At 54.3% G+C, this 123,307-nt stretch overlaps 29 protein-coding genes across 29 annotated transcripts; 17 read left to right on the plus strand and 12 right to left on the minus strand.

Annotated features, from left to right (window-relative positions):
- The first annotated feature begins 8,027 nt into the window (after nucleotides 1-8,027).
- LOC126040440 (feather beta keratin-like) lies at nucleotides 8,028-8,324 on the plus strand. The gene has a single exon (XM_049804854.1). The coding sequence runs from the start codon at nucleotides 8,028-8,030 to the stop codon at nucleotides 8,322-8,324; it is 297 nt and encodes a 98-aa protein (XP_049660811.1).
- A 2,718-nt stretch (nucleotides 8,325-11,042) lies between these two features.
- On the plus strand, nucleotides 11,043-11,339 carry LOC126040434 (feather beta keratin-like). Its single transcript, XM_049804848.1, has one exon. The coding sequence runs from the start codon at nucleotides 11,043-11,045 to the stop codon at nucleotides 11,337-11,339; it is 297 nt and encodes a 98-aa protein (XP_049660805.1).
- Nucleotides 11,340-17,312: 5,973 nt separating this feature from the next.
- Nucleotides 17,313-17,663, plus strand: LOC126040432 (feather keratin 4-like). The gene has a single exon (XM_049804846.1). The coding sequence runs from the start codon at nucleotides 17,313-17,315 to the stop codon at nucleotides 17,661-17,663; it is 351 nt and encodes a 116-aa protein (XP_049660803.1).
- A 4,770-nt stretch (nucleotides 17,664-22,433) lies between these two features.
- Nucleotides 22,434-22,772, plus strand: LOC126041318 (feather keratin 1-like). The gene has a single exon (XM_049806804.1). It carries the CDS (start codon nucleotides 22,434-22,436, stop codon nucleotides 22,770-22,772), a length of 339 nt encoding a protein of 112 aa, XP_049662761.1.
- Nucleotides 22,773-28,607: 5,835 nt separating this feature from the next.
- LOC126040467 (feather keratin 1-like) lies at nucleotides 28,608-29,290 on the plus strand. Its single transcript, XM_049804879.1, has 2 exons — nucleotides 28,608-28,646; nucleotides 28,919-29,290. Exons 1-2 carry the CDS (start codon nucleotides 28,629-28,631, stop codon nucleotides 29,288-29,290), a joined length of 390 nt encoding a protein of 129 aa, XP_049660836.1. The 5' UTR covers nucleotides 28,608-28,628.
- Nucleotides 29,291-38,386: 9,096 nt separating this feature from the next.
- On the plus strand, nucleotides 38,387-38,728 carry LOC126040468 (feather keratin B-4-like). Its single transcript, XM_049804880.1, has one exon. The coding sequence runs from the start codon at nucleotides 38,396-38,398 to the stop codon at nucleotides 38,726-38,728; it is 333 nt and encodes a 110-aa protein (XP_049660837.1). The 5' UTR covers nucleotides 38,387-38,395.
- Nucleotides 38,729-50,799: 12,071 nt separating this feature from the next.
- On the plus strand, nucleotides 50,800-51,372 carry LOC126040425 (scale keratin-like). The gene has a single exon (XM_049804837.1). It carries the CDS (start codon nucleotides 50,800-50,802, stop codon nucleotides 51,370-51,372), a length of 573 nt encoding a protein of 190 aa, XP_049660794.1.
- A 6,273-nt stretch (nucleotides 51,373-57,645) lies between these two features.
- Nucleotides 57,646-59,179, minus strand: LOC126041319 (scale keratin-like). Its single transcript, XM_049806805.1, has 2 exons — nucleotides 58,943-59,179; nucleotides 57,646-57,723 (listed from the first exon to the last, which is right to left on the minus strand). Exons 1-2 carry the CDS (start codon nucleotides 59,177-59,179, stop codon nucleotides 57,646-57,648), a joined length of 315 nt encoding a protein of 104 aa, XP_049662762.1.
- Nucleotides 59,180-61,026: 1,847 nt separating this feature from the next.
- LOC126040433 (scale keratin-like) lies at nucleotides 61,027-61,332 on the plus strand (the record flags this gene model as incomplete). Its single annotated transcript, XM_049804847.1, has 1 exon — nucleotides 61,027-61,332. A coding segment is annotated over exon 1 (306 nt), but the record flags the coding sequence as incomplete, so codon positions are not given.
- An 8,920-nt stretch (nucleotides 61,333-70,252) lies between these two features.
- LOC126040441 (scale keratin-like) lies at nucleotides 70,253-70,489 on the minus strand (the record flags this gene model as incomplete). The annotated part of the gene is made up of 1 exon (XM_049804855.1): nucleotides 70,253-70,489. A coding segment is annotated over exon 1 (237 nt), but the record flags the coding sequence as incomplete, so codon positions are not given.
- A 1,847-nt stretch (nucleotides 70,490-72,336) lies between these two features.
- On the plus strand, nucleotides 72,337-72,573 carry LOC126040442 (scale keratin-like; the record flags this gene model as incomplete). The annotated part of the gene is made up of 1 exon (XM_049804856.1): nucleotides 72,337-72,573. A coding segment is annotated over exon 1 (237 nt), but the record flags the coding sequence as incomplete, so codon positions are not given.
- A 2,807-nt stretch (nucleotides 72,574-75,380) lies between these two features.
- On the minus strand, nucleotides 75,381-75,617 carry LOC126040443 (scale keratin-like; the record flags this gene model as incomplete). Its single annotated transcript, XM_049804857.1, has 1 exon — nucleotides 75,381-75,617. A coding segment is annotated over exon 1 (237 nt), but the record flags the coding sequence as incomplete, so codon positions are not given.
- Nucleotides 75,618-77,464: 1,847 nt separating this feature from the next.
- On the plus strand, nucleotides 77,465-77,701 carry LOC126040444 (scale keratin-like; the record flags this gene model as incomplete). The annotated part of the gene is made up of 1 exon (XM_049804858.1): nucleotides 77,465-77,701. A coding segment is annotated over exon 1 (237 nt), but the record flags the coding sequence as incomplete, so codon positions are not given.
- A 2,807-nt stretch (nucleotides 77,702-80,508) lies between these two features.
- Nucleotides 80,509-80,745, minus strand: LOC126040445 (scale keratin-like; the record flags this gene model as incomplete). The annotated part of the gene is made up of 1 exon (XM_049804859.1): nucleotides 80,509-80,745. A coding segment is annotated over exon 1 (237 nt), but the record flags the coding sequence as incomplete, so codon positions are not given.
- A 1,847-nt stretch (nucleotides 80,746-82,592) lies between these two features.
- On the plus strand, nucleotides 82,593-82,829 carry LOC126040446 (scale keratin-like; the record flags this gene model as incomplete). Its single annotated transcript, XM_049804860.1, has 1 exon — nucleotides 82,593-82,829. A coding segment is annotated over exon 1 (237 nt), but the record flags the coding sequence as incomplete, so codon positions are not given.
- Nucleotides 82,830-85,636: 2,807 nt separating this feature from the next.
- On the minus strand, nucleotides 85,637-85,873 carry LOC126040448 (scale keratin-like; the record flags this gene model as incomplete). Its single annotated transcript, XM_049804861.1, has 1 exon — nucleotides 85,637-85,873. A coding segment is annotated over exon 1 (237 nt), but the record flags the coding sequence as incomplete, so codon positions are not given.
- A 1,847-nt stretch (nucleotides 85,874-87,720) lies between these two features.
- On the plus strand, nucleotides 87,721-87,957 carry LOC126040449 (scale keratin-like; the record flags this gene model as incomplete). Its single annotated transcript, XM_049804862.1, has 1 exon — nucleotides 87,721-87,957. A coding segment is annotated over exon 1 (237 nt), but the record flags the coding sequence as incomplete, so codon positions are not given.
- A 2,807-nt stretch (nucleotides 87,958-90,764) lies between these two features.
- On the minus strand, nucleotides 90,765-91,001 carry LOC126040450 (scale keratin-like; the record flags this gene model as incomplete). The annotated part of the gene is made up of 1 exon (XM_049804863.1): nucleotides 90,765-91,001. A coding segment is annotated over exon 1 (237 nt), but the record flags the coding sequence as incomplete, so codon positions are not given.
- Nucleotides 91,002-92,848: 1,847 nt separating this feature from the next.
- On the plus strand, nucleotides 92,849-93,085 carry LOC126040451 (scale keratin-like; the record flags this gene model as incomplete). The annotated part of the gene is made up of 1 exon (XM_049804864.1): nucleotides 92,849-93,085. A coding segment is annotated over exon 1 (237 nt), but the record flags the coding sequence as incomplete, so codon positions are not given.
- Nucleotides 93,086-95,892: 2,807 nt separating this feature from the next.
- On the minus strand, nucleotides 95,893-96,129 carry LOC126040452 (scale keratin-like; the record flags this gene model as incomplete). The annotated part of the gene is made up of 1 exon (XM_049804865.1): nucleotides 95,893-96,129. A coding segment is annotated over exon 1 (237 nt), but the record flags the coding sequence as incomplete, so codon positions are not given.
- Nucleotides 96,130-97,976: 1,847 nt separating this feature from the next.
- On the plus strand, nucleotides 97,977-98,213 carry LOC126040453 (scale keratin-like; the record flags this gene model as incomplete). Its single annotated transcript, XM_049804866.1, has 1 exon — nucleotides 97,977-98,213. A coding segment is annotated over exon 1 (237 nt), but the record flags the coding sequence as incomplete, so codon positions are not given.
- A 2,712-nt stretch (nucleotides 98,214-100,925) lies between these two features.
- On the minus strand, nucleotides 100,926-101,162 carry LOC126040455 (scale keratin-like; the record flags this gene model as incomplete). Its single annotated transcript, XM_049804867.1, has 1 exon — nucleotides 100,926-101,162. A coding segment is annotated over exon 1 (237 nt), but the record flags the coding sequence as incomplete, so codon positions are not given.
- Nucleotides 101,163-103,009: 1,847 nt separating this feature from the next.
- On the plus strand, nucleotides 103,010-103,246 carry LOC126040456 (scale keratin-like; the record flags this gene model as incomplete). Its single annotated transcript, XM_049804868.1, has 1 exon — nucleotides 103,010-103,246. A coding segment is annotated over exon 1 (237 nt), but the record flags the coding sequence as incomplete, so codon positions are not given.
- A 2,801-nt stretch (nucleotides 103,247-106,047) lies between these two features.
- Nucleotides 106,048-106,284, minus strand: LOC126040457 (scale keratin-like; the record flags this gene model as incomplete). The annotated part of the gene is made up of 1 exon (XM_049804869.1): nucleotides 106,048-106,284. A coding segment is annotated over exon 1 (237 nt), but the record flags the coding sequence as incomplete, so codon positions are not given.
- A 4,891-nt stretch (nucleotides 106,285-111,175) lies between these two features.
- On the minus strand, nucleotides 111,176-111,412 carry LOC126040458 (scale keratin-like; the record flags this gene model as incomplete). The annotated part of the gene is made up of 1 exon (XM_049804870.1): nucleotides 111,176-111,412. A coding segment is annotated over exon 1 (237 nt), but the record flags the coding sequence as incomplete, so codon positions are not given.
- A 1,847-nt stretch (nucleotides 111,413-113,259) lies between these two features.
- On the plus strand, nucleotides 113,260-113,496 carry LOC126040459 (scale keratin-like; the record flags this gene model as incomplete). The annotated part of the gene is made up of 1 exon (XM_049804871.1): nucleotides 113,260-113,496. A coding segment is annotated over exon 1 (237 nt), but the record flags the coding sequence as incomplete, so codon positions are not given.
- A 2,807-nt stretch (nucleotides 113,497-116,303) lies between these two features.
- LOC126040460 (scale keratin-like) lies at nucleotides 116,304-116,540 on the minus strand (the record flags this gene model as incomplete). Its single annotated transcript, XM_049804872.1, has 1 exon — nucleotides 116,304-116,540. A coding segment is annotated over exon 1 (237 nt), but the record flags the coding sequence as incomplete, so codon positions are not given.
- Nucleotides 116,541-118,387: 1,847 nt separating this feature from the next.
- On the plus strand, nucleotides 118,388-118,624 carry LOC126040461 (scale keratin-like; the record flags this gene model as incomplete). Its single annotated transcript, XM_049804873.1, has 1 exon — nucleotides 118,388-118,624. A coding segment is annotated over exon 1 (237 nt), but the record flags the coding sequence as incomplete, so codon positions are not given.
- Nucleotides 118,625-121,431: 2,807 nt separating this feature from the next.
- Nucleotides 121,432-121,668, minus strand: LOC126040463 (scale keratin-like; the record flags this gene model as incomplete). The annotated part of the gene is made up of 1 exon (XM_049804874.1): nucleotides 121,432-121,668. A coding segment is annotated over exon 1 (237 nt), but the record flags the coding sequence as incomplete, so codon positions are not given.
- Nucleotides 121,669-123,307: the final 1,639 nt, after the last annotated feature.

A 123,307-nucleotide genomic window follows, 5' to 3' on the forward strand; every position in this document is an offset into this window, starting at 1 on the left:
TGTGTATTTTTGTGGAAAGGTGTGAGTGTGAGTGCTGTAAGTGTGAGACGTGCACGAACCGAGTGTGGAGTTTGGAAGAATGAAGTGTCGGGTTTGAGTAATTATATATTGTATGGTACAGCTCTGACTGAGGCTGGAAGTTATAAAGTGTGAATACATTTTGTTGGTTAATAATTTGCCAGGGGATATTGGTTATGACTCTTGCCTGGGGAAGTCGGCTTTGTCCGTGCCCTAGTCGAGCAGGTGGACTCCATTACCTGGCAACAATTGTTATTTGTATTTATTTGATATCTGGTATTTGATGTATATATTTGGTATTTGAAACTTTGTATATGATACTTGGCATTTGATATTTGGTTTGGTATTAGACATTTGATAATTGATTATTGATTTTTGATATTTGATATATACCTAATAGATATTTGGTATTGGGTATAAACATAATGGCATTGGCCAAATTATTTAAGAGTAAGAGTATGGGAAATTTGTCCACTGATGGAAAAATCCCAAAAACTTCTCCATTAGGATGTTTATTAGCACATTGGGTGAACTGCATGATGATTTCAGATGATTGAATACTGTAATCATTGGTGACCTCTGTATACATTGAAGGATCAGGAAAGGTGGCACATGAATGGGACACTGAATTATAACACCATTCTGCAGTTAATGTTGTTTTGTAGAAGAGAAGGGAAATGGAGTGAAATATCATATGTGGGTTTATTCTGTTACTTAAGGCAGAGACGGGATTAGCAGAAGGAATGCAAGCTAACTAGTAGGCACAAACAATAGCTCCCCTGCAGCAGGGAGTTGGTAACGATGGGCTGGTGTATGTAAAAGTGCCCTTTCGATTACAGATTTGATGGCTTGGAAGCAGGCAGCTGGAGTATATAAAGAAGATCCTGAGAGAGTAGGCAGAGTGGTGGATACTATAATTAGAATGCAGAGTCCGGATTGGAGTGATTTACAGGTGATCTTAGATAATTTGTTAGATGATACAGAAAAGCAGATGGTACTAAAGACTGGCAAAGCACAGGCAGAAGTGGCTGTACTGAGTGGGACAACAGGTAGAATATTAGAGCAGAATTTTCCATCTGGGGATCCGCAGTGGGATCCAAATAATGTGGAACATAGAGAAAGGCTGAGTCGGTATCAGAAATGGATTTTATATAAAGTTAAACATACTATGCCTAAATCTCTGAATTGGTCTAAAATATATGAGGTGAGACAAGATAAGAATGAATCTCCCTCAGTGTTCCTGGAAAGACTGAAGGAAGCTGCCAGAAAATATACTGATTTAAGAGTGGATACAGAGGCGGCTCAGATACAGTTGGCTTTGATTTTGATGGGACAATCAGCACCAGACATAAGAAAGAAACTTCAGAAGGCTGGAGGGAGAGGATTCAAGGAGTTTGAATAAAATGCTGGAGGCAGCATGGAAAGTATATAATAACAGGGAAAAAAAGGAAAGGAAAATCAGAGAAAGTAGATTACTGGCCACAATGACAGGAACAGCAGACAAAGGACGAGGTAGAGGAAGAGGACGAGGTGTCAGTGGACGGGAAGAATTTAGGAATTTTAGCAATCGAAGTTTTAACACCCCCTTAGGAGTGAATCAGTGTGCTTTGTGTAGAGAGAAAGGCCATTGAAAAAGAGATTGTCCTAAAAATGAACAGTGTTCAGGAGGAAATATTTAGAAGAAGGTAGCCAGAATGATAGTTTTGGATGAATGAAGGGGACCGGAAGGGGACCCAGCTGAGCCTCTGGTTATAATTAAACTGGGAGAAAAAGAAGTTAAATTTTTAGTAGCTACAGGAGCGACATTTTCGGTATTAAACACTTATAAAGGACAAATTAGAACAAAACCAGCAAACATAATAGGAGCAACAGGGAAAAAAGAAAACAGACCATTCCTGCAACCTCTGAATTTGAAATTTAGAAATAAAATAATTACACATGAATTTTTGTATGTACCAGAATGTCTGATACCCTTGTTAGGAAGGGATTTGTTATCTAAATTAAATGCACAAATTGTTTTTGAGAAAAGAGAACTCTTTTGAAAATACCTGAGTCAAAAAAACCCCAAAAACAGGAGAAATCCTGATGATACAGGAAAAAGTGGAGGAGCAGGAAATTCCACCAGAGGTGGATTTTGCAGTGATTCCTATAGTATGGGAAACAGATACTCCTGGTAAATCAAAATTAGCAGCACCTGTAAAAATAGATTTAAAGAAAATACAGGTATAGTAAAGATTAAACAATACCCAATCAAACCAGAAGTAAGGCCCTCGGGTGAATACAGGTTAGTGCAAGATTTGAGAGCAGTGAATCAAATAGCCAAGGACATATATCCGGTAACAGCAAATCCTTATACGTTGTTAATAGCGTTAAAGGAGACTCATCAGTGGTTTACAGTGTTTGATTTGAAAGATGCTTTCTTTTGCATACCCTTGGAGAAAGAAAGCAGGAAGTTGTTTGCTTTTGAATGGAAAAATCCACAAACTGGGCGAAAGATGCAGTTGACATGGACCAGACTACCCCAAAGATTTAAAAATAGTCCGACAATTTTTGGAAACCAGCTGGCAAAAGAGCTTGAAATCTGGAAACAAGATAAACCAAGGCCTGAACATTTACTTCTACAATATGTGGATGACATAATGATTGCTACAGAAGAAAGATTCACCTGCATACAGGTAACCATTGACCTCTTGAATTTTTTTAGGACTAAATGGGTACAAGGTATCCAGAAAGAAAGCCCAAATAGCATGTCAGACTGTGATATATCTGGACTTTGAGATTTCAAAGGGGCAGCGACAATTGAGAAAAGATCGCAAAAAACCCATTTGTAGTATACCTGAGCCGAAAAATATCCATGAACTTAGAGCATTCCTGGGAATGACAGGGTGGTGTCGTCTTTGGATAATGAACTATGGTCTAATAGCTAAACTGTTGTATGAGGCCCAAAAGAACTCTTCCTTTGAGTGGGGTTCAAAACAGCGAAGGACCTTTACAGAGTTAAAACGTGCTTTGATGTCTGCCCCTGCTTTAGGCCTTCCTGATCTAACTAAAGATTTTCAGCTGTTTGTTCATGAAAGACAACGCTTGGCACTCGGTGTGTTAACCCAGAAGATGGGAAGCTGGAAACACCGGTCGGATACTTCTCCAAACAACTGGACACAGTGAGTAAAGGATGGCCAACATGCCTTCGCGCAGTGGCTGCAACGGTAATAATCATACAAGAAGCTCGGAAATTGACTTTGGGAAAAACGATAACAGTCTATGTCCCACACATGGTGAAAACTGTTCTAGAACAAAAGGGGGGACACTGGCTATTTCCGAGCAGAATGATGAAGTATCAGGTAATATTAACACAACAAGATGATGTAATTTTAAAAACAACTAACCTGGTAAATCCAGCGGTGTTTTTAAGTTCCATACAGGAAAAAGGACAATTGGAACATGATTGCTTAGCTGCTGTTGAGTATGTGTATTCCAATTGTGAAGATTTGAAGGATGTACCTTTGGAGAGACCGGACTGGGAATTGTATACAGATGGTAGCAGCTTTGTGGAGCAAGGAGTTTGATACGCTGGATATGCGGTAACAACAGATACCACAGTTATAGAAGCAGACACATTGGCGAGTACCACCTCAGCTCAGAAAGCAGAACTTATTGCCCTGATTCGAGCTTTACAACTAAGTGAAAAGAAGAAAATGATTATTTGGACAAACTCAAAGTATGCCTTTGGGGTAGTACATGTCCATGGAACATTGTGGAAAGAAAGAGGATTATTGTCCTCTCAGAGACCAAATATTAAATACCAAGAAGAAATTTTACAATTCTTACAAACAGTCCAAAAAACAGATCAGGTAGCAATCATGCACTGTAAAGACCACCAAATTGGAAACACAAAGGAAATTGCTGAAAATAATTTAGCCGACCGAACGGCAAGAAAGGTAACAAAGGAACGAACATTGCAAATGACATTAATTCCCTCCAAAACAGTAACTCTTCCTAGGGAAGAACCAGAATACTCGGAAGAGGATGATAAGTTAGGTCAATTATTACATGCTAAGAAAAACCTAGCCGGATGGTGAGTAACACCTAAAGGACAGGTAGTAGTTCCACCCTTTCTGATGAAAGAAATAATTCAAACAAAGCATCAGGAATGTCACTGGGGAGCAGAAGCCTTAGTAACTTCTTTGCAAAAACAAGTGGTACCACTTAAAATGTTAGGGATGGCAAAAGTAGTAACTGCAAAATGTGAAGTATGTTTGAAAAATAATCCAGTAATCAGGAAAAAGGTTCAAATGAGTCGGATAAAATCTGGTACAGAACCTAGAGATTATTGGCAAGTAGATTTTTCAGAGCTACCTAGGCAAAATGGGTATCGATACATTCTGGTGGGGGTTGATACTTTTACAGGATGGCCAGAAGCTTTTCCCTGTCGCTCCACACAAGCAAAGGAAGTAGTAAAGTGGTTGTTACAAGAAATAATTCCAAGGTTTGGGGTTCCTATTGGAATTTCTTCTGACAGAGGTCCACACTTTGTTGCAGAAGTAGTCCAAAACGTTAGCAAGGTTCTGGGTATCACATGGGATTTGCATACCCCATGGAGGCCACAATCCAGTGAGAAAGTAAAAAGAATGAATCAAACCTTAAAAAGACAAATAAGTAAAATTTGTCAAGAGACCAATTTAAAATGGCCTCAAGCACTTCCATTGGCATTATTGAGAATTAGAGTACAGCCAAAGAGTGGAACCTCAGTCAGTCCTTATGAATTATTGTATGGAAAACCTTATGAATCCCCAAAACCAAATCCAAACATGCATGTAAAAGGGAAACAAGATGTATATAACTATTTGCTTTCCCTAGGAAAAACTTTAGCTGTAATTTGGAGGACTGTGGTATGGAATAGACCATTATCCTTGGAAACTCCGGTCCATGACTTCCAACCAGGAGATTATGTCTACGTGAAAACGTAGGCTTCTGAACCCTTGCAAGAACGCTGGAAAGGACCCTTCCAGATACTGTTAACCACCTTCACGGCTATTAAGATTGCGAAATCGGATGCTTGGATACACTACACTCGAGTGAAGAAGACACCTACTCCATGGAAGATTATTAACCGTGATCCACAGACTTTAAAACTGACTTTGAAACATGTTTAATTTTTTATCAGTTTATAATTGTCCTCTTTATATTAGTTTGACAGATGATGTTGGTGGGAACCTAGCCTGATCTGATGATTCGGAACAAAAGACAACTAGAAACAGAACAATTGATTGGCATTCTTAAAAGATGTTTGAGGAAAATTTGATGTTAGAATTAATTAAGGGATTTACCAACTTGCAAAATGTTACCCAGATTACTGCTTGTTTACCAATACCAAGAGCAGTAGGGAAATCTATCCCTTGGGGAATTCTAACTATGAATTTAACCATCCTGGAACATAAAACCAGAACCACTCATTGTAAACAACTGCCAGTGATGCAATGGTCCGAGCATATAATGGTCATCAGAAAACAATGGTAACTTCTAGGATAACTCTTCAAAATAGAATGGCTTTAGACCTACTTTTACTTAAAGAACATGGAGTGTGTGGATACCTCAAGGATAGATTGGACCATTGTTGTATTTGTATTCCTAACGTCACTCAGGATGTAGAACATGATTTGAAGTTATTGAGCAAAATTGAAAAGGAAACTGAAACCACTCGAGAGAATATGTCAGAAAATTGGCTGAGAAAAATTTTTTTAACAGATTAGGATAGAATCTGAGCTCTTAGTTACAATCTATAATCAAAACTTTGTTTCTGTTACTAATTGTCTTTTTGATGATCATGCTGACATGTTTGTCTAAAGAAACAATTTACTAATAGAATTGCAGTCAATCGCATGATCATGAGAGAGGTTCCAACTATCCCACTAGAATGTACTCCACCACCACAATATGCTGAAACAAATATTGACCTTCAAAATAGTAGTAGAAAAATGTTATCTAGTTAATGTGAAAGTATTGAAATAATTTTCAACACTTTCAAAGGGGGGAAATGTTACTGATTGGTTATTGATTATGTTATTGATTTGTTATTGACTAGTCGGTAGCTTTGATTTGTTATTGATTTGGTAGTAGTTAGAATAAATCATGTTTAATAAGAATATAAAATGGTAAGAAGTAGTTTAGCAAAGGTATCTCTATTGTATTTGCACAACCAACAGCTGTTGTGAAACCTTTTGTATAACCCGGTACCAAGGCCGGAGGAATTGGCCAAAATCATTTAACAGGAACATTTAGAACTTAGTTAATAAGTAATAGGAACATATAGAACTAAGGTAACAAGCTTGAGATTTAAGATGATTTTGATATAGTGTTTGTCAGTAGGAGTATATTATAACAACCTAGAAGAATGGAGAAGATGTCAGAATTCTAAATTAATGGCAACTAATAAGAGTCGAATGAAGCAACTTGTAGTTATTTGCCAAGAAATAGTTAGTTACCTGCCAAAGACCAAACTGCGCAGAATCACCTGAAGGAGGTCAAGAAGCGGACAAGTGAAGAAGACTATGAAAGACCACCAGAGGACTCTAGAAGAGCCCCAGAGACCTTCAATGCGCATGCGGAAAGAACATTAACATATGCTAATGACTTCCCAGAAATCTAATGGATATGTATAACCTTTCTCGGAAATCTAATGAATATGAATGAATAAGTTCAATATAGGGTGTATGATTTTGGTATTTGGTGTGTGTGGTCTTTTGAGAGGACACACCCACGCCCCCGGCCGTTAATAAAGAAGTGTCTGCTTATCTGCACTAAATTAGCGTTGATAAGTTCATTATTACGAGATTTTTCGGCAACAGCCAAAGTAGAAGTTGTGGCAAAGACGCAGCAGCTGTGGCAGGAAGAAGGACGTGTATCGATGGGCCAGCATGTGCCTCGGTCACTGAGGTGCCTCCAGCTTTGCCAGCGGTCTCCAGCAAAGAGCGTTGGGAGGGGAATAGCCTTCATTCTTAACCACGGGTAGTCTGCTGCTCAAGGCAGGTAGGGATGAAGGAGGGAAAGAAGATGGCAAAAGAGGCAGGCAAACTTCTGCCGAGATCAAAGCTCAATCTCAGAGAGAGAGTCGAAAACCCAAGAGCCGGGGTGCCCTGCCTAGAGAGGCGATGCCTAATACAGTGTGAGTGAGCACAGCCTGAGAGAGAGAGCGACTGATGGTGCCGACCCCTGCATGTGGGTGTCCAGGCTGAAGCCTCAGGGTTAGGAGGAGACCTGCCCCATTCATCAGGAAGCACTTTAAAGTGAGGCCCTGGAGGGCAAGGGACTAGCATCACCTGGCAGGGTGGGACACTCCTCATCACTGCCCGGATCATCTGCCTGTGCTGACGTGTCATTTCCCCTGGAAATGTTTTGGCCTCTAATACTGTCACTTGAAAGGAGCCTGTGTGGCTGAATGGGCATGTCACGAAGAGGGAAATGAAAAGGCAGCGTTGCAGGGAACCCAAGCAGTGTCCCCATTCTGTAATTGTGATGCTTTGCATGCAAGGTGAGCTTGTTGGTAAACACATTACATGCGCAAAGAGTGCCTCTGGGCCCCGAGCAGTCTGGACCAGTATAAAAGCCAGTCCAACAGCAGGCTTCCTCATCCACTTCTCTTGCCTTCTCCTCCTTGGTGAAGAAGGTGAGCTGCAACCGCCTTTGCCTCTTTCTTGTCTTTCTCCTTTTCCTCTTTGTCTTCCGGCCTCAGCTGAGTCTCTGCCTCAGCACAGCTTTTGCTGAGAGCCTTGCTACTCGATCTGCTCCTGGTGCCCCTGTTCTTCCTGTTCTCCAGTGGGGGGAGGTGGGAGAAGGCCTTGGGCTGTCATAGCAGGGAGGGGACCCTTGGGGACCGGGGCTCTTTAATCTCCCTTCCTCCCTGCTCCCCAGACTGTGCCGTTGCTCTTGCCGAGCAGGCTGTCGGGCTGCGCCTCACATGCTGCCTCTGCTTTCCCTGCCCTCTCTCCCAGGTGCACCTCCATCCCGCAGCCATGTCCTGCTACGATCTGTGCCGTCCCTGTGGGCCAACCCCGCTTGCCAACAGCTGCAACGAGCCCTGTGTCAGGCAGTGCCAGGACTCCCGCGTGGTGATCCAGCCCTCTCCCGTGGTGGTGACCCTGCCCGGACCCATCCTCAGCTCCTTCCCCCAGAACACCGCTGTGGGATCCACCACCTCCGCTGCTGTTGGCAGCATCCTGAGTGAGGAAGGAGTGCCCATCAACTCCGGGGGCTTTAGCCTCTCTGGCCTTGGTGGCCGCTACTGTGGCAGAAGGTGCCTGCCCTGCTAAAGCCGGGCTGGACGTCCAGTGAGTGCATCGACCAGGAAGCCCAAAGCCGGGTGCCGGACTGAGGATGGAGCTGCTGGCCAGGGTTTCCAGACGGGTTGAGCACCCTCGTGCCCTCCCGCGAAGGAGGGAGGGAGGCAAGGTGCCAGCCTGTGCTGTCTGGAAAGACGGCCAGCTGTTGTCCTCTCCTTCGCCTGCTTTCTTCTCCGCATCACGAGTCCCTGTTGTCTCCTGCTGTCCTGTGCCACGGGTTCATCCTGAAGCAAGTTGAGAGGGGCCCTGCTCATCACCCTCTCCCCATGTGTGTGGGAGGAAGACGTGCGTCCCATTGCTGTGAAGGGGTGCCTGACCGTCAGCTGCCCTTGTAGCAGCCTGGACCGGGTCCCTTCCAGCACGCACAGCTTTGTTTCACTCTTTAGACTCATTAAAGTTTATGCTGCATCATAGCTTGAGTCTCCTCATGAGCCTTCCCTCCCGGGATGGCCAGCCGAGCCGCCCAGGGGAAATGTTATACCGTGGAGGGCAAAAGGGTGGGTGGGTAAGGGCCAATGCTGGACCTCTCTCGTGCATGGAGGGGCTGAGTACCCTGAAGGGCTATGGTCATTGGAAGAGACACGGGGCAGTGGAGGGGTGTGTGGTATTGCCTGAGTATGGAAAAGGTGGCCAGGAGCTCCCCTAAGGGACACGTGATCAACAAGCGAGCTTGGATACTGGCTTCCAGTTGATGAGGCAAGCCATTGCCCTGCTGGAAGGCATTTCTGTGCAGGCTAACAGCCGCCTGCCCAAGGCTGCGATCGCATGTTACCAGTTGCAACGTGTCCTTGCCCTTGTGTCCTCCAAGCACTTCTTCCAAACCCTGGAACTGGAGGGAGTCCCAAGGGAGTTGAAGGGACAGGTGGCAGCAAGGGCAGCTCTGTATAAGGGAGATGTGAGCCCTCTGCTAGGTGTTGGCACAATGGGGATGCGTTGATCGTGGGTGAGTAAAATAGGTAGGGGAGGGGAATGGACACACAGGGATCATCCATCCTCCTTTGAAAGTGATGGGTAGGTTTGCTGACACGTCCTGGAAAGTCCGCAAAGTTCAAGAACGGAGCAGGAAAAGCATCTTTGCCCCCAGTGGAGCCGTCTTGTGGTCAGAAGCATTGGGTGTTGTGGAGTCCTTCCGTGTGTGTCACTTTGTCCTGAAGGGACGTGAGTCTGGAGCAGATGTGCTGCAAATCCTCCAGAAACCCCACTCAGCTGCTCTGCAGGCTGTGCCTGGAGAGGTCCCAAGCAGTGATCCTTTTGTCCCTCCAGCCGGGCCTCAAGCTGTGGAGTGGTACCGCGCCAGCTCTGTTCTCAGTCCCTCCTTCCCATGGCCTTGTCCTCCACAGGCAATGCTTTGGTCCTGCTGCTCTTGTCGTGCTTCTGGAGAGTAGGAGGCACCTCTTGTGCCGTGCTCCTCCGACTGTCCTTGCCAAGACTCATGGAGCCTGCTTGCTGCTGAGCAGCGTTGGGTGTCCTGTGGAAATCCTGCCACGTACTTGGTCATGCCTGGTGTGGCAGCAGTCTGGATGGCCAAAGTAGAAGTTGTGGCAAAGACGCAGCAGCTGTGGCAGGAAAAAGGACGTGTATCGATGGGCCAGCATGTGCCTCGGTCACCCAGGTGCCCCCAGCTTTGCCAGCGGTCTCCAGCAAAGAGCGTTGGGAGGGGAATAGCCTTCATTCTTAACCACGGGTAGTCTGCTGCTCAAGGCAGGTAGGGATGAAGGAGGGAAAGAAGATGGCAAAAGAGGCAGGCAAACTTCTGCCGAGATCAAAGCTCAGTCTCAGAGAGAGAGTCGAAAACCCAAGAGCCGGGGTGCCCTGCCTAGAGAGGCGATGCCTAATACAGTGTGAGTGAGCACAGCCTGAGAGAGAGAGCGACTGATGGTGCCGACCCCTGCATGTGGGTGTCCAGGCTGAAGCCTCAGGGTTAGGAGGAGACCTGCCCCATTCATCAGGAAGCACTTTAAAGTGAGGCCCTGGAGGGCAAGGGACTAGCATCACCTGGCAGGGTGGGATACTCCTCATCACTGCCTGGATCATCTGCCTGTGCTGACGTGTCATTTCCCCTGGAAATGTTTTGGCCTCTAATACTGTCACTTGAAAGGAGCCTGTGTGGCTGAATGGGCATGTCACGAAGAGGGAAATGAAAAGGCAGCGTTGCAGGGAACCCAAGCAGTGTCCCCATTCTGTAATTGTGATGCTTTGCATGCAAGAAGAGCTTGTTGGTAAACACATCACATGCGCAAAGAGTGCCTCTGGGCCCCGAGCAGTCTGGACCAGTATAAAAGCCAGCCCAACAGCAGGCTTCCTCATCCACTTCTCTTGCCTTCTCCTCCTTGGTGAAGAAGGTGAGCTGCAACCGCCTTTGCCTCTTTCTTGTCTTTCTCCTTTTCCTCTTTGTCTTCCGGCCTCAGCTGAGTCTCTGCCTCAGCACAGCTTTTGCTGAGAGCCTTGCTACTCGATCTGCTCCTGGTGCCCCTGTTCTTCCTGTTCTCCAGTGGGGGGAGGTGGGAGAAGGCCTTGGGCTGTCATAGCAGGGAGGGGACCCTTGGGGACCGGGGCTCTTTAATCTCCCTTCCTCCCTGCTCCCCAGACTGTGCCGTTGCTCTTGCCGAGCAGGCTGTCGGGCTGCGCCTCACATGCTGCCTCTGCTTTCCCTGCCCTCTCTCCCAGGTGCACCTCCATCCCGCAGCCATGTCCTGCTACGATCTGTGCCGTCCCTGTGGGCCAACCCCGCTTGCCAACAGCTGCAACGAGCCCTGTGTCAGGCAGTGCCAGGACTCCCGCGTGGTGATCCAGCCCTCTCCCGTGGTGGTGACCCTGCCCGGACCCATCCTCAGCTCCTTCCCCCAGAACACCGCTGTGGGATCCACCACCTCCGCTGCTGTTGGCAGCATCCTGAGTGAGGAAGGAGTGCCCATCAACTCCGGGGGCTTTAGCCTCTCTGGCCTTGGTGGCCGCTACTGTGGCAGAAGGTGCCTGCCCTGCTAAAGCCGGGCTGGACGTCCAGTGAGTGCATCGACCAGGAAGCCCAAAGCCGGGTGCCGGACTGAGGATGGAGCTGCTGGCCAGGGTTTCCAGATGGGTTGAGCACCCTCGTGCCCTCCTGCAAAGGAGGGTGGGAAGTAAGTTGCTGTCTGGACATATTGCAACATAAGTGTTGTTATTGAAATTTCTGTTTTTCGTGACTTGCCTTTGTGATTTTATATTTTCTGTTGAGTTGATATAATGCTGTACTTTTAAGTGATCTGTGGTTTGGTTTTATTCAGGAATTATGGAAAATTGGAATCTTGCTTGCTCTATTTCAGTTGGAATGTTTTAAATATTTTCATTTCTTTATATATATATATATTCCTATTTTGTTGTGGAATATTACTTGACTTTTGATCATTAAACTGAGCTTGCATCTGAATTTGAGTTTCACTGTGGTTTCCTTCTCCCTTTTTTGTCCCTTTTGGGATGATGTGTTAGTATTTGGAAAAATCTATGCAGAGTACCTTTTCATTGGAAGGTGCAAATGGAATAGTCGCCACAAGTAAGCTGATAAAAATAATTTTAATGTTTTTTACACTCTTGTGATGCATTGTAGAGGTTTACTTATATATTTCTCTTGGTAGTTTTTTTCCAAACCTTTTTCCATATCTGTGTGTTTAAGTACAATTGTGATATTTCAGGTGGGGAGCTTTTGATATTATCACTTATTTTGCTTCTTTGAAACTCTGCGAATTTGAAAGTGCAGAATAAGATTTTCAGAAGGAGTATTTGGGTCTCTATTTTTCATTAGACTGAATAATACCAGACTCTGAAGCTTTAACCATGACATACTTTGAGTGATCTGACTCAAGACTTCAAATGTGAAACAAGTGTTCAAATCTCATCAGAGTAATAAGAGTCTTTATATGATGGTATCATTATTAAATTTTCTGATGAGCTTTGATGTCCTTTTTCAAACCTTGAACAAAAGGCATTAAATCTTATTCCTTACCTAATCCACACACGAACTCTCATAATATAGATGAAAAATTACATGACTGAAGAAGTAGACAAATTACCATAGGTATTTTCCTTAAGAACAGTTTGGGTTTGATCCTGTTACTCACCATCGAGGAATTTTCTCAAAGATGTTAAAACTCAGCACATGTTGCAACTAAGACATTGAAGAATAATAAAAAATAGTCTTGTCTGTAGGTACATAAACTTTGAGAAATTTATGCAAGGTTTTAATTGTATTGACTCCTTTGCTTTCTGGCTGAAGCTATGTAGGGTCTGGCAGGATGTAGCACAGGAAAGCAATAAGAATGAGAGCTGTGTAATTTCTGATGACTCTATACCTTGTGCAGGGTTTTCTTCTCTATAGCCCACTAAAATCTATTTGAAAATTGAAGTATCATACTGCTGAGATAGAAATAGTGGAGGAGCCAGAGGGAAGATACCTAGTATTCAGGTTCAGTGCTGGAACCAGTCCAAATGTCCACAACAGTAGGGGAAAAAAGGTAGGTTTATTTTTTCCAAATATTTTATACTTAGAATATAAGTTTTCTTTACTTAAAAATAACTTACTTGCAAAGTTACCAAGTTAGGGGGGAAAAATAGTTTAGACATAAGATGGGATATATTGCCTTTTAGATTGTGGATTGAGGCAGCAAAAGCAGTGTATGAAAGATGGTAAATCAATAGCTACTAAACTGAGTGGAATCTTTATTTAAAAATTGGTTTCCACGAGTGTATTTTCCAAACAAGTAATTGAAGGGACTGGAATGCATTCACAAGCATATGGTAACCTGTTGACAGAACTGGTATGACTGAAGTAAGTAGATATTCACTCAGATCTGTGAGGAATCACTGATTACACTCTGATATACATCAAAGAATGGCTTCATTCTTGATGGCAGTAAGGTGTCTTTCTATGATGCAAATGGACCTGTAGCATAAAGAGTACAGAAATGAATTTCAGGGGAATGAAATGTCTGGTTAAGTGGCCTGTGTCCAACATGAGCAGGTCCCAAAAGGTACCTTTGTGGTGCTTGTGAATGAAAGAGCTTGGAAAACTATATTCTGCCATAAGACTGTAAGTCTATGCTTGCTGATTGAAAAGAAAAAAGAAAGCAGTGTCCTGGAACTAGCCATTTTCAGACAGCATGGCATCCTGGAGTGTTTGTGCAGGGTGTTGAAGCCTTTATTAAATGTGTCATTAGAGAGACAGTTCCTGAAGAATGTGAACATCAGTTTGAAAGCCATGTCCCCTTTGCATGTTCAGACTGGAGAAATGGGTACAATAACTATGCATATGGACATTTACAAATTTGAGACTATTGAGGCATCGTTTTTTTGCATGAATTAGTTCCCACATATATTTTTGCAGGTTGAAATTTTTCTTGATAATGAAATTGTTTTGCTTTTGTTTTCCAGTCTAAGTTCAGCCTGGAATTGCATGAGAAGCATATTCTACCCATTAAAAATTCTTTCATCTTCACAATTTATGGGTACTTTTAATTTCTGGTCTAATAAAGACTTTTTTTCAGCTCCTCAGCAATTTATTAGCTTGCAGGTGTCTTGGAAGCACAAACTAGGATGACATTCAAGATATTTACTAAAAGTCTTTGTGTGCAATTCCCTGTCTGACCCACTTAAGAACAATTGCTAGTTAACTTGTTCACCATCTTTGAAAAAATCTCTGGGGCCATCTCCAAGGAGGGCTTCAAGCCTCTTGGATGAGTTCTTTGAGCCAATCAGACCAATCTGGAGTTGAGCCTTGGTAAGGAGACAGTTCAGGAGTCTTTTTGAAAATACTGCAGTGATCTCCGATGAGTTAATTTTTTAAAATATGAGGTAGTATACCAAATAGAAGCTGTTGTATTAATAGAAGGAAGCAAAAGTGTTGAAAAATTCTGTGGATATTCTTACAATTTTTGCAGGAAAATTAATTCTCCAAGTTGCCAGTAAGCACCTGATGCTACAGAAGATTTTGTATTTCAAAAAAGTACATGTTTTACATGCTTATGGGTTGGCAGGATTGTTTAGGTCTGGAAAGGAAGGAAGGAGGAAGGGAAATATTCAAGAGCATAGGTGGGTCACTTTAGATAATGTTATTGAAATATGAAAAGCAGTTTAAAAATTTGTAAAAGGTTGATCTTTTTCCTTAAAGAATTGTTCAGGGTTGGTTTCCATAGTCTGTTAAAATACAAATGGCTTCATTTTGAGAAGGTATAAATCTATGTCTGGGCTTATACAGGAGAGATTGCAAAGTAAAGTTAAAAAATATATTAAAATTTTATTATATATTCCACTTATGCAATGAACTTCCATCAGTCTCTGGTGTAATCACTGTTGTACTGCAGTCTGTACCAAGGAAAAAAATACAATGACAAACAGGCCCTTGTGTGGGTTGTTTTTTTTTTGCCCCCAATGACTCCACAGTTAATCTTGTGCAAGGATAATATCTCAAAATAGTTTAAAATTCATATGTGTCCTCAAGATGACTTGTGAAGTGCTCTTCATATCTGTGGTCTGAGATGGTGCAGAAGGGAGTTATAGATTCCCTTCATAAAAGAACTGATAAATCAGGTTTAAATGTCCCTGTCTGCTAGTAGCTGTGTTACCAAAGTGTAATAGGGTAATACTATCCAAATTTGATATGACATAATAGTATTTTTCTCTGAATTTTACACAGGGCTCTGAGTCTTTCTCATTGGATTCTGTGGGATTTCAGGTGTGCATATGCTTGTGCTTTTTTGCAGGGCCTTCACAAACATGTAAGTTCAGTCTAGATTGTTCTTATGCTTGGCTGGAGTCAGAGCTTTGTAAACATTGGTGGAGACCAGAATTTCTTAAGGATTTACACTCACATTCTTAATAAAAGAATACCTTTGAATGATGAATTATGTATTCTATAAATTCTTCTTAATATTTTTCCTTAAGAACAAAGTGAAACATACACTGGAGCATAAAATTTGTTGTGACTGAAAGGTGGCACTGGAATAAATTTGGTCCATAATACCAGAAGATGAGAGAAGCTTGTATGACGGAATGTGTACTTCAGAAGATAAGGAAAGGAAAACAAAGTAATAAACAGTAAGGAAAAGACATTTAATCAGTTGGAAGCATTCTGCATTCAGGACATACTTGCTGGTAAATAATTTCATGCACAAAGGATGTCTGTGGTCCTCAGGCCATCCGAGATGCAGTATAAAATCTAACTCAAGGTCCTTCCTACCACTTCTCTTACCTTTTTCCTTTTTTCTTAACAAGGTTAATTCAAATCTACTTCTCTTTTCCTATTTGCTGAATTTTTGCTTTCATAACAATTTGATTGCTGTTCTTTTTTTTTCTCAGTATTCTGGTAGTTGCTGGATGGTTGGGGGGAAAACTTTTTCTCTTTAAAATTTTTATTTTGCTGTTAGAATTGCAGATATTTCTGGAGTCCTGACTTGGCCATATGGATCCTTGAATTGGTGATATAAATGTATTCAAATGTGGGCTTTCAGACATGCTAAGTGACTTGGAAAAGCCTAATAATAATTATAAAGATTAACAAACCAAATTAGTAGAATACCTGTGCAAGAGGGTTGGAACTAGGTGATCTTTACAAGTCCCTTCCAACTCAAACTATTCTCTGATTCTATGATTAGAGACATCTATGTGCACAGTCATCTTTCAAGTAGCAATGTGCATTTTATATCTTTAAGGGTCTTATCCATCACCTGTGATGCCTGAAATTTCAGTTGGGTTGATATGAAAACAACAGTGTTTGTAGAGGATGTGGATGCATTTATCTTCAGAAATGTCATCCAGAAAAATCCTTTTCTTTGCTGTTTATTCCATGGGAGGCTTCTTCAGTGTTCCCATTTTTGTTATGATGAATCTACTACTGGACACAGTGAGAAACAAGAGGGTAAGATGAACCAGATACTAAAAGAAATAGCGGAGAGTGAGAAAGCTAGGAAGGTTTAAAGCAGAGGTTTGTGGGTGTTAAAAATCAATTATGTCAAACCACAAGCTTTTGAGCTCTAAATACCACTGTCTAAATGAAACAAAATGAAGATGCATAGTGAGATTAGAAGGATTAGTCATACTGAGTTCAGCAAAGATATTGGCTCTAATCATATATCCTCAACCTTCTGCTATAGTAATCAACATGGACTTCAATATGATAGCATCTAAAAGTTCTACTTGGTGTCTTAGAGTTGCCAAGCTTTGAAATTATGTTATAGGGTGCAATGACATTTCCTGCAAGTTTAGAGAAATGGTTTCAGGGACTGTGAGGGCAAGGGGAAAGAATAGCAAAAATAGAGGAGAGCTGAGCACCCAACAGACTGAGGTGGGCATAGGAAACAGTGAACTTTGTGTTTATTGGTGTGTTGGAACCAGACACAGGGAGTATGCAGGGAACCCCTGGCTTTCTCATAGATGGCACATCTGTGGACAAGATGTCTGGGAAAGATTTCCAAAGACCTCAGCTTCAAGTATGCTTGATGATACTGAAAGTTGTACTTCTTCATAGGCAAAGTTGGAACCTGGAAAATAATTCTTCATTTCATTTTCCAGATGTCTATTGAACTCTATACATAAGTACATTGTGGCTAGGTATTACTCATAATTACTACTTCTACAATGCTCTGAATGCCTGGGGCTGGATCTCTGTAGTGTCTTTCCAGACATACAGCCAATCAAAGTACTAAAATTAAAGTAATGATACATGTATGTGTCCTTTTGTTCTGCTGCCAGCTATTCCACTGGATCACCAACAAGTGAGAGAGAATTATTTCAGCCTCCACCTTCTTGTAGCATATTTAAGAATTAAAGTTAAGTTTCCTTCTCAACTCACTCCCCACTCAACTCCTGAAAGGATCCCTAGAAAGGTCCTGTTCTCCTGATACCTGAGCTGAGTAAATGTAAGTGCAGTACGACTCCTACACTGCATTCACTTCTGGTCCTGTATTTCAGACTTGCCTCCATCCCACAGACATGTCCTGCTATGAGCAGTGTCCTTCCACCTCCTGCAGCCCAATCCTCCTGGCAAATAGCTACAGTGAGCCCTGTGTCAGGCAGTGCCAGGACTCGACAGTGGTGATCCAGCCCCTTCCCGTGGTGGTGACCCTGCCTGGACCCATCCTCAGCTCCTTCCCTCAGAACACCACTGTGGGATCCTCAGCATCTGCAGCCGTCGGGAGCATTCTCAGTGTCGAGGGAGCACCCATCTCCTCTGGCAGGCCCTTGGGATTTGGGAGCTTTGGCTATCCAGTCCTGGGCAGTGGCTATAGCTGGCCTTACCATTGCTACAACACCTACTGCAGTGGTTTCTATGGGCTGTGCTAAAGCATGAAGAGCAAGCAGGAAGAAATGACCAGAAATGCTGAAGCACAACTGATGCAGGACTTGGCTTATGGCCATGGTTTTCAGAAGTGATGTTAGATACCCACAACTCCACCTGAAGTTAATGGAGCTGTGGGAGTTGGTCATTCTTTAAAAGGAGACCCCTACTCTTGTTATACTACTTTGTATTTCTAATCAAGTATGTAGTTCTGCTGTGCACCACTGTATTTTATACTACCTGGTGTAAAACTTATAATTTAGACAGTAGATGGGACTTGATTGTTGAGGTGCAATGCTACACTGAAAGAAGGGTTCTGTCTGTGGAATACATCACCATGAGATATGCCATTCTTCCCATATTGAAACCTGTTGCTTTGCAGCATTTTAATCCACTCTTTGGTATTATTAAAGTTATGCTTTTATTGTATCTCCAGTCTTTTGTTATTTCTTTCTTCCCCTCCTATCTTATTTTGAAACTTTTTCTGGGTGAAATTCAGCACTGCATAGATATCACTACCAGGCAGAGACATGATATGAATACTTGTTGGGCCGTTAATAAGTGGAGAAGAATGGGTGTTTAGAGCTCAAGATCAAGAAAATATTTAATTTTGCAGCTGAAATGCTTATTGATTCCACACTGACTTATCATAATACTTGGCTTTCTGCATCTCTGCCAAGAAATTATTCTCAAGGCTGGAAGTGTTTTATGATCGAACAGAATGGCAGGGTATCTAATCTAGCATATAATGATATTTGTTTTAAGGAATCCTGTTGTGATTCACACTCTCAATAACTCTGCCTGGAGCTGCAGGGTGCAAAGAAAGGTTTGCATACTTTTACCATCAAATCTCTTCTTGAATGCTTGGATTTGTGAAGTAAAAGATGAATGGCAGCAGCAGTCTCAAAGGAGGTATACACGTAGATTTTGTGACAGAGAGCAAACCTGTTTGATCTAGATACTTGCTATTTATTACATAAGTACTGTGTATTTTAGGGCTCCTTATAAAAGCCTGGCTGTCTTTACTGTCCCGGCTGCAGCCCTGCAGAATTCTAACAAAAAGCTCATGTCAAGGAATGATGCATGATAACATAAAATAAATATAGGACACTTGTAGGCATTAAAACCTTTAGAAACCCTTGCAAGTAAATTGTTTTTGCTAAAAGTAAGGACCTGAGATTTAAACCAGATTTGCTACTAAAACAATAGATTTGAGGGAAAAAATGAAGAGATTCTTGTGTTTGGGAAGGTTTGAGGCATTCAAATAATTCCAGTTGTATAAATTCTGTTGCAGCTGGTTAAATTGTTCCCAGTAGTTAAATTGCTTATGGTTTATGTACCAATCTAATCTCACCCTGGCATCAGATGAAAAGTATTCCTCAAAGCTTCTTTCATCTCAAAGACCTGTGGATCATTTGAATGCCTTGCACTAGTATATTCAAGCCTCTGAAGTCAACATAAAGATGATACAAATTTCAATTCATGTAAGTAATTTTGTCAGCTCTGTGGCAATTTGGTAGTTCACCAGCCTGTCATGGGAGCATTCTTGTTACACAAAGGGTTTTAATTGAGTGTGTGGAATGTGAAACTTCATTACTGATCTATAAGTGAGAGCTGTTATGTCCTGGTTCGGCAGCCTTAACAATCCCCAAAAGCAAGATCCAAAGGCTCTCAACCTTTTGGGTGAACTCTAGGTGCTAATTAGACTAAACTGGCAGAATATCAATGAAAACATTTCCACGCTGTTAATAAGCATGTTTCTAAAATATTATATACCCTCCAAGGAAAACTGTTTATGTCCCTAGAGGGAAGAATGAGGAAAAGTTAGCATTCCTTGACTATTTCATTTTACAGATGAAAGGGAAATGAATTCTCCAGGTGAGTGACTGCTTTCACCTAGTATAAGGAAATAATTTTTAAAAAATATATAAAAAGACAACAGGTAGTACATTGGATAGTAGAGATTTTGAGGAAAGGGAAGAAAAAGACCCTCTCCTTCTTTTATAGAAAAGGAGAGGAGAATTTTCTTGTGGAGAATCATTAAAATATGTGGAGTGATAGGATTTTACAGAAGATGAAGATTTGGCTTTATTTTTTTAAATCAATTATGAAAAATTTTAATAAAATAATTAAAGTTTCTGAACGTGTTTACCTTGAATTGGTTTGTGAAGTCCTTTGAGTGATCTTGACTCACACACTTTGAAATTCGGTTATTAGCCAGGTGATGTGAGCGTTGAGATCTTGTCATGTACCTTGAATATGAGGTAGCATGAAACTTTGCATGTTTGAGCCATTAGTGAAAAGCTGTTCTGAACTTTGAAGTCCTTTGTTCTTCTGAAGGACAAGACCAACCTATGTATAAAGACACACTTCATTTAGAGTTAATTCATATCTCTTGCTGAGGGACAGTGGTGCTAAGGGGAGAGACCTGATCCCTGCTTTTTGCATACTTCCATCTGTGCAAGTATTTCCAGCAGGTTGGAGTACAGCCAGGGCAGGCCACTGCAGGCTGCAGAGACAAAAAAAAATCATGTAAAGATAAATGTAATGGAGAACTGCTGGGTGTAACTTCTGTTGACACCATAGTTTGGCTCCAGCAGAACACTACCTCTAAGAATCAGTACTTGAAAGCAATCTTTAAAATGCACATTTGTACTTAACTTGATGTGAAAATTGCTGCACATCCCAGTGCCTTACTGGGATTTCAGGTAGGAATAATGGTGATTCCTCCGATGAGAGACTGTAGAGAAATCATATTGAGAATTAGAGGCAGTTAATAAATGTCATGAAATATAAGATCAAGTAATCAAGCTGTTTCATTAAAAGTGTGATTGTTTAACTTTGCCATGGAAAATGAAGTAAAAATTTATGATTGGGTAAAGAAATGCTGTCTTGTATGTGTTTGTATTAGCTGAATTCATACAAACTGGGAAAACTGTGGGTTAGCCCAAGCAGATTTGGAATGTGTTTTATTGTCTCTGGCCAGCAATTCTCACTGGTCTTAACTTTCTTTAACCTTTGCAATACTCATGGAAGTTTGGTCCTCTTCTCAGCTGTATGTTTGTGTGGGATTGAAATAGTGCGGAAGTGCAAACTTTGGGAATACCTATTACACACCTTGTCTTGTGGTAAAGCTGAGTCCTTGAAATGAAAATGCTTGTGATTTGAGCCCAGGTCCCCACCTCAGAGCTAAATGATTATTCACCTAAAGGAGTGAAGTCTTGAATAAGGACTATGCGTCACATACACTCCCCTTAAGCAGTGTCTTGATGACTAAAATGAAACATAAAATGTACATTGGCCTTAGGAGGCAATGTAATTACTGTTGTAATTCAAATGAGTCACCACAGACTTCGAATCAATTAAGCAGGTGCACATTGATGAACATGAAAGCTTTGCCTATAGTGGAATGTGAATGTAATAAGAGGAGGGGGGGGGAAATAGAGCAATACTAAACGAGATTTTGAAAGGAAAAAAAAGGAGTTGATCAGTTTGGTGGATTTTACATGCAAAAGTATGGATCATTAAGTAATTTCATGCATAATATATGTCTCTGGTCTTCAGGCAGTCTGGAACATAGTATAAAAACCTATACAACACAAGACTTTTCCATCCACTTCTCTTGCCTTATTTGCCCAGGTGAACAGGTAAGTCTGAATCTGCCCAGTGTCTTTTTAAATGCTAAACTGTTACTTTGATGACTGCTTGCCTCTTTTGGTTTTTGGTTTGTTTGTTTGTTCGTTTGTTGGGGTTGTGTTTGGGGTGTTTTTTGTTTTTTGTTTTTTTTTTTTGGGGGGGGGGTATTCTTAATTCTTTATAAATATTGCTAGTTTTTTTCCTTTTGGGAAAGAAAATTAGAAAGGCTTACTTCTATCAAAATGAAAGGCTGTATTTACTTGTGAGGCAGGGTGTAATGAGACAGGACTTAAAGGATACTGGCAATATTGTTTCTCAAAACAAGCAGCTTCATACTCCATTTTAGAGATCAGTTCTAAGGGAGTAGCTAGTCAATGAATCTTGTTGGAAATACATTCTCATCTTGAGGAACTGGGACTAGCGGGGAAAAAAATAAAAAAAAAAATGTGCTGAGTTCCAGGGTTTATCCCCAAGTCCTCTTTTCCACAGGCAGAGGAGCAGGGATGCCAGCAGACTCAAATACATTGAGTACAAATCAAGGCAGAAACTTCTGATCAGGAAAATAATCCTTCTTCACACTCCAGGTTTGCCTGTTCTGATTATACAACATCTGGGAGCAAAGGAAGCTTCTCAAACACTTTCTATACTTCTGCAAATGCTTCTGGCTGGGCTATTAGTGACTAAGTTCTAGCGTTAAGGCACTAAATCCAGTTATGTGTCGATGCTTAGGTTGGGGTCACTTTCCATGCCTGATGAGAGCTCCAGCTGCTGTTCTCCATGTCCTAGTACAGTCACAATTGCACCTTCTCCAGAGAAACAGTGCAGAGGGAAACTACCAATGAATGGGAAATACTTTTGCTGGCAAGGGTTAGGACAAACTTTACCATGACTGGCACCACAGTTCAGAGGCCAGCCACAGAACTGAGACATCCCCCAGCAGGCTTATAAAAGTAAGAGAAACCTCTATGCTAACTTCAGGCTGCCTACTATTTTGATCTAATAAGTGATTACCTCTCCGACCACCTTCTCTAGGTACTTTCACATAAGTTATCCTCTTACCTGACTTTTATAAACTTAATACAACTTTTATATTGCATTTACTTTGTTCCCTGTATTTCAGTCTTCCCCTCCCTACACACATGTCTTCCTATGACCTGTGTCCTCCCACCCCCTGTGGCCCAACCCCACTGGCAAATAGCTGCAACGAGCCCTGTGTCAGGCAGTGCCAGGACTCAACAGTGGTGATTCAGCCCTCTCCCGTGGTGGTGACCCTGCCTGGACCCATCCTCAGCTCCTTCCCCCAGAACACCGCTGTGGGATCCTCAGCATCCGCAGCTGTTGGGAGTGCACTTAGTGCTGGGGGAGTGCCCATCTCCTCTGGCAGCTCCTTAGGATTTGGGAGCTTTGGCTATCCAGGCCTGGGCAGTGGGTACAGCTGGCCCTACCGTCACTACAACACCTATCAGCAGCTTTACTAAGCTGTGCTAAAGCATGAGGAGCAAGCAGGAAGAAATGACCAGGAATGCTGAAGCAAAACCCGCTGCAAGACTGAGCTCATGGCCATGGTTTTCAGATGCGATGTTAGACACCCACAACTCCACCTGAAGTTAATGGAGGTGTGAGTGCTTGGCATCTCCTAAAATCAGACCTTTGCTTGTCTTATTCTTTGAATACTTCATACTTATGAAGAATCATATTTTTTTCTATTGCTGTAGATGGGATTTTATTGTCTCAGTTCACAGCAGCACTGAGAAAAGAAACCCAGGATGAAAAGACATATTAGCTATTACCTTACTGAATCCTAGAAATATATACTCATTAAAGTTATGCTGCATCACAGTCCAAGTCTCCTGGTGTTTGTTTGAAAAACTTTTACCAGCTCACTTTTTGTAAAATATCTTACTGTTCCCCCATTTTATTAATTGAAAACTACTTTTTCATGTTGACTACAAGTAAGGATTTAGCTGATGACCTCTGTGCCAAGAAAACATTTTACAGCCAGGAAACATTGGGAACAATGTATATACAAGGTAGAGGCTTTTGTAACAAAGTAGAGGCCTTTTGTGGAAATAAACTAGATACATTGTAGCAAAGTGGATCTATATACAGAGTAGATACTTTTTCTACAAGTACTATAGATTTGCTACATTTCCTTCCCCAAATCTGGCTTTGATCAGAGGTAAGGCCATCCACTTAAACTACATGTTATCAAGTTCCACTTGTTCATCAGAAAGTGTTTCTGATGGCCATTGTCTGAGCAAAGTGGGACCCCAAAAAGACCAGAGGGAGTGTGGGGGGAATGCTCTAAGAGGAGACCTGCTCCCCCTGCAAATTATACTGTGTATTTTTTTGTAATTAATGCCAACCTATCTAAGGCTACTTAAATGTAGATTTGTAACTCATGTTGTAAATAGAGCTCCTGGTGCTTCTGTGTGGATCTTCATGGGCTGGTGCTGAAATAGTTGGGTTTAGCAGAGGTACTTGTGTACGCTTAGCGGTCACAGGCATCTGTGGAATTAAATGTCAGGCTGAATTTTCACCCCATGCAAAAGTCTGTAATTTCAAAGTTTATTTTGAGTATGAAAACCCTTCTCTTCTTACCAGGGTGGGAAGGCTTTAAATGAAGGTGCATTAGTCCTGGGTCTCCAGCTCCAAACAAGTGGGCTGTGATCTTTTCCTTCCTAAATGGCTAAAGGAAATAAATGTAAAATCAGGGACCTGGCATGTAATTGCAGCAAAATGTGGGTGAGTGATATCTCATGTGACCCTTGGCAGAAAGAAATGATGCCTTGTGAAATGGGTTTATACTAATGATTACAGGCAACCCCTTGCTCTGAGGTGATTGATTACAAGGACACATTCATCAGTCTTGGTGGCACCAAGACACCGCTCTGCAAGGAAGGTGGATCTGAAACATAGGGCCATAGGTAAAGAAATACTAATTGCACCCTTACAATCTGAAATACAATTAAAATCTGCATTTGAAAAATAATTCAAACATATCTGAAAAATAACTAAAGCCTACCCATTTTGGGTGTGGTGTTTTGCAGAGGTTCTGGTGAGTAAGTAATTTCTTCCCTCCAGCGTAAATTAGTTTTGTTGTTGTTTTCTTCTACTGTTCCCCATTGAATTACAGCATAACAACCACACTACACCTGGCTCTTTGCAGAAATACTCCACAGATATGTATGCAGTAGTCAGTTACATTTATTTTTTTACAGAAAGGGAAATGGTAACATAAATTGTTTAAGCTTATTAGACCACAGTAAGATGCAAACCCAAACCTCAAACTTTAGCCATTTTAAAGTTCTTCATAACAGTATTTGAATAACATTAACAATGAAAATAGCTATGTTAAGGTATGAACTTTGAGGACTACATATCTACCTATATTTGAACACCTTTGCCTTCAGGGGATCTATGTGAGCAGCAGAACCTGATGTTGTGAAGCTCAAGTCAGAGGCTCTACCTACACCAAAAGGCAACTCAGATTTCACATACACCATGTACTATTCAGCTGCCTGGGCTAAACAACAAATTCCAGCAAATAACGAGTGGTGGGTTGCAATAGAAACAGGAATGCCATGCAGAGGCATCCTGTCTGACTGAACTAAACAACTTTAAGCTATAGGTATATCTTCTGTTTTAAGCAATAAGCCAGAAATTGCTAATACTGTGAGGGCATTAGCAGAGTTCACTCTCAGTGGCCTGGAACCAGGTGCACTAGGTTATTGTTCAAACTTCAAATGGCTGTGTAGGATATGAAGGCTGTTGCTAATGCTGTCAATAAGCACCTATTTTAGTACCATTAACTAAGAATGAGGTCTGAGATAAAAGCAAGGGCTATCAGAACTGTTGTGAATGATGAGAAAAGGGAATGGCATAGGAGGGCTCTGAGTCGCAAGAATTTTTACAGATTTGTTCAACTGCTCAAAGTCTTTGAGGCATCCATTTCTTTATGATGAGCTAATTAATTAAAATTCAAAATTTCTTGTAGAGGGCACTCTTCTTACCAGGAAAACTTCCATTTTCTGTGTGTCTGTTTCTCCATGCACAGATTTTGGGGTCACCTTTGTGTCTGGAGCCATTATGTAGAGATTGCTGTGAGTAAGCTTCCAGTTCCATTTTGATTAACATTTTTATTTTTTTTTTTTTTTTTCTAGACATTTAGTCACTCACAGGTGTCTCAGGAGGATGTTCTCACACTAAGCAATAAGTTTTAATTATAATCTGAGTATATAGGTCTGTCCATGATTATACAAAAAAACCTGTGACCTTCTGTTTCACTTACTTTAATTCATTTCAAAGATCAGGCCATAAAGTCATTCTAGCTGTACAATAAAGTGGCTGGAGTTAGAACAATAATTATTGTAATTATTTTCAAAGAAGGCTGTAGACATCTCTGAATATGTTGCCAGATTTTTTTATTATTATTTTTAACTCATAGTCTGATTTAGAAGTATTTTGTGTTTTCTAAGATGAGCTTGGATGAAAGAAGAATTTAAAAAAAAATGATGAAAATAATCTATGGATACTGTTATGCAAATTAATTCCTCAAATAGCTGCTAGGTACCAGCTGCTATAGAGGAAACTATTTTTGAAAAAGCCTGCTAATCCCTTAGAATATGGAGAAGTACTGAGGAATGCAAAGGGAGGGGAAGCTAAATAAGGCTAGGGCAATTTCTTTGAGAATCTCCTTGAAATACAAGATAGCTTAAACCAAACCTTGAGATATTTTTGAATTAAAAATAAAATAGCTATAATTCCTGCAACCAGGAACAATGACATAAATTTTAGAACGCGATGACTGACATGCACTCCCAAATCTTAATAATATATTATTACAGAAGTGATATAAAAATTCAAATATGGGTCACATATCTTAAATTTGCACATAATGTGATACTTTGCATGCCTAGCACTCTAATAAAAGCTTCTGATAAACTTTGAAGTTCTCAGGAACCTGTGACCAAGCCAAACAAGTTTCTGTTCCCAGGAGATCTTCACAAAGACACTCATAATTTAGAGATGTTTTGCATGTCTAGGAGAGCAAAACCCTCAGTACTAATCTCAGTGTCTAGGATTACTTATGTATTTACCCCTCGACTATTTATCCTGTAAGCCCCACCTATAGATGAAGTTCAGTTTCATTGGACGATCCAAAGACTGCTGCAAAGTGACAGAAAAATGGACTGCAAGTGAAGAAATTATTGACACGATATACTTTTGACTCTTCTCCAACTGGCTACCATTGGTCTATAACACAACTGTACCAGACACTGCAGGGACAGGAAAGGAAGTGTTCTTGTATATGACTTCTTCTGCTTCCACAGATGAGTTTTGCAAAACCTTATCTTTGCAGAACTCTTCCTTGAGAACAAAAGTCACCAAGCAATGAAACAAATTTATACATGTAGAAGTTAACCTAAAAAACAGTTGCTGATGTTTTGAGGTCCAAGATAAGAATAAAAGTGGATTTGTGGATTCTTTAGATAAAGAGGTCCTAAGAGATCAGGCCTAGAATTAGAGACAGCCAGGAAAGATCCTGTATTAATAAGATTTGTCCTTCAGACTTCCACAAAAGTGCTTCATTTGATATTATCTTTTTAGACTGGACTTCTAATATTCTTTTTTTTGTTTCTTCTTCCATGTCAAAGAAGCAGTATCTTAAGTGTTTTTCTAGTTATATCTCGGTCTTTGTACACAGCCATAACACTTTTCAGTTCCTCCCAATTCTCACAGGGTTCTTCAGTGTCCTTCCCTTTTAACAGTATTTGTGCTTTTTCTCTCATTTTGGGGCTGGAGTTTGGTGAAAATTGTGTGTGCATTCCTGGCCATTTTCTGAAAAAATCAGTCTCTCTTCTCTTTTCCTTAAAAGCAGATTGAGTCCCCAAACCACAAGTGCTCATGGATTGCCTACCAAAAGCTGAAATTCTTCATGAATTCCAACAGTATTTACCTTGCAGAGAAGGGTGCAAGGGACTGCATTATGTAAATTATGCTTAATCTCCTTTAATGACACTAGGCAGATCCAAAAGTGTTTTGAAGGCAGAATAAATTCTTCTGAAATAATCACTCCAGTGTTCCCAGAAATTAAGTTGGCCCAGAATATTTTAAGATGAAAGAAACTTGTGGTCAGATATACATGCCACAAGATAAGGAAGTGAAGCAGTAATAAACAGAAATACTGAGGCAAAACCCCATGTAATCAGTAGTGGCTCATAAATAATTTCATGCACAAAGAATGTCCCAGGTTGTTGGGCAACTTGGGACTCAGTATAAAAACCTGCACAACTCAAGGCTCTTCCATCCATTTCTCTTGCCTTCTTTGCCTTGGTGAATAAGGTAAGTATGAACCCACCTATTCTCTCTTTATATGTTGAACTGTTGCCTTGATGACTTTGTAGCTTTTCCGCACTAACGTTGTAGTACATTCAGCTTTTTTCTCTGAGAGACAAAGGGGTTTTCATATGAAAGGGGAAGTTTTCTGTTGGTGGTCAGTTATAAAAATCATTGAATGGGGCAATTAGCCACAAGTTAGCCTGTTAGGTCTGTCTATTCAACTTTGGGATCCAAACAAGTTTTCAGGTCCTGCAGCTGAACATAAAATACCTGTAGTGAATTCTTGGGTCTGTTCAGACTAGTGTGCTGGCCTGTGGAATATTCAGCTAAGGCTGGAAGATTGGAAGAACACAGGGATACTGGCCAATACTGGCAGTCCTGGGTCACTAGCTCTCCACATAGAACGCAATCATCACTCCATGCCTGCCTGCCTTTGAAACTCAATTTGTAGTTCTTCTGCAGGCAAGGAGTGACCTTCAGCCAGTTGCTTCTCCATCCTCCAAACAGCTGTGGACAGATTTTCATTGTAGCTTCTGAGATCTGTTGATGATTTTAATATTAATAGCAATACACAAAAATAAAAGTGTTCCTGAATTTAGCTACCTGTCCTTCCATTTCTTATTAAACAGATTTTAAGTGCTTAAGCTTCTATTTTCCACTTACTAAAACTGGGAGACGGGACCTCCAAGATGGAACATGCATGAGAGGAAGCAATAAGAATGAAATCGGAAAGGTTATTTGCTGTATTAGCATTAGGTAGGATGTTTGTCATCATTGACTGTTTAGCAAAGAGGCAAGCCTTGGATCAGGAATAACAACCTAAGCCTTACCTGTTCCAGCAGAGCACCTAGGACATACAAAGCCCTAATAGTTTTCATGTGTGCAGCCACAGCTGCAAGGAAGTGTTGAAAGTGCCTTTTTCTAGGGTAGTGTTATGACCATGTGGTTAGGGCACCCTCTGCAATGTGAATGAAGAGGCTTTCAGCACCAGCATGCACCCTGGTTCCTGGGTGAGTTGAATAACGACAGAGGCTTCAGGGTAAGTTACCAACTGAGATGCACCAGTGCTGCCTTCCCTAGCAATCTCCTTAAGAAAAATGCAAGATCAACCCTGTTTTCAAAGTACTTCCTCTGAATCTGGTGGAAAATGCCATCTTTCTCCCCATGGAACCTCTTGTTAGTTTGTTATACACTCCTCTTATCAGAGAATTTCAGGTGCACTAATAGAGTTTTATTTAAATTCTTGTATTGCATTTATTTCTTTTTTTTTTTTATGTTTCAGATTTACCTCCACCCCACAGACATGTCTTGCTATGATTTGTGTCCTCCCACCCCCTGTGGCCCAACCCCACTGGCAAATAGCTGCAACGAGCCCTGTGTCAGGCAGTGCCAGGACTCAACAGTGGTGATCCAGCCCTCTCCCGTGGTGGTGACCCTGCCTGGACCCATCCTCAGCTCCTTCCCCCAGAACACCGCTGTGGGATCCTCAGCATCTGCAGCTGTTGGGAGCGCACTTAGTGCTGGGGGAGTGCCCATCTCCTCTGGCAGCTCCTTAGGATTTGGGAGCTTTGGCTATCCAGGCCTGGGCAGCGGGTACAGCCGGCCCTACCGTCGCTACAACACCTACCGCGGTGGCTTCTATGGGCCGTGCTAAAGTGTGAGGAGCAAGCAGGAAGAAATGACCAGGAATGCTGAAGCAAAACCTGATGCAAGACTGAGCTCATGGCCATGGTTTTCAGATGCGATGTTAGACACCCACAACTTGAAGTTAATGGAGCTGTGGGTGCTTGGCATCCCCTAAAAGCAGGCCTTTGTTTGTCTTACTTTTGTTATGCTTTGCTTTATATTTCTGATCAAATGTCTTGTGTTCTTATGCTTTTTTTTGTTTTGTATTTGACAATGACTAGGTAAAATATGTAATTATTAGAAATTGTTCTGCATAACTGAATTAGTACAGTCCACTTAAACACTGAAGAAGGAAGATCTCATTTGCGGAGTGTGTCATTGTGAGAGAGATGAATGGGTACTGTCCTTAGTGGACCATGGAAATGTATTCCTTACTCTTTACATTGCTTCCTTCCATTCCTCAGCCTCATTAAATTTGTTCTGCATCATAGACCGAGTCTGCCTGTACTTCTTTCTTCTCCCAGCCCCTTTTCCAGCTTGGTTGTGGGGAAACAGGTCCCTTTGCAAGTCATCAGTTCCAGCAAACACTGTGCAAATAACTTCATGCTAATTGCCAAAGGAGAATGAGTCAGATTTCAGTTGTGGAAAAGTTTTTCTTTTGTCTATACATAGTAAATTCAGCCTGAGACAGTTTATCAAAGGCTAGGAAGAGATGATGTTCACCCACCATGGGTGTGTTTCCTGTTGTTCAATAAGCAAGAAATCTTAAAGTAAGGGAGCTGCTTCTGTTTACACTTTAAAGACCCTTTACCTACTGTACCATGAAGATGGAAAAAGGCCCTTTAACTGTTTTAATATTGCACTTTTATGAGAAAATGTTTTGAGATGGATGTCTTTGAAGAGGGATGAGAATGGGGCAATAAGCTTATTTGAGAAGGGGCATTAACTCCCCATCAGTGAGAATTGGAATAGCCTAATTTCAGGGAAGAGCTCACTGAGAGGAATACTGTTTCTCCTTATCCTGTAGATATAATAGACAAGAGTTTCTTTGTAGAAAAGAGGACAGAGGGATGCAGCAGGAAAATCTAGAGGGGCATGAGGAACACTAGAAATTATAGGGATAAAACTTTCTCTGAAGCACTGCCTCCACTCATCTGTTCTCAGCTTGCTGCACAAATAGGATATATGTTCTATTACCTGGACAACCTGGAAGAAGATTGTGGCTTTCTTTACCCTATCTGTGATACTTAGGAAGACAGCCTTAAAAGAAGGGAGAAATTATGCTTTTCCTGAGCACAGCTGAACTTGCTCAGGGCAGAGGTTGTGCGAGAGAGGCAGCAAGCTGGTGAACCACTTTGAGTGCAGCCCAGAGCTTTCTGATGGGTGCAGCACCTCTTGGCCACTGAGATCAGGCTCTGGTAAGTCTCAGAAGGGAGGAAGAGAAGGCTATGTGGTGTTTTTACAAGGGAATTGGCCTTTGAAATTTGCTGGCCTGGGAAGCATGTCTGGGAGAAAGAGATTAAAAGATTTTACTAAACCTTTCTTAGTGTGTCTTTATAAACTGACTCCTATCTGTTGCGTCTAGTAGATCTGAAATTTATTGGGCATTGCTTTGTTCTAGCTTGATCGTCTGTGTTGTAATAAGGGTGGTGTTTAGAGACTGGGAGCTTTGTCCCTGAAGGAAGAAGGTTTGAAAAGCTCTACCTAAAGGCTCTGGATGATTCAATGTCCTGTCAGGCCATACAACTCACAGCCTGATATCTGTGAAATTTCTTGCTTGGAGTCCTTGTCTGTGTCTGTATGGACTGATGTTGAACTGTATTTAAAGCCAGGGAAATATGTTGACAAAGTTATATTGACTACAGTCATTAGTGGAGCTAAATTAAAGGAGGTACATCAGTTCCGTGAAAGAATTAATATTTTTAAGGAGTAGGTTTTCTTAATAAACAACAGAAAAGAATGGAAAGTTAGTAGTTTGATATTATAATACAGCAGAAGGTTGGTCTGAATTAAATGTGTAATATATTTTTTTGCCATCTCAACTGAAGCTATTGCTTGATCTGTCTTAGCTTTGTGTGGCAAGATTTTGGTAGCAGGGGGGGTTACAGGGGTGGCTTCGTAAGAAGCTGCTGGAAGCTTCCTGTGTGTCTGACAGAGCCAATACCAGCCGGCCCTAAGATGGATCCATCACCGGCCAAGGCTGAGCCAATCAGCGATAGTGGTAACACCTTTGTGATAACATTTTTAAGAAGAAAAAAAGTTGTGGGACAGACAGAAATGGCAGCTGGAGAGAGAGTGAGAACATGTAAGAGAAACAACTATGCAGACACCAAGGTCAGTGAAGAAGGAGGGGGAGGAGATGCTCCAGGTGCCAGAGCAGAGATTCCCCTGCAGCCTGTGGTGAAGACCATGGTGAGGCAGGCTGTCCCCCTGCAGCCCATGGAGGTCCACAGTGGAACAGATATCCACCTGCAGCCTGTGGAGGACCCCATGCTGGAGCAGGTGGGTGCCTGAAGGAGGCTGTGACCCCGTGGGAAGCTCGCACTGGAGCAGGCTCCTGGCAGGACCTGTGGATCTGTGGAGAGAGGAACCCACGGAGCAGGTTTTCTGGCAGGACTTGTGACTTCCTGGGGGACCCACGCTGGAGCAGTGTGCTCCTGAAGGACTGCACGCCATGGGAGGGACCCATGCTGGAACAGTCTGTGAAGAGCTGCAGCCCATGGGAAGGACCCACGTTGGAGAAGTTCATGGAGGACTGTGTCCCGTGGGAGGGACCCCACACTGGAGCAGGGGAAGAGTGTGATGAGTCCTGCCCCTGAGGAGGATGAAGCAGCAGAAATAACATGTGATGAACTGACTGTAAACCCCCTTCCCTGTCCCCCTGCGCTGCTGGGGGGGGGGTGGGGGTGGGGTGTGGTAGAGAATCTGGGAGTGAAGTTGTGCCCAGGAAGAAGGGAGGGGTGGAGGGAAGGTGTTCTGAGATTTGGTTTTATTTCTCATTACCCTACTCTGGTTGATTTGTAATAAACTGAGTTAATTTTCCCCAAGCTGAGTCTGTTTTGTCCCTGATGGTAATTGGTGAATGATCTCTCCTGTCCTTATCTCAGCCTGCAAGCTCTTTGTTATATTTTCTCTTCCCTGTCCAGCTGAGGAGGGGGAGTGATAGAACAGCTTTGGTGGGCACCTGGCATACAACCAGGGTCAACCCACCACAGATCAAAGAGGATGCATTCCAAAGGAGTCATCATTCATTTGCCATTGTTGCAAAATAGCTTTCTCTTATGGACTTCAACCTGCATATCTAAGTGTCGTGGTTTAACCCCAGCCAGCAACTAAGCACCACGCAGCCACTCACTCACTCCCCCCCCATCCAGTGGGATGGGGGAGAAAATCGGGAAAAAAGAAGTAAAACTCCTGGGTTGAGATAAGAACGGTTTAATAGAACAGAAAAGAAGAAACTAATAATGATAATGATACTAATAAAATGACAACAATAGTAATAAAAGGATTGGAATGTACAAATGATGCACAGGGCAATTGCTCACCACCTGCCGACCGACACCCAGCTAGTCCCTGAGCAGCGATTCCCCGCCCCCACTCCCAGTTCCTATACTAGATGGGATGTCCCATGGTATGGAATACACCGTTGGCCAGTTTGGGTCAGGTGCCCTGGCTGTGTCCTGTGCCAACTTCTTGTGCCCTGGCTGGGCATGAGAAGCTGAAAAATCCTTGACTATAGTCTAAACAATACTGAGCACCAACTGAAAACATCAGTGTTATCAACAATCTTTGCATACTGAACTCAAAACAGCACTGTACCAGCTACTAGGAAGAGAGTTAACTCTATCCCAGCTGAAACCAGGACACTAACACAGCAGAGAAAGCAGGACACTAACACAGCAGAGAAGTTACAATTCCACAGTATCAATATGGCTGGAAAGAGTTACGGCTGAGGCACTACAGTGAAGGTTTTTTTAACATATTCAGGTGGATGGATAATGACATTTCTCATGACAAAGTACATTTTCCTACTCTTGCAATCCCCTTCTGCAATTCTCTGTTAAGCTTTCTCCTAATCAACTGCACCAAACCTCTCCACAGAGGTAACCCCTGTTGTGGAGGTGATTCTTTAAGTGATCCAACCCCCTTTTCTCTCTCTCTCACCTTCCCCCCCTCCCCCCGCCCCGTGTGTGCATGTACACTATTTCCAAAGTTGGGATCGTTCCTTCAAGCATTCACAAATTGTAGCAGAAAAGTCTGGTATTGAGCTCACTTTTTCAAAACAAAAAGCAAAAACTGTCCTCAAGCACCATTTCCCCCCTTCATTCCTGTCCCAGACTGCCTTCTTTGGGTTAAAATTTATTATAGCAACAAGTATAGCACAGTCCCAAAGTAAAAGGTTTCTCTGTTTGGTTTTGTAGTTAATCAGAAAGTGTTTTATTCACTGCTGGAGAATATGAGCTAGATTACCATGTTACAGAGAAAATTTTCTAGGCAAGACAAGCTCAGGCACTGCCTCTCAAGTTGCTACTGTGTTTGCTTTGGTGTCCTGGTTTTGGCTGGGATAGAGTTAATTTTCTTTCTAGTAGCTGTTATAGTGCTATGTTTTGGGTTCAGTATGAGAAGAATAACACACTGATGTTCTCAGTTGCTGCTAAGTAATTTTTAGACTAAGTCAAGGATTTCTCAGCTTCTCAGGCCCAGCCAGCAATAAGGCTGGAGGGGCACGAGAAATTGGGAGGGGACACAGCCAGGACAGCTGACCCAAACTGGCCAAAAGGATTTTCCATACCACATGACATCATGCCCTGTATATAAACTGAGGGAGTTGGCCTGGGGGGGCGGGAATCACTGCTCAGGAACTAACTGCACATCAGTCAGTGGGTAGTGAGCAATTGCACTGTGCATCATTTGCTTTGTAAGTTCCAATTGTTTTATTGTTCTTGTCATTTCATTATTGTTATTATTATCATCATTAGTTTCTTCCTTTCTGTTCTAATAAACTGTTCTTATCTCAACCCATGAGTTTTACCTTTTTTCCCCCCCCTGATTCTCTCCCCCATCCCACTGGGTGGGGGGGGACTGAGTGAGTGTCTGCGTGATGCTTGGGGTTAAATCATGACATTTGGAATTGTTACACAGTGTTAGACTGGGGTCTTCATAATCAGGCGGCATGTGTACAATAGCACATAGTATTAGACAATAAAACAGCAACATAAAAACCAGTGCATAGCAGAGTATACATGCTCTGAACAAAAGAACTGTCTGTATCTTCTTTTTCTCAATTTATAAACTTGCATCTGTTAAAGTCCATCACTGAATAGCTGGAACAAGTTGGTCCCATAGAAGAAAGAATAACATGGGCTGCTTTTGCAGGACACTAAGTATTTGCTACTGCTGTCAGTGAAAATATAATTCAATACCAAATTTTTTAAAGCTGAAACCAGAATTGTAACATCTGCTGTGCACACAGGGATAAAGGAAGAGGCAGGAAGGCTCTGAAGAGCAAGAGCTTTTTATAGCTTTCTCAGGCTGCCTGGAGGATCTGAGACATTCTTGCATATTTACAAACTAGTTCCTGCTTTTTTTTTTTTTTTTTTTTTTTTTTCTTTGCATATGGCTGCGTTCCCACTAGTGAATTTGTTTTGTTTACTGTTTATGTTTATTGACTGGACTTATCTTGGCATTGGATGAAAACCACGATCCATGGTGTCTCTTTCATGTTTTTGATTTGCATCCTCTAAATATGCCTGGCTCCATTATACCGACTACACCTTCCCAAAATGTGGATGAGTCTAAATTCAATTTGGTTAGGAAATTTGTCTGCTCTTTAGCATTTTGGTCACACTGGTCCATGGGACTACCATCTACTGTCACAGCAAGAGCTTTTAATTTAAGTCCTGAGTGTGTAATTTCATCCCTGATAAGTGACTGTGATGGGATTGCTACTCTTTGTAATATTCCGATGAGCAGTATCCCAAAGCATTCAACTCCTGGGATGAGGCGACTGAGCCAGGGAGGTTAACTTGACATATGATCACCTTCAGGAGAGGACTTGCAATTTTTTTTTTATCATCACTATACCTTTTAATGAGTTTGTTTTCAAAACCACATGCTTCTTTTATGGTCAATAGATAGTTATTGCTATAAAGGAATGTGTTTTTTAACATTTTGATACAGCAGTAGTGTGTCTGTGTGTGTGCCTCAGTAAGAACATTGGGGGAAGACTGGTAAATCTCAAGGGATAGGAGACCTTCAATCAGTAGTGTCACTGATGGGGGTCATCACACACCTAAGAACATCCAGTGACTGATGATTACAATGGGGTTTTAAACATGTAATTTTGTGCAAATACTTATTTGTATTTTAAGTAAAAAATGGAAGGACTCCAGTTTGTGACACCATATAATGTGAGGAAGTTTGTGCAATTCATTAGTAATCCTGGTCGCAAACCTTAAAAGCTGATCATGTTCAAATAGTGTCACATACCTTCACATTTTCTGATAGTGTATTATTTGCATGTCTGAGCCATTGATGAAAATGCATTGTGAACTTTGAAGACTTTTGTTCTTCAAAAGTGTACAATCAGCATTTATTTCCCAGGAGATCTTCATGAAGATACTCACAGTTCAGAGATAATTTGCATGTCTCTAGCTAAGTGATTTAAACATTAGAGGAGGAGAGGAGAGATTGGAATACTGATCCCTGCCCTAAAGTCTGCTTATGCATTATATGCAATTACTTTTTAATCTAGAAATTGTCTTTGAAAAAGAAATTGAATTGGTGCCCATAACAATGTTCTTTAAGACTATGTAAAATGAAGACAACATTATTTGCTTTCAAAAGAGGAAAAAAGAACAAGAATATTATAAGCTTCTGTAAGTAGCTACCATTAATTTGGAGTATAATTTTGTATAATAGTGCAAGACACAGTAGGGTAAAATAATAATTTAATGGCAAATGTAAAACTGTTTGGCGTCTTTAATGACCCTATAGGTAAGCTTGTGCGAGACTTTGAGTGCAAGTGTCTCTGACTAGCCTAAAATTCACATGCATCCTCAACCTGACCTGAATTGTTTTCCTGGAGTTTGATGTAAGAAGAAAGCTAAAACTGCAGACTACTTAGATTAAGGACTTTGACACTCAGTTCCCAAATTGAAAAGCTGTGTCTTAAATTCCTTCATGGAATTCTAGTAGTTTAATATTAAATTAACAGATCAGACTGCTGATACCCTTTCATCCTGTCTCCAATATCAAGAAAGTAAACCAATATGTTCCCTCAAATAATCTGTTTCCCAGTAAGTACCTTCAAGCCTGGTAAAGTGTAATCAGGTCTGCTAAGTGCTTTCTGTAACAGTTTTATTTTCTGAACTTGTGCAGCTGTCTGGCTGTTTGATAGGAATTTGGCAAACCTACAGTCCAATTCAGAGTCAGAAATAGTAACTTCTGGCCTTTTCAGAGTGAGATGTGTCAAAAACTCATGCTCTCCATGAAGAAGGAAGGGGATTTTCACAGGATACTTCACATGCGTCTTTCCTAATGTTTGTATTCATCTGTGTCAAATGATGTATATTGCATATATTGTGCTTAGAATGCAAAATAATTTCTTTAGTAACTCAGATGAATCAGTTGATCTGGCCAGGAATTAACCGGGCTCATAAGATTTTAAGATAAAAGAAACGTCTATAGTGGAATGCATATATTATGGTGAGGAAATGAAATCAAGGCAATAAATACAAACAGTGAGGAAAAAGTAAATAATCTGCTGGCAATATTTTGCATACAAGAAGTCTTTAGCAAGTGGCTGGTAAATAGCTTCATGCACAAAGTATGTCTCAGGTCCTCAGGCACTCTAGGACACAGTATAAAAGCCAGCACAGTAAGAGTTGCTGCCATCCATTTCTTCAGTTTTATTCTCCTTGGTGAAAAGGGTAAGTCTGAATCTGCTTACTATCTTTCAATGTCCTGAATTGTGGCCTTCATTGTATTTTATTTTTACACTGTCTTGTCTATAGCAGTCTAAGGTTTATGCTCTTTATCAGTGTGTGTGAGACCTGAAAGTAACTCTTTCTCTAAAAGAAGGTAGCTGTTCTTTGAAGGGTAGCAGTTGCTGGATGCAGGACTTCAGACTCATTTTTCATTTGTGTCACTGGATCATTCAGTTCCAAGGTGTTCAAATCTCTACATGTGGATTGCTCAGCAACTAGAAGTGGATGTGGTGAATTGTACAGAGATTTTGGCTTTCTTGGAGCTTTTTCTGTACATAGAGAAGTAAGTGGGCTCAAATTTTCAAAAGTGTGCTGAACTTTATTGAATGTATATCCCCTCTTCCACCAGGATACCATGAAAATAATCCTTCTCTGTTCCTATGTGCTTTGCACCAGAATTATTTTAATCATATCTTTCTAAAATGCTCTAAATACTTTGACACTAGATTTCCATTGCAGCACCTCAGTAACCTATGACTGAAATATCCATACTAAAGCTTCCACCTGTTCTATTTGCTTATCAAATGATTTTGGACACTGTCCACTTCCATTTGCCCCCCTTTAGAAACAGGCAGAAAGTTGCTTTCTCTGTAAGACTGATGTAAGAAGAAAAAAGCACAAAGAAAAGGGGAAGATTAAATAAGAATTAGGCAGAATATTTGTTCTTTTGCTGTTTAAGAAACAAGCTCATCTGTGGGGAGGATAACAGCTCCCTTTCACAGGTGAGTGTCACATTATTAGGTTATACTCCTCAATTCTACCCGCTGAGGAATTTTTTTCTTCTTCTTCCCTCTGTTGTGGGGTAAAGTTTCTCTAGCTGTATCATACAGGAGATCTTAAGTCTTGTCCCTCACTTCCCCCTTATTGCAGGGCTGCACACATCCTGGAGGAGTGTTGTGGGAAATGAGCTATCAAAAACTGCTCAGGACCATGTAGAGCTACCCTCTGTAGTGTAGACAAGTTTGGGTTTCATTGAAGTCTCTTTTCAAGCCAAGACAACTCATTATTCCATTCTCCACATAGTTTCTAATTAGTTTCTTGTACTCTCCATTATCTTAGCAGCTTAATTCCATGACTATAATTATGACTTCTTTCTTGTTTTTATTTCCTTCCCTGTGTTTCAGACTTAGCTCCATCCCGCAGACATGTCCTGCTATGACCTGTGTTCTCCCACTCCCTGTGGCCCAACTCCACTGGCAAATAGCTGCAATGAGCCCTGTGTCAGGCAGTGCCAGGATTCAACATACGTGATCCAGCCCTCTCCTGTGGTGGTGACCCTGCCCGGCCCGATCCTCAGCTCCTTCCCACAAAATACAACAGTGGGATCCTCAGCATCTGCAGCTGTAGGGGATGCTCTCAATGCTGGTGGAGTCCCTATCTCCTCTGGCAGCTCCTTGGGACTCGGGAGCCTTGGATATTCAGGTCTAGGTGGCCTTTATGGGAGGTCCTACCGTCGTTACAACCGGTGTGGGCCATGATGAAGTCTTGGGGAAAAACCACAAAGGAAAAATGAGAAGCTTAAAAGTGTGATCCGGATGCAGGACTGAGTTCATGACCATGGCCATGTGCTTGCTGACCACCCTCAGCTTTTCCCTAAGCTAATGGGACTGCAGGAGCTTGGCATTTCTGATTTAATGCCTTTCTCTGTTATCAATGAGGTGAAAAATGTAACTTCTGTTGTTGCATGTAGGAGTTGGGTGTCCAGCTGTAAAGCATTACCTTGAAATGGATGATTAGTTTTATCCATGTTCAACCCTACTGCTTTCTTATGCTGTACATTTTTTTAAATTTCTAGTTCTCACTCATTAAATTTATGGTGCATCGTAATACGTGTCTTGCAATGTTCTTCCTCTCTCTTCCTCTTTGGAGCCTTTTCTGGGAGAAATTTGCCTGTGCATAAATTCTCAGTACCAGGCAGATCTTCATTTAAAACATACCATACCAATTAGTAAGGAGGTAATCATAGATAGATGTAGCAATGGGTAATACCCCTTTTTTTCATAGATATATTTTCCCTTAGTCACACTTCTTTAAGTACAATATGAAAAAATCATTCCTGGCTAACAAACAATAAATGGGGAGAAATAGGTGGGAAAGGTAACATTGTCTTACAGGCAATATATCATTTCATCACTTGGTATTCCAATTCATTGGAGCTCACAAAATCTCAGCAATCTCTGGTATTATTTTCATACTAACTTTTTATATTATGAAGAGGATTTTGCCATTAACAAATAATTGCAGTAAATATCAGGAAGAACATTTAAAACCCAACAAAATAAAAAAGAAATCTATGATTCTTCCTTTGTTGTCTTGCTAGTTTAGGAATGCTGCAATTATGTAGTGATTGGTTGTTAAATTATGTGGTGACTGGGTGGCTTTTGGGGTGTCACCAGAAATCCTCAGAGCAATAACAATTACGCTGCCTGTTCTGAACCCTAGGGAAGACGACGACTGCTAAAATGCTAAACAAACATTCATTAACGCAATGCTGTTGATGCCTTAACCCTTTGGGGGCAACATGTCGCCTTTCGAAGGCGTGGAGACCTGGTTTAGGAACGGCACGGCGACCAACCCCAGGTCACTCGGTCCATCAGCTCGCTGACACCAATGTGGTAGATGGCAAATGGCGTTTATTTGTGAATGACCCGGCCTTATATAGCTTGGGTTTACAACATCACTTCCGTCCGCTTACCTCATGAACTAAGCATCATTAGCTATCAGGAGAGGGGCCCTACCTTTCCGTACAGCACGGTATCTTCCGGCCGCCAGACCCTAACTACCAACATTTCCCCCCTCCCTATGCATAATTAAATTGACTAAAATATGACAATTGTAGAGGAGTACATACATCATAAGCTTAGATAGAAAATATAATAATCCTAAAAAATGTATACATTACAAACTTGAATAGAAAACATAAGACACACTAGGCACGAGGTAGTTGGAGGGATTCTGGGAGTAACAGGGAATAATTGGGGATATCTAAAGGAAATTTTGGACAGGAACATTTTTAAAGCATTTGTTGACGTTCTATCAGCATGATGTTAACTTTCTCTAACCGGTTCTTAACGAACAATACGAGCCTGTTCAGTATTCAGGGCCCGAGGATCAATGCTATTATGATTATTGTGATCGGCCCTATCAAGGAAGAAATTAGAGTGGTCAGCCATGGAGAATGGTTGAACCATGATGTAAACCAATTTTGTTGTGCCTCTCGTTCCCTCTTTCGTTTTTCCAATCCCTCTCGCAATTTGGCCATAGTGTCCCTCACTATTCCGGTATGGTCCGCATATACACAACATTCTTCCCTTAGTGCAGCACACCCCCCCCCCCCCTTTGCTGTAGGAACATCAGGTCTAATCCTCTTCGATTTTGCAGCACCACTTCAGAAAGTGATCTAATTGATTGTTCCAGTGCACTTATTGATTGTTCAATTCTAGTCAGGTCCTTGTCTACTGCCATTCTCAAGGCACTGAATTCTTTATTCTGTTGCACCAAGGACGCTACTCCCGTGCCTATTCCCGCACCACCTATGATCATTAGTGTAGCTATTGTTAGTGCCGTAAACGGTTCTTGTTTTGACAGATGGTGTTCTGGGGTAATCTGTGAGTCGTAGACAGTCTTCAGAATGGTAAAAGATTTTGGGGATTATAGTTACCTGGATGCAATATTCTGAGAACTCATCAAATTTTTCCATCGACAAACAGGGTGTAACTCCCGAAGTAGAACAAACCCACTTGGTATTGTTAGCTGGTATTAACCACTTTGCAGGGGTATTGACTTGTGTCTTATTAACACACAGTTGTTTTTTGTGCTCTGGGACTTTGCCTACACACGCCACTTCCCACCACCTGTGCTAGCATGATCCTTTGTTTTTCTGTGTCCCATATACACTGGGCTGGATTCGTACCGTTTAGCTGTATGGGTGTGTCGCTCACTCCTACAGCCTCATAAAAGGGTGGTCTTAGCCCATAGCACAGCCAGCAATGCTCTGTAAGATTTGGATTAGTTTTGTTCAGAACTCGGTAGCTAGCTTGCATCATTTTATAGAAAGAATTTTCATAAGAGATTTTGGCAGTGTGTGTTGTTATAGCGCGTGTTGTGATATGTCATTGTGGCGCATGTCGTTGTGGTGCGTGTCGTTGGGGCGCGTGTTGTTGGGGCGCGTGTCGTTGTGGTGCGTGTTGTTATATAATTTTTTGTTGTTATTTCCTGGTTGCCGGTCTTTTTAGTCACATAGTTTTTGTTAGGAGTAATCTGGGCTGCTTCCTTGACAACTACTCGGTTGGGACTTACTGGTGGTGGATCGTTCGGGACAACCTCCTTTTTTATGAGGATTAGGCCACCCTTGTCTGATCCTGGTTCTGTGTACCTAACTCCCCAAACTTTCCCAAGTAACCAGCTATCTTCATGGGGTCTGGTAACATTTAAGAAGAGGTATTGACACTTCCCACGTCCTTGCCATCCTTGCGGTGGGGTGCATCCATATGGACCCCACTGAACTTTTAGGTATCTGTCTCTACCGCTGTCCGGTATCCAAGCAGGGGCTATGGTCTCACATCCCCAGTAACCACAATAGTACTGGTCGGGAAGGTTACAGTACCCCTTCCCGGGATTAGAACCTGGACACATATAAAACCCTAGGTATTCCCAACACCGGTCTCTCGGGACTAGCTGACATAAAGAGGCATTGAAACTCAGTGCACCTGATGTTATCTGAGTTGCGATAACTTGGTGACTCTCAAATCGAAGGAGGGACCATTTAAATGGCTGGTGATGAGAGTGGCCTGATTCTACCTGTCCTACAGTGAGAAGTTCTAAGATCAAAATCAGACAGAGACACCGCAGCCCCCGTCCGTGGTGGCCAAATCGTTGTTGTTTGGCTTCTGCCAGAGTGGAGTTCTCAGACACGGACAGGATGCTTGTCGACTTGTCATCCTCTTCTGCCACCGGGGTGTACGGGTTACTAGGACGTCCGATGATATGGTCCTGTGGATAGAAACTCATAGTTTTCGTTAATTTCATTCTGGAGGTCTGGTTTAATGGACTTAAGTGGACACCACTTAACTTTTCCATCTTTCTTAACAGCGGCATACCCTCGCCCTGTAAGGACTAGCCTCCACCCTTGTTCCCATTCTCCCAGCTCGTTTCTAATTATGACCAACGGGCCCTCCTCTAGTGCTCAAGTGGCCCAGTGTTTCTGGGTGGGGCTATTCACCTCTTCCCCCCTAGGGAATTGATTTAATGCTAAAAGAGCGGTTGCCAACAGGCGTGCTTGGTCCCCCGGGGGGACGGCGTTGACAAAAACTTCTGCTTTTGCCAACACCTCTAATTTAGATTTCAGAGTCTGATTTGCTCGTTCAACTATAGCCTGTCCTGTGCTATTATACAGAATGCCATGTGTTAGGGTAATGCCCCATTTCAAAGCAAATGCCTGGACTGACTTAGAGACGAAATTCGGGTCATTATCTGTTTTGATCTGATTTGGGACACCGAGCCACACCATGACCGTCAACCAATGTTGGATGGTCGTTTTGGAGTCGGTTCTAAGGTGTTGTGTGGCTATGATCACTCCGCTATATGTATCCACAGTTACTGCTAGCCACGCTCGAGGTTTTAGCAACTGACAGAGCGTAAAGTCCTTCTGCCACACTTCAGAGGCCTTAATGCCTTTGGGGTTGACTCCGCTGGACCACAGTGGTGCTTTTTGACAGTGGGGATACGTGGCTACTATGTGTTTAGCATCAGTGACCGAGATCCCGCACTTCTTTGCTAGGGCTTTAGCTCCGATGTGAAGAGACTCGTGTAGCTGACAGGCATCTCTTAGCGTCCACAATCCTGTCGCAGTGGCATCTGCTTTGTCGTTACCGACTTGAAAAAACCCTTTGATTGGGTCATGGCTGTTAACGTGGATGACTGATATGGTGCCCTTTAGGGAGAAAAGTGCTTCTTCCAGCATGAGAGCTGTTGTGGATGTTGACACGCCGGGTCCCGACATGGCTGAGCAAAGCTTGGCCACGAACATCAAATCGGTCACTATGTTAAGGTGTTCCATTGGGAACAGTCCACACGCGAATACCACTGCCTTCGCTTCCAACTGCTGGACTGAAAGCGTGTAATCAGTCATTTTAACACAGTGCCACTCTCTTTCCGATTGCCATACCACTGCCGGAGTTGAGGTCACTGAGGATGCATCTGTGAAGACTGTTGGTCCCCATTGGGGCCGATCCATGATCTTCTGTGGAAGGTCGATGTCTACAATTGCCAGCATTTGAGTCCAGGGGGGTTTTGTAGCATACCAGACTTCACCGCCGAATCCGACGAGAGCTATAGCTAGGTACTCTGACATTGCCACTGATTGCGTTGGGAGCTGTTTGCGGAAAGGTAGGCATATTCTGGCGGGTTCGATGCCTAGGTGTCTTAGGGCGAGTTTTCTGCCTTTCATGATGAGGTTACCAAGGCACTCAACTCCCGGAGAGAATGCACGTGATGGTTTTCCCAGGACTATCCATTGTATTGGTTGAGCTTTTTCAGGGGGCCCCTAGGCTAATGCCCCTACTCCCCCTCCCTCCGTGAAATGTACATACAGATCGAGTGGTACATCTGGGTTCCATCTGGCGAGTGTGCTTGACAATACCAGTTGTTCGATAAAGTCAAGAGAGTCCATGGCTTCCGTTGTCAGAGTTCTTTGTTCCCATGGGTTCTTTCCTTTCAAAAGATCGTACAGGGGGGTCATAATTTCAGGAGGGACCAAGACAATGTTGCGGAGCCATTGCAAGGACCCCACTAACTGTTGCATGTCATGGAGTGTTTTGATCTTTTGACGGATTTTTATTTGGGGGAGGGGTTATATAGGAACTTGTGATCCTTACCCCTAAGAAACTTATGCATGGTCCTCTTTTAACTTTTGCGCTCGCGATCTCAAACCTGTTAGTTTTCAAGGTTTCAGAAACTGTCAATATCAGTTGGTCTACCTGACTTCCTGACGGCGCGGCGATCAAAATGTCATCCATGTACTGGATGATAGTCGCGGTTGGGTCACTGCGCCGAACTGGTGCCAACGCTCGATCCACTGAGATCTGGCAGATAGTAGGCGAGTTGATCATTCCTTGAGGCAGCACTTTCCACTGGAAGCGTAGGTTGGGACATTGGCTGTTTGGGAACACAACAGAAAAAGCAAACCGCTCCTTGTCCTCCTCATGCAGGGGTATCGAAAAGAAACAGTCCTTAATATCAAGGACAACACAAGGTTGACCTTTCAGTACCATAGAGTTCATGGGTAACAGCGTTTGGACGGGGCCCATTGGTTGAATTTTCTTATTTACTTCCCATAGGTCATGGAGGAGACGAAACCCCTCGCCCGTTCGTTTGGGTATTACAAAAACTGGGGTGTTCCATGGACTAGTGGAAGGCTCTATATGACCTCGTTGTAATTCACGATTGACCAAGTCAAGAAAAGTGTCCATTCGAGGCTTTGACAGGGGCCACTGCTCGACCCACACCGGGTCGGTTGATTTCCATGTTAGTTTGATTGGCGGGAGTGGGTATGCTGCAGTGGCCCTTACGGTAAATTTGTCACCCTGGCTTTCAATAGGTCTAGAGCGTCCCTTCCCAATAGGGGTGGGACCTTTGGCATGACATATGGGAAGAGGGCAATAGTTTTCTCTGGTCCCTTTTCAGTGTGGAGTGTGATTGCTATCAATAGAGCACTTTTCCGAGCTCGGGATACTCCCCTGACTCCACCCACCAGAGGGGCGTCTTCCAATTTCCAATGCGGGGGCCAGTTCGCCTCAGGAATAACTGTAACATCTGCTCTGGTATCGATTAAAAAGGGGACACTGATGGTAATGTCACTTAAGATATTATAAAGTGAACAAATCCCCCACACCACTGGCAGCTGGTCGCACTTTACTGCCAGGGCCACCCTGGGGTCTCGCTCCCAGGGGGCAGTCCTTGCTGTCCCTGCAGTGGGGACGGGTTCGGCTGGGTCGCCAGTTGAGCCATAAAGTTGGTTGCTTCCTGAGGGGGCAGCGGGTTCGGAAGCGCTTCGCCCCATGCAGGGTTGATATAGTTGGGCCGCATCACGTTCCAAACGGGAGGGGGCTGTGCGCGGCCCAGATGCCCTCTCCCTTTCCCATTTCCCTGAATTTTAGATCTACATTCCTTAGCAAAATGTCCTTTCTTTCCGCAGGCCCAACACGGTCCTCTGGGTCGATTTTGGGACGGGGGGGGGGTGTTGGCTGGTCCCCCAACCGAGGGCAGTTTGCTATCACGTGGCCCGCCTGGCCACATTTGAAACATGGCATTACATTAGCTATTGAGGCACAGACAGCCACCTGAATCGGGGCTAGCTGTTCTTCCTTTGTGACATGCTTGATCATGTCTGCAATGCTTGACCCCACTGGTAGTGATCATAAGATTTCTTTGGTTGCCGAATTACACTGCTGACGTAAACATTCTGCTACGACCGGGCCTTTTGCCTCTGCGGGCAGGGCCGAAGAGTCGACCGCTGCTTGGAGATGATCTACAAATTGTGTAAAGCTTTCACTCTCACTTTGTTTTATTGGGACCATGGCGATGGCTTGGCAATAACTCTAGAGGCTGTGCGGACAGCTTCTCTGGCCGCACGAGTAGCTGTCATAACTTCATGGGCCCGCAGGCCCTGGGCCTGTGCCTGGGGGGTGATCATTGTTGGGTCTGTACCCATCAGTCGCTGCAGACTGGAGCCATGTAACGGGTGATCTGCCCCAGCTACTTGGGCCAGTTTTCTCGCACAGTTCTCCTCCCATTCTTGTTTAAAAGCAATCATACCTGCCCCGTCAAAGATCAGTCTACAAGTTTGCTTTATATCGAACGGGAGCATATCACCTCCCCCGAAAACACCATCTATGAGGGTGGAGACCATGGCAGAATTAAGCCCTTTATCCGCGATTGCCTTGACAATCGCTTGTATATCCTTAGGGTTTATTGGTGAGTGGACCCTCTGTCCCCCGTCTGTTACCTGGACCGGAAACGCTAGCGCAGCCGACGGGGCCCAGTCGGCGCACGCGATCTTTATTTTCCTCCAGTCCGTGAGAGGGATTTCTCCCCCTCTCAGTTTGCCTTTCATTTGGATGGGAATATTTTGGCTCTTAACTCTGTTTATCTCCATTTCATCTTCCTCTGAGTCTGAGTCTGATGTGAGCCGCTCGTCCGAGCTAGTCTCTGGTCCGGAGTCGGAACTCGATTGACTGGTTGCTTCCAGTCTCCCATGCCTTTTGGTCGGGCTCCGGCCCCACCCGCTACCCTTGCGGGCGGGCCGTTCCCTCCCTCTTGGCTGGCCCCTCCCTTTTGGTTCGCCCTTCCCCCTTGGTTTGACCCGCCCTCTTGGTTCAACCTTCCCTCTTGGTTCGCCCCTCCCCCTGCTCGGCGGGGTGTTTCTTCTCAGATGGCCGCTCTGATTGGCTTTCCGCCCTTCGCTCGCGCTCCTCTCCCCTTCACAATCACTCCCACTGCCCGCCTCCTTCATGTTCTCCTCCCCTTGCCGTTTACCTGTGCTTGCTAGTGCTAATGTTTCCTCCCTGTTCCCGCCACGGGCACACTCGCCCCGCCCTTCTTCTTTGTTCTCGGCACCGTCCTGGGGTGCATAGGGCGGTGGTTTAGCCCAGACCTTTTCAGACTCTGCTTTCTCCGCGGCGCCCCTGGCCTCCTCAGCTAACCCACCCCAGAAGGATTTAGCTTTTTTCTGACCCTCTGTAGGCGAGTCAGGGTTCGGGGGTTGAGCGGACGTATCGCCCTCTTGCAAATCTTTAGGCTCAGCAGAATCGTTATTATCTGGCGGGAGCGAAGTCTGCGTGGTTGCCCCGACTCCCAATCTCGGGGTGACCAGCAAACAGCTGTCCGCCGCCCTCCAGGTCTCTTGTTGTGGTATAGCCTTTCGCAAGGCCTGCACGACTTTCCCCCACAACTTAAGGTTTTTCGCACAACCCGAGGACATCGTTTCCTCGGCTAGTGCTTTAGTACATTTATCCCACACTTCAGGGTGGAGAATATCCACCGGCTGGTCAATGACCCCAATTTGCAAAAGTCTCGCAACTGGAAGAGTAAAATCTTTAGCTTTACATTCAATACCCCACTGCTTATGAACTTGTGATATGACCTTCACAAGGGCTTCCATCCTCCTTGTTGGTCCAGGAGCGTCCTCCCCGCCGGGCTGGTCCTGCCGCTCCGGCTGCCGTTCACCCGTCCAGGCGACAATTCCCGGGTTTCGGCACCACTTGTCACCTTTCGAAGGCGTGGAGACCTGGTTCAGGAACAGCACGGCGACCAGCCCCAGGTTGCTCGGTCCATCAGCTCGCTGACACCAATGTGGTAGACGGCAAATGGCATTTATTTGTGAATGACCTGGCCTTATATGGCTTGGGTTTACAACATCACTTCCGTCCGCTTACCTCATGAACTAAGCATCATTAGCTATCAGGAGAGGGGCCCTACCTTTCCGTACAGCACGGTATCTTCCGGCCACCAGACCCTAACTACCAACAGCAACCTGGGGCTGGGAGGCCTCTACAGCACCGGCGCCACCCTGGTGTGCTGAGTTAATTTATCAAACAATCTGCCCTCCTCAATCTCTCTTTAAAATGCGGAATGAAAGTTTAATTTGGATCGTTTCATATCAGCTTTAGACAGAGACCTTGTCAACAGTTCTGGCTATATCAATAAAGCCTTTTCTGCCTCTTTGGAGGTGTCACTTAGCCCAACCATTCCTCTGTTAACCTAGTGTCATCTGAATTGTCTCGGAAGACTTGAGAGAAAGATGTTGGGAGAGGTTTCAATGAACCAATGCTAGGTCCACTTGGGTTGTAGTTAATATTTCTAGTGATGATGGGACTATGTCATTCCCCTATATCATTTGACAGGTGCAGTAAATCAGACACAGATCTCCCTGTCTGGATTATAGGTAAAATGAAAAGCTTAGAGCACAAGCTAAAAACTTTGCTAGGGCTTACTCCTTTCATGCTGTTATTAAGCAATAGTGATATCCAATCAGGAGTGAGCCTGCATTGTGTCAGCTCTTTGCTCTGCTGTATAACAACGTTTGTAGATCCTAAGCCAACTGCAAGGACAACTTGTGTCCACTCAGAGCCAAACCTCTACCTCATGTTGGATGACCTTGACCTGGTTTGTGCACGTGGCACCAAAAAGGGTTCCACACCACGTAAATACTACCTTGAACATTAAAATGGGACTAACATGATGCACGACTCTTGTTCTGCCTTTCATTCAATGACTGTATGGCAACCCTTCAGCTGCAAGTTCCCCAAATCCCCTCAAATGACAATCACAGATGACTGATTGTCAACAGCAGTTGTATCCCACCCACACTAACATTTGGGAGGGAGAGTGCTGAGGTGGCAAAATTAAAGCTCCCACCATCATATTTGTTTTGTAACAAATTAGGACCAGAGGCACAAAGGGTGGCTTAAAGAAGCATATCACCTGCAGCCCTTCTATCCATTTCTCTTGTCTCAGTAGTGAACAAGGTAAGTGTGATTTCACTCATTCTTTCTACTATTATTAGCATTTACTTTAACAATGTTTTTGTCACAGAGATGATTCCTGCATGTGTTTTTACAGACTTATATCCTTTGTTTCCTTCTGAAAATGTGTCTTGGTCCAGATGCAGCATCAAGAATCACTGCATTAGGACAGGAAGTAGATGTTCAAGCTGTAGAAATAGTTGGGGTGACTTATACCTCATAAAGTCTGAATTAATACATATAGCCAATAAGTCTTTTCACCAGTTCCCATTGGCTTCTTTTTCACTCGATCTCACAATTTGTGAGTGTGTCCTTGCCAGTCCAAGTTGCTACAGGCAGATCTGCCTGTCTAACTTATCCAGTACTGAATTTCTCTTTCACATCAAATTAATTACAAAGGTGATCATGATGAGATGAAAGAAAGGATTGTCCTGGTTTCAGCTGGGATAAAGTTAACTGTCTTCCTAGCAGCTGGTACAGTGCTATGTTTTGAGTTCAGTATGCAAAGAATGTTGATAACACTGATGTTTTCAGTTGTTGCTAAGTAGTGTTTAGTCTAAAGTCAAGGATTTTTCAATTTCTCATGCCCAGCCAGTGAGAAAGCTGGAGGGGCACAAGAAGTTGGCACAGGACACAGACAGGGCACCTGACCCAAACTGGCCAACAGGTTATTCCATACCATGTGACGTCCCATCCAGTATAGGAACTGGGAAGTGGGGGCAGGGAATCGCCGCTCGGGGACTAGCTGGGTGTCGATCGGCTGGTGGTGAGCAATTGCCCTGCACATCATTTGTACATTCCAATCCTTTAATTATTGCTGTTGTCATTTTATTAGTGTTATCATTATCATTATTAGTTTCTTCTTTTCTGTTCTATTAAACCATTCTTATCTCAAACCAGGAGTTTTACTTCTTTTTTCCTGATTTTCTCCCCCATCCCACTGGGTGGGGGGGAGTGAGTGAGCAGCTGCATGGTGTTTAGTTGCTGGCTGGGGTTAAACCACGACAAGGATAAAGGTTTAGTTGATAGAAGAATTCTTTTTATTTGTTATTGTGTATAAATTTACCTGTTTCCCTGTTAACTTCTGATATTTCAGACACCAAGTCATTGCTTAATAATCTTGGTTCATCACCTCCCAGCCCAGCTCTATTATTTGTTCATTTATCTTAAAACTCCTTACTGCTGTGCATTGCAGACTCACAGCCATCACAATCATAGAATCATAGAATCATTTAGGTTGGAAAAGACCTTCAAGATCATCGAGTCCAACCATTAACAATGCCCACTAAACCAGGTCCTGAAGTACCCTGTCCACTCATTTTTTGAATCTCCGGGGATGGTGACTCAACCACTTCCCTGGGCAGCCCATTCCAATGTTTGACAATCCTCTCAGTAAAAAAATTTTTCCTAATATCTAACCTAAATCTTCCTTGCCTCAACTTGAGGCCATTTCCTCTTGTCCTATCTCCAGCCACCTAACAGAAGAGACCAACACCCACCTCACTACAACCACCTTTCAGGTAGTTGTAGAGAGCGATAAGGTCTCCCCTCAGCCTCCTCTTTTCCAGACTAAACAACCCCAGTTCCCTCAGCTGCTCCTCATAAGACTTGTGCTCCAGGCTCCTCACCAACTTGGTTGCCCTTCGCTGAACATGCTCCAGCAACTCAATGTCTTTCCTGTAGTGAGGGGCCCAAAACTGAACACAGTAATCAAGGTGCAGGGGAACAACCACCTCCCTGTTCCTGCTGGCCACACTATTTCTGATACAGGCTAGGATGCAATTGGCCTTCTTGGTCACCTGGGCACACTGCTGGCTCATACTCAGCCGGCTGTCAACCAGCACCCCCAGGTCTTTCTCTGCCGGGCAGCTTTCCAGCCACTCTTCCCCAAATCTGTACCACTGCATGGGGTTGCCATGACCAAAGGGCAGGACTCAGCAATCGACCTTGTTGAACTTCATACGATTGGCCTCAGCCCATCGATCCAGCCTGTCCAGATCTCTCTGTAGAGCCTCCCTACCCTAAGGATGTCTTGCTACAATGAGTCCTGCAGACCCTGTGGGGTAACCTGTCCTCAGCCAATTGCCAAGAGCTACAATGAGCCATGTGTGCAGCAATGCCCTGACTCCAGAGTAGTGATCTTCCCTGTGGTGACAGTCCCGGGCCCCATACTCAGCTCTTTTCCTCAGGAGAGCATTGTGGGATCATCAGGCCCAGCCTGGTTGGGGAGTTCCTTTAGTTCCCAAAGCTCCTGGGGCTATGGGGGCTCCTTGGTCTTGGGGAGCTACGGGGGTTATGGGAGCTCCCTGGGCTTGGGTGGTTCCTCTGGCTACGGGGGGTCCCAGGGCTATGGGAGCCCCTTTGGCTTGGGAGGCTATGGAGGCTACAGGCGCTCACTTGCGTATGGCCGTTTCCTAGGTTATAGAGAAGATATGGGCTATGGGAGCTTCCTGGGCTGTGGGGGTCAACATGGGTCTAGTGGCTTTGGCAATTTTGGGAGGTCCTACAGCTCTGGCTTCTTCTTCTGTGGCATGGGGTATTACCTCCCTGGTGCCCAGAGGTGGGGCAGGTCCTGCTGCAGGAGCTGTGGGGCTTTCTAAACCCCCAGGATGGTACCCAGAACCAGCAACAGCCCTGAAGCAAGGGCCATGGCATGAGGATGTGGAGCAAGAGCCATGGGGACCATCAGCATGCATCAGCTGCCCTGGCATGGAGCCAGGAGGAGGCTGTGTGTGCCCAGCAGCCCACTACGCTCTGCCATAGTGTGCCCCAGCTGCATGGCTGAGCCTCAGTATCCCCTGCATCCCCCATCACCTCAGCTGTCCCCTGGGTCCTGAGCAGGACACTGGTACCAGAGCATGATACCTGCATCACGCATTTCCCCTTGTATTGCCTTGATTTTCTGTATTTGGCTGCTATACTTCTCTTTCACATTAAACCCCTGGTGTTGCACAAGAACCTCTCTGGTTTTCATTTGTCCTTTAGCCTCCTCTTGGACCAATATTCACTCCTGTGCAGGGAAGATGTGCCTGGAGTCCCTTAGCAGTCCAAGTGTCATGACAAAAAATGAACTTTGTTTCAGTCCTTCCTGCAGTTCTTAAGTGTTTCTGTTTTGGGTTTTGGTGTTGGTTTTTTTTTTTTTTTTCTTTTTTGCAGGACTTTATTCAATGGGTACACCACAGAAGTTTTCTATCAGTGCAAAGTGATCTAAAAATGGCTTGAAAATAGTTTTCTGTATTCATACCATTATGTTGAAACATGTTGCATGCACAGATTTGCTTCCAGTTTAATTCTACAGCTAAATTAAAAAATTTAAATACCTTATTTTGAGAAAATGAAAATTTTCCAGTGATGAGCAGGAGGTTCCTTTCTGAGCAGGAACTACTTCAAGGGATTTGAAATTGATTCCTGATTCTCATTGACCTGTTTTGTACATTTTCCTTTGAAGGAGTGGTTTCCTGAGCCATTGTTCATAGATGCCATGATGGGATGTAAAGGTTAAATTGAGCATTTTGCTCAGATGAGTTCACATACTCTACTCTCCTTGGCAGAAGAGCTCAATTAAATGAAGAAAACGTGGGGGGTTTTTTTAGCTCTAAATACTCTTCTTACCATAAAAGAACAGTAGCCAAGGGGACAAGGGGAAAGCCCCATGAAAGGTAGGAGTAGGATTTTGTCCTGGTTTCAGCTGGGATAGAGTTGATTGTCTTCCTAGTAGCTGGTGCAGTGCTATGTTTTGAGTTCAGTATGAGAAGAATGTTGATAACACTGATGTTTTCAGTTGTTGATAAGTAGTGTTTAGTCTAAAGTCAAGGATTTCTCAGCTTCTCATGCCCAGCCAGAGAAAAGGCTGGAGGGGCACAAGAAGTTGGCATGGGACACAGACAGGGCAGCTGACCCAAACTGGCCAACAGGGTATTCCATACCATGTGACGTCACATCTAGTATATAAACTGGGTAGGGGGTAGGGGGTGGGGAATCGCCACTCAGGGACTAGCTGGACGTCAATCGGCAGGTGGTGAGCAATCGCACTGTGCATCATTTGTATATTCCAATACTTTTATTATTACTGCTTTCATTTTATTAGTGTTATCATTATTAGTTTCTTCTTTTCCATTCTATTAAACTATTCTTATCTCAACCCACGAGTTTTACTCCTTTTCCTGATTTTCTCCCCCATCCTACTGGGGGGAGGGGGGGGAGTGAGTGAGCAGCTGCATGGTACTTAGCTGCTATCTGGGCTTAAACCATGACAGATTTCTGCAGGTTTTATGAACTGCTTTGTCTGCCAGTGATGGGGATGGAAACCTGATACCAAAGCTGCACTTCACAATCAGTAAGACTGTTAACAATCACACTTAGAGTTAAGCCACACTTAAAAGTGGTGGGGGGAAGCACAAATCTGATTGTATTACACAGCAGAACTTTAATAAGAATGAAAGTTAGAGGAAAACAACACAAACGTTTCCTTCATTTTCAGAGATTAAAATCTCCACATTTCTTAAATTACTCCATGACAAATATCTTCAACCTGCATAAAGCGAGAATCAAGATAGGAAGAATGTAGATGTTTAACCCAAAGAAAAAGTAGATTAAAAAGTTCAGGATATAAATGACGGATGCTCTTGCTAAATTTAGCATGGCCCACAGCTGCTGTGGAGGAATTGGCTGTACTGGCGTGAGGAGTATAGGCTGCTGTATGTGCTGGTGAGCATGAAAAAGGATGAAATCCCATAGCCAAGAGAGGCCCTGGAGTCATACAGGTAACTGAAAGAGTTACCCAATTAAAGGTATTTCACAGAAGCAAAAGAGCAATGGGACCTGGTGGAGCTGCTGCCGCTCCCGGGCTGAGAAGACCAGGCAAGGGAGCACTGCCAGCGCCTGTCCTGCCTTCTGCCCTTTCCCCAGATCCTGCAAGGGCCCACCAAAAGGCTCTCTCTCCCCTGCCTGCTGCCTGCATCCTCCCTCTCCCAACACCACCCACCCTCCCCTTGCCCAGGCATCCGAGGACCACTATTTGCCCTCCCACAGCTGCCGGGAACCCACCCACGGGGTCTTCCCAACATGGGACATGGAGGGAGGGAGACATGACTTGAATGCAGGAAACCTTTATTGTGCCCAGGGGAGGGGGAGAGGCTGTCAGAGAGACGGTGGGCAGGACCCAGAGAGGCCGGTTGCCACGTGCTGGGGGAAGCAGAGGGATCTTCTCCAGGGCATCGCTTCTGGCTCCAGATGCCCCCTTGGCGCGGCATCCCAGATCCCGAGGACTTGGCCCCTCAGCTTCGCAGGGCCTTTCGGGTCCACCTCCTGCCCCACCCGACAGCTGGGACGAGAGGGGAGGGGAGGGGAGGAGAGCAGAGGGCAGGAGAAGAGGGCAGGGAAGGGCTGAGGGTGGGTGGCACTGCCGGCTGCCCAGGCGTTGGCTGGGGCTGGCAATGCTCAGCTCTCCTCAGTGCCCCGTGCCCGCCAGCTCAGCCCTGCTTGGGTGGTGGTGTTGGCGTTTGGGCTGGGGGCAGCGCCTGGCGCTGAGCTGGGTCTAGCAGGGCCCACAGGTGTCCCACAGCTTCTTGCTGTAGCGGGGCAAGGCACAAGGGCTGCAGGCGGGAGAAGCGTAGGGTCTGCCAAAGGTGCAGAGGCCCCCCGAGCCCAGGGTGGCGCCGGCGCCGTAGAGGCCTCCCAGCCCCAGGTTGCCCCCGAAGGCGGGTGCTCCGGAGGAGCCCACCACGGCTTGCTGGGGGAAGGAGCTGAGGATGGGGCCGGGGAAGGTGACGACGACGGGGGGCGGCTGGATGAAGGTCGTCGAGTCGGGGCACTGCCGGGCGCACAGCTCGTTGCAGCTCTCAGCGATGGGCTGGGGGACGGCGACGCCGGTTTTCGGTGGGCGCAGGTCATAGCAAGACATCTTGCGGAGTTGGATATGGGTTTGTTACAGACAGAGATGGAAAAGACTAAAAACAAGGCAAAGGGCTTATGAGATATATTTCAAAATGCTGATATGAGAGAAATTACTATGATGTGTTATCCTGCTCTATAGCTTATGTTTCATGTGCAGCCTTGATCAACTTAACTAACACTAGCTGCACACCTGGATCCAAAGTTTCTGACTGTATAAGGCCACCGTACAAATGACCAGACCCTACAGATGGGTCTTTGTGTTGGACTCCCATGGATGTGTCTGACACTTCCTGCAAGCACACACCCTGAAGAACAGTGTAGAAACCTCAGTGTCATCTACTACATAGTTCCCCCAACTGGGTAAAGAGCTCCAAATTAGATGTGGCTTTGCTTGAAATAAGAGAATTTATTAATGTGTCTCAGAATGCAGCTGAACACAGTTGAAAAGATGGCCATCTATTTATTACATTTATCTTAAATGTTATAAAACATGAAAATAATTATCTGAAATAACAGTATTTTCATCTGTGATTTTTAAGTTTCTAAATGGCTAAGAATACTCAAATTATTTTCTCATAGTTTCTGCAGTCACACCCAGCCTCCCAAATCCTGCATTTACTCATGCTTTCACTAAGAGTAGTTACAGATAGAAAGTATCTAATGCTTCTCAAAATCTGAGCATAACTATAGGAATCTTCTACTCTGATTTATGTTCTGATTAAGTAAATAGAAAGAAATCAAAAAATCATACTCACTAAGCTCAGCAAGGCAAATAAGCCGAAAGATGTGTCTGGATGAACTCAGGGCCTGGAGCTTATTACAGAGTTTCTCAGCATTCCTAAGGTGTTGGAATCTCGCTTGGTGCTGGCTGTTGCATTTGGCTGCCAAACAGGAATTGTTTAACAGCTTTGAGTGATGAAAGTTTTGTGTTTATCGTGTTTATGATTTTATTCAAATTCTCACACCATGTGACGTCCATGTTACACTATCATGATTTCTTTAATCTTAGGTCTTAATTGGCTGGTAATTCCTGGTATCATTATAGTGACCTCACTGGAATTACCACGTGCATTAAGCTGACTCAGCATGATACTTCTTCCTTTACAAAGTTGCCATAAGCTTCTCTGCTCAGAGATTTTGTAAGACTCATCTTTGGCTGATTTATTTTTCCTTAAAAGCCCTTTAACATTTTTCCTTAACAGCCCTTTAAATTTGACTGGTAAGTTAATTGGAGACAGAGTGCAGCTTATCCTAGCAGTACCCAGGAATTCATCTTTTCTGTTCCTAACATAAATATACCTCATTGATCTAAGATGGATTTCAAGTGGCCATGAATATCAGCTGAGATCATACAATACACATGACAATTCCCCAACAGCTTTCCATTGAGACAAAGTCTTTTGAGTTGCAACTCAATCCTACATAAAAATTATTTTGTTTCACTAGAAGATTTTAAGTGGGAATTGAAATTCAGCTTTAAAGGGGCCCATGGTTCTGCTGACAGTGATTTGAGCTAGGAAGTCAAAGAAATCACCATCAAGAAATGTATGGATTCCCACCCCTGCCCACGATCCAGCAAAACAAGTACAATTTTGAGGAAAAATCAAAGCAGCAGATAAAGGTTTTTTTGTTAGATGTTGTGAGCGTTAACTCTTATCAGGTATGTTCTGGGGCTTCTTGAAAAAAGGTGCATTGCAATGATTTCACAAACATTCATTAGTTGGTGTTCAATCCAGCTAATGTTTGGTGTTGTGTTAATGTATGAAAATGTGTGAGTGATTTAGAAGCTTCAGTGTGACACAATCACATTTGCTTTAATGTACAGGAAACAAGGTGGTGCATTCCATTACTTTAATTACATAATGATTTGTGCTATTGGAAGTCATGGGTCAATGTTAATGTAGCTCTTCTTTTCTTTCATTAAAAAAAATCCTTTCAACATTCTTGATCAAAATCTCTGTTAGTATGTCACATTTGCTATATATCAGGTGAAAATATGTAGTTTTTTCAAACTATACTTTCTAGAAAAAATGCTACATACATTTGTGATTATTTTACCCCTTTCCTGTGCTTTTTCAGAGGACAGTCAGTATCTTTTATTCCAACTCTTAAGTTTTTACCCATGTCCAAGGCATTTTACAGACCCTTCTCTTTGTCATCACTGAGAAGACCCCCAGAGCTAAAATATCTGGTCTTAATTCCTGCAATGCCTAAGCTGAATATTACTTGTTGTGATACAGCTTTACCCTGATCTTTTCCTTTTCTCTTCAGCTGATAAAGGAATTGTGTTTAGATTTTTGGTTTGGGGTTTTTTTTTCTGATGTATTGTTGCAGTTTAGGAGGAGTTGTGGCTGGGAAGGTAAGTGGAACCAACAGCTGGCTAAAGTGACTGTTTCCCCAACAAAAACTGCCCTGCATTTATTGCAGGGGAAGACAAAAAACACTCTCTAGGCATAGAAAGTGAATTACTGCAATTCACACCTCCCAGGTTGGGGGTGACTTCTTTACCTAGATTTACATTTTACTGCAAAGTCTGCAAGTCGGAGCAAGTTGTGCCTCATTACTCGGTCTCAGGACAACAAACCCTCTCCACATCAAAGGCCTCTGTTTCCTCTCTCCACTTGGTAGCATTACTTTGTATTTAATGACTTTGTGATCTAAATACTCTCCGAATTACAAAATGTCTTTGGGGGGTTCCCGTGGGAAAAAAAGTGCTTATTGCAGATTTTCTCAAGCAGCTCAGGAACAAAGGGTATCAAAGCACCTTAGAAACACTGACTAATGATTTATGCATGCTGTTTTGTTGTTACAATGTGACTTACATGTCCCAATGGTGAATAATAGCATCAGTCTAAACAAGGAGACATTGTCAGTTATATCAGTACCCTAATCAGGTGGTTGTTCATAGCCGCTGGGGGTGGCCAGCTCTGTCCCTGCCCTACTTTCCCTTCTGTGTCATCCAGAGTAGTCTGCTCCTTTCACAGAGTATCTACCACTGTCTTCAGCAGGAACCTGGTGGGCTGTGATAAAAACTTTCTGTTCTTTCCAGTGTGGCCCTAGAAATGCAAGCAACCAGAGAGGGTGAAGTTGAAAAGCTGTATGTTAAAGCCAGGAGATTAAGAGAGCTGAAAAGTGATATTTTCGAAATTAATAATAATTTCTGCATTTTAAATGAGAGACAGGAGTATGTCACTGATTTGAAGATATATTAGGGTCTCAAAGTACCTCTTAAAACTAAGGAAGTGTGACAAAATTGACCATAGGAGAGAATTTAGAATATATTTTCATAGAAGATAAAGAAAGTGAAAGGTTTATACCATAACGGTAACAGAATCAACCAGAGAAAATCTGTTATGTATTTTAAAAATGTATCGATAATCATATGGTAATGAATATCAAATAAGCAGAAAAACAAGAAAAAAACTTATGAGAGATAGGTGCAGGAGAAAAATTTCTGAAGTTAAACAAAAAACGTAAGAGAAAGGAAATATGTACAGGATGGAAAGAGCCATTCTTAATCTTTCACGCTGTTGCTTTCTCTACTAATTGGCCATGAATGAAAAATACTGCTCAAAATAATCAACAGTAGAAAATAGATAATAAGAAGAAATATACCACATCATTGGCAGTAAACAGAGAAAATGGACTATGGCAGTGGAGCAGAACACCATCTGTATTAGGAATAGGTATGAAGTCAGATGAAACCTCAACAATGTTTACAATAAAAAAAGGTTAAAAAACAACTACAGGTTTGAGGCATAAAAGCTTTATTGAGAAAAATAAGTTGAATAAACTAGAAGATAAAACAAAAGATAAGAGGAAGAAAAAGAAATGAAAAATTAAGCTAAAATTTTCTGCTCAAAGTAGTCAAGATAAACCTTACACTACAGCTAAATTAATACAATATTTTAAATGGGGATCAGAAAAAAAAAAATAAAAATAACAGAGTGAAAGAATCCTGAAAACAAAAAGCATACAAATCAGCATATAAGGGAAGAAACCTGTGAAATTGGAGAGAAAATGGAACATTCAGAACAGAAAAACAAAAAGAATTTCAGAAAATATTAAAGACTGAAATATTTAAGTCAGACCAGATTTTTCTAAGTGTCTCCAATTCTGACAGATATGAAGGCTCTGGGGCTGGGTCTAGCAGGGCCCACAGGTGTCCCACAGCTTCTTGCTGTAGCGGGGCAAGGCACAAGGGCTGCAGGCGGGAGAAGCGTAGGGTCTGCCAAAGGTGCAGAGGCCCCCCGAGCCCAGGGTGGCGCCGGCGCCGTAGAGGCCTCCCAGCCCCAGGTTGCCCCCGAAGGCGGGTGCTCCGGAGGAGCCCACCACGGCTTGCTGGGGGAAGGAGCTGAGGATGGGGCCGGGGAAGGTGACGACGACGGGGGGCGGCTGGATGAAGGCCGTCGAGTCGGGGCACTGCCGGGCGCACAGCTCGTTGCAGCTCTCAGCGATGGGCTGGGGGACGGCGACGCCGGTTTTCGGTGGGCACAGGTCGTAGCAAGACATCTTTGCGCAGGATCGGACGGTGCTCTGCAAGAAGGCAGAGATTGCAAGAGAGCAGCAGAGGCGAGCGCCCGAGGCGGAGGGGCCGGGGCCGGAGCAGGAGCAGGGGGCCGGGAGGAGAAACGCTCACAGACTTACCCTGTTCCCAGAGGCAAAGGTGGCCAGAGCAGTGCTTGGGGGAGCCTGGCAGAGGCAGAGCTTTTATAGCAGCCCCGCCATTGCTCAGCACCACCTGGGCCAGTCTGCAGAGGCGGCACTCCCTCCTGCCAAGGATGATGGGGCTGTCCAGCTCCTGCCCCTCCCTGAGTCAGCATCCCCTCGCCAGGCCAGCACCTGCCACTTCCGAGGCTTTCCGCCCCTTTCTGGTTCGAGGGCTAAAAGATAGCAGGCGTCTCCCTGCTGGGGTCTGCGCACAGCAGGAGAGGGCTGTGCTTCTGCAGCTCCCCGCTGCCTGCCTTGTGCTCTGCCCGCGGAAGACATGTCTGCCCTGTGGCCGCAGCCAGGCTCTGCTGGGAGGAGAGACACCGCGAGCGCCAGCGGGGCCAAGCCAGCCGGGGGCTGCTGAGGTCATGCCACCAGGCAGAGTTCCCATCTCCCCAGCACCCCAAGGGCAGCCCTGGCCCAGCACCGTCCCCCAGCAATGGGGCTCCTGGGACACTTGCGAGGGGCTGGGGGAGGGCTGGCACGAGCCTGTGCCATGTGGGCCCAGGTGGGGTGTGTGCTCCTTGCACCATGCACCTCAGGGAAGAGCACGAGGGGCTTTTCTCCCCCAGAATTGCAGAGGTCGATGGCTAACACCTTCAGGTGGATGGAGACCGGCTCCTTTGGGCTGCTGAGTGATGCATCGTGCTGAGCAGGCAGTGCCCGAGAGGAGTGCCTTTGATTTGGCATTTCGTAACCTCGCGCCTCTGCGGATAATAGCCACACGGCGTACGTCATGCGGTCACTGGCATGCGGGAGGCCTTCGCAAGGCCGCCTTCCTGGCCAGCACCAGGACCCTGGTCTTCCCTGTGGCTCTGCAAAGCAAGCAAGGGGCCACCCCGAGACCAAGCCCTTGGGCAAGTGCTATGGCACGCAGGGCGCTCGCAGTCAGCCTTTGTCACGCTGCATGCCCTCTTACACACCGAGATAATGAAAAGACAGCTGGGCTCATTCGGCCCATTAGGTGGCAGCTGGCAAGCATCCAAGCGGGGTAATTGCAGGGGCTGATAGAGCAGGTTGGGGCTGGAGAGGAAACAGCATCAGCAAAACAGCCCCATGCCACGCAGGGAGGAGGCAGGGGCTCGGCCGCTGCGGGCCACGTGCCCCCAGCGCGGCCAGCTCCTCCCCGCACTCGCCAGCCCGGCATAAAAGCGCTGCCCTCGGCAAGCGCTGCCATCCGCCGCTCCTGCCTCGCTCTGCTCAGGAACAGGGTAGGTGGGTGCCTGCAGCTCTCTGCCTCCTCTGACAGGGGCTGGCGTGGGGACTCCGTGGCCAGGAGAGCACTGCTGGCCATGGGCGTGCTGGCAGCAGGCTTGGAGGGCCAGGGCGGGCTGAGGGGCGGAGGGAGGAGGAAGGAGCCCCGTGGCCCAGCCGCGCAGAGCCAGGCCTTGCACAGGCTCTCGGGGAGGGCTTGCGTGCCCTCTGTGTGCAGAGAGGGCAAGGCAAGGGGTGCGGAGAGCAGGGCGCTGACGGGGGCTGGCTGGGCAAAGAGCAAGCGGCAGGCAGTGCGGGCAAGGTGGCGGCTCTGGCCCCTCCAGCTCCAGGGCAGCCCTGGGAACAGGGCGCTGCTCGGCCACGGGATCTCCTCCTCGCTCATGACACCTGTCCTTGGGTCCCGCGTGTTTCAGGCTCAGCTCTCTCGCACAAAGATGTCTTGCTACGACCTGTGCCCACCGAAAACCGGCGTCGCCGTCCCCCAGCCCATCGCTGAGAGCTGCAACGAGCTGTGCGCCCGGCAGTGCCCCGACTCGACGGCCTTCATCCAGCCGCCCCCCGTCGTCGTCACCTTCCCCGGCCCCATCCTCAGCTCCTTCCCCCAGCAAGCCGTGGTGGGCTCCTCCGGAGCACCCGCCTTCGGGGGCAACCTGGGGCTGGGAGGCCTCTACGGCGCCGGCGCCACCCTGGGCTCGGGGGGCCTCTGCACCTTTGGCAGACCCTACGCTTCTCCCGCCTGCAGCCCTTGTGCCTTGCCCCGCTACAGCAAGAAGCTGTGGGACACCTGTGGGCCCTGCTAGACCCAGCCCCAGAGCCCCCACAGACCCTGGGCCTCCTCAGCCTCACACCTCCTCTCCTTCCTCCCCTCCGTCCCCTCTCTCCATCTTGCCTCTCCTCCTTGCTCCTGCCCATGCCCAGCTGCACGGTGCAACTCCACCATCGTCCCACAGGGCACTCGCTTGTCTCCACAACAGCCACCGCCTGGGAGAAGCCTGAAGGAACACCTCTCTTGAAGCCCGGGGTGACAACCTGCCTGCCTCTGCCTTGCGTGTCTTTCTGCCGTGGGTGCTTTCCTGCACTGCAATAAAGCAAGCCTGCATCCAACACCTGCCTCTCTGCCTTTCCTTTCAAGGCCTAGCGTGGGCTGCAGGGCTCCCTCGCCCTGCACGTGTCCCCCTCCAGCCGGGCCAGGGCAGGCTCAGCCCCAGCAGAGCCCGGCTGAGCTGCCTTTTGGGAGACCCCCCACACACGGTCCCGCGGCTGAGCTCCAAGGGCCCTGCCTGAACGCAGGTGGCTCCCCTGCCTGCACGACATGCAGCCCTGGGGTGTTTGCAGGCCTCCAGCCTCCCTACGCGTGAGCACGGCTGCCCCAGGGGATGGGAGCCAGCCAGGAGCAATTCCTGCCGCAGCTCCACACCTTTGTGCCTCCTTGGCTCAGCTTGAGGCCCTGGGAGAAAAAGGAAACGGGAGGCTTCCCATTCCCTTCCTCCTCCCTAACAACGTCCAGTGCCCTTTCCTCTTCTTTGTACCCTTTTGCTACTTTTTTTTCCGCTTCTTCCCCTTCTTCTTCTCCTTCCCCTTCTCCTTCCCTTTCCTCTTTCCCTACCGCTTCTCCCTCCCCTTCCCTTGCCTCTTCTCCTCCTCCTTTCCCTTCCTCTTCCCTTCTTTTTCTACTCCCCCTTCCCCTTCCTCATCCTATTTCCCTTCCCCTTCCACTCCACTCTGCCCTTCCCTCTCCTCCTTCCCCTTCCCCTTCCCCTTCCCCTTCCACTTCCCCATCCCCAGCACAGACCAACACACGCCGTGCTCCTCGGTTCTCTGCCGCAGACACCAAATCACAGAAAACGCAGCCTGACTGTTGTGGCAGGAGCCTTTGCAGGGCATCTTGTTATGGCTGCCCCCTCAAGCAGGGTCACCTGTAGACATTCGTCTGATCACCCCGTGGGACTCGGCATAGGGTCCACCATACCCTGGGCCACAGAGCACTGACACCAATATGAGGATGCTGCAAATGGCGTTTATTCAACTGCGTCACGCCCTTATATACTGTCTGTCGGTCATCCCGCCTCCCTTAACCCTTCTCTTTCCGTACATCGCGAGATCTTCCGAGCGCCAATCCCTACAAGTCCCCCCTCACTATGGCGGATGACCGACGGTACAAACTGGCGTTACAGCTATAAGTGATCCCACCACCTCATGGTAATTCGTGTACTGGTGGGTACCCGCACTCTGTATAAAGAGTTTCCGCACGCAAACAGTCAGTGCTGGTATCCCACAACAAACCATAATAACCACCACCAAAAGGATTCCAAATAGGGTCAACGTTTTTCAGTCAATCAAAGACAGGAGCCATTGCCAGGTCGACGAGAGGAGATTGTCAAGCCACTGTCACCTGCCTCCTGTAATTGGTTGGCTTTGTCTAAAAGCATATCATAGTCCCCTGCTTATGGGGTACACACAGCGGTTGCTGTAAAGTGGATCTGCGGTGTTCAAAACATCGGTCACACCATTTTGATGCTCGGTTGGTGTGTCTCCAGAGTTGTTGTCCACAGCGGTCATACTTGACAAGCACCCAAGGGTCACAACGACCACAGTGCAGGTACTCAGATGATCTTCTGAACGGCATCCTGCAAAATAACTCACAACAAATCGTTATTGACTGAGGTCTGGTTTCAACCACCGTGACGGCACCCAGCGCACACGTGAGTCTGGGTGCTCTGATGATTGTACTGCAGTATACCCTCTTCCCTGTGTCACCAAGCGCCACCCTCCTTCCCACTTTCCTGTTTCTGGGTCACGGACCAATACTGGTGGCCCTACTCCCCTTATCGCCTGTTGCCAATGCTTCTGCATTGGACTCTGTGACTCTGTACCACGGGCAAACTGATTGAGTGCAAATAGTGCTAAAGCCAACAACCGTGCATTACGGTGCACAGGGGTCTCACGAGCAGAACGTCGGCATTTGGGATTTTGTTGCTGATGATTTTCGTGGTCAAGAGGGTCTGTCTCTTGGGGTACCTGCTCCCCCTCCCTAAGAACATCAACCTTGGCTTTTAATGTGCGATGTGCGCGTTCTACAATGGCCTGTCCCTGACTGTTATAGGGAATACCGTGAAGCAGTCGGATTCCCCAACGATCTGCCCACTGTTGGGTAGAAGCTGCGGTAAAACAGGACCCATTATCTGTTTTGATAGTGCGTGGGCAACCTAACCACGCCATGGCAGTCAGCCAATGTTGTTGCGCAGCATGGGCCGTAACCTTTCTGTGAAGAGTCGCAACGAGAACGCCACTGCAGGTGTCGATGGTGACCGCAATGTGAGGGGATGGCTGAAAGGGTGGATACATGGTGAAATCAGTTTGCCATAACTCCGAGGGCTCTAGCCCCCGCGGATTCACTCCCGCGAGCCACAAAGGAGCATGCTGACAGTGAGGACAAGTAGCCACAACGTCCCATGCCTGGTGTAAGGGAATGTCACAGTGCCGTGACAGTGCCTTTGCCCCAATGTGTAAGTCATGGTGTAACTGCTGGGCCTGCTGTAGAGTGTTCACCTGACGAGCAGCTAGGTCAGCGCGACGATTTCCATCATAATAGAACCCTGAATGATTCGTGTGCGCTGTCACATGAATAATTGATACGGGCGCAGAACGTCGCGTAAGCGCTGCTTCCAACATGACAGCTACGTCTGAAATAGGCCAGCCAGATTCTGCCATAGTGTGTATCAGTTTCGCCACATATATCGAATCTGTTACGATGTTCGAGGGCTGTTCAGGAAACAAGGAAAGAGCCATGCAAATCCCATGGGCTTCGAGTTTCTGCACTGAGCACGATTCATCCTGGTATACCATTCTTTTCCAATCAGTGCCTTCTTGCCATACAACTACTGATCGCTGCGTCTGTGAAGACGCATCTGTAAACACAGTAGGACCTTGCACCGGTTGTTCACTGATGCGTAGGACTGGCTTCAGACACAGTAATGGCAAAAAGGTCTTTGCCTCAAGAGTGGGCCCATACGCTAGGTGTCCCACAAAACCCTCAAAGGCCAAAGCCAGTTCGTCCTGTTGGCTCAGGTTCCTTTGCCATGTTTCCGCACGTACCGGCAGCCAGATTCTGTCTGGCTCTTTCCCAAACACTCTACGGGTTACTTCGTGGCCCCGCAAAATCAACAATGCCAGTGCCTTTGAATAGGCTTGAAAAGCCGTTTTTATCTGGGTGGATGTAATCCACCATAGAGCCCTAGGCTTCGAGGGTTCACCTTGGCCTACTAGTCCAATAGCACCCTTCTTTGTCAGGCTCAAATACAGTTGCAATGGTTCTTTTGGCTGCCATCTGTGCAAGCTTTCTACACTCATGAGTTCTGCAATTCTATTCAATGAGTTCTTTGCTTCCTGAGTCAAAGTCCTTTTCTCCCACGGGTGGTGTCCTCTCAAGAGCTCATATAGAGGACTCATCCAATCGGGAGGAATGGGCAAGACACCATTTAACCACTGCAAAGCTCCAACTAATTTCTGTAAGTCATGTAAAGTATTAACGACTGGCTCCAAGATCTGCTGTTGTGCTCGGACTGCATGAGGGCCAATGCTGAGCCCTAAATACTTACAGGCTGGCCCTTTTTGCGTCTTAGCCTCTTGCACTTCTAGGCCTTCCGCTTGCAGAGCCTGTAAAATTTGTTGCTCACCAGAACGGAGGGACTCCTCCGAAGGCGCTGCCACCAAAATATCATCCATGTAGTGATAGATGACCAACTGAGAATTGTTTTGTCTTACCGGCTGCAGGGCAAGGGTCACTGCCCTTTGACACAAGGTTGGTGAATTTTTCATGCCTTGCGGCAAAACTGTCCACTGATACCGCTTTGCTGGTTCAGCCAGGTTGGTCGCTGGGAGTGTAAAAGCAAACTTTTCTTGGTCTTCCTCTGCCAACGGGATAGAGAAAAAACAATCTTTAATGTCCATGATCAAAATTGGCCAGCCATCTGGCAGGGCAGAGGGAATAGGCAGGCCGGGTTGCAAAGGCCCCATGTCTTCCAATACCGCATTGACGGCCTGCAAGTCCTGTAGTAGCCGCCATTTGTTCTTGTCCTTCTTTGGGACAACAAAAATGGGTGTATTCCATGGACTAGTGCTCTCAACAAGGTGTCCCTTTTTGAGTTCTCTATTTACTATTTCAGTCGCCGCTAGTAATTTTTCTTGCGTGAGGGGCCACTGTTCTACCCAAACCGGATCAGTGGTTTTCCACTTCATACATACCGCAAGCTCGCGGCGCATCAGGTAGACAGTGGCCCCACTCAAAAATTTGACAAGCGGACACCCCATTGTTGCAACACGTCACGGCCAAGTAAAGGCTCAGACACCTGTGCCTTATGCGGTCTGACATTAGCAACCAAGACTGACCCGTCGGAGTCCTGGGCAGAAACCCAACAAGCCAGCAGTGAATGTTCTGACAGAGAGTTACCACCCAGTCCTTCTAAGCGGCTTTGTACAGTAGGCCAAGAATCTGGCCACATACCATGAGGAAGACATGAGACATCAGCACCTGTATCCACGAGTGCAGAACACCACAGCTCACGTGGTGTGATGTTGTCGGCCACTATCCGTATACAGACCTGTACATGTGGCCTGTCCCAGCAATCTAACACCAAGGCCACTTGGGGTTCTGCGACTGCTCCATCGCCGTTGTGGAGGACGCGTTGCGGGGCTCTTGTGAGGTGGGGGGAGGCATGCCCCGCTGTCTCCCCCGAAAGCCGTTTCCCGCTTGGCAGGTCTTTGCCAGATGTCCTGTTTGTCCGCATTTCCAACAAGGCCCCGGAGGACCTCCTGACTCACGCTTCTCTGCTTTGCATTGATCTCTCTTATGCCCTTTGCGACCACAACGGTAGCAAACCACCTGTCCGGAGCTACCTTTTAGCTCCGGAGCCCTTACTGCAGCCACAACTGACTGTACCACTGAATCAGGAACCTCCCGCTGCTTCTTCAATACTGCCTCTACCATCACTCCAAGGGATGCCCCCAGAGGCACTGTCCGTAAGACCGCTTTTGTAGTTTCATTCGCCTGCTGTCTAACACACTCCAACAATACTGGTCCTTTAGCTGAATCAGGGAGATGCGCCTGCTCTATGGCTCCCTGTAACCGGTCACAAAATTTTGGGAATTCCTCCGCTACCCCTTGCTTGATTTTCGTCCATGGCTCCTTTGGAGTCATCAGGGGTGCAACAGCTGTCAAGGCTGCACGCGCTGCCCGCGTCGACGTTGTTAATTCCCTAGCTGTAAGTTGTCCCGCCTGTTGCTGCGGTGTCAGCTGACCAGGGTCTGACCCTCGCAGACGCTGTACTGACGAATTAGGTAATGGGTTGGGTCTTTCTTGTTGGGCCTCAACTAGTGCTGCCTGCAACTTGTTTGTCCAAGCTTCTTTCCAAATCAAAAAAAAAGTGGGAGTCAAAATCATACTGCAAAACTGTCGCGAATCCCAGGGAGTCAGTGAACCTGAAAAAAACACATCTAAAAGAGAGCCTGTCATGGGATGTCCTAAGCCGTATTCATCCACGGCCTTCTTCACTTGTTGCAAAAGCTTGCTATCTAACGGAGACCACTCCACCCCTACACCACCTGGACCAGCTCGGACTGGGCAAACTAAAGGGGGTCCTTCAAAACGTATGCCGTCCATAACACATTCCTTTGCTACAATTTTCCAGTCTGGCAACGTGACCTTCGGTGAATCGGGAACTCCTTTCTGTTCCCCAGCTGCTTGTAGCAGCTGCCGCTGTTGCTTCACCTGCTCCTGTATCTCCTCTACTACTCGCTGCAACATCTGCAGCGGATCTGTAGCTGGGTCGGACGCAGGTATTAAAGGCATAGGCGTTGCCTTTTCACTGGCTGCTGCCGACTGCGCCTTACAGCCGGAGATAGCCTTTTGTTTTATCGCTGCGTGCGGCGGACGACAGCGGTTTCCGCCCACCAGTTGCCACGCCTCCTCTAACCGTTGAGCCGACCCCTCGATTGAGTCCGGCCCACTCTCTTCCTCTTCCGCTACGCGCGTAAGAGGGGGTGTCCTGACTTTCCTTCCTCCTTCCTTTGGCCGTGCTCCGCCTCTCCCGACCTCCGGAGAGACATCCGGGGAGAAAGCGGATGTCGGCGCCATCTTAGGGTGAGCTTGTGGCGCGGTTCGCAAAACACGTCCCGGCACCCAATCCTCCGGATCATACAGGGGAACCGCTCCCTCCTCTACCTGCTCCTTTTCTGATCCCTTCATCACCGCCCTCTCCACCTCCTCTAGTCTCTGCCTCTCCTTCTCCCGTCTCCTTTGCTCCGCCACGGGTTCCTCTGCCTCCTGAATTAACTGTCGCTCTTTCTCCCGCTCCTCCTCTCTCGCCCGTTCACGCTCCCGTTCAAACTCCTCCCAAGGGTATCCCGGTGGTTCGGCCGGTGCCGACGGCTGCACTGGGAGCACCAGAGGCGTCTGCTCCGCTACCTCCGTCAGCCCTTCTGTCCGCGCCTCCCCATCCGCCTGCACGCCCCGATCCGCCTGCGCGTGCATCAATCTCTTTGCTTCCTTCCATGTTAAGCCCTCCTCCCGCACTTTCCTGAAAATCGCCCTAATCCGCCCCCACGTCTTTAACTCCGGACCATGCTGCGTCGCCATAGCCCGTTCCGCTAAAGCCGCGGTGCATTTCGGCCAGCACTCAGGAGACAATATGTCCCCCGGGCGCTCTATCGCTTCCTCTTTCAGGAGCCGCTCTAGGCAAGCTTTCGCATCTTTTTGTCCCATAGGGATTTTTACCTCTCTAGAGCATGAGTCCAACACCTTCAGGACTCCTTCCATGCCTGGCCAGGCCTTCGATTACGCCCCGCGTAATCCGCCGATGTCCAATCACGTCGGGGTCACCACTTGTAGACATTCGTCTGATCACCCCGTGGGACTCGGCACAGGGTCCACCATACCCTGGGCCACAGAGCACTGACACCAATATGAGGATGCTGCAAATGGCGTTTATTCAACTGCGTCAAGCCCTTATATACTGTCTGTCGGTCATCCCGCCTCCCTTAACCCTTCTCTTTCCGTACATCGCAAGATCTTCCGAGCGCCAATCCCTACAGTCACCCCGAGCCGGCTGCCCAGCGCCGTGGCCACACGGCTTTTGCACGTCTCCAAGGACGCAGACTCCACAACCTCCCGGGCCAACTTGTGCCAGGGCTCGGTCACCCTCACAGTGGAAAAAGGGCTTTGGGATGTTGAGGCGGAGCCTCCCGTCTTTCAGCTGGTGCCCATTGTCTCTTGTCCTGGCACTGGACACCTCTGAAAAGAGCCTGGCTCCATCTTCTTGATGCCTTCCCTTCAGCCATGGGTGCACATTGATGAGGCACTCCCCCCACCCCACCCCGAGCCTCCTCAGCACCAAGAGGAACTGTCCCGTCTCTCTGAGGCTCTCCCCAGAGGACACGTGCTCCCCGTCCCTTCGGCAGCTGTGTGCGGCACTTTGCTGGACTCTCTGCAGCAGCCCCACATCTCTCCCGTGCTGGGGAGCCCAGCACTGGACACAGCAGCCCAGGGGTGGCCTCGCCAGTGCTGAGTGGAGGCCAAGGATCCCCTCCCTCCACCTCCTCCGCATGCAGCCCAGGACACCGCGGGCTGCCTTTGCCCCAACGCACGTTGCCGGCTCATGCTCAGCGTGGCGTCCACCAGCACCCCCAGGGCCTCTCCTGACAAGCTGCTCTCCAGCAATCGACGGCCATGTCCCAGGCACGGGGCTTAACACTGCCTCTCCTCCAGCCTCCTCTGTGCAGACGCCCGGAGATGCTGCCCTGCTTCTGCGGAGCAGCGGGACCTGGCGGAGCTGCTGCCGCTCCCGGGCTGAGAAGACCAGGCAAGGGAGCACTGCCAGCGCCTGTCCTGCCTTCTGCCCTTTCCCCAGATCCTGCAAGGGCCCACCAAAAGGCTCTCTCTCCCCTGCCTGCTGCCTGCATCCTCCCTCTCCCAACACCACCCACCCTCCCCTTGCCCAGGCATCCGAGGACCACTATTTGCCCTCCCACAGCTGCCGGGAACCCACCCACGGGGTCTTCCCAACATGGGACATGGAGGGAGGGAGACATGACTTGAATGCAGGAAACATTTATTGTGCCCAGAGGAGCAGGAGAGGCTGTCAGAGAGACGGTGGGCAGGACCCGGAGAGGCCGGTTGCCACGTGCTGGGGGAAGCAGAGGGATCTTCTCCAGGGCATCGCTTCTGGCTCCAGATGCCCCCTTGGCGCGGCATCCCAGATCCCGAGGACTTGGCCCCTCAGCCTTGCAGGGCCTTTCGGGTCCACCTCCTGCCCCACCCGACAGCTGGGACGAGAGGGGAGGGGAGGGGAGGAGAGCAGAGGGCAGGAGAAGAGGGCAGGGAAGGGCTGAGGGTGGGTGGCACTGCCGGCTGCCCAGGCGTTGGCTGGGGCTGGCGATGCTCAGCTCTCCTCAGTGCCCCGTGCCTGCCAGCTCAGCCCTGCTTGGGTGGTGGTGTTGGCGTTTGGGCTGGGGGCAGCGCCTGGCGCTGAGCTGGGTCTAGCAGGGCCCACAGGTGTCCCACAGCTTCTTGCTGTAGCGGGGCAAGGCACAAGGGCTGCAGGCGGGAGAAGCGTAGGGTCTGCCAAAGGTGCAGAGGCCCCCCGAGCCCAGGGTGGCGCCGGCGCCGTAGAGGCCTCCCAGCCCCAGGTTGCCCCCGAAGGCGGGTGCTCCGGAGGAGCCCACCACGGCTTGCTGGGGGAAGGAGCTGAGGATGGGGCCGGGGAAGGTGACGACGACGGGGGGCGGCTGGATGAAGGCCGTCGAGTCGGGGCACTGCCGGGCGCACAGCTCGTTGCAGCTCTCAGCGATGGGCTGGGGGACGGCGACGCCGGTTTTCGGTGGGCACAGGTCGTAGCAAGACATCTTTGCGCAGGATCGGACGGTGCTCTGCAGGAAGGCAGAGATTGCAAGAGAGCAGCAGAGGCGAGCGCCCGAGGCGGAGGGGCCGGGCCCGGAGCAGGAGCAGGGGGCCGGGAGGAGAAACGCTCACAGACTTACCCTGTTCCCAGAGGCAAAGGTGGCCAGAGCAGTGCTTGGGGGAGCCTGGCAGAGGCAGAGCTTTTATAGCAGCCCCGCCATTGCTCAGCACCACCTGGGCCAGTCTGCAGAGGCGGCACTCCCTCCTGCCAAGGATGATGGGGCTGTCCAGCTCCTGCCCCTCCCTGAGTCAGCATCCCCTCGCCAGGCCAGCACCTGCCACTTCCGAGGCTTTCCGCCCCTTTCTGGTTCGAGGGCTAAAAGATAGCAGGCGTCTCCCTGCTGGGGTCTGCGCACAGCAGGAGAGGGCTGTGCTTCTGCAGCTCCCCGCTGCCTGCCTCGTGCTCTGCCCGCGGAAGACATGTCTGCCCTGTGGCCGCAGCCAGGCTCTGCTGGGAGGAGAGACACCGCGAGCGCCAGCGGGGCCAAGCCAGCCGGGGGCTGCTGAGGTCATGCCACCAGGCAGAGTTCCCATCTCCCCAGCACCCCAAGGGCAGCCCTGGCCCAGCACCGTCCCCCAGCAATGGGGCTCCTGGGACACTTGCGAGGGGCTGGGGGAGGGCTGGCACGAGCCTGTGCCATGTGGGCCCAGGTGGGGTGTGTGCTCCTTGCACCATGCACCTCAGGGAAGAGCACGAGGGGCTTTTCTCCCCCAGAATTGCAGAGGTCGATGGCTAACACCTTCAGGTGGATGGAGACCGGCTCCTTTGGGCTGCTGAGTGATGCATCGTGCTGAGCAGGCAGTGCCCGAGAGGAGTGCCTTTGATTTGGCATTTCGTAACCTCGCGCCTCTGCGGATAATAGCCACACGGCGTACGTCATGCGGTCACTGGCATGCGGGAGGCCTTCGCAAGGCCGCCTTCCTGGCCAGCACCAGGACCCTGGTCTTCCCTGTGGCTCTGCAAAGCAAGCAAGGGGCCACCCCGAGACCAAGCCCTTGGGCAAGTGCTATGGCACGCAGGGCGCTCGCAGTCAGCCTTTGTCACGCTGCATGCCCTCTTACACACCGAGATAATGAAAAGACAGCTGGGCTCATTCGGCCCATTAGGTGGCAGCTGGCAAGCATCCAAGCGGGGTAATTGCAGGGGCTGATAGAGCAGGTTGGGGCTGGAGAGGAAACAGCATCAGCAAAACAGCCCCATGCCACGCAGGGAGGAGGCAGGGGCTCGGCCGCTGCGGGCCACGTGCCCCCAGCGCGGCCAGCTCCTCCCCGCACTCGCCAGCCCGGCATAAAAGCGCTGCCCTCGGCAAGCGCTGCCATCCGCCGCTCCTGCCTCGCTCTGCTCAGGAACAGGGTAGGTGGGTGCCTGCAGCTCTCTGCCTCCTCTGACAGGGGCTGGCGTGGGGACTCCGTGGCCAGGAGAGCACTGCTGGCCATGGGCGTGCTGGCAGCAGGCTTGGAGGGCCAGGGCGGGCTGAGGGGCGGAGGGAGGAGGAAGGAGCCCCGTGGCCCAGCCGCGCAGAGCCAGGCCTTGCACAGGCTCTCGGGGAGGGCTTGCGTGCCCTCTGTGTGCAGAGAGGGCAAGGCAAGGGGTGCGGAGAGCAGGGCGCTGACGGGGGCTGGCTGGGCAAAGAGCAAGCGGCAGGCAGTGCGGGCAAGGTGGCGGCTCTGGCCCCTCCAGCTCCAGGGCAGCCCTGGGAACAGGGCGCTGCTCGGCCACGGGATCTCCTCCTCGCTCATGACACCTGTCCTTGGGTCCCGCGTGTTTCAGGCTCAGCTCTCTCGCACAAAGATGTCTTGCTACGACCTGTGCCCACCGAAAACCGGCGTCGCCGTCCCCCAGCCCATCGCTGAGAGCTGCAACGAGCTGTGCGCCCGGCAGTGCCCCGACTCGACGGCCTTCATCCAGCCGCCCCCCGTCGTCGTCACCTTCCCCGGCCCCATCCTCAGCTCCTTCCCCCAGCAAGCCGTGGTGGGCTCCTCCGGAGCACCCGCCTTCGGGGGCAACCTGGGGCTGGGAGGCCTCTACGGCGCCGGCGCCACCCTGGGCTCGGGGGGCCTCTGCACCTTTGGCAGACCCTACGCTTCTCCCGCCTGCAGCCCTTGTGCCTTGCCCCGCTACAGCAAGAAGCTGTGGGACACCTGTGGGCCCTGCTAGACCCAGCCCCAGAGCCCCCACAGACCCTGGGCCTCCTCAGCCTCACACCTCCTCTCCTTCCTCCCCTCCGTCCCCTCTCTCCATCTTGCCTCTCCTCCTTGCTCCTGCCCATGCCCAGCTGCACGGTGCAACTCCACCATCGTCCCACAGGGCACTCGCTTGTCTCCACAACAGCCACCGCCTGGGAGAAGCCTGAAGGAACACCTCTCTTGAAGCCCGGGGTGACAACCTGCCTGCCTCTGCCTTGCGTGTCTTTCTGCCGTGGGTGCTTTCCTGCACTGCAATAAAGCAAGCCTGCATCCAACACCTGCCTCTCTGCCTTTCCTTTCAAGGCCTAGCGTGGGCTGCAGGGCTCCCTCGCCCTGCACGTGTCCCCCTCCAGCCGGGCCAGGGCAGGCTCAGCCCCAGCAGAGCCCGGCTGAGCTGCCTTTTGGGAGACCCCCCCACACACGGTCCCGCGGCTGAGCTCCAAGGGCCCTGCCTGAACGCAGGTGGCTCCCCTGCCTGCACGACATGCAGCCCTGGGGTGTTTGCAGGCCTCCAGCCTCCCTACGCGTGAGCACGGCTGCCCCAGGGGATGGGAGCCAGCCAGGAGCAATTCCTGCCGCAGCTCCACACCTTTGTGCCTCCTTGGCTCAGCTTGAGGCCCTGGGAGAAAAAGGAAACGGGAGGCTTCCCATTCCCTTCCTCCTCCCTAACAACGTCCAGTGCCCTTTCCTCTTCTTTGTACCCTTTTGCTACTTTTTTTTCCGCTTCTTCCCCTTCTTCTTCTCCTTCCCCTTCTCCTTCCCTTTCCTCTTTCCCTACCGCTTCTCCCTCCCCTTCCCTTGCCTCTTCTCCTCCTCCTTTCCCTTCCTCTTCCCTTCTTTTTCTACTCCCCCTTCCCCTTCCTCATCCTATTTCCCTTCCCCTTCCACTCCACTCTGCCCTTCCCTCTCCTCCTTCCCCTTCCCCTTCCCCTTCCACTTCCCCATCCCCAGCACAGACCAACACACGCCGTGCTCCTCGGTTCTCTGCCGCAGACACCAAATCACAGAAAACGCAGCCTGACTGTCGTGGCAGGAGCCTTTGCAGGGCATCTTGTCATGCTGCCCCCTCAAGCAGGGTCACCCCGAGCCGGCTGCCCAGCGCCGTGGCCACACGGCTTTTGCACGTCTCCAAGGACGCAGACTCCACAACCTCCCGGGCCAACTTGTGCCAGGGCTCGGTCACCCTCACAGTGGAAAAAGGGCTTTGGGATGTTGAGGCGGAGCCTCCCGTCTTTCAGCTGGTGCCCATTGTCTCTTGTCCTGGCACTGGACACCTCTGAAAAGAGCCTGGCTCCATCTTCTTGATGCCTTCCCTTCAGCCATGGGTGCACATTGATGAGGCACTCCCCCCACCCCACCCCGAGCCTCCTCAGCACCAAGAGGAACTGTCCCGTCTCTCTGAGGCTCTCCCCAGAGGACACGTGCTCCCCGTCCCTTCGGCAGCTGTGTGCGGCACTTTGCTGGACTCTCTGCAGCAGCCCCACATCTCTCCCGTGCTGGGGAGCCCAGCACTGGACACAGCAGCCCAGGGGTGGCCTCGCCAGTGCTGAGTGGAGGCCAAGGATCCCCTCCCTCCACCTCCTCCGCATGCAGCCCAGGACACCGCGGGCTGCCTTTGCCCCAACGCACGTTGCCGGCTCATGCTCAGCGTGGCGTCCACCAGCACCCCCAGGGCCTCTCCTGACAAGCTGCTCTCCAGCAATCGACGGCCATGTCCCAGGCACGGGGCTTAACACTGCCTCTCCTCCAGCCTCCTCTGTGCAGACGCCCGGAGATGCTGCCCTGCTTCTGCGGAGCAGCGGGACCTGGCGGAGCTGCTGCCGCTCCCGGGCTGAGAAGACCAGGCAAGGGAGCACTGCCAGCGCCTGTCCTGCCTTCTGCCCTTTCCCCAGATCCTGCAAGGGCCCACCAAAAGGCTCTCTCTCCCCTGCCTGCTGCCTGCATCCTCCCTCTCCCAACACCACCCACCCTCCCCTTGCCCAGGCATCCGAGGACCACTATTTGCCCTCCCACAGCTGCCGGGAACCCACCCACGGGGTCTTCCCAACATGGGACATGGAGGGAGGGAGACATGACTTGAATGCAGGAAACATTTATTGTGCCCAGAGGAGCAGGAGAGGCTGTCAGAGAGACGGTGGGCAGGACCCGGAGAGGCCGGTTGCCACGTGCTGGGGGAAGCAGAGGGATCTTCTCCAGGGCATCGCTTCTGGCTCCAGATGCCCCCCTGGCGCGGCATCCCAGATCCCGAGGACTTGGCCCCTCAGCCTTGCAGGGCCTTTCGGGTCCACCTCCTGCCCCACCCGACAGCTGGGACGAGAGGGGAGGGGAGGGGAGGAGAGCAGAGGGCAGGAGAAGAGGGCAGGGAAGGGCTGAGGGTGGGTGGCACTGCCGGCTGCCCAGGCGTTGGCTGGGGCTGGCGATGCTCAGCTCTCCTCAGTGCCCCGTGCCCGCCAGCTCAGCCCTGCTTGGGTGGTGGTGTTGGCGTTTGGGCTGGGGGCAGCGCCTGGCGCTGAGCTGGGTCTAGCAGGGCCCACAGGTGTCCCACAGCTTCTTGCTGTAGCGGGGCAAGGCACAAGGGCTGCAGGCGGGAGAAGCGTAGGGTCTGCCAAAGGTGCAGAGGCCCCCCGAGCCCAGGGTGGCGCCGGCGCCGTAGAGGCCTCCCAGCCCCAGGTTGCCCCCGAAGGCGGGTGCTCCGGAGGAGCCCACCACGGCTTGCTGGGGGAAGGAGCTGAGGATGGGGCCGGGGAAGGTGACGACGACGGGGGGCGGCTGGATGAAGGCCGTCGAGTCGGGGCACTGCCGGGCGCACAGCTCGTTGCAGCTCTCAGCGATGGGCTGGGGGACGGCGACGCCGGTTTTCGGTGGGCACAGGTCGTAGCAAGACATCTTTGCGCAGGATCGGACGGTGCTCTGCAGGAAGGCAGAGATTGCAAGAGAGCAGCAGAGGCGAGCGCCCGAGGCGGAGGGGCCGGGCCCGGAGCAGGAGCAGGGGGCCGGGAGGAGAAACGCTCACAGACTTACCCTGTTCCCAGAGGCAAAGGTGGCCAGAGCAGTGCTTGGGGGAGCCTGGCAGAGGCAGAGCTTTTATAGCAGCCCCGCCATTGCTCAGCACCACCTGGGCCAGTCTGCAGAGGCGGCACTCCCTCCTGCCAAGGATGATGGGGCTGTCCAGCTCCTGCCCCTCCCTGAGTCAGCATCCCCTCGCCAGGCCAGCACCTGCCACTTCCGAGGCTTTCCGCCCCTTTCTGGTTCGAGGGCTAAAAGATAGCAGGCGTCTCCCTGCTGGGGTCTGCGCACAGCAGGAGAGGGCTGTGCTTCTGCAGCTCCCCGCTGCCTGCCTCGTGCTCTGCCCGCGGAAGACATGTCTGCCCTGTGGCCGCAGCCAGGCTCTGCTGGGAGGAGAGACACCGCGAGCGCCAGCGGGGCCAAGCCAGCCGGGGGCTGCTGAGGTCATGCCACCAGGCAGAGTTCCCATCTCCCCAGCACCCCAAGGGCAGCCCTGGCCCAGCACCGTCCCCCAGCAATGGGGCTCCTGGGACACTTGCGAGGGGCTGGGGGAGGGCTGGCACGAGCCTGTGCCATGTGGGCCCAGGTGGGGTGTGTGCTCCTTGCACCATGCACCTCAGGGAAGAGCACGAGGGGCTTTTCTCCCCCAGAATTGCAGAGGTCGATGGCTAACACCTTCAGGTGGATGGAGACCGGCTCCTTTGGGCTGCTGAGTGATGCATCGTGCTGAGCAGGCAGTGCCCGAGAGGAGTGCCTTTGATTTGGCATTTCGTAACCTCGCGCCTCTGCGGATAATAGCCACACGGCGTACGTCATGCGGTCACTGGCATGCGGGAGGCCTTCGCAAGGCCGCCTTCCTGGCCAGCACCAGGACCCTGGTCTTCCCTGTGGCTCTGCAAAGCAAGCAAGGGGCCACCCCGAGACCAAGCCCTTGGGCAAGTGCTATGGCACGCAGGGCGCTCGCAGTCAGCCTTTGTCACGCTGCATGCCCTCTTACACACCGAGATAATGAAAAGACAGCTGGGCTCATTCGGCCCATTAGGTGGCAGCTGGCAAGCATCCAAGCGGGGTAATTGCAGGGGCTGATAGAGCAGGTTGGGGCTGGAGAGGAAACAGCATCAGCAAAACAGCCCCATGCCACGCAGGGAGGAGGCAGGGGCTCGGCCGCTGCGGGCCACGTGCCCCCAGCGCGGCCAGCTCCTCCCCGCACTCGCCAGCCCGGCATAAAAGCGCTGCCCTCGGCAAGCGCTGCCATCCGCCGCTCCTGCCTCGCTCTGCTCAGGAACAGGGTAGGTGGGTGCCTGCAGCTCTCTGCCTCCTCTGACAGGGGCTGGCGTGGGGACTCCGTGGCCAGGAGAGCACTGCTGGCCATGGGCGTGCTGGCAGCAGGCTTGGAGGGCCAGGGCGGGCTGAGGGGCGGAGGGAGGAGGAAGGAGCCCCGTGGCCCAGCCGCGCAGAGCCAGGCCTTGCACAGGCTCTCGGGGAGGGCTTGCGTGCCCTCTGTGTGCAGAGAGGGCAAGGCAAGGGGTGCGGAGAGCAGGGCGCTGACGGGGGCTGGCTGGGCAAAGAGCAAGCGGCAGGCAGTGCGGGCAAGGTGGCGGCTCTGGCCCCTCCAGCTCCAGGGCAGCCCTGGGAACAGGGCGCTGCTCGGCCACGGGATCTCCTCCTCGCTCATGACACCTGTCCTTGGGTCCCGCGTGTTTCAGGCTCAGCTCTCTCGCACAAAGATGTCTTGCTACGACCTGTGCCCACCGAAAACCGGCGTCGCCGTCCCCCAGCCCATCGCTGAGAGCTGCAACGAGCTGTGCGCCCGGCAGTGCCCCGACTCGACGGCCTTCATCCAGCCGCCCCCCGTCGTCGTCACCTTCCCCGGCCCCATCCTCAGCTCCTTCCCCCAGCAAGCCGTGGTGGGCTCCTCCGGAGCACCCGCCTTCGGGGGCAACCTGGGGCTGGGAGGCCTCTACGGCGCCGGCGCCACCCTGGGCTCGGGGGGCCTCTGCACCTTTGGCAGACCCTACGCTTCTCCCGCCTGCAGCCCTTGTGCCTTGCCCCGCTACAGCAAGAAGCTGTGGGACACCTGTGGGCCCTGCTAGACCCAGCCCCAGAGCCCCCACAGACCCTGGGCCTCCTCAGCCTCACACCTCCTCTCCTTCCTCCCCTCCGTCCCCTCTCTCCATCTTGCCTCTCCTCCTTGCTCCTGCCCATGCCCAGCTGCACGGTGCAACTCCACCATCGTCCCACAGGGCACTCGCTTGTCTCCACAACAGCCACCGCCTGGGAGAAGCCTGAAGGAACACCTCTCTTGAAGCCCGGGGTGACAACCTGCCTGCCTCTGCCTTGCGTGTCTTTCTGCCGTGGGTGCTTTCCTGCACTGCAATAAAGCAAGCCTGCATCCAACACCTGCCTCTCTGCCTTTCCTTTCAAGGCCTAGCGTGGGCTGCAGGGCTCCCTCGCCCTGCACGTGTCCCCCTCCAGCCGGGCCAGGGCAGGCTCAGCCCCAGCAGAGCCCGGCTGAGCTGCCTTTTGGGAGACCCCCCCACACACGGTCCCGCGGCTGAGCTCCAAGGGCCCTGCCTGAACGCAGGTGGCTCCCCTGCCTGCACGACATGCAGCCCTGGGGTGTTTGCAGGCCTCCAGCCTCCCTACGCGTGAGCACGGCTGCCCCAGGGGATGGGAGCCAGCCAGGAGCAATTCCTGCCGCAGCTCCACACCTTTGTGCCTCCTTGGCTCAGCTTGAGGCCCTGGGAGAAAAAGGAAACGGGAGGCTTCCCATTCCCTTCCTCCTCCCTAACAACGTCCAGTGCCCTTTCCTCTTCTTTGTACCCTTTTGCTACTTTTTTTTCCGCTTCTTCCCCTTCTTCTTCTCCTTCCCCTTCTCCTTCCCTTTCCTCTTTCCCTACCGCTTCTCCCTCCCCTTCCCTTGCCTCTTCTCCTCCTCCTTTCCCTTCCTCTTCCCTTCTTTTTCTACTCCCCCTTCCCCTTCCTCATCCTATTTCCCTTCCCCTTCCACTCCACTCTGCCCTTCCCTCTCCTCCTTCCCCTTCCCCTTCCCCTTCCACTTCCCCATCCCCAGCACAGACCAACACACGCCGTGCTCCTCGGTTCTCTGCCGCAGACACCAAATCACAGAAAACGCAGCCTGACTGTCGTGGCAGGAGCCTTTGCAGGGCATCTTGTCATGCTGCCCCCTCAAGCAGGGTCACCCCGAGCCGGCTGCCCAGCGCCGTGGCCACACGGCTTTTGCACGTCTCCAAGGACGCAGACTCCACAACCTCCCGGGCCAACTTGTGCCAGGGCTCGGTCACCCTCACAGTGGAAAAAGGGCTTTGGGATGTTGAGGCGGAGCCTCCCGTCTTTCAGCTGGTGCCCATTGTCTCTTGTCCTGGCACTGGACACCTCTGAAAAGAGCCTGGCTCCATCTTCTTGATGCCTTCCCTTCAGCCATGGGTGCACATTGATGAGGCACTCCCCCCACCCCACCCCGAGCCTCCTCAGCACCAAGAGGAACTGTCCCGTCTCTCTGAGGCTCTCCCCAGAGGACACGTGCTCCCCGTCCCTTCGGCAGCTGTGTGCGGCACTTTGCTGGACTCTCTGCAGCAGCCCCACATCTCTCCCGTGCTGGGGAGCCCAGCACTGGACACAGCAGCCCAGGGGTGGCCTCGCCAGTGCTGAGTGGAGGCCAAGGATCCCCTCCCTCCACCTCCTCCGCATGCAGCCCAGGACACCGCGGGCTGCCTTTGCCCCAACGCACGTTGCCGGCTCATGCTCAGCGTGGCGTCCACCAGCACCCCCAGGGCCTCTCCTGACAAGCTGCTCTCCAGCAATCGACGGCCATGTCCCAGGCACGGGGCTTAACACTGCCTCTCCTCCAGCCTCCTCTGTGCAGACGCCCGGAGATGCTGCCCTGCTTCTGCGGAGCAGCGGGACCTGGCAGAGCTGCTGCCGCTCCCGGGCTGAGAAGACCAGGCAAGGGAGCACTGCCAGCGCCTGTCCTGCCTTCTGCCCTTTCCCCAGATCCTGCAAGGGCCCACCAAAAGGCTCTCTCTCCCCTGCCTGCTGCCTGCATCCTCCCTCTCCCAACACCACCCACCCTCCCCTTGCCCAGGCATCCGAGGACCACTATTTGCCCTCCCACAGCTGCCGGGAACCCACCCACGGGGTCTTCCCAACATGGGACATGGAGGGAGGGAGACATGACTTGAATGCAGGAAACATTTATTGTGCCCAGAGGAGCAGGAGAGGCTGTCAGAGAGACGGTGGGCAGGACCCGGAGAGGCCGGTTGCCACGTGCTGGGGGAAGCAGAGGGATCTTCTCCAGGGCATCGCTTCTGGCTCCAGATGCCCCCCTGGCGCGGCATCCCAGATCCCGAGGACTTGGCCCCTCAGCCTTGCAGGGCCTTTCGGGTCCACCTCCTGCCCCACCCGACAGCTGGGACGAGAGGGGAGGGGAGGGGAGGAGAGCAGAGGGCAGGAGAAGAGGGCAGGGAAGGGCTGAGGGTGGGTGGCACTGCCGGCTGCCCAGGCGTTGGCTGGGGCTGGCGATGCTCAGCTCTCCTCAGTGCCCCGTGCCCGCCAGCTCAGCCCTGCTTGGGTGGTGGTGTTGGCGTTTGGGCTGGGGGCAGCGCCTGGCGCTGAGCTGGGTCTAGCAGGGCCCACAGGTGTCCCACAGCTTCTTGCTGTAGCGGGGCAAGGCACAAGGGCTGCAGGCGGGAGAAGCGTAGGGTCTGCCAAAGGTGCAGAGGCCCCCCGAGCCCAGGGTGGCGCCGGCGCCGTAGAGGCCTCCCAGCCCCAGGTTGCCCCCGAAGGCGGGTGCTCCGGAGGAGCCCACCACGGCTTGCTGGGGGAAGGAGCTGAGGATGGGGCCGGGGAAGGTGACGACGACGGGGGGCGGCTGGATGAAGGCCGTCGAGTCGGGGCACTGCCGGGCGCACAGCTCGTTGCAGCTCTCAGCGATGGGCTGGGGGACGGCGACGCCGGTTTTCGGTGGGCACAGGTCGTAGCAAGACATCTTTGCGCAGGATCGGACGGTGCTCTGCAGGAAGGCAGAGATTGCAAGAGAGCAGCAGAGGCGAGCGCCCGAGGCGGAGGGGCCGGGCCCGGAGCAGGAGCAGGGGGCCGGGAGGAGAAACGCTCACAGACTTACCCTGTTCCCAGAGGCAAAGGTGGCCAGAGCAGTGCTTGGGGGAGCCTGGCAGAGGCAGAGCTTTTATAGCAGCCCCGCCATTGCTCAGCACCACCTGGGCCAGTCTGCAGAGGCGGCACTCCCTCCTGCCAAGGATGATGGGGCTGTCCAGCTCCTGCCCCTCCCTGAGTCAGCATCCCCTCGCCAGGCCAGCACCTGCCACTTCCGAGGCTTTCCGCCCCTTTCTGGTTCGAGGGCTAAAAGATAGCAGGCGTCTCCCTGCTGGGGTCTGCGCACAGCAGGAGAGGGCTGTGCTTCTGCAGCTCCCCGCTGCCTGCCTCGTGCTCTGCCCGCGGAAGACATGTCTGCCCTGTGGCCGCAGCCAGGCTCTGCTGGGAGGAGAGACACCGCGAGCGCCAGCGGGGCCAAGCCAGCCGGGGGCTGCTGAGGTCATGCCACCAGGCAGAGTTCCCATCTCCCCAGCACCCCAAGGGCAGCCCTGGCCCAGCACCGTCCCCCAGCAATGGGGCTCCTGGGACACTTGCGAGGGGCTGGGGGAGGGCTGGCACGAGCCTGTGCCATGTGGGCCCAGGTGGGGTGTGTGCTCCTTGCACCATGCACCTCAGGGAAGAGCACGAGGGGCTTTTCTCCCCCAGAATTGCAGAGGTCGATGGCTAACACCTTCAGGTGGATGGAGACCGGCTCCTTTGGGCTGCTGAGTGATGCATCGTGCTGAGCAGGCAGTGCCCGAGAGGAGTGCCTTTGATTTGGCATTTCGTAACCTCGCGCCTCTGCGGATAATAGCCACACGGCGTACGTCATGCGGTCACTGGCATGCGGGAGGCCTTCGCAAGGCCGCCTTCCTGGCCAGCACCAGGACCCTGGTCTTCCCTGTGGCTCTGCAAAGCAAGCAAGGGGCCACCCCGAGACCAAGCCCTTGGGCAAGTGCTATGGCACGCAGGGCGCTCGCAGTCAGCCTTTGTCACGCTGCATGCCCTCTTACACACCGAGATAATGAAAAGACAGCTGGGCTCATTCGGCCCATTAGGTGGCAGCTGACAAGCATCCAAGCGGGGTAATTGCAGGGGCTGATAGAGCAGGTTGGGGCTGGAGAGGAAACAGCATCAGCAAAACAGCCCCATGCCACGCAGGGAGGAGGCAGGGGCTCGGCCGCTGCGGGCCACGTGCCCCCAGCGCGGCCAGCTCCTCCCCGCACTCGCCAGCCCGGCATAAAAGCGCTGCCCTCGGCAAGCGCTGCCATCCGCCGCTCCTGCCTCGCTCTGCTCAGGAACAGGGTAGGTGGGTGCCTGCAGCTCTCTGCCTCCTCTGACAGGGGCTGGCGTGGGGACTCCGTGGCCAGGAGAGCACTGCTGGCCATGGGCGTGCTGGCAGCAGGCTTGGAGGGCCAGGGCGGGCTGAGGGGCGGAGGGAGGAGGAAGGAGCCCCGTGGCCCAGCCGCGCAGAGCCAGGCCTTGCACAGGCTCTCGGGGAGGGCTTGCGTGCCCTCTGTGTGCAGAGAGGGCAAGGCAAGGGGTGCGGAGAGCAGGGCGCTGACGGGGGCTGGCTGGGCAAAGAGCAAGCGGCAGGCAGTGCGGGCAAGGTGGCGGCTCTGGCCCCTCCAGCTCCAGGGCAGCCCTGGGAACAGGGCGCTGCTCGGCCACGGGATCTCCTCCTCGCTCATGACACCTGTCCTTGGGTCCCGCGTGTTTCAGGCTCAGCTCTCTCGCACAAAGATGTCTTGCTACGACCTGTGCCCACCGAAAACCGGCGTCGCCGTCCCCCAGCCCATCGCTGAGAGCTGCAACGAGCTGTGCGCCCGGCAGTGCCCCGACTCGACGGCCTTCATCCAGCCGCCCCCCGTCGTCGTCACCTTCCCCGGCCCCATCCTCAGCTCCTTCCCCCAGCAAGCCGTGGTGGGCTCCTCCGGAGCACCCGCCTTCGGGGGCAACCTGGGGCTGGGAGGCCTCTACGGCGCCGGCGCCACCCTGGGCTCGGGGGGCCTCTGCACCTTTGGCAGACCCTACGCTTCTCCCGCCTGCAGCCCTTGTGCCTTGCCCCGCTACAGCAAGAAGCTGTGGGACACCTGTGGGCCCTGCTAGACCCAGCCCCAGAGCCCCCACAGACCCTGGGCCTCCTCAGCCTCACACCTCCTCTCCTTCCTCCCCTCCGTCCCCTCTCTCCATCTTGCCTCTCCTCCTTGCTCCTGCCCATGCCCAGCTGCACGGTGCAACTCCACCATCGTCCCACAGGGCACTCGCTTGTCTCCACAACAGCCACCGCCTGGGAGAAGCCTGAAGGAACACCTCTCTTGAAGCCCGGGGTGACAACCTGCCTGCCTCTGCCTTGCGTGTCTTTCTGCCGTGGGTGCTTTCCTGCACTGCAATAAAGCAAGCCTGCATCCAACACCTGCCTCTCTGCCTTTCCTTTCAAGGCCTAGCGTGGGCTGCAGGGCTCCCTCGCCCTGCACGTGTCCCCCTCCAGCCGGGCCAGGGCAGGCTCAGCCCCAGCAGAGCCCGGCTGAGCTGCCTTTTGGGAGACCCCCCCACACACGGTCCCGCGGCTGAGCTCCAAGGGCCCTGCCTGAACGCAGGTGGCTCCCCTGCCTGCACGACATGCAGCCCTGGGGTGTTTGCAGGCCTCCAGCCTCCCTACGCGTGAGCACGGCTGCCCCAGGGGATGGGAGCCAGCCAGGAGCAATTCCTGCCGCAGCTCCACACCTTTGTGCCTCCTTGGCTCAGCTTGAGGCCCTGGGAGAAAAAGGAAACGGGAGGCTTCCCATTCCCTTCCTCCTCCCTAACAACGTCCAGTGCCCTTTCCTCTTCTTTGTACCCTTTTGCTACTTTTTTTTCCGCTTCTTCCCCTTCTTCTTCTCCTTCCCCTTCTCCTTCCCTTTCCTCTTTCCCTACCGCTTCTCCCTCCCCTTCCCTTGCCTCTTCTCCTCCTCCTTTCCCTTCCTCTTCCCTTCTTTTTCTACTCCCCCTTCCCCTTCCTCATCCTATTTCCCTTCCCCTTCCACTCCACTCTGCCCTTCCCTCTCCTCCTTCCCCTTCCCCTTCCCCTTCCACTTCCCCATCCCCAGCACAGACCAACACACGCCGTGCTCCTCGGTTCTCTGCCGCAGACACCAAATCACAGAAAACGCAGCCTGACTGTCGTGGCAGGAGCCTTTGCAGGGCATCTTGTCATGCTGCCCCCTCAAGCAGGGTCACCCCGAGCCGGCTGCCCAGCGCCGTGGCCACACGGCTTTTGCACGTCTCCAAGGACGCAGACTCCACAACCTCCCGGGCCAACTTGTGCCAGGGCTCGGTCACCCTCACAGTGGAAAAAGGGCTTTGGGATGTTGAGGCGGAGCCTCCCGTCTTTCAGCTGGTGCCCATTGTCTCTTGTCCTGGCACTGGACACCTCTGAAAAGAGCCTGGCTCCATCTTCTTGATGCCTTCCCTTCAGCCATGGGTGCACATTGATGAGGCACTCCCCCCACCCCACCCCGAGCCTCCTCAGCACCAAGAGGAACTGTCCCGTCTCTCTGAGGCTCTCCCCAGAGGACACGTGCTCCCCGTCCCTTCGGCAGCTGTGTGCGGCACTTTGCTGGACTCTCTGCAGCAGCCCCACATCTCTCCCGTGCTGGGGAGCCCAGCACTGGACACAGCAGCCCAGGGGTGGCCTCGCCAGTGCTGAGTGGAGGCCAAGGATCCCCTCCCTCCACCTCCTCCGCATGCAGCCCAGGACACCGCGGGCTGCCTTTGCCCCAACGCACGTTGCCGGCTCATGCTCAGCGTGGCGTCCACCAGCACCCCCAGGGCCTCTCCTGACAAGCTGCTCTCCAGCAATCGACGGCCATGTCCCAGGCACGGGGCTTAACACTGCCTCTCCTCCAGCCTCCTCTGTGCAGACGCCCGGAGATGCTGCCCTGCTTCTGCGGAGCAGCGGGACCTGGCGGAGCTGCTGCCGCTCCCGGGCTGAGAAGACCAGGCAAGGGAGCACTGCCAGCGCCTGTCCTGCCTTCTGCCCTTTCCCCAGATCCTGCAAGGGCCCACCAAAAGGCTCTCTCTCCCCTGCCTGCTGCCTGCATCCTCCCTCTCCCAACACCACCCACCCTCCCCTTGCCCAGGCATCCGAGGACCACTATTTGCCCTCCCACAGCTGCCGGGAACCCACCCACGGGGTCTTCCCAACATGGGACATGGAGGGAGGGAGACATGACTTGAATGCAGGAAACATTTATTGTGCCCAGAGGAGCAGGAGAGGCTGTCAGAGAGACGGTGGGCAGGACCCGGAGAGGCCGGTTGCCACGTGCTGGGGGAAGCAGAGGGATCTTCTCCAGGGCATCGCTTCTGGCTCCAGATGCCCCCCTGGCGCGGCATCCCAGATCCCGAGGACTTGGCCCCTCAGCCTTGCAGGGCCTTTCGGGTCCACCTCCTGCCCCACCCGACAGCTGGGACGAGAGGGGAGGGGAGGGGAGGAGAGCAGAGGGCAGGAGAAGAGGGCAGGGAAGGGCTGAGGGTGGGTGGCACTGCCGGCTGCCCAGGCGTTGGCTGGGGCTGGCGATGCTCAGCTCTCCTCAGTGCCCCGTGCCCGCCAGCTCAGCCCTGCTTGGGTGGTGGTGTTGGCGTTTGGGCTGGGGGCAGCGCCTGGCGCTGAGCTGGGTCTAGCAGGGCCCACAGGTGTCCCACAGCTTCTTGCTGTAGCGGGGCAAGGCACAAGGGCTGCAGGCGGGAGAAGCGTAGGGTCTGCCAAAGGTGCAGAGGCCCCCCGAGCCCAGGGTGGCGCCGGCGCCGTAGAGGCCTCCCAGCCCCAGGTTGCCCCCGAAGGCGGGTGCTCCGGAGGAGCCCACCACGGCTTGCTGGGGGAAGGAGCTGAGGATGGGGCCGGGGAAGGTGACGACGACGGGGGGCGGCTGGATGAAGGCCGTCGAGTCGGGGCACTGCCGGGCGCACAGCTCGTTGCAGCTCTCAGCGATGGGCTGGGGGACGGCGACGCCGGTTTTCGGTGGGCACAGGTCGTAGCAAGACATCTTTGCGCAGGATCGGACGGTGCTCTGCAGGAAGGCAGAGATTGCAAGAGAGCAGCAGAGGCGAGCGCCCGAGGCGGAGGGGCCGGGCCCGGAGCAGGAGCAGGGGGCCGGGAGGAGAAACGCTCACAGACTTACCCTGTTCCCAGAGGCAAAGGTGGCCAGAGCAGTGCTTGGGGGAGCCTGGCAGAGGCAGAGCTTTTATAGCAGCCCCGCCATTGCTCAGCACCACCTGGGCCAGTCTGCAGAGGCGGCACTCCCTCCTGCCAAGGATGATGGGGCTGTCCAGCTCCTGCCCCTCCCTGAGTCAGCATCCCCTCGCCAGGCCAGCACCTGCCACTTCCGAGGCTTTCCGCCCCTTTCTGGTTCGAGGGCTAAAAGATAGCAGGCGTCTCCCTGCTGGGGTCTGCGCACAGCAGGAGAGGGCTGTGCTTCTGCAGCTCCCCGCTGCCTGCCTCGTGCTCTGCCCGCGGAAGACATGTCTGCCCTGTGGCCGCAGCCAGGCTCTGCTGGGAGGAGAGACACCGCGAGCGCCAGCGGGGCCAAGCCAGCCGGGGGCTGCTGAGGTCATGCCACCAGGCAGAGTTCCCATCTCCCCAGCACCCCAAGGGCAGCCCTGGCCCAGCACCGTCCCCCAGCAATGGGGCTCCTGGGACACTTGCGAGGGGCTGGGGGAGGGCTGGCACGAGCCTGTGCCATGTGGGCCCAGGTGGGGTGTGTGCTCCTTGCACCATGCACCTCAGGGAAGAGCACGAGGGGCTTTTCTCCCCCAGAATTGCAGAGGTCGATGGCTAACACCTTCAGGTGGATGGAGACCGGCTCCTTTGGGCTGCTGAGTGATGCATCGTGCTGAGCAGGCAGTGCCCGAGAGGAGTGCCTTTGATTTGGCATTTCGTAACCTCGCGCCTCTGCGGATAATAGCCACACGGCGTACGTCATGCGGTCACTGGCATGCGGGAGGCCTTCGCAAGGCCGCCTTCCTGGCCAGCACCAGGACCCTGGTCTTCCCTGTGGCTCTGCAAAGCAAGCAAGGGGCCACCCCGAGACCAAGCCCTTGGGCAAGTGCTATGGCACGCAGGGCGCTCGCAGTCAGCCTTTGTCACGCTGCATGCCCTCTTACACACCGAGATAATGAAAAGACAGCTGGGCTCATTCGGCCCATTAGGTGGCAGCTGACAAGCATCCAAGCGGGGTAATTGCAGGGGCTGATAGAGCAGGTTGGGGCTGGAGAGGAAACAGCATCAGCAAAACAGCCCCATGCCACGCAGGGAGGAGGCAGGGGCTCGGCCGCTGCGGGCCACGTGCCCCCAGCGCGGCCAGCTCCTCCCCGCACTCGCCAGCCCGGCATAAAAGCGCTGCCCTCGGCAAGCGCTGCCATCCGCCGCTCCTGCCTCGCTCTGCTCAGGAACAGGGTAGGTGGGTGCCTGCAGCTCTCTGCCTCCTCTGACAGGGGCTGGCGTGGGGACTCCGTGGCCAGGAGAGCACTGCTGGCCATGGGCGTGCTGGCAGCAGGCTTGGAGGGCCAGGGCGGGCTGAGGGGCGGAGGGAGGAGGAAGGAGCCCCGTGGCCCAGCCGCGCAGAGCCAGGCCTTGCACAGGCTCTCGGGGAGGGCTTGCGTGCCCTCTGTGTGCAGAGAGGGCAAGGCAAGGGGTGCGGAGAGCAGGGCGCTGACGGGGGCTGGCTGGGCAAAGAGCAAGCGGCAGGCAGTGCGGGCAAGGTGGCGGCTCTGGCCCCTCCAGCTCCAGGGCAGCCCTGGGAACAGGGCGCTGCTCGGCCACGGGATCTCCTCCTCGCTCATGACACCTGTCCTTGGGTCCCGCGTGTTTCAGGCTCAGCTCTCTCGCACAAAGATGTCTTGCTACGACCTGTGCCCACCGAAAACCGGCGTCGCCGTCCCCCAGCCCATCGCTGAGAGCTGCAACGAGCTGTGCGCCCGGCAGTGCCCCGACTCGACGGCCTTCATCCAGCCGCCCCCCGTCGTCGTCACCTTCCCCGGCCCCATCCTCAGCTCCTTCCCCCAGCAAGCCGTGGTGGGCTCCTCCGGAGCACCCGCCTTCGGGGGCAACCTGGGGCTGGGAGGCCTCTACGGCGCCGGCGCCACCCTGGGCTCGGGGGGCCTCTGCACCTTTGGCAGACCCTACGCTTCTCCCGCCTGCAGCCCTTGTGCCTTGCCCCGCTACAGCAAGAAGCTGTGGGACACCTGTGGGCCCTGCTAGACCCAGCCCCAGAGCCCCCACAGACCCTGGGCCTCCTCAGCCTCACACCTCCTCTCCTTCCTCCCCTCCGTCCCCTCTCTCCATCTTGCCTCTCCTCCTTGCTCCTGCCCATGCCCAGCTGCACGGTGCAACTCCACCATCGTCCCACAGGGCACTCGCTTGTCTCCACAACAGCCACCGCCTGGGAGAAGCCTGAAGGAACACCTCTCTTGAAGCCCGGGGTGACAACCTGCCTGCCTCTGCCTTGCGTGTCTTTCTGCCGTGGGTGCTTTCCTGCACTGCAATAAAGCAAGCCTGCATCCAACACCTGCCTCTCTGCCTTTCCTTTCAAGGCCTAGCGTGGGCTGCAGGGCTCCCTCGCCCTGCACGTGTCCCCCTCCAGCCGGGCCAGGGCAGGCTCAGCCCCAGCAGAGCCCGGCTGAGCTGCCTTTTGGGAGACCCCCCCACACACGGTCCCGCGGCTGAGCTCCAAGGGCCCTGCCTGAACGCAGGTGGCTCCCCTGCCTGCACGACATGCAGCCCTGGGGTGTTTGCAGGCCTCCAGCCTCCCTACGCGTGAGCACGGCTGCCCCAGGGGATGGGAGCCAGCCAGGAGCAATTCCTGCCGCAGCTCCACACCTTTGTGCCTCCTTGGCTCAGCTTGAGGCCCTGGGAGAAAAAGGAAACGGGAGGCTTCCCATTCCCTTCCTCCTCCCTAACAACGTCCAGTGCCCTTTCCTCTTCTTTGTACCCTTTTGCTACTTTTTTTTCCGCTTCTTCCCCTTCTTCTTCTCCTTCCCCTTCTCCTTCCCTTTCCTCTTTCCCTACCGCTTCTCCCTCCCCTTCCCTTGCCTCTTCTCCTCCTCCTTTCCCTTCCTCTTCCCTTCTTTTTCTACTCCCCCTTCCCCTTCCTCATCCTATTTCCCTTCCCCTTCCACTCCACTCTGCCCTTCCCTCTCCTCCTTCCCCTTCCCCTTCCCCTTCCACTTCCCCATCCCCAGCACAGACCAACACACGCCGTGCTCCTCGGTTCTCTGCCGCAGACACCAAATCACAGAAAACGCAGCCTGACTGTCGTGGCAGGAGCCTTTGCAGGGCATCTTGTCATGCTGCCCCCTCAAGCAGGGTCACCCCGAGCCGGCTGCCCAGCGCCGTGGCCACACGGCTTTTGCACGTCTCCAAGGACGCAGACTCCACAACCTCCCGGGCCAACTTGTGCCAGGGCTCGGTCACCCTCACAGTGGAAAAAGGGCTTTGGGATGTTGAGGCGGAGCCTCCCGTCTTTCAGCTGGTGCCCATTGTCTCTTGTCCTGGCACTGGACACCTCTGAAAAGAGCCTGGCTCCATCTTCTTGATGCCTTCCCTTCAGCCATGGGTGCACATTGATGAGGCACTCCCCCCACCCCACCCCGAGCCTCCTCAGCACCAAGAGGAACTGTCCCGTCTCTCTGAGGCTCTCCCCAGAGGACACGTGCTCCCCGTCCCTTCGGCAGCTGTGTGCGGCACTTTGCTGGACTCTCTGCAGCAGCCCCACATCTCTCCCGTGCTGGGGAGCCCAGCACTGGACACAGCAGCCCAGGGGTGGCCTCGCCAGTGCTGAGTGGAGGCCAAGGATCCCCTCCCTCCACCTCCTCCGCATGCAGCCCAGGACACCGCGGGCTGCCTTTGCCCCAACGCACGTTGCCGGCTCATGCTCAGCGTGGCGTCCACCAGCACCCCCAGGGCCTCTCCTGACAAGCTGCTCTCCAGCAATCGACGGCCATGTCCCAGGCACGGGGCTTAACACTGCCTCTCCTCCAGCCTCCTCTGTGCAGACGCCCGGAGATGCTGCCCTGCTTCTGCGGAGCAGCGGGACCTGGCGGAGCTGCTGCCGCTCCCGGGCTGAGAAGACCAGGCAAGGGAGCACTGCCAGCGCCTGTCCTGCCTTCTGCCCTTTCCCCAGATCCTGCAAGGGCCCACCAAAAGGCTCTCTCTCCCCTGCCTGCTGCCTGCATCCTCCCTCTCCCAACACCACCCACCCTCCCCTTGCCCAGGCATCCGAGGACCACTATTTGCCCTCCCACAGCTGCCGGGAACCCACCCACGGGGTCTTCCCAACATGGGACATGGAGGGAGGGAGACATGACTTGAATGCAGGAAACATTTATTGTGCCCAGAGGAGCAGGAGAGGCTGTCAGAGAGACGGTGGGCAGGACCCGGAGAGGCCGGTTGCCACGTGCTGGGGGAAGCAGAGGGATCTTCTCCAGGGCATCGCTTCTGGCTCCAGATGCCCCCCTGGCGCGGCATCCCAGATCCCGAGGACTTGGCCCCTCAGCCTTGCAGGGCCTTTCGGGTCCACCTCCTGCCCCACCCGACAGCTGGGACGAGAGGGGAGGGGAGGGGAGGAGAGCAGAGGGCAGGAGAAGAGGGCAGGGAAGGGCTGAGGGTGGGTGGCACTGCCGGCTGCCCAGGCGTTGGCTGGGGCTGGCGATGCTCAGCTCTCCTCAGTGCCCCGTGCCCGCCAGCTCAGCCCTGCTTGGGTGGTGGTGTTGGCGTTTGGGCTGGGGGCAGCGCCTGGCGCTGAGCTGGGTCTAGCAGGGCCCACAGGTGTCCCACAGCTTCTTGCTGTAGCGGGGCAAGGCACAAGGGCTGCAGGCGGGAGAAGCGTAGGGTCTGCCAAAGGTGCAGAGGCCCCCCGAGCCCAGGGTGGCGCCGGCGCCGTAGAGGCCTCCCAGCCCCAGGTTGCCCCCGAAGGCGGGTGCTCCGGAGGAGCCCACCACGGCTTGCTGGGGGAAGGAGCTGAGGATGGGGCCGGGGAAGGTGACGACGACGGGGGGCGGCTGGATGAAGGCCGTCGAGTCGGGGCACTGCCGGGCGCACAGCTCGTTGCAGCTCTCAGCGATGGGCTGGGGGACGGCGACGCCGGTTTTCGGTGGGCACAGGTCGTAGCAAGACATCTTTGCGCAGGATCGGACGGTGCTCTGCAGGAAGGCAGAGATTGCAAGAGAGCAGCAGAGGCGAGCGCCCGAGGCGGAGGGGCCGGGGCCGGAGCAGGAGCAGGGGGCCGGGAGGAGAAACGCTCACAGACTTACCCTGTTCCCAGAGGCAAAGGTGGCCAGAGCAGTGCTTGGGGGAGCCTGGCAGAGGCAGAGCTTTTATAGCAGCCCCGCCATTGCTCAGCACCACCTGGGCCAGTCTGCAGAGGCGGCACTCCCTCCTGCCAAGGATGATGGGGCTGTCCAGCTCCTGCCCCTCCCTGAGTCAGCATCCCCTCGCCAGGCCAGCACCTGCCACTTCCGAGGCTTTCCGCCCCTTTCTGGTTCGAGGGCTAAAAGATAGCAGGCGTCTCCCTGCTGGGGTCTGCGCACAGCAGGAGAGGGCTGTGCTTCTGCAGCTCCCCGCTGCCTGCCTCGTGCTCTGCCCGCGGAAGACATGTCTGCCCTGTGGCCGCAGCCAGGCTCTGCTGGGAGGAGAGACACCGCGAGCGCCAGCGGGGCCAAGCCAGCCGGGGGCTGCTGAGGTCATGCCACCAGGCAGAGTTCCCATCTCCCCAGCACCCCAAGGGCAGCCCTGGCCCAGCACCGTCCCCCAGCAATGGGGCTCCTGGGACACTTGCGAGGGGCTGGGGGAGGGCTGGCACGAGCCTGTGCCATGTGGGCCCAGGTGGGGTGTGTGCTCCTTGCACCATGCACCTCAGGGAAGAGCACGAGGGGCTTTTCTCCCCCAGAATTGCAGAGGTCGATGGCTAACACCTTCAGGTGGATGGAGACCGGCTCCTTTGGGCTGCTGAGTGATGCATCGTGCTGAGCAGGCAGTGCCCGAGAGGAGTGCCTTTGATTTGGCATTTCGTAACCTCGCGCCTCTGCGGATAATAGCCACACGGCGTACGTCATGCGGTCACTGGCATGCGGGAGGCCTTCGCAAGGCCGCCTTCCTGGCCAGCACCAGGACCCTGGTCTTCCCTGTGGCTCTGCAAAGCAAGCAAGGGGCCACCCCGAGACCAAGCCCTTGGGCAAGTGCTATGGCACGCAGGGCGCTCGCAGTCAGCCTTTGTCACGCTGCATGCCCTCTTACACACCGAGATAATGAAAAGACAGCTGGGCTCATTCGGCCCATTAGGTGGCAGCTGGCAAGCATCCAAGCGGGGTAATTGCAGGGGCTGATAGAGCAGGTTGGGGCTGGAGAGGAAACAGCATCAGCAAAACAGCCCCATGCCACGCAGGGAGGAGGCAGGGGCTCGGCCGCTGCGGGCCACGTGCCCCCAGCGCGGCCAGCTCCTCCCCGCACTCGCCAGCCCGGCATAAAAGCGCTGCCCTCGGCAAGCGCTGCCATCCGCCGCTCCTGCCTCGCTCTGCTCAGGAACAGGGTAGGTGGGTGCCTGCAGCTCTCTGCCTCCTCTGACAGGGGCTGGCGTGGGGACTCCGTGGCCAGGAGAGCACTGCTGGCCATGGGCGTGCTGGCAGCAGGCTTGGAGGGCCAGGGCGGGCTGAGGGGCGGAGGGAGGAGGAAGGAGCCCCGTGGCCCAGCCGCGCAGAGCCAGGCCTTGCACAGGCTCTCGGGGAGGGCTTGCGTGCCCTCTGTGTGCAGAGAGGGCAAGGCAAGGGGTGCGGAGAGCAGGGCGCTGACGGGGGCTGGCTGGGCAAAGAGCAAGCGGCAGGCAGTGCGGGCAAGGTGGCGGCTCTGGCCCCTCCAGCTCCAGGGCAGCCCTGGGAACAGGGCGCTGCTCGGCCACGGGATCTCCTCCTCGCTCATGACACCTGTCCTTGGGTCCCGCGTGTTTCAGGCTCAGCTCTCTCGCACAAAGATGTCTTGCTACGACCTGTGCCCACCGAAAACCGGCGTCGCCGTCCCCCAGCCCATCGCTGAGAGCTGCAACGAGCTGTGCGCCCGGCAGTGCCCCGACTCGACGGCCTTCATCCAGCCGCCCCCCGTCGTCGTCACCTTCCCCGGCCCCATCCTCAGCTCCTTCCCCCAGCAAGCCGTGGTGGGCTCCTCCGGAGCACCCGCCTTCGGGGGCAACCTGGGGCTGGGAGGCCTCTACGGCGCCGGCGCCACCCTGGGCTCGGGGGGCCTCTGCACCTTTGGCAGACCCTACGCTTCTCCCGCCTGCAGCCCTTGTGCCTTGCCCCGCTACAGCAAGAAGCTGTGGGACACCTGTGGGCCCTGCTAGACCCAGCCCCAGAGCCCCCACAGACCCTGGGCCTCCTCAGCCTCACACCTCCTCTCCTTCCTCCCCTCCGTCCCCTCTCTCCATCTTGCCTCTCCTCCTTGCTCCTGCCCATGCCCAGCTGCACGGTGCAACTCCACCATCGTCCCACAGGGCACTCGCTTGTCTCCACAACAGCCACCGCCTGGGAGAAGCCTGAAGGAACACCTCTCTTGAAGCCCGGGGTGACAACCTGCCTGCCTCTGCCTTGCGTGTCTTTCTGCCGTGGGTGCTTTCCTGCACTGCAATAAAGCAAGCCTGCATCCAACACCTGCCTCTCTGCCTTTCCTTTCAAGGCCTAGCGTGGGCTGCAGGGCTCCCTCGCCCTGCACGTGTCCCCCTCCAGCCGGGCCAGGGCAGGCTCAGCCCCAGCAGAGCCTGGCTGAGCTGCCTTTTGGGAGACCCCCCCACACACGGTCCCGCGGCTGAGCTCCAAGGGCCCTGCCTGAACGCAGGTGGCTCCCCTGCCTGCACGACATGCAGCCCTGGGGTGTTTGCAGGCCTCCAGCCTCCCTACGCGTGAGCACGGCTGCCCCAGGGGATGGGAGCCAGCCAGGAGCAATTCCTGCCGCAGCTCCACACCTTTGTGCCTCCTTGGCTCAGCTTGAGGCCCTGGGAGAAAAAGGAAACGGGAGGCTTCCCATTCCCTTCCTCCTCCCTAACAACGTCCAGTGCCCTTTCCTCTTCTTTGTACCCTTTTGCTACTTTTTTTTCCGCTTCTTCCCCTTCTTCTTCTCCTTCCCCTTCTCCTTCCCTTTCCTCTTTCCCTACCGCTTCTCCCTCCCCTTCCCTTGCCTCTTCTCCTCCTCCTTTCCCTTCCTCTTCCCTTCTTTTTCTACTCCCCCTTCCCCTTCCTCATCCTATTTCCCTTCCCCTTCCACTCCACTCTGCCCTTCCCTCTCCTCCTTCCCCTTCCCCTTCCCCTTCCACTTCCCCATCCCCAGCACAGACCAACACACGCCGTGCTCCTCGGTTCTCTGCCGCAGACACCAAATCACAGAAAACGCAGCCTGACTGTCGTGGCAGGAGCCTTTGCAGGGCATCTTGTCATGCTGCCCCCTCAAGCAGGGTCACCCCGAGCCGGCTGCCCAGCGCCGTGGCCACACGGCTTTTGCACGTCTCCAAGGACGCAGACTCCACAACCTCCCGGGCCAACTTGTGCCAGGGCTCGGTCACCCTCACAGTGGAAAAAGGGCTTTGGGATGTTGAGGCGGAGCCTCCCGTCTTTCAGCTGGTGCCCATTGTCTCTTGTCCTGGCACTGGACACCTCTGAAAAGAGCCTGGCTCCATCTTCTTGATGCCTTCCCTTCAGCCATGGGTGCACATTGATGAGGCACTCCCCCCACCCCACCCCGAGCCTCCTCAGCACCAAGAGGAACTGTCCCGTCTCTCTGAGGCTCTCCCCAGAGGACACGTGCTCCCCGTCCCTTCGGCAGCTGTGTGCGGCACTTTGCTGGACTCTCTGCAGCAGCCCCACATCTCTCCCGTGCTGGGGAGCCCAGCACTGGACACAGCAGCCCAGGGGTGGCCTCGCCAGTGCTGAGTGGAGGCCAAGGATCCCCTCCCTCCACCTCCTCCGCATGCAGCCCAGGACACCGCGGGCTGCCTTTGCCCCAACGCACGTTGCCGGCTCATGCTCAGCGTGGCGTCCACCAGCACCCCCAGGGCCTCTCCTGACAAGCTGCTCTCCAGCAATCGACGGCCATGTCCCAGGCACGGGGCTTAACACTGCCTCTCCTCCAGCCTCCTCTGTGCAGACGCCCGGAGATGCTGCCCTGCTTCTGCGGAGCAGCGGGACCTGGCGGAGCTGCTGCCGCTCCCGGGCTGAGAAGACCAGGCAAGGGAGCACTGCCAGCGCCTGTCCTGCCTTCTGCCCTTTCCCCAGATCCTGCAAGGGCCCACCAAAAGGCTCTCTCTCCCCTGCCTGCTGCCTGCATCCTCCCTCTCCCAACACCACCCACCCTCCCCTTGCCCAGGCATCCGAGGACCACTATTTGCCCTCCCACAGCTGCCGGGAACCCACCCACGGGGTCTTCCCAACATGGGACATGGAGGGAGGGAGACATGACTTGAATGCAGGAAACATTTATTGTGCCCAGAGGAGCAGGAGAGGCTGTCAGAGAGACGGTGGGCAGGACCCGGAGAGGCCGGTTGCCACGTGCTGGGGGAAGCAGAGGGATCTTCTCCAGGGCATCGCTTCTGGCTCCAGATGCCCCCCTGGCGCGGCATCCCAGATCCCGAGGACTTGGCCCCTCAGCCTTGCAGGGCCTTTCGGGTCCACCTCCTGCCCCACCCGACAGCTGGGACGAGAGGGGAGGGGAGGGGAGGAGAGCAGAGGGCAGGAGAAGAGGGCAGGGAAGGGCTGAGGGTGGGTGGCACTGCCGGCTGCCCAGGCGTTGGCTGGGGCTGGCGATGCTCAGCTCTCCTCAGTGCCCCGTGCCCGCCAGCTCAGCCCTGCTTGGGTGGTGGTGTTGGCGTTTGGGCTGGGGGCAGCGCCTGGCGCTGAGCTGGGTCTAGCAGGGCCCACAGGTGTCCCACAGCTTCTTGCTGTAGCGGGGCAAGGCACAAGGGCTGCAGGCGGGAGAAGCGTAGGGTCTGCCAAAGGTGCAGAGGCCCCCCGAGCCCAGGGTGGCGCCGGCGCCGTAGAGGCCTCCCAGCCCCAGGTTGCCCCCGAAGGCGGGTGCTCCGGAGGAGCCCACCACGGCTTGCTGGGGGAAGGAGCTGAGGATGGGGCCGGGGAAGGTGACGACGACGGGGGGCGGCTGGATGAAGGCCGTCGAGTCGGGGCACTGCCGGGCGCACAGCTCGTTGCAGCTCTCAGCGATGGGCTGGGGGACGGCGACGCCGGTTTTCGGTGGGCACAGGTCGTAGCAAGACATCTTTGCGCAGGATCGGACGGTGCTCTGCAGGAAGGCAGAGATTGCAAGAGAGCAGCAGAGGCGAGCGCCCGAGGCGGAGGGGCCGGGCCCGGAGCAGGAGCAGGGGGCCGGGAGGAGAAACGCTCACAGACTTACCCTGTTCCCAGAGGCAAAGGTGGCCAGAGCAGTGCTTGGGGGAGCCTGGCAGAGGCAGAGCTTTTATAGCAGCCCCGCCATTGCTCAGCACCACCTGGGCCAGTCTGCAGAGGCGGCACTCCCTCCTGCCAAGGATGATGGGGCTGTCCAGCTCCTGCCCCTCCCTGAGTCAGCATCCCCTCGCCAGGCCAGCACCTGCCACTTCCGAGGCTTTCCGCCCCTTTCTGGTTCGAGGGCTAAAAGATAGCAGGCGTCTCCCTGCTGGGGTCTGCGCACAGCAGGAGAGGGCTGTGCTTCTGCAGCTCCCCGCTGCCTGCCTCGTGCTCTGCCCGCGGAAGACATGTCTGCCCTGTGGCCGCAGCCAGGCTCTGCTGGGAGGAGAGACACCGCGAGCGCCAGCGGGGCCAAGCCAGCCGGGGGCTGCTGAGGTCATGCCACCAGGCAGAGTTCCCATCTCCCCAGCACCCCAAGGGCAGCCCTGGCCCAGCACCGTCCCCCAGCAATGGGGCTCCTGGGACACTTGCGAGGGGCTGGGGGAGGGCTGGCACGAGCCTGTGCCATGTGGGCCCAGGTGGGGTGTGTGCTCCTTGCACCATGCACCTCAGGGAAGAGCACGAGGGGCTTTTCTCCCCCAGAATTGCAGAGGTCGATGGCTAACACCTTCAGGTGGATGGAGACCGGCTCCTTTGGGCTGCTGAGTGATGCATCGTGCTGAGCAGGCAGTGCCCGAGAGGAGTGCCTTTGATTTGGCATTTCGTAACCTCGCGCCTCTGCGGATAATAGCCACACGGCGTACGTCATGCGGTCACTGGCATGCGGGAGGCCTTCGCAAGGCCGCCTTCCTGGCCAGCACCAGGACCCTGGTCTTCCCTGTGGCTCTGCAAAGCAAGCAAGGGGCCACCCCGAGAGCAAGCCCTTGGGCAAGTGCTATGGCACGCAGGGCGCTCGCAGTCAGCCTTTGTCACGCTGCATGCCCTCTTACACACCGAGATAATGAAAAGACAGCTGGGCTCATTCGGCCCATTAGGTGGCAGCTGGCAAGCATCCAAGCGGGGTAATTGCAGGGGCTGATAGAGCAGGTTGGGGCTGGAGAGGAAACAGCATCAGCAAAACAGCCCCATGCCACGCAGGGAGGAGGCAGGGGCTCGGCCGCTGCGGGCCACGTGCCCCCAGCGCGGCCAGCTCCTCCCCGCACTCGCCAGCCCGGCATAAAAGCGCTGCCCTCGGCAAGCGCTGCCATCCGCCGCTCCTGCCTCGCTCTGCTCAGGAACAGGGTAGGTGGGTGCCTGCAGCTCTCTGCCTCCTCTGACAGGGGCTGGCGTGGGGACTCCGTGGCCAGGAGAGCACTGCTGGCCATGGGCGTGCTGGCAGCAGGCTTGGAGGGCCAGGGCGGGCTGAGGGGCGGAGGGAGGAGGAAGGAGCCCCGTGGCCCAGCCGCGCAGAGCCAGGCCTTGCACAGGCTCTCGGGGAGGGCTTGCGTGCCCTCTGTGTGCAGAGAGGGCAAGGCAAGGGGTGCGGAGAGCAGGGCGCTGACGGGGGCTGGCTGGGCAAAGAGCAAGCGGCAGGCAGTGCGGGCAAGGTGGCGGCTCTGGCCCCTCCAGCTCCAGGGCAGCCCTGGGAACAGGGCGCTGCTCGGCCACGGGATCTCCTCCTCGCTCATGACACCTGTCCTTGGGTCCCGCGTGTTTCAGGCTCAGCTCTCTCGCACAAAGATGTCTTGCTACGACCTGTGCCCACCGAAAACCGGCGTCGCCGTCCCCCAGCCCATCGCTGAGAGCTGCAACGAGCTGTGCGCCCGGCAGTGCCCCGACTCGACGGCCTTCATCCAGCCGCCCCCCGTCGTCGTCACCTTCCCCGGCCCCATCCTCAGCTCCTTCCCCCAGCAAGCCGTGGTGGGCTCCTCCGGAGCACCCGCCTTCGGGGGCAACCTGGGGCTGGGAGGCCTCTACGGCGCCGGCGCCACCCTGGGCTCGGGGGGCCTCTGCACCTTTGGCAGACCCTACGCTTCTCCCGCCTGCAGCCCTTGTGCCTTGCCCCGCTACAGCAAGAAGCTGTGGGACACCTGTGGGCCCTGCTAGACCCAGCCCCAGAGCCCCCACAGACCCTGGGCCTCCTCAGCCTCACACCTCCTCTCCTTCCTCCCCTCCGTCCCCTCTCTCCATCTTGCCTCTCCTCCTTGCTCCTGCCCATGCCCAGCTGCACGGTGCAACTCCACCATCGTCCCACAGGGCACTCGCTTGTCTCCACAACAGCCACCGCCTGGGAGAAGCCTGAAGGAACACCTCTCTTGAAGCCCGGGGTGACAACCTGCCTGCCTCTGCCTTGCGTGTCTTTCTGCCGTGGGTGCTTTCCTGCACTGCAATAAAGCAAGCCTGCATCCAACACCTGCCTCTCTGCCTTTCCTTTCAAGGCCTAGCGTGGGCTGCAGGGCTCCCTCGCCCTGCACGTGTCCCCCTCCAGCCGGGCCAGGGCAGGCTCAGCCCCAGCAGAGCCTGGCTGAGCTGCCTTTTGGGAGACCCCCCCACACACGGTCCCGCGGCTGAGCTCCAAGGGCCCTGCCTGAACGCAGGTGGCTCCCCTGCCTGCACGACATGCAGCCCTGGGGTGTTTGCAGGCCTCCAGCCTCCCTGCGCGTGAGCACGGCTGCCCCAGGGGATGGGAGCCAGCCAGGAGCAATTCCTGCCGCAGCTCCACACCTTTGTGCCTCCTTGGCTCAGCTTGAGGCCCTGGGAGAAAAAGGAAATGGGAGGCTTCCCATTCCCTTCCTCCTCCCTAACAACGTCCAGTGCCCTTTCCTCTTCTTTGTACCCTTTTGCTACTTTTTTTTCCGCTTCTTCCCCTTCTTCTTCTCCTTCCCCTTCTCCTTCCCTTTCCTCTTTCCCTACCGCTTCTCCCTCCCCTTCCCTTGCCTCTTCTCCTCCTCCTTCCCCTTCCCCTTCCCCTTCCACTTCCCCATCCCCAGCACAGACCAACACACGCCGTGCTCCTCGGTTCTCTGCCGCAGACACCAAATCACAGAAAACGCAGCCTGACTGTCGTGGCAGGAGCCTTTGCAGGGCATCTTGTCATGCTGCCCCCTCAAGCAGGGTCACCCCGAGCCGGCTGCCCAGCGCCGTGGCCACACGGCTTTTGCACGTCTCCAAGGACGCAGACTCCACAACCTCCCGGGCCAACTTGTGCCAGGGCTCGGTCACCCTCACAGTGGAAAAAGGGCTTTGGGATGTTGAGGCGGAGCCTCCCGTCTTTCAGCTGGTGCCCATTGTCTCTTGTCCTGGCACTGGACACCTCTGAAAAGAGCCTGGCTCCATCTTCTTGATGCCTTCCCTTCAGCCATGGGTGCACATTGATGAGGCACTCCCCCCACCCCACCCCGAGCCTCCTCAGCACCAAGAGGAACTGTCCCGTCTCTCTGAGGCTCTCCCCAGAGGACACGTGCTCCCCGTCCCTTCGGCAGCTGTGTGCGGCACTTTGCTGGACTCTCTGCAGCAGCCCCACATCTCTCCCGTGCTGGGGAGCCCAGCACTGGACACAGCAGCCCAGGGGTGGCCTCGCCAGTGCTGAGTGGAGGCCAAGGATCCCCTCCCTCCACCTCCTCCGCATGCAGCCCAGGACACCGCGGGCTGCCTTTGCCCCAACGCACGTTGCCGGCTCATGCTCAGCGTGGCGTCCACCAGCACCCCCAGGGCCTCTCCTGACAAGCTGCTCTCCAGCAATCGACGGCCATGTCCCAGGCACGGGGCTTAACACTGCCTCTCCTCCAGCCTCCTCTGTGCAGACGCCCGGAGATGCTGCCCTGCTTCTGCGGAGCAGCGGGACCTGGCGGAGCTGCTGCCGCTCCCGGGCTGAGAAGACCAGGCAAGGGAGCACTGCCAGCGCCTGTCCTGCCTTCTGCCCTTTCCCCAGATCCTGCAAGGGCCCACCAAAAGGCTCTCTCTCCCCTGCCTGCTGCCTGCATCCTCCCTCTCCCAACACCACCCACCCTCCCCTTGCCCAGGCATCCGAGGACCACTATTTGCCCTCCCACAGCTGCCGGGAACCCACCCACGGGGTCTTCCCAACATGGGACATGGAGGGAGGGAGACATGACTTGAATGCAGGAAACATTTATTGTGCCCAGAGGAGCAGGAGAGGCTGTCAGAGAGACGGTGGGCAGGACCCGGAGAGGCCGGTTGCCACGTGCTGGGGGAAGCAGAGGGATCTTCTCCAGGGCATCGCTTCTGGCTCCAGATGCCCCCCTGGCGCGGCATCCCAGATCCCGAGGACTTGGCCCCTCAGCCTTGCAGGGCCTTTCGGGTCCACCTCCTGCCCCACCCGACAGCTGGGACGAGAGGGGAGGGGGGGGGGAGGAGAGCAGAGGGCAGGAGAAGAGGGCAGGGAAGGGCTGAGGGTGGGTGGCACTGCCGGCTGCCCAGGCGTTGGCTGGGGCTGGCGATGCTCAGCTCTCCTCAGTGCCCCGTGCCCGCCAGCTCAGCCCTGCTTGGGTGGTGGTGTTGGCGTTTGGGCTGGGGGCAGCGCCTGGCGCTGAGCTGGGTCTAGCAGGGCCCACAGGTGTCCCACAGCTTCTTGCTGTAGCGGGGCAAGGCACAAGGGCTGCAGGCGGGAGAAGCGTAGGGTCTGCCAAAGGTGCAGAGGCCCCCCGAGCCCAGGGTGGCGCCGGCGCCGTAGAGGCCTCCCAGCCCCAGGTTGCCCCCGAAGGCGGGTGCTCCGGAGGAGCCCACCACGGCTTGCTGGGGGAAGGAGCTGAGGATGGGGCCGGGGAAGGTGACGACGACGGGGGGCGGCTGGATGAAGGCCGTCGAGTCGGGGCACTGCCGGGCGCACAGCTCGTTGCAGCTCTCAGCGATGGGCTGGGGGACGGCGACGCCGGTTTTCGGTGGGCACAGGTCGTAGCAAGACATCTTTGCGCAGGATCGGACGGTGCTCTGCAGGAAGGCAGAGATTGCAAGAGAGCAGCAGAGGCGAGCGCCCGAGGCGGAGGGGCCGGGGCCGGAGCAGGAGCAGGGGGCCGGGAGGAGAAACGCTCACAGACTTACCCTGTTCCCAGAGGCAAAGGTGGCCAGAGCAGTGCTTGGGGGAGCCTGGCAGAGGCAGAGCTTTTATAGCAGCCCCGCCATTGCTCAGCACCACCTGGGCCAGTCTGCAGAGGCGGCACTCCCTCCTGCCAAGGATGATGGGGCTGTCCAGCTCCTGCCCCTCCCTGAGTCAGCATCCCCTCGCCAGGCCAGCACCTGCCACTTCCGAGGCTTTCCGCCCCTTTCTGGTTCGAGGGCTAAAAGATAGCAGGCGTCTCCCTGCTGGGGTCTGCGCACAGCAGGAGAGGGCTGTGCTTCTGCAGCTCCCCGCTGCCTGCCTCGTGCTCTGCCCGCGGAAGACATGTCTGCCCTGTGGCCGCAGCCAGGCTCTGCTGGGAGGAGAGACACCGCGAGCGCCAGCGGGGCCAAGCCAGCCGGGGGCTGCTGAGGTCATGCCACCAGGCAGAGTTCCCATCTCCCCAGCACCCCAAGGGCAGCCCTGGCCCAGCACCGTCCCCCAGCAATGGGGCTCCTGGGACACTTGCGAGGGGCTGGGGGAGGGCTGGCACGAGCCTGTGCCATGTGGGCCCAGGTGGGGTGTGTGCTCCTTGCACCATGCACCTCAGGGAAGAGCACGAGGGGCTTTTCTCCCCCAGAATTGCAGAGGTCGATGGCTAACACCTTCAGGTGGATGGAGACCGGCTCCTTTGGGCTGCTGAGTGATGCATCGTGCTGAGCAGGCAGTGCCCGAGAGGAGTGCCTTTGATTTGGCATTTCGTAACCTCGCGCCTCTGCGGATAATAGCCACACGGCGTACGTCATGCGGTCACTGGCATGCGGGAGGCCTTCGCAAGGCCGCCTTCCTGGCCAGCACCAGGACCCTGGTCTTCCCTGTGGCTCTGCAAAGCAAGCAAGGGGCCACCCCGAGAGCAAGCCCTTGGGCAAGTGCTATGGCACGCAGGGCGCTCGCAGTCAGCCTTTGTCACGCTGCATGCCCTCTTACACACCGAGATAATGAAAAGACAGCTGGGCTCATTCGGCCCATTAGGTGGCAGCTGGCAAGCATCCAAGCGGGGTAATTGCAGGGGCTGATAGAGCAGGTTGGGGCTGGAGAGGAAACAGCATCAGCAAAACAGCCCCATGCCACGCAGGGAGGAGGCAGGGGCTCGGCCGCTGCGGGCCACGTGCCCCCAGCGCGGCCAGCTCCTCCCCGCACTCGCCAGCCCGGCATAAAAGCGCTGCCCTCGGCAAGCGCTGCCATCCGCCGCTCCTGCCTCGCTCTGCTCAGGAACAGGGTAGGTGGGTGCCTGCAGCTCTCTGCCTCCTCTGACAGGGGCTGGCGTGGGGACTCCGTGGCCAGGAGAGCACTGCTGGCCATGGGCGTGCTGGCAGCAGGCTTGGAGGGCCAGGGCGGGCTGAGGGGCGGAGGGAGGAGGAAGGAGCCCCGTGGCCCAGCCGCGCAGAGCCAGGCCTTGCACAGGCTCTCGGGGAGGGCTTGCGTGCCCTCTGTGTGCAGAGAGGGCAAGGCAAGGGGTGCGGAGAGCAGGGCGCTGACGGGGGCTGGCTGGGCAAAGAGCAAGCGGCAGGCAGTGCGGGCAAGGTGGCGGCTCTGGCCCCTCCAGCTCCAGGGCAGCCCTGGGAACAGGGCGCTGCTCGGCCACGGGATCTCCTCCTCGCTCATGACACCTGTCCTTGGGTCCCGCGTGTTTCAGGCTCAGCTCTCTCGCACAAAGATGTCTTGCTACGACCTGTGCCCACCGAAAACCGGCGTCGCCGTCCCCCAGCCCATCGCTGAGAGCTGCAACGAGCTGTGCGCCCGGCAGTGCCCCGACTCGACGGCCTTCATCCAGCCGCCCCCCGTCGTCGTCACCTTCCCCGGCCCCATCCTCAGCTCCTTCCCCCAGCAAGCCGTGGTGGGCTCCTCCGGAGCACCCGCCTTCGGGGGCAACCTGGGGCTGGGAGGCCTCTACGGCGCCGGCGCCACCCTGGGCTCGGGGGGCCTCTGCACCTTTGGCAGACCCTACGCTTCTCCCGCCTGCAGCCCTTGTGCCTTGCCCCGCTACAGCAAGAAGCTGTGGGACACCTGTGGGCCCTGCTAGACCCAGCCCCAGAGCCCCCACAGACCCTGGGCCTCCTCAGCCTCACACCTCCTCTCCTTCCTCCCCTCCGTCCCCTCTCTCCATCTTGCCTCTCCTCCTTGCTCCTGCCCATGCCCAGCTGCACGGTGCAACTCCACCATCGTCCCACAGGGCACTCGCTTGTCTCCACAACAGCCACCGCCTGGGAGAAGCCTGAAGGAACACCTCTCTTGAAGCCCGGGGTGACAACCTGCCTGCCTCTGCCTTGCGTGTCTTTCTGCCGTGGGTGCTTTCCTGCACTGCAATAAAGCAAGCCTGCATCCAACACCTGCCTCTCTGCCTTTCCTTTCAAGGCCTAGCGTGGGCTGCAGGGCTCCCTCGCCCTGCACGTGTCCCCCTCCAGCCGGGCCAGGGCAGGCTCAGCCCCAGCAGAGCCTGGCTGAGCTGCCTTTTGGGAGACCCCCCCACACACGGTCCCGCGGCTGAGCTCCAAGGGCCCTGCCTGAACGCAGGTGGCTCCCCTGCCTGCACGACATGCAGCCCTGGGGTGTTTGCAGGCCTCCAGCCTCCCTACGCGTGAGCACGGCTGCCCCAGGGGATGGGAGCCAGCCAGGAGCAATTCCTGCCGCAGCTCCACACCTTTGTGCCTCCTTGGCTCAGCTTGAGGCCCTGGGAGAAAAAGGAAACGGGAGGCTTCCCATTCCCTTCCTCCTCCCTAACAACGTCCAGTGCCCTTTCCTCTTCTTTGTACCCTTTTGCTACTTTTTTTTCCGCTTCTTCCCCTTCTTCTTCTCCTTCCCCTTCTCCTTCCCTTTCCTCTTTCCCTACCGCTTCTCCCTCCCCTTCCCTTGCCTCTTCTCCTCCTCCTTTCCCTTCCTCTTCCCTTCTTTTTCTACTCCCCCTTCCCCTTCCTCATCCTATTTCCCTTCCCCTTCCACTCCACTCTGCCCTTCCCTCTCCTCCTTCCCCTTCCCCTTCCACTTCCCCATCCCCAGCACAGACCAACACACGCCGTGCTCCTCGGTTCTCTGCCGCAGACACCAAATCACAGAAAACGCAGCCTGACTGTCGTGGCAGGAGCCTTTGCAGGGCATCTTGTCATGCTGCCCCCTCAAGCAGGGTCACCCCGAGCCGGCTGCCCAGCGCCGTGGCCACACGGCTTTTGCACGTCTCCAAGGACGCAGACTCCACAACCTCCCGGGCCAACTTGTGCCAGGGCTCGGTCACCCTCACAGTGGAAAAAGGGCTTTGGGATGTTGAGGCGGAGCCTCCCGTCTTTCAGCTGGTGCCCATTGTCTCTTGTCCTGGCACTGGACACCTCTGAAAAGAGCCTGGCTCCATCTTCTTGATGCCTTCCCTTCAGCCATGGGTGCACATTGATGAGGCACTCCCCCCACCCCACCCCGAGCCTCCTCAGCACCAGGAGGAACTGTCCCGTCTCTCTGAGGCTCTCCCCAGAGGACACGTGCTCCCCGTCCCTTCGGCAGCTGTGTGCGGCACTTTGCTGGACTCTCTGCAGCAGCCCCACATCTCTCCCGTGCTGGGGAGCCCAGCACTGGACACAGCAGCCCAGGGGTGGCCTCGCCAGTGCTGAGTGGAGGCCAAGGATCCCCTCCCTCCACCTCCTCCGCATGCAGCCCAGGACACCGCGGGCTGCCTTTGCCCCAACGCACGTTGCCGGCTCATGCTCAGCGTGGCGTCCACCAGCACCCCCAGGGCCTCTCCTGACAAGCTGCTCTCCAGCAATCGACGGCCATGTCCCAGGCACGGGGCTTAACACTGCCTCTCCTCCAGCCTCCTCTGTGCAGACGCCCGGAGATGCTGCCCTGCTTCTGCGGAGCAGCGGGACCTGGCGGAGCTGCTGCCGCTCCTGGGCTGAGAAGACCAGGCAAGGGAGCACTGCCAGCGCCTGTCCTGCCTTCTGCCCTTTCCCCAGATCCTGCAAGGGCCCACCAAAAGGCTCTCTCTCCCCTGCCTGCTGCCTGCATCCTCCCTCTCCCAACACCACCCACCCTCCCCTTGCCCAGGCATCCGAGGACCACTATTTGCCCTCCCACAGCTGCCGGGAACCCACCCACGGGGTCTTCCCAACATGGGACATGGAGGGAGGGAGACATGACTTGAATGCAGGAAACATTTATTGTGCCCAGAGGAGCAGGAGAGGCTGTCAGAGAGACGGTGGGCAGGACCCGGAGAGGCCGGTTGCCACGTGCTGGGGGAAGCAGAGGGATCTTCTCCAGGGCATCGCTTCTGGCTCCAGATGCCCCCCTGGCGCGGCATCCCAGATCCCGAGGACTTGGCCCCTCAGCCTTGCAGGGCCTTTCGGGTCCACCTCCTGCCCCACCCGACAGCTGGGACGAGAGGGGAGGGGAGGGGAGGAGAGCAGAGGGCAGGAGAAGAGGGCAGGGAAGGGCTGAGGGTGGGTGGCACTGCCGGCTGCCCAGGCGTTGGCTGGGGCTGGCGATGCTCAGCTCTCCTCAGTGCCCCGTGCCCGCCAGCTCAGCCCTGCTTGGGTGGTGGTGTTGGCGTTTGGGCTGGGGGCAGCGCCTGGCGCTGAGCTGGGTCTAGCAGGGCCCACAGGTGTCCCACAGCTTCTTGCTGTAGCGGGGCAAGGCACAAGGGCTGCAGGCGGGAGAAGCGTAGGGTCTGCCAAAGGTGCAGAGGCCCCCCGAGCCCAGGGTGGCGCCGGCGCCGTAGAGGCCTCCCAGCCCCAGGTTGCCCCCGAAGGCGGGTGCTCCGGAGGAGCCCACCACGGCTTGCTGGGGGAAGGAGCTGAGGATGGGGCCGGGGAAGGTGACGACGACGGGGGGCGGCTGGATGAAGGCCGTCGAGTCGGGGCACTGCCGGGCGCACAGCTCGTTGCAGCTCTCAGCGATGGGCTGGGGGACGGCGACGCCGGTTTTCGGTGGGCACAGGTCGTAGCAAGACATCTTTGCGCAGGATCGGACGGTGCTCTGCAGGAAGGCAGAGATTGCAAGAGAGCAGCAGAGGCGAGCGCCCGAGGCGGAGGGGCCGGGGCCGGAGCAGGAGCAGGGGGCCGGGAGGAGAAACGCTCACAGACTTACCCTGTTCCCAGAGGCAAAGGTGGCCAGAGCAGTGCTTGGGGGAGCCTGGCAGAGGCAGAGCTTTTATAGCAGCCCCGCCATTGCTCAGCACCACCTGGGCCAGTCTGCAGAGGCGGCACTCCCTCCTGCCAAGGATGATGGGGCTGTCCAGCTCCTGCCCCTCCCTGAGTCAGCATCCCCTCGCCAGGCCAGCACCTGCCACTTCCGAGGCTTTCCGCCCCTTTCTGGTTCGAGGGCTAAAAGATAGCAGGCGTCTCCCTGCTGGGGTCTGCGCACAGCAGGAGAGGGCTGTGCTTCTGCAGCTCCCCGCTGCCTGCCTCGTGCTCTGCCCGCGGAAGACATGTCTGCCCTGTGGCCGCAGCCAGGCTCTGCTGGGAGGAGAGACACCGCGAGCGCCAGCGGGGCCAAGCCAGCCGGGGGCTGCTGAGGTCATGCCACCAGGCAGAGTTCCCATCTCCCCAGCACCCCAAGGGCAGCCCTGGCCCAGCACCGTCCCCCAGCAATGGGGCTCCTGGGACACTTGCGAGGGGCTGGGGGAGGGCTGGCACGAGCCTGTGCCATGTGGGCCCAGGTGGGGTGTGTGCTCCTTGCACCATGCACCTCAGGGAAGAGCACGAGGGGCTTTTCTCCCCCAGAATTGCAGAGGTCGATGGCTAACACCTTCAGGTGGATGGAGACCGGCTCCTTTGGGCTGCTGAGTGATGCATCGTGCTGAGCAGGCAGTGCCCGAGAGGAGTGCCTTTGATTTGGCATTTCGTAACCTCGCGCCTCTGCGGATAATAGCCACACGGCGTACGTCATGCGGTCACTGGCATGCGGGAGGCCTTCGCAAGGCCGCCTTCCTGGCCAGCACCAGGACCCTGGTCTTCCCTGTGGCTCTGCAAAGCAAGCAAGGGGCCACCCCGAGAGCAAGCCCTTGGGCAAGTGCTATGGCACGCAGGGCGCTCGCAGTCAGCCTTTGTCACGCTGCATGCCCTCTTACACACCGAGATAATGAAAAGACAGCTGGGCTCATTCGGCCCATTAGGTGGCAGCTGGCAAGCATCCAAGCGGGGTAATTGCAGGGGCTGATAGAGCAGGTTGGGGCTGGAGAGGAAACAGCATCAGCAAAACAGCCCCATGCCACGCAGGGAGGAGGCAGGGGCTCGGCCGCTGCGGGCCACGTGCCCCCAGCGCGGCCAGCTCCTCCCCGCACTCGCCAGCCCGGCATAAAAGCGCTGCCCTCGGCAAGCGCTGCCATCCGCCGCTCCTGCCTCGCTCTGCTCAGGAACAGGGTAGGTGGGTGCCTGCAGCTCTCTGCCTCCTCTGACAGGGGCTGGCGTGGGGACTCCGTGGCCAGGAGAGCACTGCTGGCCATGGGCGTGCTGGCAGCAGGCTTGGAGGGCCAGGGCGGGCTGAGGGGCGGAGGGAGGAGGAAGGAGCCCCGTGGCCCAGCCGCGCAGAGCCAGGCCTTGCACAGGCTCTCGGGGAGGGCTTGCGTGCCCTCTGTGTGCAGAGAGGGCAAGGCAAGGGGTGCGGAGAGCAGGGCGCTGACGGGGGCTGGCTGGGCAAAGAGCAAGCGGCAGGCAGTGCGGGCAAGGTGGCGGCTCTGGCCCCTCCAGCTCCAGGGCAGCCCTGGGAACAGGGCGCTGCTCGGCCACGGGATCTCCTCCTCGCTCATGACACCTGTCCTTGGGTCCCGCGTGTTTCAGGCTCAGCTCTCTCGCACAAAGATGTCTTGCTACGACCTGTGCCCACCGAAAACCGGCGTCGCCGTCCCCCAGCCCATCGCTGAGAGCTGCAACGAGCTGTGCGCCCGGCAGTGCTCCGACTCGACGGCCTTCATCCAGCCGCCCCCCGTCGTCGTCACCTTCCCCGGCCCCATCCTCAGCTCCTTCCCCCAGCAAGCCGTGGTGGGCTCCTCCGGAGCACCCGCCTTCGGGGGCAACCTGGGGCTGGGAGGCCTCTACGGCGCCGGCGCCACCCTGGGCTCGGGGGGCCTCTGCACCTTTGGCAGACCCTACGCTTCTCCCGCCTGCAGCCCTTGTGCCTTGCCCCGCTACAGCAAGAAGCTGTGGGACACCTGTGGGCCCTGCTAGACCCAGCCCCAGAGCCCCCACAGACCCTGGGCCTCCTCAGCCTCACACCTCCTCTCCTTCCTCCCCTCCGTCCCCTCTCTCCATCTTGCCTCTCCTCCTTGCTCCTGCCCATGCCCAGCTGCACGGTGCAACTCCACCATCGTCCCACAGGGCACTCGCTTGTCTCCACAACAGCCACCGCCTGGGAGAAGCCTGAAGGACCACCTCTCTTGAAGCCCGGGGTGACAACCTGCCTGCCTCTGCCTTGCGTGTCTTTCTGCCGTGGGTGCTTTCCTGCACTGCAATAAAGCAAGCCTGCATCCAACACCTGCCTCTCTGCCTTTCCTTTCAAGGCCTAGCGTGGGCTGCAGGGCTCCCTCGCCCTGCACGTGTCCCCCTCCAGCCGGGCCAGGGCAGGCTCAGCCCCAGCAGAGCCTGGCTGAGCTGCCTTTTGGGAGACCCCCCCACACACGGTCCCGCGGCTGAGCTCCAAGGGCCCTGCCTGAACGCAGGTGGCTCCCCTGCCTGCACGACATGCAGCCCTGGGGTGTTTGCAGGCCTCCAGCCTCCCTGCGCGTGAGCACGGCTGCCGCAGGGGATGGGAGCCAGCCAGGAGCAATTCCTGCCGCAGCTCCACACCTTTGTGCCTCCTTGGCTCAGCTTGAGGCCCTGGGAGAAAAAGGAAACGGGAGGCTTCCCATTCCCTTCCTCCTCCCTAACAACGTCCAGTGCCCTTTCCTCTTCTTTGTACCCTTTTGCTACTTTTTTTTCCGCTTCTTCCCCTTCTTCTTCTCCTTCCCCTTCTCCTTCCCTTTCCTCTTTCCCTACCGCTTCTCCCTCCCCTTCCCTTGCCTCTTCTCCTCCTCCTTTCCCTTCCTCTTCCCTTCTTTTTCTACTCCCCCTTCCCCTTCCTCATCCTATTTCCCTTCCCCTTCCACTCCACTCTGCCCTTCCCTCTCCTCCTTCCCCTTCCCCTTCCCCTTCCACTTCCCCATCCCCAGCACAGACCAACACACGCCGTGCTCCTCGGTTCTCTGCCGCAGACACCAAATCACAGAAAACGCAGCCTGACTGTCGTGGCAGGAGCCTTTGCAGGGCATCTTGTCATGCTGCCCCCTCAAGCAGGGTCACCCCGAGCCGGCTGCCCAGCGCCGTGGCCACACGGCTTTTGCACGTCTCCAAGGACGCAGACTCCACAACCTCCCGGGCCAACTTGTGCCAGGGCTCGGTCACCCTCACAGTGGAAAAAGGGCTTTGGGATGTTGAGGCGGAGCCTCCCGTCTTTCAGCTGGTGCCCATTGTCTCTTGTCCTGGCACTGGACACCTCTGAAAAGAGCCTGGCTCCATCTTCTTGATGCCTTCCCTTCAGCCATGGGTGCACATTGATGAGGCACTCCCCCCACCCCACCCCGAGCCTCCTCAGCACCAAGAGGAACTGTCCCGTCTCTCTGAGGCTCTCCCCAGAGGACACGTGCTCCCCGTCCCTTCGGCAGCTGTGTGCGGCACTTTGCTGGACTCTCTGCAGCAGCCCCACATCTCTCCCGTGCTGGGGAGCCCAGCACTGGACACAGCAGCCCAGGGGTGGCCTCGCCAGTGCTGAGTGGAGGCCAAGGATCCCCTCCCTCCACCTCCTCCGCATGCAGCCCAGGACACCGCGGGCTGCCTTTGCCCCAACGCACGTTGCCGGCTCATGCTCAGCGTGGCGTCCACCAGCACCCCCAGGGCCTCTCCTGACAAGCTGCTCTCCAGCAATCGACGGCCATGTCCCAGGCACGGGGCTTAACACTGCCTCTCCTCCAGCCTCCTCTGTGCAGACGCCCGGAGATGCTGCCCTGCTTCTGCGGAGCAGCGGGACCTGGCGGAGCTGCTGCCGCTCCCGGGCTGAGAAGACCAGGCAAGGGAGCACTGCCAGCGCCTGTCCTGCCTTCTGCCCTTTCCCCAGATCCTGCAAGGGCCCACCAAAAGGCTCTCTCTCCCCTGCCTGCTGCCTGCATCCTCCCTCTCCCAACACCACCCACCCTCCCCTTGCCCAGGCATCCGAGGACCACTATTTGCCCTCCCACAGCTGCCGGGAACCCACCCACGGGGTCTTCCCAACATGGGACATGGAGGGAGGGAGACATGACTTGAATGCAGGAAACATTTATTGTGCCCAGAGGAGCAGGAGAGGCTGTCAGAGAGACGGTGGGCAGGACCCGGAGAGGCCGGTTGCCACGTGCTGGGGGAAGCAGAGGGATCTTCTCCAGGGCATCGCTTCTGGCTCCAGATGCCCCCCTGGCGCGGCATCCCAGATCCCGAGGACTTGGCCCCTCAGCCTTGCAGGGCCTTTCGGGTCCACCTCCTGCCCCACCCGACAGCTGGGACGAGAGGGGAGGGGAGGGGAGGAGAGCAGAGGGCAGGAGAAGAGGGCAGGGAAGGGCTGAGGGTGGGTGGCACTGCCGGCTGCCCAGGCGTTGGCTGGGGCTGGCGATGCTCAGCTCTCCTCAGTGCCCCGTGCCCGCCAGCTCAGCCCTGCTTGGGTGGTGGTGTTGGCGTTTGGGCTGGGGGCAGCGCCTGGCGCTGAGCTGGGTCTAGCAGGGCCCACAGGTGTCCCACAGCTTCTTGCTGTAGCGGGGCAAGGCACAAGGGCTGCAGGCGGGAGAAGCGTAGGGTCTGCCAAAGGTGCAGAGGCCCCCCGAGCCCAGGGTGGCGCCGGCGCCGTAGAGGCCTCCCAGCCCCAGGTTGCCCCCGAAGGCGGGTGCTCCGGAGGAGCCCACCACGGCTTGCTGGGGGAAGGAGCTGAGGATGGGGCCGGGGAAGGTGACGACGACGGGGGGCGGCTGGATGAAGGCCGTCGAGTCGGGGCACTGCCGGGCGCACAGCTCGTTGCAGCTCTCAGCGATGGGCTGGGGGACGGCGACGCCGGTTTTCGGTGGGCACAGGTCGTAGCAAGACATCTTTGCGCAGGATCGGACGGTGCTCTGCAGGAAGGCAGAGATTGCAAGAGAGCAGCAGAGGCGAGCGCCCGAGGCGGAGGGGCCGGGGCCGGAGCAGGAGCAGGGGGCCGGGAGGAGAAACGCTCACAGACTTACCCTGTTCCCAGAGGCAAAGGTGGCCAGAGCAGTGCTTGGGGGAGCCTGGCAGAGGCAGAGCTTTTATAGCAGCCCCGCCATTGCTCAGCACCACCTGGGCCAGTCTGCAGAGGCGGCACTCCCTCCTGCCAAGGATGATGGGGCTGTCCAGCTCCTGCCCCTCCCTGAGTCAGCATCCCCTCGCCAGGCCAGCACCTGCCACTTCCGAGGCTTTCCGCCCCTTTCTGGTTCGAGGGCTAAAAGATAGCAGGCGTCTCCCTGCTGGGGTCTGCGCACAGCAGGAGAGGGCTGTGCTTCTGCAGCTCCCCGCTGCCTGCCTCGTGCTCTGCCCGCGGAAGACATGTCTGCCCTGTGGCCGCAGCCAGGCTCTGCTGGGAGGAGAGACACCGCGAGCGCCAGCGGGGCCAAGCCAGCCGGGGGCTGCTGAGGTCATGCCACCAGGCAGAGTTCCCATCTCCCCAGCACCCCAAGGGCAGCCCTGGCCCAGCACCGTCCCCCAGCAATGGGGCTCCTGGGACACTTGCGAGGGGCTGGGGGAGGGCTGGCACGAGCCTGTGCCATGTGGGCCCAGGTGGGGTGTGTGCTCCTTGCACCATGCACCTCAGGGAAGAGCACGAGGGGCTTTTCTCCCCCAGAATTGCAGAGGTCGATGGCTAACACCTTCAGGTGGATGGAGACCGGCTCCTTTGGGCTGCTGAGTGATGCATCGTGCTGAGCAGGCAGTGCCCGAGAGGAGTGCCTTTGATTTGGCATTTCGTAACCTCGCGCCTCTGCGGATAATAGCCACACGGCGTACGTCATGCGGTCACTGGCATGCGGGAGGCCTTCGCAAGGCCGCCTTCCTGGCCAGCACCAGGACCCTGGTCTTCCCTGTGGCTCTGCAAAGCAAGCAAGGGGCCACCCCGAGAGCAAGCCCTTGGGCAAGTGCTATGGCACGCAGGGCGCTCGCAGTCAGCCTTTGTCACGCTGCATGCCCTCTTACACACCGAGATAATGAAAAGACAGCTGGGCTCATTCGGCCCATTAGGTGGCAGCTGGCAAGCATCCAAGCGGGGTAATTGCAGGGGCTGATAGAGCAGGTTGGGGCTGGAGAGGAAACAGCATCAGCAAAACAGCCCCATGCCACGCAGGGAGGAGGCAGGGGCTCGGCCGCTGCGGGCCACGTGCCCCCAGCGCGGCCAGCTCCTCCCCGCACTCGCCAGCCCGGCATAAAAGCGCTGCCCTCGGCAAGCGCTGCCATCCGCCGCTCCTGCCTCGCTCTGCTCAGGAACAGGGTAGGTGGGTGCCTGCAGCTCTCTGCCTCCTCTGACAGGGGCTGGCGTGGGGACTCCGTGGCCAGGAGAGCACTGCTGGCCATGGGCGTGCTGGCAGCAGGCTTGGAGGGCCAGGGCGGGCTGAGGGGCGGAGGGAGGAGGAAGGAGCCCCGTGGCCCAGCCGCGCAGAGCCAGGCCTTGCACAGGCTCTCGGGGAGGGCTTGTGTGCCCTCTGTGTGCAGAGAGGGCAAGGCAAGGGGTGCGGAGAGCAGGGCGCTGACGGGGGCTGGCTGGGCAAAGAGCAAGCGGCAGGCAGTGCGGGCAAGGTGGCGGCTCTGGCCCCTCCAGCTCCAGGGCAGCCCTGGGAACAGGGCGCTGCTCGGCCACGGGATCTCCTCCTCGCTCATGACACCTGTCCTTGGGTCCCGCGTGTTTCAGGCTCAGCTCTCTCGCACAAAGATGTCTTGCTACGACCTGTGCCCACCGAAAACCGGCGTCGCCGTCCCCCAGCCCATCGCTGAGAGCTGCAACGAGCTGTGCGCCCGGCAGTGCCCCGACTCGACGGCCTTCATCCAGCCGCCCCCCGTCGTCGTCACCTTCCCCGGCCCCATCCTCAGCTCCTTCCCCCAGCAAGCCGTGGTGGGCTCCTCCGGAGCACCCGCCTTCGGGGGCAACCTGGGGCTGGGAGGCCTCTACGGCGCCGGCGCCACCCTGGGCTCGGGGGGCCTCTGCACCTTTGGCAGACCCTACGCTTCTCCCGCCTGCAGCCCTTGTGCCTTGCCCCGCTACAGCAAGAAGCTGTGGGACACCTGTGGGCCCTGCTAGACCCAGCCCCAGAGCCCCCACAGACCCTGGGCCTCCTCAGCCTCACACCTCCTCTCCTTCCTCCCCTCCGTCCCCTCTCTCCATCTTGCCTCTCCTCCTTGCTCCTGCCCATGCCCAGCTGCACGGTGCAACTCCACCATCGTCCCACAGGGCACTCGCTTGTCTCCACAACAGCCACCGCCTGGGAGAAGCCTGAAGGAACACCTCTCTTGAAGCCCGGGGTGACAACCTGCCTGCCTCTGCCTTGCGTGTCTTTCTGCCGTGGGTGCTTTCCTGCACTGCAATAAAGCAAGCCTGCATCCAACACCTGCCTCTCTGCCTTTCCTTTCAAGGCCTAGCGTGGGCTGCAGGGCTCCCTCGCCCTGCACGTGTCCCCCTCCAGCCGGGCCAGGGCAGGCTCAGCCCCAGCAGAGCCTGGCTGAGCTGCCTTTTGGGAGACCCCCCCACACACGGTCCCGCGGCTGAGCTCCAAGGGCCCTGCCTGAACGCAGGTGGCTCCCCTGCCTGCACGACATGCAGCCCTGGGGTGTTTGCAGGCCTCCAGCCTCCCTGCGCGTGAGCACGGCTGCCCCAGGGGATGGGAGCCAGCCAGGAGCAATTCCTGCTGCAGCTCCACACCTTTGTGCCTCCTTGGCTCAGCTTGAGGCCCTGGGAGAAAAAGGAAACGGGAGGCTTCCCATTCCCTTCCTCCTCCCTAACAACGTCCAGTGCCCTTTCCTCTTCTTTGTACCCTTTTGCTACTTTTTTTTCCGCTTCTTCCCCTTCTTCTTCTCCTTCCCCTTCTCCTTCCCTTTCCTCTTTCCCTACCGCTTCTCCCTCCCCTTCCCTTGCCTCTTCTCCTCCTCCTTTCCCTTCCTCTTCCCTTCTTTTTCTACTCCCCCTTCCCCTTCCTCATCCTATTTCCCTTCCCCTTCCACTCCATTCTGCCCTTCCCTCTCCTCCTTCCCCTTCCCCTTCCCCTTCCACTCCCCCATCCCCAGCACAGACCAACACACGCCGTGCTCCTCGGTTCTCTGCCGCAGACACCAAATCACAGAAAACGCAGCCTGACTGTCGTGGCAGGAGCCTTTGCAGGGCATCTTGTCATGCTGCCCCCTCAAGCAGGGTCACCCCGAGCCGGCTGCCCAGCGCCGTGGCCACACGGCTTTTGCACGTCTCCAAGGACGCAGACTCCACAACCTCCCGGGCCAACTTGTGCCAGGGCTCGGTCACCCTCACAGTGGAAAAAGGGCTTTGGGATGTTGAGGCGGAGCCTCCCGTCTTTCAGCTGGTGCCCATTGTCTCTTGTCCTGGCACTGGACACCTCTGAAAAGAGCCTGGCTCCATCTTCTTGATGCCTTCCCTTCAGCCATGGGTGCACATTGATGAGGCACTCCCCCCACCCCACCCCGAGCCTCCTCAGCACCAAGAGGAACTGTCCCGTCTCTCTGAGGCTCTCCCCAGAGGACACGTGCTCCCCGTCCCTTCGGCAGCTGTGTGCGGCACTTTGCTGGACTCTCTGCAGCAGCCCCACATCTCTCCCGTGCTGGGGAGCCCAGCACTGGACACAGCAGCCCAGGGGTGGCCTCGCCAGTGCTGAGTGGAGGCCAAGGATCCCCTCCCTCCACCTCCTCCGCATGCAGCCCAGGACACCGCGGGCTGCCTTTGCCCCAACGCACGTTGCCGGCTCATGCTCAGCGTGGCGTCCACCAGCACCCCCAGGGCCTCTCCTGACAAGCTGCTCTCCAGCAATCGACGGCCATGTCCCAGGCACGGGGCTTAACACTGCCTCTCCTCCAGCCTCCTCTGTGCAGACGCCCGGAGATGCTGCCCTGCTTCTGCGGAGCAGCGGGACCTGGCGGAGCTGCTGCCGCTCCCGGGCTGAGAAGACCAGGCAAGGGAGCACTGCCAGCGCCTGTCCTGCCTTCTGCCCTTTCCCCAGATCCTGCAAGGGCCCACCAAAAGGCTCTCTCTCCCCTGCCTGCTGCCTGCATCCTCCCTCTCCCAACACCACCCACCCTCCCCTTGCCCAGGCATCCGAGGACCACTATTTGCCCTCCCACAGCTGCCGGGAACCCACCCACGGGGTCTTCCCAACATGGGACATGGAGGGAGGGAGACATGACTTGAATGCAGGAAACATTTATTGTGCCCAGAGGAGCAGGAGAGGCTGTCAGAGAGACGGTGGGCAGGACCCGGAGAGGCCGGTTGCCACGTGCTGGGGGAAGCAGAGGGATCTTCTCCAGGGCATCGCTTCTGGCTCCAGATGCCCCCCTGGCGCGGCATCCCAGATCCCGAGGACTTGGCCCCTCAGCCTTGCAGGGCCTTTCGGGTCCACCTCCTGCCCCACCCGACAGCTGGGACGAGAGGGGAGGGGAGGGGAGGAGAGCAGAGGGCAGGAGAAGAGGGCAGGGAAGGGCTGAGGGTGGGTGGCACTGCCGGCTGCCCAGGCGTTGGCTGGGGCTGGCGATGCTCAGCTCTCCTCAGTGCCCCGTGCCCGCCAGCTCAGCCCTGCTTGGGTGGTGGTGTTGGCGTTTGGGCTGGGGGCAGCGCCTGGCGCTGAGCTGGGTCTAGCAGGGCCCACAGGTGTCCCACAGCTTCTTGCTGTAGCGGGGCAAGGCACAAGGGCTGCAGGCGGGAGAAGCGTAGGGTCTGCCAAAGGTGCAGAGGCCCCCCGAGCCCAGGGTGGCGCCGGCGCCGTAGAGGCCTCCCAGCCCCAGGTTGCCCCCGAAGGCGGGTGCTCCGGAGGAGCCCACCACGGCTTGCTGGGGGAAGGAGCTGAGGATGGGGCCGGGGAAGGTGACGACGACGGGGGGCGGCTGGATGAAGGCCGTCGAGTCGGGGCACTGCCGGGCGCACAGCTCGTTGCAGCTCTCAGCGATGGGCTGGGGGACGGCGACGCCGGTTTTCGGTGGGCACAGGTCGTAGCAAGACATCTTTGCGCAGGATCGGACGGTGCTCTGCAGGAAGGCAGAGATTGCAAGAGAGCAGCAGAGGCGAGCGCCCGAGGCGGAGGGGCCGGGGCCGGAGCAGGAGCAGGGGGCCGGGAGGAGAAACGCTCACAGACTTACCCTGTTCCCAGAGGCAAAGGTGGCCAGAGCAGTGCTTGGGGGAGCCTGGCAGAGGCAGAGCTTTTATAGCAGCCCCGCCATTGCTCAGCACCACCTGGGCCAGTCTGCAGAGGCGGCACTCCCTCCTGCCAAGGATGATGGGGCTGTCCAGCTCCTGCCCCTCCCTGAGTCAGCATCCCCTCGCCAGGCCAGCACCTGCCACTTCCGAGGCTTTCCGCCCCTTTCTGGTTCAAGGGCTAAAAGATAGCAGGCGTCTCCCTGCTGGGGTCTGCGCACAGCAGGAGAGGGCTGTGCTTCTGCAGCTCCCCGCTGCCTGCCTCGTGCTCTGCCCGCGGAAGACATGTCTGCCCTGTGGCCGCAGCCAGGCTCTGCTGGGAGGAGAGACACCGCGAGCGCCAGCGGGGCCAAGCCAGCCGGGGGCTGCTGAGGTCATGCCACCAGGCAGAGTTCCCATCTCCCCAGCACCCCAAGGGCAGCCCTGGCCCAGCACCGTCCCCCAGCAATGGGGCTCCTGGGACACTTGCGAGGGGCTGGGGGAGGGCTGGCACGAGCCTGTGCCATGTGGGCCCAGGTGGGGTGTGTGCTCCTTGCACCATGCACCTCAGGGAAGAGCACGAGGGGCTTTTCTCCCCCAGAATTGCAGAGGTCGATGGCTAACACCTTCAGGTGGATGGAGACCGGCTCCTTTGGGCTGCTGAGTGATGCATCGTGCTGAGCAGGCAGTGCCCGAGAGGAGTGCCTTTGATTTGGCATTTCGTAACCTCGCGCCTCTGCGGATAATAGCCACACGGCGTACGTCATGCGGTCACTGGCATGCGGGAGGCCTTCGCAAGGCCGCCTTCCTGGCCAGCACCAGGACCCTGGTCTTCCCTGTGGCTCTGCAAAGCAAGCAAGGGGCCACCCCGAGACCAAGCCCTTGGGCAAGTGCTATGGCACGCAGGGCGCTCGCAGTCAGCCTTTGTCACGCTGCATGCCCTCTTACACACCGAGATAATGAAAAGACAGCTGGGCTCATTCGGCCCATTAGGTGGCAGCTGGCAAGCATCCAAGCGGGGTAATTGCAGGGGCTGATAGAGCAGGTTGGGGCTGGAGAGGAAACAGCATCAGCAAAACAGCCCCATGCCACGCAGGGAGGAGGCAGGGGCTCGGCCGCTGCGGGCCACGTGCCCCCAGCGCGGCCAGCTCCTCCCCGCACTCGCCAGCCCGGCATAAAAGCGCTGCCCTCGGCAAGCGCTGCCATCCGCCGCTCCTGCCTCGCTCTGCTCAGGAACAGGGTAGGTGGGTGCCTGCAGCTCTCTGCCTCCTCTGACAGGGGCTGGCGTGGGGACTCCGTGGCCAGGAGAGCACTGCTGGCCATGGGCGTGCTGGCAGCAGGCTTGGAGGGCCAGGGCGGGCTGAGGGGCGGAGGGAGGAGGAAGGAGCCCCGTGGCCCAGCCGCGCAGAGCCAGGCCTTGCACAGGCTCTCGGGGAGGGCTTGCGTGCCCTCTGTGTGCAGAGAGGGCAAGGCAAGGGGTGCGGAGAGCAGGGCGCTGACGGGGGCTGGCTGGGCAAAGAGCAAGCGGCAGGCAGTGCGGGCAAGGTGGCGGCTCTGGCCCCTCCAGCTCCAGGGCAGCCCTGGGAACAGGGCGCTGCTCGGCCACGGGATCTCCTCCTCGCTCATGACACCTGTCCTTGGGTCCCGCGTGTTTCAGGCTCAGCTCTCTCGCACAAAGATGTCTTGCTACGACCTGTGCCCACCGAAAACCGGCGTCGCCGTCCCCCAGCCCATCGCTGAGAGCTGCAACGAGCTGTGCGCCCGGCAGTGCCCCGACTCGACGGCCTTCATCCAGCCGCCCCCCGTCGTCGTCACCTTCCCCGGCCCCATCCTCAGCTCCTTCCCCCAGCAAGCCGTGGTGGGCTCCTCCGGAGCACCCGCCTTCGGGGGCAACCTGGGGCTGGGAGGCCTCTACGGCGCCGGCGCCACCCTGGGCTCGGGGGGCCTCTGCACCTTTGGCAGACCCTACGCTTCTCCCGCCTGCAGCCCTTGTGCCTTGCCCCGCTACAGCAAGAAGCTGTGGGACACCTGTGGGCCCTGCTAGACCCAGCCCCAGAGCCCCCACAGACCCTGGGCCTCCTCAGCCTCACACCTCCTCTCCTTCCTCCCCTCCGTCCCCTCTCTCCATCTTGCCTCTCCTCCTTGCTCCTGCCCATGCCCAGCTGCACGGTGCAACTCCACCATCGTCCCACAGGGCACTCGCTTGTCTCCACAACAGCCACCGCCTGGGAGAAGCCTGAAGGAACACCTCTCTTGAAGCCCGGGGTGACAACCTGCCTGCCTCTGCCTTGCGTGTCTTTCTGCCGTGGGTGCTTTCCTGCACTGCAATAAAGCAAGCCTGCATCCAACACCTGCCTCTCTGCCTTTCCTTTCAAGGCCTAGCGTGGGCTGCAGGGCTCCCTCGCCCTGCACGTGTCCCCCTCCAGCCGGGCCAGGGCAGGCTCAGCCCCAGCAGAGCCTGGCTGAGCTGCCTTTTGGGAGACCCCCCCACACACGGTCCCGCGGCTGAGCTCCAAGGGCCCTGCCTGAACGCAGGTGGCTCCCCTGCCTGCACGACATGCAGCCCTGGGGTGTTTGCAGGCCTCCAGCCTCCCTGCGCGTGAGCACGGCTGCCCCAGGGGATGGGAGCCAGCCAGGAGCAATTCCTGCCGCAGCTCCACACCTTTGTGCCTCCTTGGCTCAGCTTGAGGCCCTGGGAGAAAAAGGAAACGGGAGGCTTCCCATTCCCTTCCTCCTCCCTAACAACGTCCAGTGCCCTTTCCTCTTCTTTGTACCCTTTTGCTACTTTTTTTTCCGCTTCTTCCCCTTCTTCTTCTCCTTCCCCTTCTCCTTCCCTTTCCTCTTTCCCTACCGCTTCTCCCTCCCCTTCCCTTGCCTCTTCTCCTCCTCCTTTCCCTTCCTCTTCCCTTCTTTTTCTACTCCCCCTTCCCCTTCCTCATCCTATTTCCCTTCCCCTTCCACTCCACTCTGCCCTTCCCTCTCCTCCTTCCCCTTCCCCTTCCACTTCCACTTCCCCATCCCCAGCACAGACCAACACACGCCGTGCTCCTCGGTTCTCTGCCGCAGACACCAAATCACAGAAAACGCAGCCTGACTGTCGTGGCAGGAGCCTTTGCAGGGCATCTTGTCATGCTGCCCCCTCAAGCAGGGTCACCCCGAGCCGGCTGCCCAGCGCCGTGGCCACACGGCTTTTGCACGTCTCCAAGGACGCAGACTCCACAACCTCCCGGGCCAACTTGTGCCAGGGCTCGGTCACCCTCACAGTGGAAAAAGGGCTTTGGGATGTTGAGGCGGAGCCTCCCGTCTTTCAGCTGGTGCCCATTGTCTCTTGTCCTGGCACTGGACACCTCTGAAAAGAGCCTGGCTCCATCTTCTTGATGCCTTCCCTTCAGCCATGGGTGCACATTGATGAGGCACTCCCCCCACCCCACCCCGAGCCTCCTCAGCACCAAGAGGAACTGTCCCGTCTCTCTGAGGCTCTCCCCAGAGGACACGTGCTCCCCGTCCCTTCGGCAGCTGTGTGCGGCACTTTGCTGGACTCTCTGCAGCAGCCCCACATCTCTCCCGTGCTGGGGAGCCCAGCACTGGACACAGCAGCCCAGGGGTGGCCTCGCCAGTGCTGAGTGGAGGCCAAGGATCCCCTCCCTCCACCTCCTCCGCATGCAGCCCAGGACACCGCGGGCTGCCTTTGCCCCAACGCACGTTGCCGGCTCATGCTCAGCGTGGCGTCCACCAGCACCCCCAGGGCCTCTCCTGACAAGCTGCTCTCCAGCAATCGACGGCCATGTCCCAGGCACGGGGCTTAACACTGCCTCTCCTCCAGCCTCCTCTGTGCAGACGCCCGGAGATGCTGCCCTGCTTCTGCGGAGCAGCGGGACCTGGCGGAGCTGCTGCCGCTCCCGGGCTGAGAAGACCAGGCAAGGGAGCACTGCCAGCGCCTGTCCTGCCTTCTGCCCTTTCCCCAGATCCTGCAAGGGCCCACCAAAAGGCTCTCTCTCCCCTGCCTGCTGCCTGCATCCTCCCTCTCCCAACACCACCCACCCTCCCCTTGCCCAGGCATCCGAGGACCACTATTTGCCCTCCCACAGCTGCCGGGAACCCACCCACGGGGTCTTCCCAACATGGGACATGGAGGGAGGGAGACATGACTTGAATGCAGGAAACATTTATTGTGCCCAGAGGAGCAGGAGAGGCTGTCAGAGAGACGGTGGGCAGGACCCGGAGAGGCCGGTTGCCACGTGCTGGGGGAAGCAGAGGGATCTTCTCCAGGGCATCGCTTCTGGCTCCAGATGCCCCCCTGGCGCGGCATCCCAGATCCCGAGGACTTGGCCCCTCAGCCTTGCAGGGCCTTTCGGGTCCACCTCCTGCCCCACCCGACAGCTGGGACGAGAGGGGAGGGGAGGGGAGGAGAGCAGAGGGCAGGAGAAGAGGGCAGGGAAGGGCTGAGGGTGGGTGGCACTGCCGGCTGCCCAGGCGTTGGCTGGGGCTGGCGATGCTCAGCTCTCCTCAGTGCCCCGTGCCCGCCAGCTCAGCCCTGCTTGGGTGGTGGTGTTGGCGTTTGGGCTGGGGGCAGCGCCTGGCGCTGAGCTGGGTCTAGCAGGGCCCACAGGTGTCCCACAGCTTCTTGCTGTAGCGGGGCAAGGCACAAGGGCTGCAGGCGGGAGAAGCGTAGGGTCTGCCAAAGGTGCAGAGGCCCCCCGAGCCCAGGGTGGCGCCGGCGCCGTAGAGGCCTCCCAGCCCCAGGTTGCCCCCGAAGGCGGGTGCTCCGGAGGAGCCCACCACGGCTTGCTGGGGGAAGGAGCTGAGGATGGGGCCGGGGAAGGTGACGACGACGGGGGGCGGCTGGATGAAGGCCGTCGAGTCGGGGCACTGCCGGGCGCACAGCTCGTTGCAGCTCTCAGCGATGGGCTGGGGGACGGCGACGCCGGTTTTCGGTGGGCACAGGTCGTAGCAAGACATCTTTGCGCAGGATCGGACGGTGCTCTGCAGGAAGGCAGAGATTGCAAGAGAGCAGCAGAGGCGAGCGCCCGAGGCGGAGGGGCCGGGGCCGGAGCAGGAGCAGGGGGCCGGGAGGAGAAACGCTCACAGACTTACCCTGTTCCCAGAGGCAAAGGTGGCCAGAGCAGTGCTTGGGGGAGCCTGGCAGAGGCAGAGCTTTTATAGCAGCCCCGCCATTGCTCAGCACCACCTGGGCCAGTCTGCAGAGGCGGCACTCCCTCCTGCCAAGGATGATGGGGCTGTCCAGCTCCTGCCCCTCCCTGAGTCAGCATCCCCTCGCCAGGCCAGCACCTGCCACTTCCGAGGCTTTCCGCCCCTTTCTGGTTCGAGGGCTAAAAGATAGCAGGCGTCTCCCTGCTGGGGTCTGCGCACAGCAGGAGAGGGCTGTGCTTCTGCAGCTCCCCGCTGCCTGCCTCGTGCTCTGCCCGCGGAAGACATGTCTGCCCTGTGGCCGCAGCCAGGCTCTGCTGGGAGGAGAGACACCGCGAGCGCCAGCGGGGCCAAGCCAGCCGGGGGCTGCTGAGGTCATGCCACCAGGCAGAGTTCCCATCTCCCCAGCACCCCAAGGGCAGCCCTGGCCCAGCACCGTCCCCCAGCAATGGGGCTCCTGGGACACTTGCGAGGGGCTGGGGGAGGGCTGGCACGAGCCTGTGCCATGTGGGCCCAGGTGGGGTGTGTGCTCCTTGCACCATGCACCTCAGGGAAGAGCACGAGGGGCTTTTCTCCCCCAGAATTGCAGAGGTCGATGGCTAACACCTTCAGGTGGATGGAGACCGGCTCCTTTGGGCTGCTGAGTGATGCATCGTGCTGAGCAGGCAGTGCCCGAGAGGAGTGCCTTTGATTTGGCATTTCGTAACCTCGCGCCTCTGCGGATAATAGCCACACGGCGTACGTCATGCGGTCACTGGCATGCGGGAGGCCTTCGCAAGGCCGCCTTCCTGGCCAGCACCAGGACCCTGGTCTTCCCTGTGGCTCTGCAAAGCAAGCAAGGGGCCACCCCGAGACCAAGCCCTTGGGCAAGTGCTATGGCACGCAGGGCGCTCGCAGTCAGCCTTTGTCACGCTGCATGCCCTCTTACACACCGAGATAATGAAAAGACAGCTGGGCTCATTCGGCCCATTAGGTGGCAGCTGGCAAGCATCCAAGCGGGGTAATTGCAGGGGCTGATAGAGCAGGTTGGGGCTGGAGAGGAAACAGCATCAGCAAAACAGCCCCACGCCACGCAGGGAGGAGGCAGGGGCTCGGCCGCTGCGGGCCACGTGCCCCCAGCGCGGCCAGCTCCTCCCCGCACTCGCCAGCCCGGCATAAAAGCGCTGCCCTCGGCAAGCGCTGCCATCCGCCGCTCCTGCCTCGCTCTGCTCAGGAACAGGGTAGGTGGGTGCCTGCAGCTCTCTGCCTCCTCTGACAGGGGCTGGCGTGGGGACTCCGTGGCCAGGAGAGCACTGCTGGCCATGGGCGTGCTGGCAGCAGGCTTGGAGGGCCAGGGCGGGCTGAGGGGCGGAGGGAGGAGGAAGGAGCCCCGTGGCCCAGCCGCGCAGAGCCAGGCCTTGCACAGGCTCTCGGGGAGGGCTTGCGTGCCCTCTGTGTGCAGAGAGGGCAA

The sequence above is a fragment of the Accipiter gentilis genome, chromosome 7 (assembly GCF_929443795.1).
Source record: "Accipiter gentilis chromosome 7, bAccGen1.1, whole genome shotgun sequence".
Classification (NCBI taxonomy): domain Eukaryota; kingdom Metazoa; phylum Chordata; class Aves; order Accipitriformes; family Accipitridae; genus Astur; species Astur gentilis.

Bases quoted from the DNA above. Each gene is read 5' to 3' on its own strand.
- LOC126040432 (XM_049804846.1), top strand. From the start codon at position 17,313: ATGTCCTGCTATGAGCAGTGTCCTTCCACCTCCTGCAGCCCAATCCTC.
- LOC126040468 (XM_049804880.1), top strand. From the start codon at position 38,396: ATGTCCTGCTATGACCTGTGTTCTCCCACTCCCTGTGGCCCAACTCCA.
- LOC126040425 (XM_049804837.1), top strand. From the start codon at position 50,800: ATGTCTTGCTACAATGAGTCCTGCAGACCCTGTGGGGTAACCTGTCCT.
- LOC126040434 (XM_049804848.1), top strand. From the start codon at position 11,043: ATGTCCTGCTACGATCTGTGCCGTCCCTGTGGGCCAACCCCGCTTGCC.
- LOC126041319 (XM_049806805.1), bottom strand. From the start codon at position 59,179: ATGTCTTGCTACGACCTGTGCCCACCGAAAACCGGCGTCGCCGTCCCC. The intron at 57,724-58,942 runs GGCGCCGGCGCC...TTGCATTTCTAG, and splicing joins TGGGGCTGGGAGGCCTCTAC to GGCCACACTGGAAAGAACAG.
- LOC126041318 (XM_049806804.1), top strand. From the start codon at position 22,434: ATGTCTTCCTATGACCTGTGTCCTCCCACCCCCTGTGGCCCAACCCCA.
- LOC126040440 (XM_049804854.1), top strand. From the start codon at position 8,028: ATGTCCTGCTACGATCTGTGCCGTCCCTGTGGGCCAACCCCGCTTGCC.